Source organism: Labrus mixtus, chromosome 16 (genome assembly GCF_963584025.1).
Source record: "Labrus mixtus chromosome 16, fLabMix1.1, whole genome shotgun sequence".
In the NCBI taxonomy this organism is placed as follows: Eukaryota; Metazoa; Chordata; class Actinopteri; order Labriformes; family Labridae; genus Labrus; species Labrus mixtus.
Genome location: NC_083627.1, coordinates 23,179,034 through 23,320,028, shown reverse-complemented (window position 1 = coordinate 23,320,028; position 140,995 = coordinate 23,179,034). Strand labels below are relative to the sequence as shown.

The 140,995-nt window shown below is 39.1% G+C and overlaps 13 protein-coding genes across 17 annotated transcripts in view; 4 read left to right on the top strand and 9 right to left on the bottom strand.

Moving 5' to 3' along the window:
- The window catches only part of LOC132991372 (E3 ubiquitin-protein ligase RNF19A-like), a 23,048-nt gene extending 18,600 nt beyond the window's left edge, over window positions 1-4,448 (top strand). Inside the window, exons 8-10 of the mRNA XM_061060136.1 lie at window positions 347-560; window positions 710-853; window positions 1,356-4,448. Of these exons, the coding sequence (XP_060916119.1) occupies window positions 347-560; window positions 710-853; window positions 1,356-2,166 (1,169 nt within the window). The 3' untranslated portion in view covers window positions 2,167-4,448. The remainder of the gene's footprint in view (window positions 1-346; window positions 561-709; window positions 854-1,355) is intronic.
- Window positions 4,449-4,519: 71 nt separating this feature from the next.
- spag1a (sperm associated antigen 1a) lies at window positions 4,520-19,391 on the bottom strand. Its single transcript, XM_061060137.1, has 7 exons — window positions 18,930-19,391; window positions 17,318-17,417; window positions 15,884-16,036; window positions 14,398-14,555; window positions 10,178-10,319; window positions 8,269-8,395; window positions 4,520-8,151 (listed from the first exon to the last, which is right to left on the bottom strand). The coding sequence occupies exons 1-7, from the start codon at window positions 19,288-19,290 to the stop codon at window positions 7,951-7,953; spliced, it is 1,242 nt and encodes a 413-aa protein (XP_060916120.1). The 5' UTR covers window positions 19,291-19,391; the 3' UTR covers window positions 4,520-7,950.
- Window positions 19,392-20,357: 966 nt separating this feature from the next.
- Window positions 20,358-22,057, bottom strand: polr2k (RNA polymerase II, I and III subunit K). Its single transcript, XM_061060191.1, has 3 exons — window positions 21,767-22,057; window positions 20,975-21,067; window positions 20,358-20,586 (listed from the first exon to the last, which is right to left on the bottom strand). The coding sequence occupies exons 1-3, from the start codon at window positions 21,825-21,827 to the stop codon at window positions 20,564-20,566; spliced, it is 177 nt and encodes a 58-aa protein (XP_060916174.1). The 5' UTR covers window positions 21,828-22,057; the 3' UTR covers window positions 20,358-20,563.
- A 467-nt stretch (window positions 22,058-22,524) lies between these two features.
- On the top strand, window positions 22,525-30,087 carry stk3 (serine/threonine kinase 3 (STE20 homolog, yeast)). Its single transcript, XM_061060377.1, has 11 exons — window positions 22,525-22,691; window positions 24,018-24,098; window positions 24,226-24,354; window positions 24,569-24,683; window positions 25,120-25,284; window positions 25,567-25,734; window positions 25,822-25,959; window positions 26,155-26,280; window positions 26,367-26,571; window positions 26,919-27,112; window positions 27,242-30,087. The coding sequence occupies exons 1-11, from the start codon at window positions 22,669-22,671 to the stop codon at window positions 27,398-27,400; spliced, it is 1,503 nt and encodes a 500-aa protein (XP_060916360.1). The 5' UTR covers window positions 22,525-22,668; the 3' UTR covers window positions 27,401-30,087.
- Window positions 30,088-30,268: 181 nt separating this feature from the next.
- Window positions 30,269-35,441, top strand: rida (reactive intermediate imine deaminase A homolog). Of its 2 annotated transcripts, none has more exons than XM_061060380.1 (6): window positions 30,269-30,477; window positions 31,490-31,595; window positions 32,013-32,067; window positions 32,156-32,224; window positions 34,610-34,665; window positions 35,123-35,441. In XM_061060380.1, exons 1-6 carry the CDS (start codon window positions 30,413-30,415, stop codon window positions 35,177-35,179), a joined length of 408 nt encoding a protein of 135 aa, XP_060916363.1. In that variant the 5' UTR covers window positions 30,269-30,412; the 3' UTR covers window positions 35,180-35,441. The 2 variants fall into 2 exon arrangements, with proteins under 2 accessions (XP_060916363.1, XP_060916364.1); XM_061060381.1 differs by lacking the exon at window positions 30,269-30,477 and adding an exon at window positions 30,642-30,800.
- A 99-nt stretch (window positions 35,442-35,540) lies between these two features.
- Window positions 35,541-43,456, bottom strand: LOC132991582 (cytochrome c1-like). Of its 2 annotated transcripts, XM_061060379.1 has the most exons (5): window positions 42,995-43,456; window positions 39,350-39,550; window positions 39,221-39,316; window positions 36,305-36,340; window positions 35,541-36,224 (listed from the first exon to the last, which is right to left on the bottom strand). In XM_061060379.1, exons 1-5 carry the CDS (start codon window positions 43,080-43,082, stop codon window positions 36,211-36,213), a joined length of 435 nt encoding a protein of 144 aa, XP_060916362.1. In that variant the 5' UTR covers window positions 43,083-43,456; the 3' UTR covers window positions 35,541-36,210. The 2 variants fall into 2 exon arrangements, with proteins under 2 accessions (XP_060916362.1, XP_060916361.1); XM_061060378.1 differs by having other exon boundaries at window positions 39,221-39,550; window positions 42,995-43,447.
- A 743-nt stretch (window positions 43,457-44,199) lies between these two features.
- rpl30 (ribosomal protein L30) lies at window positions 44,200-47,542 on the top strand. Its single transcript, XM_061059985.1, has 5 exons — window positions 44,200-44,306; window positions 44,421-44,469; window positions 44,943-45,088; window positions 46,414-46,544; window positions 47,440-47,542. The coding sequence occupies exons 2-5, from the start codon at window positions 44,449-44,451 to the stop codon at window positions 47,490-47,492; spliced, it is 351 nt and encodes a 116-aa protein (XP_060915968.1). The 5' UTR covers window positions 44,200-44,306; window positions 44,421-44,448; the 3' UTR covers window positions 47,493-47,542.
- Window positions 47,543-52,270: 4,728 nt separating this feature from the next.
- Window positions 52,271-64,118, bottom strand: laptm4b (lysosomal protein transmembrane 4 beta). Of its 2 annotated transcripts, XM_061060403.1 has the most exons (8): window positions 63,826-64,118; window positions 62,484-62,601; window positions 60,725-60,798; window positions 60,480-60,602; window positions 60,108-60,206; window positions 58,268-58,363; window positions 57,990-58,020; window positions 52,271-54,622 (listed from the first exon to the last, which is right to left on the bottom strand). In XM_061060403.1, the coding sequence occupies exons 1-8, from the start codon at window positions 63,916-63,918 to the stop codon at window positions 54,483-54,485; spliced, it is 774 nt and encodes a 257-aa protein (XP_060916386.1). In that variant the 5' UTR covers window positions 63,919-64,118; the 3' UTR covers window positions 52,271-54,482. The 2 variants fall into 2 exon arrangements, with proteins under 2 accessions (XP_060916386.1, XP_060916387.1); XM_061060404.1 differs by lacking the exon at window positions 57,990-58,020 and having other exon boundaries at window positions 63,826-64,116.
- Window positions 64,119-67,236: 3,118 nt separating this feature from the next.
- On the bottom strand, window positions 67,237-74,830 carry mtdha (metadherin a). Of its 2 annotated transcripts, none has more exons than XM_061060401.1 (12): window positions 74,399-74,830; window positions 73,536-73,634; window positions 73,327-73,438; window positions 72,973-73,140; window positions 72,724-72,774; window positions 72,381-72,551; window positions 71,992-72,072; window positions 71,774-71,845; window positions 71,314-71,441; window positions 70,897-71,007; window positions 70,707-70,806; window positions 67,237-70,593 (listed from the first exon to the last, which is right to left on the bottom strand). In XM_061060401.1, the coding sequence occupies exons 1-12, from the start codon at window positions 74,744-74,746 to the stop codon at window positions 70,526-70,528; spliced, it is 1,509 nt and encodes a 502-aa protein (XP_060916384.1). In that variant the 5' UTR covers window positions 74,747-74,830; the 3' UTR covers window positions 67,237-70,525. The 2 variants fall into 2 exon arrangements, with proteins under 2 accessions (XP_060916384.1, XP_060916385.1); XM_061060402.1 differs by having other exon boundaries at window positions 71,992-72,069.
- A 1,649-nt stretch (window positions 74,831-76,479) lies between these two features.
- rrm2b (ribonucleotide reductase M2 b) lies at window positions 76,480-81,862 on the bottom strand. The gene is made up of 9 exons (XM_061059497.1): window positions 81,688-81,862; window positions 81,015-81,179; window positions 80,629-80,745; window positions 80,331-80,464; window positions 79,578-79,672; window positions 79,357-79,490; window positions 77,811-77,915; window positions 77,493-77,606; window positions 76,480-77,022 (listed from the first exon to the last, which is right to left on the bottom strand). The coding sequence occupies exons 1-9, from the start codon at window positions 81,733-81,735 to the stop codon at window positions 76,870-76,872; spliced, it is 1,065 nt and encodes a 354-aa protein (XP_060915480.1). The 5' UTR covers window positions 81,736-81,862; the 3' UTR covers window positions 76,480-76,869.
- Window positions 81,863-82,084: 222 nt separating this feature from the next.
- Window positions 82,085-86,597, bottom strand: LOC132990952 (nuclear transport factor 2-like). Its single transcript, XM_061059498.1, has 5 exons — window positions 86,469-86,597; window positions 85,184-85,304; window positions 84,912-84,983; window positions 84,514-84,612; window positions 82,085-82,401 (listed from the first exon to the last, which is right to left on the bottom strand). Exons 2-5 carry the CDS (start codon window positions 85,286-85,288, stop codon window positions 82,285-82,287), a joined length of 393 nt encoding a protein of 130 aa, XP_060915481.1. The 5' UTR covers window positions 85,289-85,304; window positions 86,469-86,597; the 3' UTR covers window positions 82,085-82,284.
- Window positions 86,598-87,347: 750 nt separating this feature from the next.
- bloc1s4 (biogenesis of lysosomal organelles complex-1, subunit 4, cappuccino) lies at window positions 87,348-91,444 on the bottom strand. Its single transcript, XM_061059612.1, has 5 exons — window positions 91,070-91,444; window positions 89,937-90,008; window positions 89,734-89,835; window positions 88,619-88,753; window positions 87,348-88,402 (listed from the first exon to the last, which is right to left on the bottom strand). Exons 1-5 carry the CDS (start codon window positions 91,385-91,387, stop codon window positions 88,304-88,306), a joined length of 726 nt encoding a protein of 241 aa, XP_060915595.1. The 5' UTR covers window positions 91,388-91,444; the 3' UTR covers window positions 87,348-88,303.
- Window positions 91,445-93,889: 2,445 nt separating this feature from the next.
- Window positions 93,890-126,639, bottom strand: pard6gb (par-6 family cell polarity regulator gamma b). Its single transcript, XM_061059617.1, has 3 exons — window positions 126,284-126,639; window positions 120,733-120,955; window positions 93,890-95,495 (listed from the first exon to the last, which is right to left on the bottom strand). The coding sequence occupies exons 1-3, from the start codon at window positions 126,353-126,355 to the stop codon at window positions 94,438-94,440; spliced, it is 1,353 nt and encodes a 450-aa protein (XP_060915600.1). The 5' UTR covers window positions 126,356-126,639; the 3' UTR covers window positions 93,890-94,437.
- Window positions 126,640-140,995: the final 14,356 nt, after the last annotated feature.

Here is a 140,995-nt window from a genome sequence, read left to right as displayed (position 1 = left end):
TGTCATCGTCCTGTTGTTACAGGATGAATTTAAAGCCTGCATAGCAGTGGCTCATTGAATCAGCAAAAGTTTATTTAGCTGACTAAATAAACTTTTGTTACTTTTGTTTTCTGTTATCTGATGGCTCGTTTGTCTTTATTTTCTCAAGCCAAATGACACTTTTACTTCAACAAAATAAGTGCCAGACTAGGGCTGCTCAACTAGGCAAAAATCTGAATCATGATGATTTTGATTGATATTGAGATCATGATAAATCACAATACCTGTACAACTGCATCACATGCATTAATCAAACTTAAACATTCTGAACACGTTGAAAAACAAAACTTTCCTGTTTCCTCCTCAGACACCACCTCAGTGGCTGAGACGCGTCTCAACAACCCCAGCCTCGGAGACGGAGCGAGTGTAGGCGGCCTGACGGGCCTTAGTGTCAGCGGGAGCCACATGGAGCGCTGCGGCATGAGCTCCACCCAGCGGGACAACATGAGCGACAACGCTAGCACCACGGCACTCGCTGGGACCAGCATCACAGGCAGCCTCTCAGGAAGCTGCTACAACAGGTAATAGACCGGGATGTTGTCCCAGTTGTTAAGAAATGTTCACGGAGAGAGCCTGAATGGCTTCATTTAGTTATTTTATACTTTGTAAAGCAAACATGCAGACACTTTTATTGTTTTAGTTCTCATGTCTCGTCTTTTGTTCCCTCCAGGATGGAAGTTCAGGCTGATGTCCAGAAGGAGCGCTGCAGTCTGAGTGGAGAGTCTGCCACTGTCAGTCTTGGGACAATCAGTGACAACGCGAGCACAAAAGCCATGGCGGGATCCATCCTCAATGCCTACATGCCTCTGGAAAGGTCAGCAGCCAGAGTTGACTCATTCTGCTGACTCCATCTGAACATTTCTGACCTTGTTTTTAACTCAGAGGTTTTACAAGACTCCTTATGGTCAGATAGTTTGAATCAATCAATCAATTTTTATTTGTATAGCGGTTACAAAGAGCAGGTAAAAGACCTTACTCATTGTTATGTTACAAAGAGCAGGTAAAAGACCTTACTCATTGTTATGTTACAAAAGCAGGTAAAAGACCTTACTCATTGTTATGTTACAAAGATCCGGCCTATCCATCATGAGCACTTTAGCAAAGCAGCAAAAGTTACAGTGGTAATAATAATAATCAAAGTCCTTGTTTTGTTTTTTAATCATAAACTAGTTTGCTCGGAGCTTTTGGCTCAAAGGAGTGGTTACTCCTCTATTTCTTTGGTCACTTTGGTTACTTTATGCTTGCTAAATATTCAAGTGTATTTACAAAATGGTTGCCAAGTATAGCAGTAATAAAAGTGTGTTTATATTTTGCAGAGATAACAGTCTGGATGTTCAGGCAGACGTGGAGTCCAAACAGGAGAAGGTGAGGCACTGCAGCGCCAGCAGCAGCCTGGATGAAGCCAGCTGTAGCAGCAGCATTGCCGGCCTCAAAGGTGCTAGCGGCGGAGCGTGTTCATGCCCGACATCAAGCTGCTCTGCGCAGCACGACCACCACTGCTGCCCCTTCTCCCTACCCTCCACTTCAGGGGGCAAGAGGAGCAAAGGAAAGCTCTGGAAAAGAGGCAGCAGTAGCAGCAGCAGCAAAGGAGAAACAAAAATCAACGAGATGAGGGGGGATTTGGACGCGCAGCTCCTGGAGCAGCGCAGCACCAACTCGTCCGAGTTTGATTCTCCATCTCTGAGCGGCAGCCTGCCCTCTGTGGCAGACTCGCACTGCAGCCACTTCTCATCAGAGCTCAGCTGCTCGGAACCCGAAACCTCAAGACCAGCTCACCCACCCTGCTCCACCACAATAGACCCCCAATCTCATCATCCCAACAACACCGCCGCCGCCTTCAATGATGTCAACATCACACCCATGCCCGAGGTGGAGCACGACCGCCTGGAGCATCATCCACCTCAGAGCAGCCGCACAGCCTTCACACACCGCCTGCTGTCCACATCTCCTCCCGCTTCACCGAAAGAGGGGGGCAGTGGGACGTTTTTGTACATCAGTGAGGAGAGCAGAGGCACCATGGCAGACACAGATCCGGAGAAAGACAAGAAAATAAAAGAGACGACCAAAAACACTACAGCACATTCTGTAAGCCCGACGAGGAAGCGCTGTATACAAACAGACATCTAAAGGAGCCCTCTTTGGGTGTTTGGGCGGTGTTACTACTGCTAAATAAGTTAGCCTTATAACCTAGTTTCACTCTTTGAAGCATCTTTGGAAGCTAAAGGCTACAGATAGAGGTCTACTTATTTTTGTATCTGCTGTGGAGGCAGAAATGTTATGTGAATGTCAGTCTACACAGTAACAGAGAAGGTCCAGGTCCAAGTTGGAGAGACATTTTTGAGTAAAGTTAAAAGGAGCACATGAAAGTTAAAGCAAGGTGTGAAGCAGAAGTTCTATTCTGTTGTTGAAGTGTCGAGTGGAGAAGCAAAGTTTATAGTAGGTAGAGTTGGATGTATGTGGACAGGTGTAGGTATGTTATCAGGTTGGTGAGACACAAAGCCCATCCAGCTGTTATGAAGATCTGCAAAGTCCGATTGCTTTTCTTAATCAAAGCTCAAATTGACAAACGCAGAACTGATCAAGCTGGATAGGAGCAGGTCAAATGTCTGATTTTACTTTTCAAAGTAAAAGTTGAGCTGCTACCTTCAAGCCTGAACCTTTTTTTTTCTTCCCTTTTTGACATCTACAAGAATCAGCTTTTCTTTGGGGGCTTTTGCATGATTCAGGGATGGATTTGTCATCACTGTGGTCCACCGCTGTGCCACCAGTTCACTCTGCTACTTCTTAAAAATGGCAAGAGAAACACCACACAGCTAAAGGATTGTGGTACCTGACAGGGACCAGTCAATACAGTAGCAAATTTTATATTTCCTTAATCCTCTATAAGCAAAATATATTATTGTTGTTTTTGTTAAAAATGTGACTCTTGTTTTTGTGCTTTTGTCTTTTTTGCTTATTTTTATTTTCCATTTTGGGAAAGTTGGTTTTAATGTTAAAGCCCTGTGTTGGGTCCACAATTTTAGTGTTAAAGGGTGTGAACTGTGTTTGCGACCCAAACTTACCTACCCTCCTTACTTTTTATATATGTATTGAAAATTTAAGAAAGCTGACAACTGGCCTATGTTAACACATTTTCTCCACCGTTTTGGTGGATCAATTAGGTTAGGTTTATTAAAGTAATTACAGGGAATTCCATAATCCGACATCTCTGAGAGAATCTCAACCTTTACCATTATAACTGTAGCAATTTGTACAACTTCTCAAAACCAGTCCATTCAAACTGGAAAGCTAACTAAACAATATATTGGCAATGAGGAAGATGACACTGATGTCAGCTCTGATATAATTAAAGGTGCAATGAGAAACTGCTCCTGTGTATTTGAGCACCTCCGTCTGTCAGTGAGAGAATATTCAGTAGTGAATGTATGATGATAACGGGCTTCTGATGTTGATACTCCCTTAGTAAGAATCAAAAGCAAAGTTTGAATTCCTAATTTAGCTCTGTTGGTGTATTATAACTACAATGTGTTGAGTTTTTTTTTTCTTCCTTGAATCCCTTCAATGGATTCATGCAAATACTGATTTTATATTTGTTGGACCCAAAGTGCCTTTTGGGGGATAAAACATTTTATTCATTTGTTTTTCTTTTTTACATGTCATCGTTATGTATTTCTTCAAAAGATTAACATAAAAAAAATCACTATACAAGGAATTATATTTGCCTCATTAAATGCATAAATCCTCGTGCTAAATACTCACCTCCTCCTGAGTGCTAACGCTAGCTCTCTCATTAGCTCGTTTAGCCTACCAAAGACTGCTTTCAGGCTACTACAGTTAAAACTAGAACACATTAGTCAAATTCAATCTAATATACCGGGAACGTTTAGCCCATAAGGTCCAAAACTGTCTCCTACACATTAGAAGAAAAAAACAAATAGCAGCTCACTTCTGGATTGAACCTGTTTGTAGAGCAGAGCTTTAATTCCAAGACCAAAAAGTTTGTTTGGGTTTTAGTTACTTTTAGAAATATTCCTTTGAACATTTAAAAAAAGGCGCTGAAGCATACATTGGGTTGTTCATCAGCTCCTGTTAGCAATAAAACCCTGTTCTTATCCAAAGTGATCATTCAGAGTTGTTTAAAGCCTCAGACATGTTCAGCAGAGCCGTTGTTATAAAGATTTGGTCATCAGAGCAGTCGTGCTCCTCAATTTCTCACTTGTTTTTGTTCCCTCTGTTAAACACCTGTGAGTTTTTATGTTTTAATTTGAAGACTTGTGCCAGGTCTATTTTCTAACTTGGTCAAAAGAAGCTTTTACTCCTTGAGAAAAAGGATATATTCCCTAATTATTTGCTTTATAATGTGCATGTAAATGCATATCTTTAAACAATAAAACTCTCAATCAAACTTGGCGACTGTTCATGTGTTCATTCTCCCTTTCTTTGATGATTCAGATATAAAAGAAGATGCAGAGACAAAGGCTCAGTAAAGCAACCACATAGCGGTTTTATTATTTACATTTGCATTCCAACTATTTACATACGTTACATGCTCTTTACATTCCATGAAGTCGCACTTCAAACCTCATGTCAAGCGTTTTCATTCAGCTTAAAACATTGCTTTGATTTGGAAAACACAAGAAAATCTATGAGAAAGGGTTCATGATATCGGTTTTAAAACATTATACTTCATGAAATAAAGGTTGTGGCACATTGTGCTGTTTAAAGATTAACATCATAGTGAAAGGCTAGCAGGGGGTAGCTAACGCATAAGGGTAAGTTCAAGTACAATATAAAAGGCCCTGAACATAGACAAAGTTCTTTTCAGTGATTTTGATTAATAAATTAATTATTAGTGTAAATCAGTGATCTTCAACTGGCGGCCAGTTGATTTCCCCCCCCCCCCCCCCCCCCAAAAAAAAGCTTCCATCCGGCCCCCAGAATATAAATAATCTCGGGTGATAAAACTATAAACATAAAAAATAAAATCACAAGGCTGAAATACTCAGATTAGGTTAATGGAAGAAATTAAATTTCCCCTCTGACCAACGTCTTCACATCGGGTTGACAGCTGTCAGACTTATGTGCAAGAATATTTGAAAGTCCGGCCCCCACAGTGTCTGTCAAGAAAACAGCTGGCCCTTGAACACTTGTAGTGGATGGCCCCTGCTGTAAATGATTGATTCCAGGAAAGTCTATTTGTCCCTTATTATTTTTCAAACCAGTCTGAAATGTGTTTTTTTCTACTGAGAGAACCAAGCGGTAAAAGTTGGATTTATGATGTTAAAAAATGAGGGTGATGTGTTCTTAGTAACAGAAAAAAATTCACAAGAGATGCCTTGAGAAAATCAAGCAGAGTTTTGAAGAGACTTCCCAAAAAATAAAATACTGTACACCTATTCACAAACAAAGACGTACAGTCCTCTGGTTACATTCGAGGTGGAACCTGAGACCTACATGAAGTCTTACAGTACATGATGAAGTAACATGTAATGCTAAATTCAGCAGCTTCAAAAACAAGGAAGTGACCATTTATAATTAAAGATGTCTTCTGAGCTCGGGATTTTTGGGATATTTTAAGGTAGAAAAAAATAGTCGGCACGCCAGAAGCTGCTCCAATTAAATTAAATCGAATGGAAAAATGACCACCATGTTCATGTCTGATGATGGGTGAGGGCCTGAAACTTTACAGGTGGTAATTTGTCCATTAAATTTAATTTAATTGGAGCAGCTTCTGGTGTGCGGACTATTTTTTCTACCTTTGCACATGTTTTTGTTCAGCACCCAGTACTTAAGTTTTTGAATGTGCGTGCTGTTGATATTTTACCTTTGGGAAATTCTTATTTTTACATCTTTGATTATAGTCACGTCAGAACACGTCAATTTGATGGAAACTGAGAACAGCCATGCTTAATATTATTCTTTTATGCCTTAATGTTAAAAGCATGACGTCTTGAGCTCAAGCTGTGTGTTTTAAAATAACCAGATTATCAACCAATTCTAAGGAGAAAACTATAGGTTGTTTTCCCCATATTACCTTTAATGTTTATCAGATATCAGAAGCAGCATGTCAGCATGCAGAGGTGGCGCCTTGAGAACTGTAGCAGCTCATTTCTTCAGCTAATATAAATAAAACTGTCTGCTCAAAAGATGAAAATGAAACCAAAAGATCTGAAAATGTATTCCTGGACATACAGTTCAGTTATGAATCTTTACAAACAGCCAATCAGGTGTGCTCAAATGTAGTGTATAACAAGTCCTCCATGGTTATCCAAGGACGGCAAGAAAACGTTTTTATTTATTGTTTTTTTTCAGAGAAACATTGTCTTGTTTTCTTACAATAACAATTCAAATGAACCCGTTGTCACAAGGAAACTAGCTTTGTCCACCTGGGATAAATTAAGACATGGTCGTTCTTGGCTTCCCTACGTTTGAAAAAAGGATTTTTTAAAAATAATTAAACATAAACTGTAAATAACTGTAAAAGCAGAACCTCTGGATAGATAAAGATTGTAATGGATCTTTTGAACCGTTTGAATTTCTCATCGACCATCCAGTGAAGCTGAAGCTGTTTCTGACAGTGCTTTTATTATGAGCTCAGTGAACCAAACCCAACCTCTTCAAACAAATTCAGAAAAGACTTTGATTCTTGGCGGGGTTTTTTTTTTTGTTGTATCCTTTACTCAGATAGAAATCTTAATAAGGCACACGTAACTCGCTCTTGCTTTCCTGGTGTTACTCCACCATTTGACAGAGCTCTGCGGTTTGTTACAAGAATCTGTATTCACAGTACATTACATCATAATGTGAATGACTTTCAGTGCAAGCAGGCCACGAGTACCTTGACATTAGCCTCTTCAAATAAAAGCTGCCCATTATGTAAGGTTGTGTACTCAGGGAGTTATGGTGTGGTGTGTGCACACACCGCGGATGGTGCAGAGCTGGTTGTCTGAGAAGCTGTCCCAGGACGTTAATGCCTGTCATTTTCATCTTTACAGGTCATACTTATGGCAGATGATGGCTTCAAGAGTCCTTTTCCTCCATTACTGCTACAGTACTATTGTGTCCACACCTGTCGCCTCACTCTGCTCCTGTATGGCTCCACAAACAACTCCACTTCAAACCTGCAGGAAGTCAGCCTGTTTTTATTCCAGTATTATTGCACAATAAGCATTTTACATCTTATTTTTCTAACATTATCGGTTGTGCTCATTCATTGTCTTCAGTGTTTGATTTCCCTACACATAAATAAGCTGATTGAGAAGAGGGATTTCAGCTTGAGCATTTTTTGGAAAAGAAAAAGAAAAAAGTTCTGTTAACGCATACGCCAGGCTTTCCCAACCTTGGGGTCCCAAAAAAATGGGGTCACATGTAAATGAAATGGGGCCACCTGAAATGTGTATTTATTGATCAATAACATAAATGTATAATTAAATAAAATGGACACAGGCTGCTGTGGGCCATAGCCAATGCCAAAAAAAGAAACTTGCAGAGTATCTGTGTGTCTGTCATCCATTGTGCAGAAATGTCATCCCAGCCTTTCTTCCTCTGTCCATAATAATATACTTGAAAAAGCCTAAACATGGTCTAAATTGAATGTTTACTTGCAACACACTAGAAAAAACAATGACATGATTAAAAACAAATTAATTTGCGCAAAATGCTGTATCTGTTTTGGACGTCTAGGGTCGCCAGATTTTTTAGAAGTAAAAGTAGGGTCACGAGCCAAAAAAGGTTTTGAACCAGTAACATATATTCTCTACAACATATAGTAAAGTATAATCCAACAAATATACTTTACTTGTATTTTCTGCCTCTTAAAAACCAGACATGTCCAATGATAATCATAAGAAGATAAATGTAACCTTTTCCTGTCAACACAGAAAACTATTTGATAAATATTCACCAACATGTTCACTCCCTTAAAGAATGTGGTCTCGCAGATGTTTTCATGTGGGTGAATAATTCCATCCTTACCCGTGGTGTGTTTGCAGTGCTGTCCATCAGACTCTGTCTCAGCATGCCCGTCACCACCTCCAGCTCCTGCTCCGCCTCCCGGACTTTTGGGTCCAGCTGGAGGACTTCCTGCAGGTCACTGCTGGCTGACAGGTAGTCCTGGATTCCAGGGTGACATACATAGAAGATGCATAAAAACAATGAATACAGATAAGCACTACTCGTTCTTTATTCAGCTTCTTAAATACACAAAATGTTTGAGTTCAGGACGTTTACCTGTAAACCTTTATGAGCCAGGGCTCGTCTGTAGAAGGCTTTCTTGTTGCTCGGCTCCAGCTGCAGAGCAGAATCACAGTCCTGTTTGGCCTCTGCAAAGCGACTCAGTTTCAGCAGACAGATGGCTCTACAGAAGAACAAAGAAGAGAGAAGTCAGAGAGAGCTGCATGTCCATACCTGTCATCCTGGTTACTGCCAAAGGAAGTTAATGACTGCAGAGATTAGCGCACTATTGCCCAAATTTTAAATTTGAAAGTAGCCAGGCATCTCCTGTACCCCTCTAATAATTTGAGTAACTTTCATTTTCTGCAGTGCAATCCTTTCCATTGCAGGGGCTCCAAAAAAATGCTAATGTATGGTAAATATTGCGCATAATAACATATAAATATGACTATTTTTTATGTGCCAGGTAGGGCTGATAGTGGTTTCAATCTGTGAGGGGATTGAGTAAAATGAAAGAGATTTTTTTGTCCTGGGACTGAGAATATATTAAAAGATTTGAGGAACTAGTAGCCAACGTTAATGTCCCTTGTAAACACTTTTTAAAATATTTACAGAACTTTATAAGATCCAAACAAAAATCAGTCTATGGCCATGCCTGCTTTATCTCTTTAGGAGGAAGTTTTAACTAAAAATCCCTTTCAAAAAGGAATAATCTCAGATGTATATAACCTCCTGACTGCTGAGTCCATAGAATCCTCAGATAGTAAACTGAAACCATGGAAAGATGATCGACAAGAGGAAGGCATGCATTAAAGCACAGACTCAAACAGCTAACAGACTTCTTCAATACTTTAGACTTTATTGTCCCTATGGGGAAATTGCTCCTCACAGCACCATCTCTGTCCAAACAGAAAATTCCCACCAAAGAACAGAACATACACAAAACACAGAGTACAAAACAAACAGAGTTAAACAACAATCAAGAGTTCCCACTCTGGCCTGTTCAATGAGGCCCTTTTGTTAACTATTTCCACTGTTACAATAAAATTGGTAGAGTAGAGTTCATATGTTACACCAGAAAATCTCAGGAATATTGTTTTTAATGTTATATGAAATGTTTCCACTCCCTTTCAAACAAAAGCAGGTTTATCTGGAACTACATCCAGATATCAACTCCACACAAAGTTATAAAACAGACCATAAACTGATTTTATGTCCCACTCATAGAAAGAGAAAGATAAGATCTGTTTTCAATCAGATGATGGCTGCCCTCAACCACACAAGCTGTATCACATTTAATCTTAACCAAAGAGATAACAGCAGTAATGGACTGGAGGTGACATGCAGACGATCATGTGGTGCCCTCTACTGTTTCTCATAATAACTGTTCTTCAGGGAAACCATCAGATACCTTTACAGTCGACATCCTGAGAGACGTCTGTAACACTGAATGTATTTAAATCAGATAAATAAGATACAAATATTAAATAATAATAAATATGGAGCTGCTGCTTGATTCAGAAAGTATGTGGATACTATTGCTTGCATCTAATTTATGATTTTACTTTTTAGAAAGCTGCACAAATGAAGTATTCAGTTTGTTCACACAAGATATTCATCCCTATATTTTTATATATACCTTTGTTTTACCTTCAGTTCAGTGTCTCCAGCTTGTTTTAAAGCACATGGTGTTTCTTTTAGATCTAAGGGATGATTCAACTTGTTGAAATCCTCCCTGTTGCAAATATAAATCCCACTGTGTGTGTGTGTGTGTGTGTGTGTGTGTGTGTGTGTGTGTGTGTGTGTGTGTGTGTGTGTGTGTGTGTGTGTGTGTGTGTGTGTGTGTGTGTGTGTGTGTGTGTGTGTGTGTGTGTGTGTGTGTGTGTGTGTGTGTGTGTGTGTGTGTGTGTGTCTGTGTGTGTGTGCAGGTACAACAGGTTGCACACCTGGGTGTTTCCACACATACCTGTTGGTGTAGAGGGAACACTCATCAGGTTTTAGGGTGAGACATTCGCTGTACTTCTCCAGAGCCTCCTGGTACTGCCCTGTCTTGACCAGGTCATTCCCTTCCCGTTTCAGTAAAGTAAAGCGGGCCTCTTTCCTCCTGGCTGTTGGAAGAAATCCGCAAAAAAATTACACTTTGAAACACTTGAAAAGAAACAAGAAATGATCACGATATGGCCATGAAAATAGCAGGCAGATATGTTCCTCCTGATTGGTCATAACATACTATCACATTTCTTCTTTCACGTTCTCATTTCCGTGTTGAAGGGGCTGAATTTGGTTTGTGCTCGGGAACTGATCGGAGAAGGAAAAGCTTCTTTAAAGATTTTCTTTTCAGCATGGATCAATAAAAACATCAGCCTGTCAGCAGAAGTCTGACTGAATGAAGGAGATGAGTCAACTCCTGCTTACTGAGCTCTCTGCTGTGCTGAGAAAACCACTATGTGTAATGACTTTGGTACAAACACACACACACACACACACACACACACACACACACACACACACACACACACACACACACACACACTTTTAAATACATCCACAGACTCATGAACACAGTCACACAGAAGGACAAGAACTTTTACTCAGAAAGGGTTTAAAAGTCATGTGCATGCCATTTAGATTTTCCTTGCTGAGTTAAAAACTACTGTGTGACACTAAACTGAAAAGCAAGTCACTCATCATCTCTGATACTCAAATCCTAACACTAAAAAAATCAGATTTTCATATTCTTTACATGAAAAGAAAAAACATGAAAATATTTTCAAATACATTTTTACATCAGAACTGATGGGATTATCACTCCCCTTAAGAATACAAACAGTATAGGTTATGTGTTCTATTTTCTAGATTTTTTTTGTGTAGCACATATAGCAACAAATGACACAGTCTCAGCAAGGATTTCATCATGCCTGGCTGATATCACTAAATGTATGAATGGACACCACCTTCAACTCAACCTCTCAAAGACTGAGCTCCTTTTCATCCCAGTGTGTCCCTTTATGCAACCACAGATCAGTATCCAGCTTGGAACAATCAAGCTGTGTGTCTGTAACCTAGGTGTCATGATTGATGACCTGCTAACCTTTAAGGTTCGCACAACCTCGATTAGTCAGTCATGGTGATTTGTCTTGTACAACATCAGAAAGATCAGACCCTGTCTGCCAGAGCATGCTACACAACTCCTGTTACAAGCTCTTTTTATATCATGCATCAGCATCGACTAATACAAATCCTTATTGGCTGGCAGGGACAGGTCTCCCTGCATGCACGCTCAAACATCTGCAAATCATCCAGAATGCAGCAGCACGTCTGGTGTCTGCATGTCACCCCGCTGTGCATAACCCTCCACTGGCTCCCAGATGCTGTTCGCATCAAATACAAAACCCTGTTGCTGGCTTACAAAAAAGAGACAAAAACAGCAACATATTTAGCGTGCTTGGAGACATATTGCTGATTTTAAACTCTCTCATCCAGGTTTACAATCCCTCCCGCTGACTATGCTCTGCCAATAAAAGGCGTCTGGTTCTACCTTCACAACAGGGCCCTATAAGTCACGAGCTACATTCTTCTGCTTTGGTGGTGAAAGGAATTTCAGAAGCTCTTTCAAGAACACAAATGCACTTAATGATATTGAACCTACTGATGTTGTTTATGTTATTCATGATGATGATGATGATACTGAGGATGTTGTTTATGTTGATTAGAATATTCATGATGATTATGATATTGGTGATGAAGTTCTTGATGTTGTTGTTGATGATCCAAAAAAAGAACAACAATCTATTTTTATACGCCCTGTGCATTGCCTCTGTGCAGGCCTACTTCCTGTCAGCACTTGGGTCTGAATGGACTTGAAGCATATGGTGGCGTTGTTCCCTCCTTTGAATCGCTTTGAACACAAGTGCTAAATGACTTCGTAGAACTGTAGGAGCTATTTGTTTCATTTCAACAGAAGTGAAAGTGAAAGTCAAAATAAAGTGTTGTTGAGTTTATCATTGAACATGAAGAAAATAGTATGTAAAAGATTGTTCAGAAGATTTGGAAAAATAACATTTTTGTGTTCATCATTTCCAAGTCTCATTAAGTTATTAATATCTATTTCTTGGAAAAGAGTCTGTTCATGATTCAGCATGACTTCACTGTGTTTACCCTGCTGGTTATCATTATTATCAGTACCAGCAGACTGACTGATGATAACTACGACACTGAATGTCACAGTTAATATTTTTCAGTGTAACAACCCTGAGGATATCCTTATTGGTGTGAGTAAAGTTTGTTTATACAGCACCTTTCAAAAACAGACGTCACAACGTGATTCACAATAAAGGTTTGAGAAGAGACATTACAAACAGACAGTTACATAAAATCAAATATCAAGATAAAAATAAAGGGAAGTCAAAACAGATGAGTCTTTAACTGCTTTTTAAAAGTGTCCACACAGAGTTCACGGCTCTCAGTTCCTGGGGAAGACAGTTCCAAAATGTTTCACATCCTCAAAAGGCACCAGTCTCCTTTTTATTTCAGTCTCGTGCGAGGAACAACCAGCAGACCCTGGACAAAGGCCCTCAGGGACCTGCTGGTGTTATACGGCCTCAGCAGCTCAGTGATGTAAGCCGGAGCTTGGCCATGCAAGGCCTCGAAACACAATAACAAGAACTTTAAACTGTCTTCTGAAACTGATGGGGAGCCAGTGAAAAGACATAAGGAGAGTGACATGAGAGCACCTAGATGATTGTGTCAACAGCTAAGCAGAAGCAGTTTGAAGCGGCTCACGGAAGTGACACTAAGACATGTGAACGCAGAATTACAATAATCAAGCCTTGATGAAACAAAAGCATGTACAATCATCTTTAGCTTAGGTCTGGACACAACAGGTTTGAGTTTAGTTATATTCATTAGATGATAAAAGCAGGAGCGGACCAAACTGTTTACATGATAGTATGTTGTTACTGTCATGGTTTATTCATGTATTTTAGATCACACCAGCACACCAGCTCCCTACCTGAAGCGCCTTTTGTTTTGACCTAATTTTGACACACACACACACACACACACACACACACACACACACACACACACACACACACACACACACACACACACACACACAAACACACACTGTCACACTCATCCATACACACATATTTTTTTCTGACTTTTTTTGAGTGTGTAATCAGTTAAATAAAAACAGTTAAAACAGTGGGTTTCTGTCTTTGTTACAAATAGGAGCCAATTTGTAACATTGGTCACAACATGCATTGCACAGAGACAGAATGCTGCCTCCATTTTTCAGTGAAGTACAATTTCCCTGATTATCAGCGATAGACTAAGGTGTATGTTACGAATTAAAAGTATAACATTGGCTGGTACGAGTCAGGACAGAGCCAATGAGTATGAGGTGTTAACCACTGATAACAAGTTGAATCTCTCACCATCGGTTTCCCCAGCAACAGAAGTGTGCTATTCTGAGAAGTCCTCTGATCTGTATATGTGCTGTAGATAACATGTGTGTGTGTGTGTGCTTGTGTGTGCCTTGCCCAGTTTGGGGTTTTGTCTGTGCAAAGATTTATATCCAGTGTATGGAAATGTTATGAGTGCATACAAATAAAGCAATTAATGGTCAAGTATATGTGTTAGATTTATAGCATATTTACCACACTCCATGAATTTGAATTGATGACACATGTGGAGCCTTTGGTCTATGTGAGCAGGAGCAGCCTGTCAGAAACCTGACCTGGATTGTTCCATTACAGCAGCACTACACTGTGAGGATCTCCTTACCACCTTGCATTATTGATGCTCTATACCCAGACACACGAACACACACTTTCTCACACAGTATCTCTCAGCAGGAGTTTCTTCTCCACAGCTCAACACACTGATTCTCACTGACTGACTTCTGCTGTTGCTGCCTTATTATTCCATTATTAATAAAAAAAAGTTTCATAATAAAAAATGTGACACTCACAATAGTTAGAAAATATCTATTAAGATAAAAAGTAGAATTCTGTCTTTTAGGAGAATGTGCAGGTTGAGGCGTTTATGTCTACATGTGAATGGTTAAGCAGACAACCTAGGAGGTAATACTATACCCATAGCAAACGTTTTTTTTTAAATGTACACTCCTGCAGTCGACATATTACCCTCACTAAGCTTAAAGCGAGTGATGTCACCGACCTTCGTCCTGAGTAGCCCTGGCGGCCCGGGCCTGAGCCACTTCAGCGCTGACCGGTTTGTCTCTGTGTTGCTGCTGTACAGACAGAGGGACCACAGGAATCTCTGGGAGGTTCTCTCTCCAACCAGGTCCATCCTGCTCAATTAGCATCTTGGTGATCCTGAGAAGAGACATCGAGTACAAGTCAAATTAAAAGTGGAATCTTTATATTTGCTGTAATGCTGGTTGTTGGAGGCTTAGACGAGGTGAACATGTAGTCATTGTCAAAGTATTACGACTACTTGTAAGCCGATCAGTTTTTTTCTGTCTGGATATACTTCCACCCGCATTTAAACTTTCTCTCCAAAAATATGCATTTTATTTATCTTCAACATTATGTAACAGCCAAGCATTAGTCAATTATAGTAAACCACAATGAAAGAGAAATGATCAATTGACGTCTATACCATACAATAACAAACAATTTGATAAGATACGATACTGTGTGATACGATACTATACGATATTATAGGAGATATGTTGGGTTAGGCTGCTCTGCGCTGCCTTGCAATAAAGGGGGGGTGGGAGATACAATATCATCCTGTGTGAAAAATAATTCTGGACTCAAGACAAAAGCCCTTACAGAGCAATAAAACTAACATACGTGTGTATTTTATTCAGCTGGAATAGTGACTGTGAAGTAAACCTAATTTTGAAGATGGTGAAACTTAGTTGTTTATAAACTTATCGCTTTCTTTTCTGAAGTCTTGATTGAAGTGTCACTCTATCTGCAGTTTTAATTAAAATAAAATGGGAAGGTATTGATATGTCTTGTACACTATTAAAAAAAAACAGAAAACGTTCAAGATTTCAAACGCTTCACACGTTTGGCCCTCTCCGCGGTGCTGAATGTGTTGCCCTAATCTGACGCAGTTATGCCTCACCTTCAGACCTTCACTGATTGTTTTCATTCTTCAAGCCCGTAATCTCTTCACATGTCTTCACATGAAGGCAGAAATAAAGGCCTGTGGTTCTCTTAAATGAGCAGCGATTTATCAACCAAATACTACAGCAGCAGATTTCAAGAGGAGCTACGCAGTGAGATCAGCTCTTCAGTGTTTGTTTGAATGAAAAGGTGCAGACTCTTAGGCCTTGATGGCACATGATTAGCAAGCTAAGCTCTTGTTAAAGGCCTGCATGTAAAGGCATTGTTTAAACACACAGGTTGAAAGCTAGCAAATTTGCTGCAAGGCATACAGGGGGTAGAAAGTATAATGAAAGGATGCACACAACTGATGTATTTCTATTTGATGTCAAAAAAGAATAGTATCTAATGCAACAAAATACATTACAAAAAAAATCATCCAAATTAAAAGTTTGGAGGGGGAAATAGAGATGTGAAAAGAAATACCTTTTGAATGAACTTTAACATGAAAATAAGTTTTTCTTGGGATAAAAACAAATCATCAGACGACATGTAAAGTAGCCATTAGGCAGTTTTCAGCTGACCTGTGGACACTGTCATTAGCCGCCTGCACGCTGGTGTCTATCTGCAGGATAGTCTTATAATCCACGTAGGCCTTTCTGTAGCGCTCCAGTGACTCATAAGCCATCGCTCTGCGCAGCAGGGGCTTCAAGGAGTAGGGCTGCAGCTCCAAAGCCCTAAGAGGATCAGAGAGACGCGGAGAACAGAGAGGATCAAACCGTCTACAGCTGCTCTGTGTCACAGGTGTCACTGAACTCATCTGTAACACTTCATTCATAAACACGTGCAGTGATTGTGTAGAATACATGCAGCAGACAACACCAGAAACACACATCAAGTGTGTGTAGAGTTTGTAGGTCCACTAGATAAAAAATACAACTTATTTAAAAAATAAGGAAGAGGTCATGTGAGAAAACTGCAAATTATGTGAAGTAGTTGACTTCAATTATAATGTGTGACAGCAAAAGCAGCAAACCAAGACATGGACAGAAACTTTGAAATTACTTTCCATACAAAACTAAAATACTGACCATAGTTAAGTCTCTAAATAACTCTGTCAGGTGTGACTTTGAACAGAATGATTACTGCCAGAAAACCAAACCAAAAAAAGTTGAATAGAATTGTTTAAATATAAAAAAGTGACCTAATTACAAAACCTACAATTTTGGTTGAAGTAAAAGGGAAACGTTATCCTCGTTATCCTATAACTCGTATTGAAGTGGAACTAATCCAGTGTCACATGTCAAAGACTCTTGGGAAGTATTTCTGTTTAATACGTTTTGTAGCTCTGCATGAAAAGTTGGACAAACTGCTTCAAGTGATGACATGTGAGTCGGCCTCAGTTTGGTCTAAAGACTACAAGTTTAAAAGACAAAGAAGTTGAGGGTGTGTGTGTGTGTGGAGCAAGACAGAACTGAGATAAAGAGACCTCTGTTACTTGCATAACAAACCCCTGACACAACCATACCAAGTTAGGTTGCATTGTGGGTAGTTTTGCGGCCAAATTTTGTAACAGTTTTGAGACAGTTTGCTTGGTCTGAGTTGCAGATTCATGTTAAACTGTGAAGCTGGAAGATTTTAAAATCAGGATAAAGGATCATTTGACGACTGTGTGCACATGTTTCTCTGCTTAACGCTTCTGAGTCGTTGATTGATGTAAGATTTGTTTATTGTCAGTCTTGTATGCTGCTGTCTTGGCTATAACACTCTCTTGCAAAAGACATCTTACATCTCAATGAGAATATTTTCCTCGGAGAAAATGAAATATTACAAAATAAATAAAATAAAATAAAAGGCACAACATCTGGTTCTATTTTCTAAAAACTGCTCATCTTTAGAACAACAGTGTTATTCAAGTACAGTTTATTAAATGGTGGAGATCTACTAGACACGGGAAGAGACATATTATAAAACATAAAGAAAATCAACGTTTACAGAGTTTAACACCTGCTACTTACTTGTTGCAGTCCTGTATGCAGTTTGTGCTGTTTCCATCCTTCAGGTAACAGGCTGCTCTGTTAGAGTAAAGGATACACAGGTCTGCTGGACTGTCGATACCTGGAGGGGAACAACCACTAAGTTATTTTAAAGACCAGACACTGACAGAGCACTTTGGTCATACTTTGATGTCGGTACAACACAAAGGTGTTAGGGGAGTTCTTCACATTAACATTAGCTCTCTTTAACATTTTGTTATCCTTAGTTTTGAGATATCAGGAGAATATATGCTGATGGCGTTAATGATAGACAGAACATATATATTTGCCTTTATCAGTCCCTTTGGCAGAGTCAATTTCAAAACTGTCCTTTTCACCTGCACTACACTTCTGCACATCAGAGCATCAGAGCATCAGTCACTCTGCTTCACTGCTGCAGAACTAACGTGCTGATATTCCTGAACAAATTTAGACTTACAATGATAAAAAAAAAAAAGACAATCACACACATGTATTGTTGTCAGTGTGTTCCTTTAAGAGTCTCTCTGCTAAGTCTTCTCTGACTTTAAGTCTAATCTTTTTAAGCACGTCTCCGGAGTTGCATAAAAAAAAGCAATCCCTCTCGCCGGTGTTGTGAGTAAAAGTTGGCTGAGTGCTCTTAAAGGTGCAGCGTGATATTCAATCTCACGAAAAGTCCCCACACAAAGTCACATGACTCCTTATCTATGGTCAGCTGTGTCATCTGGTGCCAACCCTCCATCGCATTTACAAATCACCAATGGCGTCATTTTTTTGTTGTTTTTGCTTTTTGTGATCTAACACATCACAAATAGTTCACTTAACCACACAGCTGACTGATCTGAAATGTGAAGCATGACAGCCATGAGCATAATTCATTCAAATTGACACGAGATACTGTGCTTAGTGAAGCCAAAAGGCACTCTGAGACAACTTGTATCTAATATCCTTACAAAGGCCAGGACACAGATGATAGAGCTAGCTTTCTGTCTGTCTCTGTGTCCCCCTCAGCTGCTCCTTCTGAAACACATGAGTATTACACGCAGTCAGAAGTTGTTTCAAAGAGTTTTCTTGATCTAAAAGTACAGCAGTGACAAGTTTGTAAAGGCTATTTCAGAACAGTTGTGAAAAAAGTATCATTTAATAAATGGAGTTGCATTATTATGGAAGTTTGACTGTAAGACTTCTGACTAATATAAATGATTTTCTTTTCACATTTTTAGAAAATAAAGCTAAACAGATGTCATCCTCTCAAAGTACATTTTTCCAGTCAAACAATTTAAAACCACATATTTTTGGATATGTTGCTGTTTGTAAAAAGCAAACAAACTCTTTTGGAAAAATCAGCCCTACCCCTAACTGAAGTTAACTTTAATACATGCTTTTATATGGCATGCATCTCTATTCACATCACTAGGTCAGTAGTGTTTACTTACGGTACTACACTGTTTATATCCTATATATGACTGCTTCTACAAACTGAGTAAAATATTAAAATATTATTTTTAGCATTTATTTTCCTTTGTGTAGATTCATTATTTCTTCTTTGGATGAAACACTGGTCATGAGGTGAATTCTTTTCGAAAATACACAAACTGCTCATATCTCTCCTCACCTGCTTCAGCACACCCATCTATTGACTGTGTGTACTTCTCTAAGGCATCCCCAAACTGTCCATGTTTAAAGAGGTGGTTCCCTTCATTCTTCATCCGGGCCAGGTGAGGAGGAAGGGCCCCAGCAGGGGCATCCAGGTAACTTGTGTCCACTGCAGGGCTGCCCTGCTCCTCTTGTCCACCCACGGTGCTGTTTTCTCTCCGAGTGCCATTTGTAAATCTCTTCTCTGGAGCTCTCTGAGCCTGGGGTTTTCCCACGCCGCCTTCACCACGGTTTCTGGTCCCGCTCCCTGCTGTTGTCTGCTGCGATCTGCCTCCCCCTCCTCCTCCACTTCCCGGGGGTTTGTCCTGTGTGTTCCCCATAGCTGCACTCCCTCTGCAGTGTCTTCAAACTCTCTTCCTCCCTCTCTGCCTCTCTCTTTCTCTCGCGGAGCTGCAGCTGCATCTGTTCCTGGCTGGGGATTTCTTTAGGACACGCCCCCTGGATGAGATGTTAGTTGTGATGTCATAGTGGGGGGAAGTGCCACAGTGACGCAGTGCTGCAGTAGGGCAGTTCTGATGGAAGAGCCTCAGATTAGGTTTCAACTGACACCTGAAGAAATGTATTTGCATTTTCCCTGGATTTGTCCATTTTGTCTTTCCTAATCAACTTTTTTTTTTTTAGATTTCAAGTTATTTAGGTTTACTTCAAAAAAGAACAGAAAATAAGTAAGAATGATCATTTAATGCAGTCCTGGTTTGAAAATATATGGTTATTTTTTATGTAGTTGAGAATTACAAAAGAGCTTGATATGAAGACCGTAAACATATGAGCAGGTTCTTTTTAAAGGGACAAAATCCACCTGCTATGCATGATTTTGTTAGCATACATTCATGCACACAGCAGTACATACATATTTGAAGCAACTTTTCTGAAACAATGGCTGTTTTTGTGTTCAAAATATCTACTGACTCACAAACTATTTTACGGAGGCTTCATTAGATATTAATGACGCGAACCGCTTGTTTTACTTCTCCTTTCACATTACCAAATTTTCATTTCACAATAAAAGCCCCATTAAAACACTACATCACTTCTTTAAAGGGAACTCACTTTCACAGAGTACATCACTTACAGAAGGGACACAGTAAAAGGGCTTACAGTATCTTACCTGAGTGTAACAAAGTAGTTATTTATGTTTTCAATCACTCAAACTTGTGGAGTCCATTCCACCTAGCATCTACTGTACCTGTATGGATCAGTTCATTGAATAGTACTTTGAACTTGGCATTAATTAAACTGATAAGTATATTGCTCATGAATGGTTATGTAATTAGGAAAAGTTAACTCATACAGATTCATAGATCCAGAGGTGCCCCCAAAAGGAATAAGAATGATAATCTACAGAAATGAAAAAGGAATTAAAAAAGAGAGAGAGACAGAGTCAAGGTAAAGAGAAAATCTTTTTAATTTGAAAATGTTTTCAATTAATCAAAATGTGGGAAAGTAAAAAAGCACTGCCCTAACATGGAATTGCAAGTTTTGAAAACAATTTAGTAATCTGAAGTCAGGATCGGCAATGTATTTATTTACATGATAATATACTACAAAAATAGCACATAACAACAACTGTCAAAACCACTGCTCGCCCTCTCTTCATCGAGCATCAAAGACGACCACTGAAAATAGAAAGTCAAGGAAAATGTGCAGGTATATACAGTAAGTTCTCAAATCATACATAATATCCACAAAAAAAACCCAATTTCTATCACAAAATGTGTGAAATTATCAATATTAGGACTAATATATAATATCAACTGGTTAATGTTAGTTCTCCATGCTTCTGCAAGTTCTCATAACATTGGTAATGTTTGTAAATACTTAAGGTCTTCATAAATAATTATGCATACATATGAGACAAACCTTGTACCTCCTTTCCAAATACCACTACAATTCAATATGGATTATGATTATTAATGTACCATAACATGCTAAAGAATACTGGTCACGTTTCATGCAGTTCCCCATAAATGTATTATCACACAGAAATAAAACTTTTAAGGATACATCTCTTTGTTCTCTTCTTGTACATGATTCTGTAACCGCACTCTCTGCATCGGATTGGATCACGGGCTTTAATTTCATTTTCGGTGTGACACTCTGAAGGTAAAAATAGAGAGAAAATTATAGAAAAAGACAGATAACAACATAACAACGTATTTTTAGTCCATCTTTCCGACGTTTCATTGGTTGCTCGTAGTACTTAAACCCCAAACAAGAGGATAGTTATGGTCGGGCGCGTCTCACCCGTGGGTGTTGTGGGTCACTTTCACTGAAACGTATTTTCATCCCCCACACATTTTACCAGTGGAGTCATTGATGAAAACCTATTGGTCAATTAAGATTTATTAAGTGACAATTAAGCCAATCACATATGAAGACCGGAAATAAAGAGACTGAGGCATGAGGCAATAAGAAAAGCAAAATAAAAGCATCACAAAGAGCAGTTTTGAATCTGGTTTTTAGAGCTAACTGGGTTATTTCACAATGGATGTTCATAAAGTTAGTGTCTAATTATATTTTGTAACTTTGTCTTGTTGTATGATGTGTCAGCTAACATTAGTTATTGGACATGAAATGAAACAGAATGTGTTGATTTGCTATAGGATGGTAATATACTAGCATTAGAACACCCGCACTTAAAATCGCTGCTCCACCCTTGGTTATGATGGTACCAGAGATAATAGGAGACATGAATGGACAGCAGTAAGATTAAGAATAGCACTTTGTTAGCATTGTTAGCATTAGTAACAGCTGAAGAAGCATGTATTATAAACACAAGCAAACACTCAAATGTACCTCCACATATGTAGATCATGGGTTGCTGTTTCGGTGGCTGGGTTTCTTTCTGTGGATCCATTTTTGTTTCTGTAAAAGTCAAGAGAAGCACAGAAGGCTCAGTCACATCTGTTTTAAATGTACAGCATGCTAACGATGCTGACACAGAAACAACATGGCGGTAACGACAAACTGACGCTAACTCGTCACAACCAGCGTCAGTAGTGAGCCACAAACATCATTAATAATTCTGAACATACAGCATGATTGATATAAATTATATATACAAAAGGGAAAGATTTTAAATGAAGAAGCTAGATATTTACGTCTCACGCGGTTCCTCCGCACATGCGCACAACCTTCATCCACTCGTAGATGAATAAAACGTGTTGACCTCCAGTCCAGCAGGGGTCGCAGTGTAAAGCTCAACAACACAAACTATCCATCATTAACCGAACACTCAGCTCCTAAGAAGAGATTTCAAAAGTATTTTGGAGTGTGGGCAGAGAGGGAGAGGCTGAAGATGCTTGTTTAAATATCTCTTGAGAACAAGTTTATTGAGGAGGATTTAGGAATGTGAGTAATAATTAAATCCAGAAATTGAAATTAAATTAAATTAATAGAAATTAAATTAAATTGTAATTAAAAACAGAAATTGAGGAGGATTTAGGAATGTGAGTAATAATTAAATCCAGCAGATGGCAGTAATGCAACTTTTTGGATGCCAGCTGCCAATAAAATTCAAAGAAGAAGAAGAAGACGAAGAAGACGACGAAGAAGAAGAAGAAGAAGACTCAGCTGGCCCTCCGCTAGTTTTTGACAACAACGACTCTGTCGACAATGTTCAGATCTTGACTGTCGGACATAAAACTGCCCTAACTTTCTATCAGCCCGTTTTCTTTGTGGTTTTGAAGGTTTGCACAATGGAGCCGTCTGCGCCCAAAAGGTTAGTTTTCATCTGATTGATTCAAAACGCGATTCATAGCAATTAACTAGCTAGCTCAAATGCTAACGTCGGCTGAAGCTAATTTGTTTAGCTAGTTTTCTGTCAAACTTTCCACTCGAGTCAAGCAGCATTATCACAAGCCAAGCTTTTAATAAATCTCCACTCTGTTTATTGTTAAGTAACTTGCTTCGTTAGTGCCTTTATGGATCTGCGCTATTATTTGGACATTATTCTCAAACATCAGTAATAACACGAGTATAATCTACAACCTCATAATTATTCATTCGTGTTTCTGGTATACATATTTACTACGGTTGTATTGCAAACTTCCACCTAAACCAGTTTCAGGTATGTATTTTTGTTTTCCAATCAGTCAATAACTTAGTCCCCGTCTGTTTTCAAGATATATTTCATTTCAATTCTCAAATCCATCATTACAACACCAGCCAGCTTACTTCATTCTGCATTTTTCAGGACATGGTTTTCTCAATTCTCTATCAGATTCAGAGGACCTCATTGTTGGAACAATTTATCCAATCATATTAGAAACAGTACCAGCCTCAACTTATTTAAAAAAACAAACCATTTATTTCCTGCTTGGCCAATTAACAAATGTGCCATCATAATCGTTCTCTGCCATAAGAGCTTATGTTCCTTTCCCCCTCTTCTTTAATTTCTCTCTTTCTTGTTTTGCTTTCTCTTACACTTTATTCAGTATGTGTTCTTGTTAGCTTTATTGTTTTTGCCTCTGTGTTACATGTTTCTCTTTAGGAGGGTCACTCGACGAGCCCCTCTGGGTTTATTTGGCTCCTCCAGCACATTTCTTTCAAAATGTATATTTTGTTAATTAACTAATCATTATGTACTGTCTGTTTTTCCATTGATCTATTATGTTTATGTTTCTTTTTTTTGTGCAATAAATAAAATTAAAATAAATAAAATAAACTTAACACAATAGGAGCAGCTATGCTGTTTGTTAACATGATAGTTTTCTAAAGTTATTTATCGAATTTGAACTGATTAATTATATAATTATAATTTTACAAAACAGTATGTTATTCCAGTACTTTTTTTAATAGCACATAGAACATTTTAGAATCAGCTAGTTCATAGTTTTCTATGTTGAATTTGCATTTATACTATGATGATACTATGATTACATTATTTCAAAGTTTGTATTAACTGATGTGCATAACGTTATGCTTGGTGCCTTAAGCCAATCTAAATCGTATTCAAAGGCTCGTACTGCATTTTGTGTATTTATTTTTTTATGATTTGATTAAATATATATAATCATAAAAGGTTGTTGTTGTTTTTTTTTCACAGCAAGCTGAAAAAGCTGAGTGAAGATAGCTTGACCAAACAACCAGAAGAAGTGTTCGATGTTCTAGAGAAACTCGGTGAAGGGTAAGATGTTTTTGACACTTACTGAAAAGTGTGAACTTTTTAAGAACCCGTTAAAATACAATTTATCTAATTCACTCTGGACAAATTTTGACACTGTGTGTGTGTGTGTGTGTGTGTGTGTGTTTAGTTCCTATGGCAGTGTGTTCAAAGCCATCCATAAGGAGTCGGGTCAGGTGGTGGCCATCAAGCAGGTTCCTGTGGAGTCTGACTTGCAGGAGATCATCAAGGAGATTTCCATCATGCAGCAGTGTGACAGGTTAGAAGAGAACAACCCTCCAAATGAACCCATTTTATTTAGTTATAAAACATCGTCTAAAATCCTGTTTTCCCCATTCAAATCACTTTACTTATCATCAGCGGCTGCAGCCTGATGTCTCAATCAACAACAGTTCTCTCACTTCTGCTGTTTGCAGTTTGAAACGAAACTTTTCTCTTCTCCTTTGATAACTCTGTTCTGCTTTTCATGGCAGCCCGTACGTAGTGAAGTACTACGGCAGCTACTTCAAGAACACAGACCTGTGGATTGTCATGGAGTACTGTGGAGCCGGCTCTGTCTCTGACATCATCAGGCTGCGCAACAAGACGGTGGGTGTTTCCAGACAAATATGGCTGCGTTGCACTTATGATCCTCAAATGTTCAAGAGTTTATATTTCTAGGATGTGTTTTAATCAAAGATTATTGTATGTTTTTTTTATGTATGTAAAGTAAATTGCAAAACTTGCATTTACTGCTTTGATTCTGCTATTGTATGGTATGCATATATACCAAACTTTTCCAACTCTCTCTTTTCTAACAGTAGTGAACAGTATAAGCTGAAAACAGATTGCAGAGTATGTCCTCAGTCCTATGTATAGTGGCATAGTAATACTGTTATATTGTGTCTGTGACTTAACTGGCAGAACTACTGACTGAAATTTAGAAAATACATGAAGTCATAACTGCGTCACTCAGTTTGACTTCCTACTGTTCTCTTGGATGTTATTTCATCTCCTTGTTTTTGTTTCTTCCTTCTCACATCAGTTGACAGAGGATGAGATTGCTACTATCCTCAAGTCGACGCTTAAGGGTCTAGAATACCTTCACTTCATGAGGAAGATCCATCGGGACATCAAGGCAGGAAACATCCTCCTAAACACAGAGGGTCACGCTAAACTGGCAGACTTTGGAGTTGCTGGACAACTAACGGTAACATTTGAGGTTTTTTTGTGTTTGTGTGACTGTCACACTACTTGGGATGTATAATCATTTTATGAATCAATCTATCATTCTGAAAACCTCATTGTTCAGAAGAATCAGACTCAGCTTTATTGACCATGTATGCTTAAACACACACAAGGAATTTGTCTTTGGTAACTGTGCTCTCAATGTTAAAAAAGAATAACATTAAATATAAACATGATAGAAGCAATAAAAAGACTTATATGTACAAAGTTCATAAAATGACACCAGGATTGTTTTTCTCTGTAGGACACAATGGCAAAGAGAAACACTGTGATCGGTACTCCGTTCTGGATGGCCCCAGAGGTGATCCAGGAGATCGGCTACAACTGTGTGGCCGACATCTGGTCTCTGGGCATCACGTCCATAGAGATGGCCGAGGGCAAACCTCCCTACGCTGACATCCACCCCATGAGGGTGAGTGTAAATGCTGTTTGTTGAAGAAGTGGGAGCTGATAACTACCAAGAAACAGCTGAGTTGATGTCCCCGCCCTTCTCCTGCAGGCTATCTTCATGATCCCAACCAACCCTCCTCCAACATTCAGGAAGCCGGAGCTTTGGTCAGATGAGTTCACAGACTTTGTGAAGAAGTGTCTGGTCAAAAATCCAGAGCAGAGAGCGACTGCAACACAGCTTCTACAGGTTGGACGAAGAACCCGCACACTAACAGATATAATCATTTTACCACCGAACATAAGTGCCTCTTATAGACTCTGCTTCAGGAAAACTTATATTAAGTACATGCAAACATTCACACATTTTTATTTTTTTGTATTGTCATTGTGTAAGAAAGCTCCAAAAGCCTTTTTAACCTCCCCTGCTCTTGTGAATGTCCAGCACCCGTTCATCAGCCAGGCCAAGCCGGTCACAATCCTGAGAGACCTGATCACTGAGTCCATGGAGATGAAAGCCAAGAGGCAGCAGGAGCAGCAGAGAGAGCTGGAGGAGGAGGACGACAACTCTGTAATCATACTGTCATGACAACAACAACAACAATCCGTATGTAATACGTTTAGATGACATGATCAACTGTCTTTGCTTTTGTCCAGGAGGAGGAGACGGAGGTGGACTCTCACACGATGGTGAAGTCCGGTTCGGAGGGTGCAGGGACCATGCGGGCCACCAGCACTATGAGTGACGGGGCGCAGACCATGATCGAACACGGCAGCACCATGCTGGAGTCAGACCTCGGCACCATGGTTATCAACAGCGACGATGATGAAGAGGAGGAGGAAGACCAGGGATCTATGAGGAGTGAGCAAACACATTGACCTCTTCTTATTGGAATGTGATGGAAGTACTGGTGTTGGTGTTTTTCTAGGGCTCTACCCAGAATATTGTCAGTGGGAGTAGACTTGGCTGATCAATAGAAAGCTTCAGCAATTTTTTTTCTCCTTTCTTTTTCAGTTCAGCAACAAACCCAATTAATTTATGCGTCTTAGCCCCAATGATGAGTTAAAAAAAAAAAAACAATCAGCAGAGATTTGTCTGACAAAATACTAGTCGTCTTTTCCACTGATGATTTGATATGTGACTAAAAGGAGGACAGCCCCAGGTGTTTAATACAAATATTTATACACCACTCTCTTCCTCCTCCTCAGGGCATGCCACCCCCCAGCAGCCGATCCGTCCGTCCTTCATGGACTATTTTGACAAGCAGGACTCCAACAAGGCCGCCCAGCAGCAGGAGAACTATAACCACAACCAGCCGCAGGAGCAGCCCGGCTACCACATCCAGTCTAAGAACGTCTTCCCTGACAACTGGAAGGTGCCTCAGGACGGAGACTTTGACTTTGTGAGTAACATCTGCCAGCTTTAGTGGTTAGAAATAGAAAAACAGAAGCAGCACCGAAAATATCCTTTACACAGTAAATATGAGTCATCCCCTTTTTCCTTTGTTATTTGTGTGTGTTTCCTTCCTCAGCTCAAGAACCTGGACTTTGAGGAGCTGCAGATGCGATTGACCGCCTTGGATCCCATGATGGAGCGGGAGATCGAGGAGCTCAGGCAGCGCTACACTGCCAAGAGGCAGCCCATCCTGGACGCCATGGATGCAAAGAAGAGAAGACAACAGAACTTCTGAATCTCCCAAAACCACTACCATCACATAACTTGTGTCCCATTGACTCAGAGGAGTGAAGATGACCTCATTGTTTCTTTTGGAAGCCCACTGCTGTTCTGACCGACTGCCAACTGGCCTACACATGAAGTTGCAGGCTCCTTTTAATTCACATTTCGGCTCTGGGAATCTACAACTCACCTGCCTTGTTTCTGCAGCACGTCTGGATGCTGTTCGTCCATTTAAGATCTTGAATGACGCTCGAGATTGCAGCCAATGTAAGAACTTAGGCTCTATTGTCACTAAATGGAATTCCCCCCGTTTTCAAATCAAATGACATTTCTTGCACGTAAACCTTCAGGGAATCCCCATCAGCACATAAGGAAGCCTGTCGTCTGGCAGCGAGCAGCAGTTTAATCAGCAGGTCAATGACGTGTGGTCTTTCTTCCTCAGACTTTGTGTAAATATAATATAGAGCCTAGTTTAAAAACGACATCAACAAGAAGCTGTGGAGGCTTGTCCATGACCAAAGACAATCAAAATGATGTTGATTAAGATGATAATGCCTTAAAATATTTGAAACCTGGTTTTCAATGTAATATAAAAAGCAATGTAATATTACAACCAAGTGGGCACATGGTTGAGTGCCATTTCCTACTTTGGTGATGAGGGAGGAAAATGGAGAGAGAAGACGTAGGTGAAAGGATTGTGCATGTTTTCAGTCTTTGGTGGATCAGAATATCCTGAATTAATTTCCATTAGTCTTAATCTTTATTTTGTTCTATTGAAGTAGACATTCTGGGCTTCTTTGAACACTGTTAAAGAGCCCAGGATGTTCAGAAGCTCGTTGTCTTCATCCTATGTAGTGCCTCATTTATTCACTTTCTCCTGTTTCCGTCACTCCAAACATACCAACACTCTTCAAGAACTGAAAATCAGAGCTTTAACTAAACTTGATGATCAATTGTACTGACAGGGTTAGACCTTAACTCATTCCTAAGCTTAAAAGAAATGTATTTCCATTCAAGCAAAAAGCATTCCAACATACTGTACGACTTGTTCTGTTTGTCTCTGGAGTCTTTTAAAAAAAAAACTTAATCATTGTTTTTTTTTTTTTGTAAAAAAAAATCCAATTATGATTGTCTCACTTGAGGTTACAAAGTGTCTGTTTACATATTTTACAACAAACATGAAGTCATCCTTTAACTAAAGCAGTGAAGAAAACAACAACCAAGAAGACCAAACAACATGGGCAGTCATAGAAATGGTTTTAAACATTGAAAAAACAACAACAAAAACAACCTCTGGTTCAGATGAAAGGCACAGTTGAATGATACTTTATGATAACATGCCTTTAGTCTCACATCTACAGTTTGAATTTGGAAAGTTTCATCATAATTCCATTCATTTTTAAGCAAACTTCCCTGTAATCTACATTGATATTTTCCTACAAATGCATTAGGATGGCCTTTTTATTCTCAAAGGTGTGATATTATTAATGAAGGATTTACGTTGTACTGTCATCTTGCTCGCAAACTGATTACAACAACATATTTTAAAATGTTTTTGGTCCATGTTTAACCTAAACGTATACATATATATATATATATGTGTGTGTATTGGCTAATATCAGATCCTCAGCTCTCAAATAATGATGTCAGTATTGGCTTCACATGTCTGATGTCAGTCTGCCTTTTATTTAATTTATAAACAATTATGAATGTTTAATTGACACCTCTGACTGAAGAGGTAACCCATATCTCACCATGAAGGAAACAGTCTGATCTGCTGTTGTCATAGTTACATTTGGACATATTGATTATACACATGTATCAAAAATGAGCCGATGAATGAAACGTAATATCGTTACATGTAGAAATATGTCCACAGGTTGCTGTTACACGTGAATGTTAATATGCAGTCTTGGTTCTGTGGGTCAGCCCTCACCTGCATATTAATCGATGTAATGCTAGGAATAAGACTTGTTACACTGTCACACCTGATTGACAAAACGGGCAAACTGAGCCAATGTTTTAACCATCTGGATCCAGATCATTACTACAATCAGCACCCTGTCAGCCTATCAATGATCAGGGCTGTGTTGTTTTTGTTTGTTCAGTTATTATCCTTTTATCTTTAACTTCACAGAAATCATCATCATTCATAAATTAAATCTTAAAGTCATAATTCACAAGCATTTACACTATTTATTAATTGTATTTTTGTTTACTTTTTTTCACAACGCTGGTTTAAATATGATAGCTGGATTGGCTGTTTATATTTTCGCCACCTTTGTCAAATACAATGTCTTTAATTCTGTGTGCTTTAGACTATGCATGTTTATAATTCTGTTTGCTATTTAGAGGAATGCAATGATTGTGCAAACTGCACAGATAAAGAGTACTGTTGATATCGAAGCTGCGTTTCAGATTGAACAAAAACTATTTGCTCTGTACAAAAAGTAAGCCCCATTGTTGAGAATTTGCCATAATATGTATAGATAACATCAATCAGTCTTTGACTTATAGCTTTATGATTTTGTTGTCATTTATTTCACGTTCATTTTTCTGCTTTATAACGACTTGAGGGTGTAGAGTGGAATGTAAGCATTTATGTTTGAACCACTTAATTTATTATATTTTGTTTGTACTACTTTATAACGTTTTGAAAAAATGCAATACATAATAAAAGTTACTTATAGTTAACCTTAACTGCCGTGAAATCTTTTTTTATCTTATCTCCGACCTCATAAAAGGAGACTTGAACCTCTGACTTGGACTCCAGTGCTGAAGAAACCTCATGAATGACCCACCTGTTTTACCGTAATACTCTGTGTAGTGGCGCCACTGAAGTTCGTTTTCTCTTCTATTTCCCGTCAAGTTCCTTCAAAAATGCGGTGTTCGCTTGTGTACAGAAATTACGGTACACTTTACGGCAGCAACTGTTTTTCTTTCCAGAAGCTGTTGCAAACACGTTTCTTGCATTTGAGCCACTCTGCGTGCAAGAACAAGGGAGAGAGAAAAATATCAGGTCATCATGTCTGCGCTCATCAGAAGAATCATCAACACTACATCCGCCCCGGCTGCCATCGGCCCTTACAGGTGAGAAAACAATATGTACATTTTACTATTTATAGTGACACGTGTGTTGCATTAACTTGTACCTACATAGAAAGTTTGTGTAATCACAGTAATCATGAGGACAGTCCAGTCCAGTAGGCTATATGACAAAGGGGCGGGACTTACGTGTTCAGTGAACTCACCTGTTTGAGTTGACCCCATAAAGTAGTGCCAAAGTTTAAACTTTAGCAGAGCAGAAGGAACAGCTGCAGAGTAGAACAACTCTCAAACAGACTTGAAATGGCAGCTATTCGTCGAACATTTCCCTACACACCAAAAGCCCCCGTCAGACAGGGAATATACAGGTAAGGTTTTAAATTCAGTGAAATAATGCACCTCGACGTTAAATGTAGGCTACTTTAATCTTAATGTAAAAAATGCCACTTTTTGTTTCTAATAGCTTGATTAAATTAAAAATAAGTTCCCAGAAATCATTTGAAACCTGTCACATCTTATAAATCTTATATTTTCTTTTCTTGCTTCTTTTTAGATTCTATTCACTTTGCACAGTTTCAGGGTTATGTTGTGTTGAGGGGTGTCTCTGTCATGACCAATCGGCTGTCAGTGGGCGGAGCAACTTCACACAATGAATGAATGGCCTCAGATTGAGTAAAATGCCCTTCAATCCACTTCAACAAGGTCTCTAGAGCTTTGCAGGAATGCAATTGTTTTGCCATTCTGGCCCCTGGTGGTAGATTAAGGCAACATTATCTTACACTTCTAATAATATATGATATGATAAATAACCACAAATAATGCTCTGCACAGAATTCAAGGTCTATTATATTATTTTCAAATGCATAAAAAGTTTGTGTGAGTCCTTGGCTAGAAAAGTAGACAAAATAAGTTAAGAATAGATCATGATGAATACAGAATATTGGCTGAAAAAGGAAAGCAGGTTTTTGTAGCTGCTTGTGGTTTGATGTTTAAAGTGTTCAGGTGTATGTAATGAGATATATATTTTTTTCTGAATGCGTGTGCGTTTCATTCTTAGCCAGTCGGTGGTTGTGGACAGAACAATGTACATCTCGGGTCAGCTGGGGATGGACGTGGCCTCAGGTCAGCTGGTAGATGGAGGAGTGCAGGCCCAGACCAAACAGGTGAGACTCACAGGGGATGATGATGATGATGATGAAGGTTAACTAAATTTGAACGCCTGAGTGGACAATGACTGTTACATCTGCGAGTTATTTTAATTGACTTAGAGGGCTGTGAGTCTGAAGCACAGCCCCCATAGTTAACCTTTATCACAAGTGTTTTTCATTTAAGATCAACAAGAAACCAAGTTTTCTCTAACAAGGATCCTTCAATGGATCAGTTTTGATGAGAGAAGCAGCTCAGCTGGTTCACTTAGAATTGAAGCTGAAAATATTCATTTAGTCTGTTATGTTTGAATGACAATTGAAGTAAAAGTCACCTTGCTAACACTTAAGATGCTTTTTGCGGCTTAAACTAGATTTCACAGAAGAAGCATTAAAATCATTTCCCACTGTGTGTCTCTCTCTCTCTTCCCTCAGGCTCTCGTCAATATGGGCGAGATCCTCAAAGCGGCCAACTGCGACTACACCAACGGTGAGATCTCAGAACTCCCAGACGTTTCATGACTTCGCCGTTGCTCCTTTTTGTTTCTTAGAATAAAATCTAAACTCTTTGATTTCAGTGGTGAAGACGACGGTGCTACTTGCTGATATCAACGACTTTAACAGCGTTAATGAGGTCTACAAAACATGTAAGATGAACCTTTGTTATTATTGTTATTGGGGTTTTTTCAAAGCTCAAAAATAACTGACATCCAATTTTTTTGGTTCTTGTCTTACAATTGAAAATGGTGTACTTTTTGTTTCTCTTGATATTCTTCTGGATGTATGAAAGCAGCCACAGGGGGGCGTCCTTTCACTAAAATAGTTCAGTCATCAGTACAACTGACTTGCTACACTACCATAAATAAATACTGTTGGATTGAAAGTTTGTATTATTTTCATGCTTTAGTGACCTCAAGTGAGGCACTGAATGTTTGGAAACGTGGACAGTCAGGATTGGAGGCTGATAATCAATCAGTCAATCTTTATTTGTATAGCGCCAATTCAAAACAATGTATGGGCCATTGAGGGGACTCTAACTGTAAACAATCAAGAATTCAATTTATCTTGAAATAGCCTAGTGGCTAGTGTGAGTGCCCTGTGTATGGAGGCCATGGACCTGCTAGGGGGCGGCCCGGGTTTGAATCCGACCTGTGGCTCCTTTCCCGCATGTCATTCCCCTCTCTCTCCCAGATTGCTGACTCTGTCCACTGTCCTGTCTCTGAATAAAGGGATAAAAAAAGCCCCACAATAATCTTATAAAATAAGAATACAAATAATAATTATCTGTCTAATTAATACCTTTTGAGGTAAAAGACAAGTTATTATACTTGAAGTTAAAAAAAAAACTCTGTATTCAGTTTGCTGAGTAGCAATTCTATTTTCTCATTTTGGCTGTTAGTGATGAATCACTATTTGTATTTCTTTTAAAAAGAAGCAAAATACAATTAAAAAACATGTAATGTCTATTTAGTAATGCTAAAGCATATTATAACCAGTTTCTATTTCATGACTATATTTACAAACAAACAAAATAATCCTATAATATCACAATCAAACTCTGTATCTGTACATGTGTTCTCATGAGGGGATGCAGTGCCTCATGTTTCACTGACGTCCCTCACAAAACGACTGCTGACAGGTGTATCAGTCACCTGACAGACAGCCTCACGCAGCTCGTCCTCTGCCGTATGAATGCCGCCCCATTCTGACTGGGCTTTTCCCCCGTGGATCACAACAGACAGGTGTAATAGAGCTGCAGTGTCCCGTGAGTTGTAAACAGACACCGCTGTGCAGGCAAACAGATGTAACCCAACTCTCCCTTCAGGCTTTGCTGTGCCCCCCCCCCCCATCCTCCTACACCCCCCAAACTCCCATTTTCCTCCTGACTCTACTCAACCCTGAAACTCAAACAGGACCCTGACCCTGTAGAGATGATGTGTGTGCTCTGTGAATTTAGAAAGTCCAGGCAGCTGCTACTATTAAAACCTAAAAACTGTACGATTTATAATTTGTAGAAACATTAAAAGACCAATTTACACTGTACTGTAAACTTATAATTACATATTAATAAATATGTCAACAGAGGTTGGTTACACAAGTAGTTTTCACACTTGACAGAGCCAATATTGGACACCTTAGCAGTATATTATTAAATAAACATTTGTATCAGTCTTAGTATCATAGGGTTATAAATCATTTAGAAATAGTGGTTTTAAAGTGCTTACAAAAACTAAACATGGGAAAAAAATTGTTTTCAATATTTCTAATTAGGCACAGTATTATTGTTATATTCAACTATTTGCTTTATTCATGTTAATAAACTTACTAGTTATTGGGCTTTGTAAGTAATCAGCCATTATTAAGGACTACTGTTGTAAAAAAAAACTAAGCCTCTTAAGTCATTTTAAGTCACATAAAAACATGTTCAACACCAGACCTTAGACAGGTAATGTCAGGACCATGGCTTTGATTTGTTCATGAGGAAAGGAAAGCCTATTCAATATCTATTTGGCGATATGAAAGTGCTGACTGTCTAATCACTTCCTGTATTTCTTTGCTGAAATTAAAATGAGTGTAAAAACTATCAGGAACATTTGCAAACTGCATATCCGAGTCAAATTTAAAGTGAGATTGTTGCTGTTTCTCAAATGTCTGAGGCCTTGTAGCCATCTTGTTTTCTAATGTGGGTTAATTATTCTGGTTTGATTTTAAAATGTCTGTTTTCACCTCTGAGGTGGCTATCAGCAGCTCAGAGGTTCCTCCATGTTTTAAAACAAGTTTCTTACTTCTTAATACTAGACTTTACAGATTAAGTGACCCAAAGATTTTTTTAAATCTGGCAACACATTTTGGTTTTATTCAGTAATATTTATATTTAGACATAAATTGGTAATTTGCTGGGCAGCAAATTTAAGTTACACTTAAAAAAAGAAGCACGTATGAGATTTTAAAGAAAGATGTAGTTAAACCTGATGACTTCTAAAATACACTTTATTTTCATTGTCAATATAACTTGAACATCATCCTTTCAGTTTTCACCAGTAACTTCCCTGCCAGAGCTGCTTACCAAGTTGCTGCTCTCCCCAGAGTGAGTATGAACCACATGTTTACATCAACACAGAACTACAGTGTCCTGTGCAGTGTGCAGTGTGTATGCATCAGAAGAACACACTGAGGGTGTTGACTTTCCATGACAGCTAGCTGCATGCTCATGCATCTTTCATCATCTACAATATATATAAGAGGGGCAGAATAATACTGAAGAATGAAAGAAAACAAAGTGTTGAAGCAGTGCTAACTAAATAGTAGGATTTCACAAGTATCTTTTGTAGCAGCATTTATTGAGTTGTTTTAACTGTTGGATGGGCTGCCATAGTTATAGTTAAACATTTATAAATCATTGTGTGAGCATGTTGGCATATAGCTAAAAGCTAACTACGCTTTAGCACAATCTTTCAAGTTTGGCAATTTTGCAATCTTAAGTATTTATTACCCAAATATCCTATTTTCCTGTGTTCTCACTGTCCTCTGCTTTTTCTCCTCAGGGTGGACTGGTGGAAATTGAGGCAGTCGCTGTTCTTGGTCCGCTCTCAGACTCCTGACTAGCCGGTCGTGTCACAAACAAATTGTAGTCTCATAACCCTCAAGTGACCTTTTAGCATACATTAGTTCCTCCACTTGGTTACTTCATACCTGACATACTTTCATGAAACACAACATAATAACTAAATAAAGATTACATCTCTACAACCAATAAAACATTCCCTGCTGCCAAACTCGGCTACTCTTTGTGCTGTGTCTGGTTTGGTATCTTGTTTTCTGTTTCATGCAGCTCTGAACAATAATAATAATAAAAAAGAAGTAGTAAAATCACGGACTCCATAATTATTCACCCTCGATTGTCTCATCCCATGTGTGTGTACTGCATTAAGATATCAAAGAAGTACATGTATCAGACAGACACCATTTCTGAGGTTGTCTTTTTAATTTGTCAGTTCATAGCTTATTACAGTTTCCAGGGCGGGCAGATAAATAATGACACATCAGACACATAAAAAGTCTCACATGTACTCTTGAATCATTTGTGCATTATATAAATGATGGAAATCAGTGGGAGATGAATAGAGTATCAGCTCTTCATATCCTTAAATCAAAGCCTGCTACTTAGAATAATATAGTCTAATAAATCAGTATCGTTTGGTATAGAAATATAATTTGGCTTTGGTTTAATTCTAATAATTACGATGTTTTAGAAAAGTGCAAAATGGGGTCTTAGGTCTTAGATCATGGTGAAAAACAAATGATTTTGTAAGAAAATCTGAAATGAATGTCTATGCAGATCATAAAAAGACATGTCAGTAATCTCAAGTTATTATTACATCCACTGGAAATAAACTCACTAAGTGAAGAAGAAATCTATATACAGTATGCAAGTATACATTTGAGCCATACACTACTGTGGAGGAAGGCAAAGTGATGACTGAGTGGCCCTGACTGAAAGAGGTTATCACAGGGTCTGCATGTTGGCAACAGGACATCGTCTGACACACACACATGCACACATTCATTCATGCATGCGTACTAAGTAAGATTTTTCAAACAAACTCATCTGTGCAGAAAGATATGTTGCACCTCACTCACTGGGAGCTGAAAACAAAAAGAGACGAGTGTGTTATTTTTTTAATAGAAATGATTCAATTGATTTTGGTACATTGTGTTGACATTACCTGGTGCCTCCTCAGTCGCTGCAGCCTCCGCATTTTCTGTTTGGAAAAAAAAGACAAAGAGTTTTCATGTTAGGGACAAACAATCCAATTTATAGGAAATATTAACAATGGAAACCTGAAGGGGAGAGTTATTAGTACAAAATAATATATACCATACATATATATATATATATATATAGATAGATATATATATTATGGCAAGCCGTTCAGGAAATTAGTTTCAGTTTCATTCAATATATTCAGACTTTGTTCCATATATTCAAAGTTTCATTCAATATTTTCAAAGTTTCATTCAATATATTCAAAGTTTCATTCAATATATTCAAAGTTTCATTCAATATATTAATTTCCTGAACGGCTTGCCATATTATATATATATATAGTAATACATTAAACTGCAGTCTATTAACATGTCCTTGTTACTGATCCACTCAGGACAGTTTAATAAAAGGATTTTTCTTGGGTGAAAAAAACTACTTCTAATGAAGCTGTTGACAGAAATGTCTGTGGATTCCTTTTTGGTTAAAAGTTTCAAAATCATGGCCATCACAAGAAGAAAAACATGTTAATGGTTATTCACATTGTCATAACTTTAAAGGCTTGTTTCAGATTTTTTTCCACATAAACTGTCTCGTCCCTGACCACTGGCAGACCCAGAAATGGATGAGCTGACATGTGTCATTCAATCCTCTCTCTCTCTCTCTTTGGCTGTGAAACAGAGTGAGGGTGGCTGTGTAGACCTGACAGCGCTCAGTGGAAGCCCTGTGTGTGTTTGCGTGCTCTAGTTTCTCTGTGGACTCAGATTGCACGTTAATGAGACCACAATGTCAACTAAGTGTTGGCAACACACACGCCATCCACACACATCCACACACACACCTACACACTGTCTAAACTGGCCTGTGGTCAAGCACATAGGGTGAGCCCAGTTTGACAGCACAGGGGGTCGAGTTCAAGTGGAGAAACGGGTTCAAGGAGAGTACTGACTGTTATTGACTTAATGAGATGAATATTCTGGAGAAGGATCAAATCTGAAGTTTATTTAATGAGTGTTACACCGTCAGGTTAAAGGCTTGTTATTTTCCAATCATATTATTCTACCACATTTGTTGCCCTGCTTACTTAAAGCAGGAGTTTGAATTTAATTCAAACTATTTAGATAAAAAGATTAGTTTTACTTGATATAGGGGATTCTTTGCTAAATATCATCCCCTAAATATACCGCAATTGAATTTTGAACCTTGCAGGACTAACATAGCTTTAGTTAAGGTATAAATGTGCAGGGTGTCTGCCTTAATAAGTGTGAAAATATAATGATTCAGGCCAGAGAATCACTCTTAATTTCTTACTGGTGTTTCCCTTCTCACTAACAGTAAAGGCGGATAGAAAAATAAGCTATTGGAGGGAAATTCTAACAACATACAGTAAGAATGCAAGATGTTGCATCCACCCTCCAGATGAATGCAGTTTATTGGCTCTGCTACCACGTCCATATTTCTTTATTTTGCATGACATTTTTTTATTTGGGGACACTTTGCATTTGTCATAAAGAGGAAAATGAGGAGCAGACTCTGTGAAGCTGGGAGCAGCTTGTTCAAATGAATAATGTTGTATTTGTATAGCTATAAGAGAAAAGAAAACAATACATGTGAAACTGCACCTTCATTTAAGTAAACAGGGTTTTTTTTGCTTCATGTAAGCAATTTATTTTAGATGCATTCTTGTACTTTGTTCAAGTTCCCATCATGTCCTGTCAGCAATCAATACCTAATATACTTTATGAATGAAGCTACTGGAGGTGAAACCTGCTCGAACAGTTGGGCATTAAAGTTTCTCAGCAGTTTTAACCTTTCAAGTATCCTGACCACATTATTTGTTTAGTGAGTAATAAAATGTTCTCTGAGCTGAGCTGCCTCTGCTGAACAAACTCTAACATGAAATGATGTTCGACCATTTTCTCTCGCTACAACACAACTTAAAACAGCTTCACTTCTCTTTTCTTTTTTGCTGAAAGTCATAAACATATAATAACTATTCAGAGGATCAACAGTCCTTCTCATGCATACAGTTTCTACAGCACACTTCACACACAGTCCACATATGTGTTAGTACTGCACTACCAGTGTGAAACTGTTAGACTTCAATCTTTTGTGAAGTTGAAATTTGAATTCTATAAAAAAAAACATATAATAATCAATATTTTAAAAAACTAAATTACTGAATAGTGTTGTTAAAGAGTGCTAAAAATTGAATTGTATATGAAGAGTTTATTTGCAAAAGCAGATAACTCTGTTTTAAAAAATGTCATGAAACGTTTTTATTAATTGTTTATTTCAGGTAATACCACTCAGATTGAAGTTGTGTGGCTTTGACTGAGTTCCCCGTAGACTGTATCGGGTTTTTGCACCAAAACAGATTTTGGATCACATGACAGCTCTATTTAAAGTGCTATTCAAAACTCTCAGGGCACAAATGTGGCTTTTATCTGTTTTTTGCAAGTGAACTCTTCATGTGTCATCATGTGCCCCATCCCCTTTGGATGTTCTGTAGATTAAAATGCCTCAACAAAAAAAAATCTATTCAGAAAACACAAAGTCTAAAACACATGTAGATGTGAGCTTCCATACTTTTTGAAGTCTTTAGATGGTGTGGTATATGCAATGGGCTATCAACAGGCAGCCAGTATGTTTGAAATGTGTCATTTGCATAGAAATGAATTCACAAAACCTTGAAAGCCACTGCTGACAGCTTCAAACTGGTCCTCTGGCAGAGACAAGTGTGGTTTCTCAGGAAGGTTAAATATGTAATCAATCTAATGTGGAGTTTGTTTTGCAGCTCACACTCCAGGTGGTCCTTTAAAGTTATGAAGAAAAGCACCAAAACTCCACTTAGTCAATGCATTAGAATCCGGCCTACCTTGCTCAGGAGCTGCAGCTTCAGGCTCTGAAGAGCTCACTGCGGTCTCTGCTGTGCTGTCTGCTGCTTCTAGAGTTTCAGCAGGAGTTTCTTCAGGTGCTGCTGCTTCAGGTGCTGCTGCATCTTCAGGTGCTGCTGCTGCATCTTCAGGTGGACTGGCGTCAGCAGGCGGAGGCTCCTCTCCTGCAGGTGGAGCTGCAGCTGTGTTTCCTGCAGATGCTGCAGCTACAGCAGGTTCTTCTGCAGGCGCAGCATCCCCGCCCTCAGCAGCTGTCTGGTCGGGGATAGTTTCACTGTCTTCAGCGACTTTGCCATTCTCGTTAGCTGCCCCTGTCAGGAACACAGGCACAAGCACAGAATATCATCATCCACAAATCCAAAAAGTCAGTTTGAAATCAAACATTAAATGTGTCACAGTGTTGCTTTTCAAATCATCAAGATACCAAAGCCAAAATATTTTAATCTAATAAATATGAGAACATGATTAAAGCTCAGTGAGAGTGAGTCCTTTACTCTAATCATTATTTCTAATGCTGCAAAGGACATTTTAAAAGCATAAGAAAGGAAGGGTTAGGGGTCAATAGTTTTAGTAGAGTAACTTATAGTAAACACATTATAGTAAAATCTTGTTTTTTATTTTATTTTGAAAGTTATTTTTGGGCCTTTTTGACTTTATTGGATAGGGCAGCTGAAGAGAGACAGGATATGCTGGGAGGAGAGAGCAGGGGATGACATGAAGCAAAGGCCGAGGTCGGATTCAAACCCACAGCCACTGCGACGAGGACTAAAGCCTCTGTACATGGGGCACAAGACATAACCGCTAGGCCATCGGCGCTCCTTTCTTGATTAAGATTAAGATTCAGACATAGGCTGAAATATACACACATGCACAAACAGGATCCTATGGACATGCACTAATGGAGAGATGTCAGAGTGACAGAGCTGCCCACAGCGGGCGCTCCTGAGCTGATGGTGGGGAGGGGGTTTGGTGCCTTGCTCAAGGGCACCTCGGCAGTGCTCAGGAAGTGATCTGGCATGTTATGGCTACCAGGTTGGTCCAGCTACCAGACCAACTTCCATATTTTAGTCCGCACCGGGACTTGCACCGGCGACCCTCCGGTTCCCAATCCAAGTCCCTACAGACTGAGCTACTGCCGCCCATGATCTCGTTTAGTTTCTTTTTTAAATCTTTCCCTGTGTTTTATCCCTATTTTCAAGTCCGTACTTTTCTGTCATATCTCTACTCATGCCTGTAAGCAGCACTTTCCTTCTGGTGGTTATATGGTGACATAAAAACAACAACAATAAAACCAACACAGAGACCCTGTCAGGTTTATCTTTTAAACATGAGACAGCTTGAGATGTGGGCTGGTGTTCTTGGGTTTCCATTGTTGAGTTGACTTTATGTTTGTGTTGCCTATGTGATGACTAAGGAGTTTTGTTAATCCAAAACCAGGAAGTTAACCAGTAACAAATATCATCACGGGTGCCAAGCAACACTGAAAACAACTCTTCCAACACAATCATTTTCAGATTTCAGAAATGATGGATGTTATCTGGTAAACAGACACAATACACTTGTTTATATTTAGAAGGGAAATAAAAAGAATTAACAGAAGTTCAAATATTTTATTTGCTATGTCATGCAATCTTGTTATATAGTCTACGTATTATTATACCAGTTATACACTTACTATATATATAGTATATACTTAAATCTATACTTATATACTTAGAATATAGTGTTAAAATTAGAGTCTATTGCACACAAAATGACTTCTGATGTCCAAGGAACTGATCAGCAAATCAATCATATTCATCAAAAAAGGGGAAACAAATTTAATTAGCATTTCCTTTTAAAAAAAATAAAGAATAAAACAAAAAGCTTCTACTTGTCAAATGTAAAAAAAATGGTTTATTTTTTTAAACAAAAAATGTATTATGAGACTTCCACTGATGCAAAACCACAAAGAGTTAATGATAAAGGATTGTTGTAAATAAACATTCCCAGCCTCTCACAGTTTTCAGCTCTATGAACTTGTTGCCGTGCTTTAGGAACATTGTGCATCACTTCCTTATAGCTCGTTTTTTTTTCAGAGCGATTTGCATTGCAAAGTTGAAAAGCACGGATCAGAGAAGTCCTGAAGGTTGACCTTCCATGTTTTTATACTCAAGGTGTTTTTGTTTTTTTCAAAAACATTTAGCATGACATGAATACTTATAATTGTGATAGTGAAAAAGTATATCACATTGGTCAGCCGAAAGATGCTAACTTTAGGGTGACAATATAAGAGTTTCAAATGAACACGTTCTAAGGGCGAAGCTTGGGTTGATGGACGTCTAGTTTCGTGAGAGCAACTAGCAGCACTAAGTAAAGGAAATGAGCTTCATGCAAAGAATAAGATAAGAGCCTGACTAATTTCCATCTGCCCTTCAAGACAATTGTTACAGGAACACATTGTCCTTAAGATGATTATCCTGAAGAGTGACTTACAAAGTCTGTTATGAGAACAGACTGAATTATCTGACCACATTGATGAGATAGAAGAATTCAAATTATTGGGAGATTTTTTTTTTTTCAGTTCACCTTTACCGGGAGGTCAGAGGTCAGGGACAGCTGCAAGCTTACAACTTTTGAAAAATAAGAAATTCTCAGGGTCTTGGCGGTTTCATCACTCACTGTATCACTCTGATGCTTTACATTTTAACATCCTTACTTGTCAATGTGTGCATGTGTCTCCATTGCACTAACAGGCCCTTACTGTCTTATTTGAAGAATGCAAGTAGAAAATGAGAGAAAAAGACACATTCTCAGAGGGGGTCCAACTTAGTGAATCTTTTACCAGTTTTCCATCTCCTTATTCTCTGAGTCTGTCAACTAATGCCTTAGCTGGCAGAACTGCAAACACAGTCTCACTCATTATGTTTGTTAAGCAAACAGATTAGGCAAAAATAAACATCTGACAGCCTCTGAAGGTAAATTGCACACTTATTATATCGGCAAGGTTCACACTTTAACTGGTCTGAATTCTAACACAGGATCCAGTGTTGGTGTTTTACTTTGAAACGCGTAATACTTTGCACAACAGCCAGGCCATCCCTGACCCGTCGCAACAAAGGAGTGTCCAAAATGGACTTCTCCATTTCCTATTGAAACTGTAGACTGTCACCAAATCTGCGTTGGTCTTGCTCAAGGACAGGGCCAGAGACCACTGTTAAATAATCACAATAAACTTTCACATCCTGTCACTGTGGAGCTCTGGCTTACTAAAGCAAAGACACCAGATACTGTAGCCAGAGACACACATTGATCATTTGCATGTCTGGATACCTTTTATCAGAGCAGTGCTGACAACACTATAATCATGGATGATGCAACTTTAGTATATCGCAATAAAACATGTCCAACCACTTATTGCAAGTCTATTGAAGGTATGTACTAAAATTAAAAACAAATCGACCTATTGTGTGTTAATTATTCATACATATGAATTGCATGATCTAAGACGCAATTTCAGTGGTATGATAAAAAGTCATTTTGACCTCTTACATGCTTGGTCAGTGCTTTAATGCTTAACATTTCACAAATGTATAGTAATTTACACAATCAAAAAGATATATTTCTGTACTACATGTAAATTATAAAGCTATGATATTAAGTATAATTTTGAGATAGGACAACTCTTTATGCTTTTTAGTCATTATCCAAATGCTGCCTGTGTCTTTTCGATATATTTATTAAATTACATGTAAGTGTAATGCTTTGTGCATCACCTGTTGTGCTGGCTCCGTTGCTCTCCGCTTGTTTATCCCTTGGTCCAGTATCCACTGCTGAAGTTTGTGAACTGGTGGAGCATCCCATCCTGTCCTGTGCACATAGAGGACTGACTTGTTAACTTCAGAGTGAAGAGATGAGGAGAGGCTGTTGTTGCGCTGATGACGTCGTGCATAGATATCTTCTCTTTGAATGGAGAAGACTCAAACTTTGGATAGTGAATCCCCTGGAGGAGAAACTTAAAAAAAAGGGGCCGGTCGTCAAACTCCTTTAATCTCGTGCGTAATTGCGCATCCTGGTTCTTCCTTCCTGCTAAACAGCGCTCTGCTATTTGTATTGTAGCTACAGGTCTCCATACAGTTGGGAAGACAGGTGAAATGTGGGCTTGTGTTGTGTACCGTAACTTAGGCTGTTTCCAGGAGGCGGGCGGAGGGACATAAATACATTATTTAGTCAGTGTGCTGCGGCCACCTCTTGTGGCGGGGAAAGTGAAACTGTTGCCACAAATAAGATTGGACTTTTCGAGTAGCATCCAGCTTGTGAGTGGAGTTTTCTGAGTTTTTTGAGACGTTGAATGAGCTATAATAATTTGAAATACTTGATTTGATAAAAAATGCTAAAAGTATCAAAAGTAAAGAAAGTATTTGGGCCCCTGGTGTGCCACTGTCAGAGCTGTTTGTGTTTTGTTGTGTCAAAGGTGATTTGAACAGAGAAAAATATTTTTTGAACTGTTCCTTTTATTTACCCATGGGCGATTAATTCTAAAACAATTCTGCATTTCTTAAAGTTGACCAAATATTAAAAAGATAAAATAAATCGTCCCTGTAATCAAATAATTTAAGATACATTTTTTTTAAATATGAAGTGAAAACGTAGGCACCATCAGCCACTTTGTATTTCATCTAATTAAATACATTTAACGTTATTTTTCAGCAGCCTAACAGTTTGAATTTCTGTAAAATTGATTTGTTACTTAAGCACTACCTAAATAATAAAGTGTATTACATAGACTAACAATCTTGACTATTGTTTGCTTTGCCACAATAGAGCATGCTCTAGACCCCGTTTATTTTTGTAAATCTGGATGTACATTCTGTTTCTTATGGAGAAAAGGAAAATATATTTCTAATTAATCAGTTATTAACTGTCTGGTAAAATAGCTGTACTGTATATTCATAATATACATTGTTGTAAACAATCTGCATGAGCAGTCTGCGCAGAACTCGTTTGCGCAGGCCAACGAAGAATATAGCAGCGCAGTGCATGATGGGACTTCCTTTCTCTCCGAGGCCATATTGGAGTTAACTCACAGTAAGAAAAGCTCCGAGTTTTCTGGTTAAAAATCATTGGGTTTTGACCTTTTTGAAATACTCTTCGCATCCAGACCTTAACGACAGTCTCATTGTCCTTCTCTCTCGCCCGTAGGTTGGCCGGACCGGACTAAACCGCAAAAATGGTGGCCGCAAAGAAGACGGTGAGTGTCGATGGTGCACACGCTGCTGCTGCGGGGCTGCTCTCACATGGAGACGTGCTTCAGTCAGGGCCTGCTAGCTAGCTGTTAGCTACATCAGTATTAATGTATTATATGCTTACAACACGGACATTTTTGCGTGTGTTATTGCGGGTGTAAACCATTTAAAGCATATTATATGTTATATTACTCGTTGTCTCCCCTTTAAATCATTATTTTTAGGCTAATTTTGATGCGGGCGGTCTGTATAACACCAGCAGGTCAGCTAATGCTAGTTGGATGAATCTTACCACTGACAATTGTGATTTAAATAAAATGGCAATAACTCTAAAAGTTTGATATGCCTACAATCCGATGTCATGTTGGTAAATCACATATTCCCGTAATTAGATGAGACTCATTACGACCACAGTGATGGATGAGTGGTTAAAGTCAGCTATGCAGCCGTCACTAACTTTAAGGATGTCTGTGTTCAGAAAAAGTCCATGGAGTCCATCAACTCCCGTCTCCAGTTGGTGATGAAGAGTGGCAAATACGTCCTGGGATACAAACAGTCCCAGAAGATGATCCGTCAGGGGAAAGCCAAGCTGGTCATCCTGGCCAACAACTGCCCTGCCCTCAGGTATATGAAGACCACAAATCTGATTCAGAGAATTGTCTCCGATGCTGTGGCAAGAGTAACATCACTTGAGTTGTGTGTGTGTGTGTGTGTGCGCATGACTTGTGTGTTATTAAATCTTGTAGGTAGATGAGCCTGTTTGGATGTTAACAATGCCATGAGATATGATCCAAACAGGACCAGAATGATGCACTTCCTTTATTACAACTTAAAAGCACAATAAGTAACACCATGGCATGTGTAGATTTGTAAAATAATGTTAATGACAAACTTCTTAGATTTTGATTAAAATAATTAAAGCACAGCAAGGATGCTGTCGACTGGGTCGTATGATTCAATTACAGAACTTGAAGCGCTGAAGGGCTTTTTTTTTTTTTTACTGTTTCAAATACTGTGATTGCACATTGATTATCATGGATTGTTACTCTTACCTCTTTTTATTAAAAACAGTTACTGAACTAAACAAACAGTAGACGTCACTGCCTGGACAGTCCAAATTAGCATGACTTAAAGATATCTCTCTGGGCATCCCAAAATGTATGGGGAAGTGAAGTTTGATGTGAGGACAATTCTCACATTTAAGCCTGTAATGGTGTGCCCTGCACAAGATGAATTTCCAATACTGCTCAAAATATGTGTTACTTTACACAGTAAATGGCAACCTTTTTTCCATAAATAATAATAGGTTTTGGACATTTTAAGAATTAAACATTTTACTACTTGTGTTCTGGTGTATGTTTGTGAATAGAAACTTTTTCATTTAGATAATGTTCGGTTCTTGCATGAATGTCAAACAGAAGAAAATGTTAGAAAACTTTCTAACAGAATTTAAGTGTCAACAACCTGGTAATTTTACATGCAGTAAAAGCTGTGTTTAACAAAGTCATTTTAGAGTTTAATGCGTCAGACACAGGACTCGTACCTAGTAACATCTCTAATCAGGTTAAGTTGTCAGCAGGATAAAGTTTAAAAAAAAAAAAAAAAAAAAAAAAAAACTTCCCAATTTGTGTAAAACTTAGGAAATTTATGATACGCTTGAGCCTTGGTTGAAACCATTGATTTTCAAACTCACAAGCATGCAAGTGAAATAGCGCCTCTGACTGACGATTCAGCCCGACACAGCTGTTCGTTTAGCTATTTCTTTTAGCTTTTTTAATATGTCCAGAACTTATAAAATGATTGTGCTGTTAGCTTGTCTCACCATGAATAACTGGATTCATGACATTAGAAGGGTTGCAGTCTTGAAATAGGTCAGTTCAATGTGAAATTTGATTTATCTATTGTTTTCTATTTGAGCTTAACACTTTTCTTGTTTCTGTCATGTCCAGGAAATCTGAGATTGAGTACTATGCCATGCTGGCAAAGACTGGTGTCCACCACTACAGTGGAAACAACATTGAGCTCGGCACAGCCTGCGGAAAATACTTCAGGGTGTGCACACTGGCCATTATTGACCCTGGTGAGTATCCATTTTTATCTTGGAAACATCAATATTGTGAAATTAAATCCCAAGCTTTTCCATTTTGGTTCATCTAAGGCCAAGTCAGATTTCAGGAGAGAGGGGCCCATGCTGGAATATTTAATAGATTTAAAGGATGTTTATGAAAAAAGTTTGTATCTTGTTATAAAAAAAGATTCCTCAGGAAGCCTGGTTAACGGAACAGCAGTCATAAAAGACATATCCCATTATTTTCACATCAAACTTTTTTTGAACCACAAATTTATATCTTTGATTAAAAAGGGATATGCACCTCTATCCAGTATCCCCTATAGATACAGGGGCTTTTCTATTAACACTGGCATTCAGCATATTAAGTGATGATACTGAGAGGAGATGTTGTAAAGAAATCTGTGTGTTTGGTAAATGTAACACTTGTGGTCTTGTTTCATGAATTGCTTGTTGGACAGGTAGTTTGATCTGTGATTTAATGTTGTTAATGTAAATCACTCTCTGGTGATCCTTAACATAAATTAAATGTTGCTCCAGAAATGGCCCTGCAGGAAACTGTTGGTTTAATTCATGTTTAGTTATCGGGACCACAACTAAACTTAATCGTTAATTTGACTCCTGTCAACTGGATTTTTCTGTGCGAATTTTTGCGCCTGTTGGACCTCTACAGTGGTCCAGATCAGGACGAGTGGTTCGCTACATGAAAGCCTAAAGGAGTTCTCAGCTGAACTGCCAGTTCTTTCTGGAATGTTCATGACATTTCCATTGGTAACATTCACCCTCAAAATGTTGACGTGCTTTATAATTTGTAAGAGTTATCAAACTAAATCTATCAGATGTCTTTGTACGAGTTAAAGGACTTTATTTTTTTTTAACACCGTCTTTTGTTTTTCTTTCCTCTTAGGCGATTCTGACATCATCAGGAGCATGCCAGATCAGCAGCAGCCACCTCAGTAGAGCTGATCCCCCACCCCGTTGTTATAAATAAAATCGGTGTTAACAGGAAATGCTGCCGTCATGTCATCTCTTATTAATATAAGCTGCATCTCTTAATAGTATAAGCTGATTGTCCCGTCAGTCCTGCAAGTGTCCACCAGGGAGCATCGGTGTGCCCTTCAGATTTTCTCAGATGAAGTTTCCCTTATTAACGGTCTCTGAGGGATTTCCTCTGGTCTCCGCTGAGCTGTTTACATTATGAAGCTGTCAGTGGGAAACTTAGAGGTAATGAGTCTGAAAACCACACTGGATCTTTCTTTGGTGACTTGCATAACAAAGCATGACAACCGGATTATCTGTTTCTGTGCAACTGACGTTTTCAACCAACCGACCAACTGCTTATCGCTCAGTTGATGTCCAAATTACGCAACTGCTGATCTTTGAGAAAGTTTTTTTTTTCTCACAAACCGTGGGGAAGTCTGCCTGCTTTATTAGTTGCAGTCTGACTGTAATCGAGTAAGGACACTTTCCTCTCGGGTATTAAAAGCTTTAGGGTGATGGGCACTTCTGTCACTCATACTGTTGATGTCCTCCGATTTGTTTACGTAAATGTAGTCCCAAGCACTATGAAGCCTTTAGAGATCAGAGGAACTAATGAACCATGTTGGGCGTAGCACTGAAGAGTTTAGATGGTGAAAACAAAAGGGCTATACTTCAATACCTTCTACATGAAATGTGTATGATTCATGCTTCCAAATTAATGTTGATTCAAGTTATCAAGCAGGGAACATGCATTTATTAGACTTATGATCTTGTTTATTTTGACTATAAACTGCTATAAGTTTTCTTTAATTAGATGAAAAATGTCCACAATTGTCAGTTTAACAACCGACATTTTCAAAAATCCAACCTTTAAATAACTTTCATATAATTATAATATAATATAAGCAGTTATTTTGAGCGCGTGTTTGGTAGAATGGGATCCAGGGGTCAAGATGGCCTAGAGGAAATGATGTGCGCTCCATGAACGGAGACTGTAGTCCGCGTCACTGCGACCCTGGGTTTGAATCCGGCCTAGGCCCTTTGCTGCATGTCTTTCCCCACTCTCTCCTCCCAACGTTTCCTGACTCTTCAGCTGTTTTATTCAGTAAAGGAAAAACTACCAAAAAACACTACTTTAGTAAAAAGGAGATGGCTGGTTCGTCAAATATGGAGCCAGACAGACTGCCAGACAACCAGACAGGCAGAATGTAATAAAAGAATCCTCCTTCAGTCCAATGCAGACATTAGTTTGACCAGTTTGATCCAGACTCATTTATTCACTTAAAATCAGGATATATTTGCTGCTAAAACAAGAATCCTCTTTGATTTGTCTCCTGCAAGTCTTCAAAACTTAACTACAGCTCAGTATCTCTTTAACCTCTTAATTACTCGAGACTGAAAATTTGAGTCAGATTTTTCTAATTGGTATATTTAACCATGAATTTGTAAAATAGAGGGAGTTTCAGCTTCTCATATCTGGCTGTCGGTTTGTTGCTCCGCTACAGAATCACTTTTGTACCTGCAGCTATAGCACTGCTTGACAAAGCTTGCACAAGATGATGCACTTTAAACATGCCAGATATTTAAAACTTTTGAGTGGGAGTCTGTGTGTAAGGACCTTGCCATGACCTATTATAATGGACAATGTTTGATTTAATGTTTTCTGTCTGGTCTTTTTTTTAACCTGTATTGTTATGTGTTGTATGTTCCTATTGAAACACTGAATCACCTCTAATCAACTAATTTATCTACTTTCTCCTCAAAAATTAAAGGTAATATACTATTTTTACGACATCAAATGTTAAATAACATAACTTAATAACAATTAAACACATTAAATAGTTGGGACTTCTGTGATCGTAAACCTGCTATTTACAGTATCTGAAGGGTAAAAAATACAGACTGGCAATATGTTTTTTTTGTTGCTTTGTCTTCAATGTGATGAGATGTTGAAATCATTAGTTATTGTTTTATTCATGCTGAACATCTACCCAGAAATGGAGAAATAAGCCGTCCACTGTCTGTTTTTCCCAGTTTCCCCCCTCACTGCTTCCCTAAGCCTTTTTCTTGATTCCCAATTAAATCGAATGAAATCATCCCAGATGATTTGCTCACGTGCTGCAGATACCCCGCACCCAATGAGACAATCCGCACCAAAAATAGAAATGAAAGCCTGTTAGAGCTCTTGCAGCGTTCTCCAGGCCTCCTTCACATTTTAAACCTGCACTGTTAAAGGTCTATTCATTTATTGTTTTTGTCCCATTTGAACTGATCCCAAATGAAGTTGTTTGCTTGTCAAGTAATAGAGAGCTAGTTCTAATTTTATGTGTATGTGTATTAGTCATTATGCCAATTAGTCGTCCCTGAATTTACTGTGGGCTTTATGTGTTCCAACACACATTATTGATCTTACACTTCTTTATTTGTCTCTGGGCAATGTCATGACACACTAAAGTAGAGTGCACAGTTTTCTATACACATAAATAGTGTTTTATTGTATATTATGATTTTAAGGGTACATTAAAATATCTCAGTAGTTTTTAACATTTAGAAATATTGTATTTATTCATATTCAAATGTAAAATGTTTATTCTAGAAGGTTTGAGAGAAGGACTGGAATGCTATCCAGGTCAAATCTGCTGACAGACTTGTGCAAAGCCAACTTCTGGCTCCAGTGACCTCTCTAGCAAGAGGAAAAAAATCTCCCTTTTTTTAAAGCTCATTTAACAACCCTCCATCTACATCCAACTATCATTTCAGCAAGAAAAGAGACAGAATGTGACCCACTTGTGTCCCCCCCCCCCTCTCCCCATGGCTGAAAGTAGGTGAGCGTGTCTGTCTGTCAGCCGGCTGTCAGACCCAAGGTAATGCCAGCCTCCTGTTTGAGGCGGGCGGATGTAAATCCTCCCTGATTTGCCAGCATGCTCATCCTCACAGTGGGAGGTTGACTCTCTAAGGGCAGCAGCAGTAGGATGGACAGGCATCATCTGAATAATGCCCTTTTTTTTTTTTTTTGAATGGTCATGTCCTTAAAATGTGACTGTCTGGTAAAATAATCTGAGGTCCACCATGTGATGAGAGATTTAGAACTGTGCTGGTTAAACAAGCAGACATAGAATATATTAGTGGACTATTTATTATTTCACTAGAATTGAAAGGGAATGGGATAAATGCAATGTCTACATTAAAACAAAAGAAATAAGGTGTTGTGCTGCTGTGGAATTTTTGGTATGGAAACAGCCCTTGGTGCTCAAACTCAGCAGATGATGCATCTATTTTTTGTTGAGTCATGTTTCCCAAGATGTCAGCTCCCTTTCACAGCACACACACACACACACACACACACACACACACACACACACACTCTGTTATTCAAATTAAACAGACATGATGTTGTTTTAATTCAGCTTCAATACAATTTAACTTCACATAGAACTAGTCTAAATCCCTGTTTCGACATCACATGTTGACATCAAATCTGGCCTTTTTCTCAAGATATTAAAACATTTGTGAATCTTAAAATCAAATATGGCTGAATACAGTTTATCTGCTTGATTGTAGGATGCTGCTGGAGAAAAAAAAGAGGATCCTGCTAGAGTACACGCTGGTGCTTTTGCTAATATCATTTATAATCTGAAAAGGGTTACATATTGAAGAACTAGAGGGGCCTTTAAAGGCAGGGTTGGTAATTTTCTAGAGATACACTTTTTAAGATTTTGGTTTAAATTTTCTTTAGATCCTGACAGACATTAATAATTCATGTGCTCTGAAAAAGGAACAAAGAAATTTGATGAACTCCCTGTCTCCCTGCTTGCTCTCTAGCCCTTGCATGCACCAGCCCACACAGTGCATGAAGGGGAGGGGGCGTGGCTTTTGAGGGAGCACAGAGGGCAGGAGGTGGGTGCAGACATAGCACTGAGGGAATGCTACTTTCAAAATCATGCTAGTTTTCAAAATTTACCAACCAACCCTGCCTTTAAGTTGTGGAAGTTGGCCAAAATTTGTATATTTAGCTAACTTTTTAGAAAATAAATGCCTGAAGTTGAAATAATGGCTTTTGAAAAGTTGGTTTTCATATTGTTAGCTCCTCTTTTTTATGATTATTATTTTGACAGTGCTTTTCCATTTTAGTATTTGTGTTTTATTTACAACCTTAATTGCATATTAGCGTTTACTTTCTTTAATTGTGACATGGCAACCTTTAAGGACAGTAGAAGTACGCACATCATGTAGGTGACAAGCCCGCACTTACCCATTGCCACTAAATCGTTTCAATAATTACACATTTTGATGTGAACATTAAAAAAAAGTACATTAAATAAATTGAACACGGCTGTTTTCATTTTTAAGGTGAATCTTGAATAAAATACTCTTTTTCATCTACAGGCTTTCTAAAAGTAAAAGGATGATTACCTTCCCTGAGGAGTTTATGGTTATAGTGACGTTTGTTTGTAAGTAGGCTTAAAAAAATCTGCTGACCTGGTTTTTGGTGAATCCTCATGGAGGGATGTCACATGGGCTCAGGACAAAACTATTCCATTGTGCAGCACATCTGACTTGGCATAAGAGCAGTTCATGTAGACGTGTGGCCTAGTCCTGGGTCTGAGCTCCCTGAGTGTTTTTCTTCCTTGTCATATTAATTTATCTTAACAGTTAAACCATTTAATTGACATCTTTTGTTTTTGAATGTTAATGTTCTGATATAAAATCTCAAAACAATCATTCACCTAAAAAAAAAGTACAACAGCAGACACTGATTGATTCTGTTTTTTATTATTCAGAATTAAAGACATGGGCTCATGCAGATCCAACAAGAGGACGTGTGTGTGAATGGAAAAGCGATAGAGAGAACAGCCAAGGAGTGATTCTAATCAAATTAGGCATCAGCTGTCCACTGGTCCGGATTACTCTGCAAACCTTTTCCCCTAAACCCTGCACGACTCAGCTCAAATTCTCCTCACAGTCAGGTTAGGATCCGTCAGCTTCACAGTCACATAACAGACAACAAATATCTGTATCATTATTTTTTCTTTTTTTACAAGCTTCCATCATCCAGAGGATGGCTGCTGCTCACATTAGAACCACTTAGCTACAGCACACCTCATAGTCAAGATGAACAAAACACAAGCACATCAGTTGTTACTGTCGCTGATTTAAAGTGCATTTTCATTTTTCAGCTTTGTTGGATTTGCAGAAGCAGTGGTCATAATTCACACAGGGGACAATGATGAAGGGGCCAACACATGGCTACAGTATTCACTACAGCATTAGTATCAGACGCAGTACTACTTCCTGGTACTAGTATTTCTAGGTCTAACAAGTTGTTCTGCATAGTCTGAGTGACAAAATGATGCTCTCCTGTTTATATCCAATACTACACAGGAATGATTGGAAAAAGAGGGATTAGGTTGATTTTATAATGCTTGTTCCATTATTATGTCTTTACGTATTGCCTGAATAGTTCCAGGCAAAAGGACAAAAGACAAGCATCTAGCTCCTCTAGTTGTGTTTGTCCTGTATGTTTTGTGCTACTACTCTAAGCTAAATCAATGCTTTAGATTCCCATCCATGGATCATTTCAAAAAGGTCACCAGCACAGGAAATATCTCAAAATGATATCACTGTATGTGCAAGAAAAATGTTACAACATATAAAGGACCTGGGAGTTTCGACAACAACACTCAGGCCCGCAAACACACACACACACACACACACACACACACACACACACACACACACACACACACACACACACACACACACACACACACACACACACACACACACACACACACACACACACTTAGACAGTCACTGCATATACAGCATGTCACGCCGTCTTTATAGGAAAATGCCCTCAGTCCAGCTAAGTTAGCTTATCTAAAAAGATCAGATTGTATACCATGATCCATGTAAAAAAAAAAAGAAAGAACAGAAAACAAAGACACAGACAATGCTGTTGAAACTATACGGGAACACAAGACAGACATTTTCAATCATAAATGTTGACACATTTACAATTTGACAGTATTGATGTTATCATTGAATCTGAAGTGTGAGAATATGTGAAACGTCGTGATAAGTGCCTCACTTGATGATTACATCAATGCCAGTACTAACTTTTGCGATATGGGAACAAACAGGAAGGCAAACTGGAATATTCTGATACAAGTCAATGGGTGCACAAGTTTTTTTTTTTACTGGCAGTCAGTGGGTTACAGGTTCACAGACAGTGTTTAGACTGATACAAAAGGAAGATGGACAGTAGTTGGTACTGGTTAAGGAACCTTTTTTTTTTCAATATGATTTCCAGCAGGACAGAGTTACATCGACACACAGATGAATGATATTTTATCAGGACAGGACAGCCTTCACTACTCGCTTCTTTTTCTCTCTGTTATACAAAAAAGTCATACAAAAATACCTCGACATTACATTCAATGAAGGAATTTGTCCTTTTCTGGAAAAAAGAAGTGCTCTTGCATAACCGAACGTGTATGTCGCTTTTCCTTCTCACTCTCTCTCTCTCTGTCTCTCTTCAGGTAGTTTGTTTCTAGACAAAGACCACAAGGGAGATTCACAGTATCAGGGGAGGTTAACAGTTGGTGGCCAGACCGGTGCAAGTTTCACTCAAAGAAAAGTGCAGATTAAGTTTGGGACAGAGTGTTCAGGGCGTGCAAGAGTTCAGGCGCTGCCAGGTGACATGGCAGCTGCCAAGAGGGAGGGTTGGGAGCGGCTAAAGTTGCTGTGGTTCTGTCCTTGGAGGAGGACAGAGGAGACGATATAGGGGGAGGACAATACGTCACAACAACCAGGAGTGGTGTTTTGGAGGGGTGGGGAGTTGATGTCAATACTGGATCAGGGTCCTCCTAATCTAATCTAAAGTTGGCAAGAATCCAAGCTGAAACCAGCTGCTAAGACTTTGTTTGGTCTTGTTTTTCATCATGAACCAGCCAGCGTTGGGGGGTCCTACTGTTGGAGGGAGATGTGATGGTATTGGGAGGGTTTCGGGGTACAAGGTCCGAGGATGTCTCTCATGCCTCCATATACTGGGGAGGGGGCTCCTTGGGTGGTATGGCAATGGCCTCCTCGTATGGCGGCAGCAGAACCTGTAATACAATGAGAAACCCGAACAGGCTCAGTCTCAGTGCATCCCTCAAATATATCATCCATTCTGACACAGTTACTGTTTTAAAACCTCAAGTGTTTCAGCTGTATCTCACACACTACCTTTACCACCATAATGAGAGGGTCCTGCTCCTGTTTAAGATCCTGATTTTACCTAGAATGTATACCAAAAGTTATTACTGATTCTGAACACAAAGCTCCCAGCTAAATCCCCCTGCTTGTTTTTGTCATATTTAAAGAGATTAAAAAGAGAGAACCCTCTGTATATCATTCATTGCTGTTTGCAATGGTTCTGCTTAAATGGATGGATGTGCATAATAGCTCTGATGTACAAAGAGTCCTGAACGCAAACGGTTCACAAAAAGGTTTAAGGTTGAAAGAGTGTCATCGTGTCTTCACATATTCTATTTTAAACTATTTTGTAGAGTTCTATTTTAAATAAAAGTGTGACACTTCAAGTTAAATGTTGTCTCCAATAGACATGTGAAGGGCCACTTGTTTTTCAGCAGAAACAGACTGGACAATAAATACAACTTAGCTATAAAATGCAACATTTAATAATTCAAAGCTGAGACAACTGTTGCTTTGTCTGGAACGACGCAACGGTTATGACTAATAATATATTTCTTGATAAGCATACTCTTTGCTATTTCAGTGTTCTGGAAATAAAAATGTATCATTTTCATTATCGTAATGATGTGGTGCCATAACCTCCAAGAGTCTGAGTCCAAATGTCCACCCTCTGAATACGTGTACTGAGCCCTCATGGACTCCAGTCAAACCAACTGTGATGTGTTCACCATCATTAGGTCAAGCCGGTGAGGGCATGACACAGCATGACTTTATAAGTCTCAAAAAGACTGTTCTTGAGGCTTAAGTACTGAAATACTTAAATATTTTGATTACTCCTGTAACTGGTATCTCCACATATCTTGTTGACCATTTATAGTAACTGCATAGTACAGATATATACACACTCAGTGAAATACACATTTTGGGCAGCACATTATACAATACAAAGATGTTATTTTAGACACGGCCTTATTGACGGTTGCCCATCTTTCATACTCTATATTTATTCCAACCCTATAGAGGGCATTACTAGCTCCAAGGATAATGTCCACATGCATCTCTGGGCTTTGGAGGGCAGCTTGCAATCTCTCTATTTGAGGTCTTTCTCTGTAAATGGTGTTATAAAACCAGCACTGCTGCTAATTCAGTGACAGAGAGAGGGAGAGAGAGAGCGAGAGAGAGAGAGAGAGAGAATATGCTCTGAGGGGATGGAATTGTGAAGCAGCCAGGGAGGCCCGCCGAACACATCACAGAGAGGATTTGAAATGAAGCGGACAAGCAGACAATTATGTAACATGTCCAGAAGAAGAGAGGACGAACAGAGATATAAACATGGAGGAGGAGGAGAGAGAGAGTGAGAGCGAAAGAGACAACCCTTGTGCATTTTAATAGCATTTATAAAAAAGCAGGGCAGATAAGCAGCTGGGTACTTGATGTTTGCGGCAATAAAAAGCCATTTAGACACACTTTTTAATAGTAAAAATAGATGGAGGGCTCAATTCATTCACCTCTTTCTGTAAGGAGAGGGATAAAAAAAACAGGTTGTCACTATTCTGGCTAATATAAAGACCTGTGTTGTACCAGTACTTGTTGTATTTAACTTTTAACTGTTCCTATTACTTCTCTCATTCAAATTTTAAAAGCACTTGTTGTGGCCATCAAAGCTTGGCTGACTCAGTTCTTTTCCTATTTTTTGTAGGTTTTTTTTCAGTAACTTTGGGGACATTTTCCATATTCAAGGAAAAAAATGTTTTTTTTTTTCATTATTATTTTTCAACTTTTGATAAATCCTATCTTTCCCCCCACAGTATTCAGCTTATTCAGTCAAAATCACATCTGCTACAATCTGAAGCTTTGGTAGTCGATGTGACGCAACCTTCAGTTGAAGCTTTCATCCATATTATCCAATAATAATAGTTTTTTTATGCATGCTTTACATGCAAGACACTTTTTAAATATGTCTCAATTGAGTGTTTAATGCAAAATGTGTTTTGTCTTGTGGAAAAATGTATTCTTTGCCTCCATCATATCTACCTTGGTAAGACCTGCCGATCACCTAACATTTCTATTAGCTACAAAGCCATCTGATACACAATATGATATTAGAGCCTACTGGGTTAGCCCCTGCATGTGGATGTGGAGAATGTTTCATGAGGTGAAAAACCTCAGTGAAGCAGCGCCACAAAAGCAACAAGGACAAATTGACAGATGTAGTGCGTCGCATTGAGACGACAGCGAGTGTGAGGCAGATTAATGTCTTATGTATCTGTGATGAGGATTACTGACAGACGGACAAATGGAAACCGTGACTGTGCTAAAACCCCATGAGTCAATGCTAAGAGGGGGGTTTGGGGGGCAAGTGGGGTGGACGACAGCCTGCTCAGCACTGCCAGCCAATCGCACCTCGGCTTGACCTACAGCACCCACGACACTGCTACCCACAGCACCAATGTCACTTCACTGTCAACAGAGATACACTGCATGGTCAACACTGAGTCTTGAGCCTGGACATTTTTCTCTATAATGTCTATGCTATTCTACAAATATCTACCAAAACGAAAACAATATTTTAGATTTCTACTTATCCTTAATAATGTGCTAAACAACTCCTAAAGTTTAGTGAGAAGGATTTTAGTATTTGTCCCCTTTAAACAGCCTTTGTATTATTAATCCTGGACATTTTTTTCTTCATTCTTGTGTAATTTCTAATTTGAAAGGATTATTTTTGGCTAGGTTATTTTATGGCTAAAATCTTCACCTGAACATGAGTGTAGATACTGTGACATGACTCCTATTCTTTATCCTACGTCATAAAGTATTTAGATTTTCATGGAGGACATTCTTACCTGAATCTCTTGCAAAGTTATTTTAAATAAGAAATTACGCAAAGTCACAGGATTAAAAAAAAAATCAAGCATTTTCTTTTCCAATTTTTGTAGTTTTTAAGTTTAGATTGAAAAAAATGAATAAAGAGACTAACAGATTTATACTGAAAGAGTAAATCAACTTGATCAAATGACATGTAGTGAAGATAGAACTAATCTTTCCTTCTCTTAATGTTGCATCTAACAATAAACATCACCAAACACTAAACAGAAAATCACTGGTCTTTTTTGTGTTTTTTTATGAACTTATTTCACTTCTGAAATAAGAGGTCGAGGTTAATGGGGTTTTATGAGAATTTTAATTTAATTCTTTTTCAGGCTCTAAATTGCTGCTCTAAGTACAATTAATGCTATGTAATCAAATCGAGATTTGTAATACTACATTCCTTACCTTGTGTATTAAGAGGTATCAACTCATTGAACTGCAATTACATACAAAAGTAATTATTGATCGAGCTTAGTAGAGTTCAATAAAACCTCATAGATGCTGGGAATAACATCTGACAAACTGAGAAAAAAAAACAGCTTTCATGGGATCATCTTTACCTTATGTAACAAACTGAACCACACCAGGAAAAAAAAAAAGCAATGCTGCAAAAATGCAATTATACTATGATGTGAGTGAAGGGAATTTTCAATGTGTCCTTGAGGCTGGTTGTGAGGACTCACCGTGGTGTCGTTGGTGGTGACATAAACCAGAACCTCCGTGGTACCCCTGCCGCTCACGTATCTGTAGCAGTTCCACACACAGCCAATCAGGTAGGCCTGTCCACAGGAGGTGAAAACAAACACACGATGACCTTTAGCAACGCTGTATCCACTTTTCATTAATACTCGTGCTGCATGCTGTTATCTCATCCATTCTTCAAGGTTAGGGATGATGACAGCATGGAAACATCATGTGACTATGTGACACAGACTGTGGTAAATCTCCTACCTTTGCAAAAAGAGAGGTGTATATACGCCTATTAAATTCACTACATAAATATAAGATGCTTTAAAGTTTAAACATTTCCTCTTAATGGTTCTTCATGGTCTTCTGACATTTTAACCAAGGCAACTCATCAGGCATCTCTTTCCTGAGGAAGGCTTTGGTAGCACTGGGGTAAAGGTTTGTCTGAGTTGGCAGAAGAACAGGAGGTTCATTGTCTTTATGTGTGAGTGGCCTGCTGAGTCGGTGCCTCTGCCAGCAGTAAGTGCAACCAACCGACCAACCAGCAAACCAGGCAGCCCGCTAGCCAATCACTTCACCATCTGCTGATTTGACCTAGTCACTTTGATACCAAGGCTAAACGGAGCTTTGCACCATGATATTATAAGCAAAAATTTTCCTCTAAAGCAACATTTTGATCACACCAACGCCTGCTTTTTAGTGTTTTTTTTGTTTATATATGTTTTCTCTTTTTGTTGACAATCAAACAATCAGATTGTGCTTGTTGGAAAAATAGCATTTAGAATATAAACGTTAACATGCTTTACTCTAAGGTTAACCATACATTTTATATTCCATACTGTCTCCATCTCTTATTCATCCAGCTATCTACAACTCTGTATCTGCCATCTCTTCTCGCTCCAGCTCTCCTTCTTCCTGCCTGTCTGTATCCGTCATTTATGCCAAGTGCAGTCAAGTGGAGGATGTTGGCTTCAGCAGGAACTTTAGCAGGTGTTGCCTGTGTGCTGAGAGCTGAATGTGTCCTTGAGGTTGAAGATCTGGCTCTTTTCCAGTTGACTAACTCTACTATCGTTCCTAAAGGAGCAAATATATATACTGTACTTTAAGCCCATTCACAAAAGTGGGATTCTTTTTCTTCTCAAATATCTAAATTATGTGTATGTAGTTAGAAGGCACAGGTTAATATTTGATTGTAAAATTTCCCCATATTCTCCGTGCGACAAAGCTCTTTGCGTAGCCTTGACATTTATAGCTCGTGTCTCTGTTATTCCGGCAGTGTATCTTCCAGTGACTGCTTCCTATCATAAAACCCCAGCGCTGGCGTTGGATATCTGCCGAGAACATTTCCAATCTGAGCTTAGAGGAGAAACAAGTTGATTTGATTGTACAGATGACTGCAACTCCATGTCCCATCTCGTCCCAGAGCCCCAGAGCAAAGCCGCGCCTGGAGAATCATCCATGCATTGAGGGGAAATTAGCTTGACAGGAGTTGGTTTCCTGTTGTCCCTGACCCACTGCTCTCTCTGACTGTGTGATAATCTCATGAAGAACATCAATAATGGAAATGCTCACACCGGCAGTGTAATTATACAAGCCATATGGTTCATGTCCATGTGCACAGTGTGAGACTTAATGGCCTTAATAATCACATGGTAATATCTATTAAAAAGCCCTCTACAAGGAACAAATGCTCAGATCATGTATTTTGCACCATTGATTTCAGATATCATTATAATTTGAGTTTTTCCTTTTCTAAGCATCCGTACAGTTTTACACACCATGAAAGAGGATGATGGGAGAACCTGCAGTGATACAGTGTGACTCTTGTGACCTTACCTTGAAGGAGAGAATGCAGCCGATGAAGAGGAGGACTGCAAAGACTAGGCACAAGTTGTTGGTGGACATGATGTCCTCTTTGTAAGGGAATGTCCCTGGCTGTAAGGGAGGGAAAGAAGTAGTGAGAAAGAAACCAAAAACAATTCAGAAAAAGGTAACACTGAAAGTATGAAGTTGTTTTTTACAGATCTGTTATTCCTCTTTTTTTTTGCACTATTACCCAACAGATGCAACACAACCCCTTAATCTGTCTTGTTGTTCCTGTATTACAAGTCATTTGTATTGTAACTTTTACAATTTTACAAGAATAAAAAGTAGATCTGTGCTGGGAAATATGTAGGTGTTTGGGTTGGATTGTGACGTGGTTCTCACCAGCTGCTGGAGGTAGTCCTGCACCGTGTTGGGATAAACCACCACACTAATGGCTACAAGTGTGTTAAGGGCAAAGTCGAAGATTTGGTAGCAGAAGAATGGAATGATCCAAGCAGCATGTTGCTACGTGGGAGAGATGGAGAACAGGTGAAGGAAAACATAAAGCACAGACCTGCCTCTGTGTATAAACAGTAAATATACAAATATTTTTTCAGACTTCTGTTTTATTTTGTTTGTTTATTTACCTTGTAAGCACCGTACGTCGCCATGCCACATATGAGAATCATGAGTAGGGATATTGCAGTGGCTATGCAGATATCTGCACAAAGAAGAGCACAAAGAAGCACAGGGATGTGAGGACAGATAATCTAGATTACCAGTGACGAGTAACACTTAACACGTCATTTCTCTGGAACATGTGAATCCACTGACGTAATCCCAAAGTCTTTATTAGGGCATTGGTTTTAAAAACACCTTAAGTAACGCCACTATATTTAGCACCTTATCTGCCTGGGACAAAACATGATCAGCACGTGGACGTGGGTAATCGTTATGCAAGATGTTCTATATTTAACAAAATGTAACACTCTTCTCACATTCACGGTACAGCTGTGAAAGCTGCCGGATGAGGTGCTTGTCAGCATCACTGTAGCTCTGTTAGTAATAGACAAATGTGTGCTGATTGGTGGAAGGGAACCCCGACCACTATGCAGTCCTGTCACTTAAGTTACACAGAAACAGTACTGGCTGTTTCTGGCTGTTTCTGGCTGATTGGAATCAGGGCATCCCTGTTATCAGTAAGAATGAAAGTTTCAATGTAAAAAAGTCTGTATGTCATCATGCTCATCCTCACACTGAGCAACAGTGATTATTGCAGTACTGACACTTTGTTATGATCCAGGAAATGATGATACCCTTCATCTTAATCCTTTGACACTCATACTAGAAATAGCCTCACATACAACACAAATAAACAATACATAAATATAACATGTTCACTGCCCCTCACCTTTAACACGTCATAAAATGCATATTGATTTTTTTTTTTTTTTTTTTAAACTATGACACATGCTGCGACTGTTTCACAATCCTTCATGATGCCACACAGGCAACAAAGCAATCCAACAAGGGGAGAAAGCCAAGATGGCCGCTCTAATCTGACAGAGAATTAGAGCAGTCGTTTTTTAATCAGAGTGGCCAGTGTGCTGTTCCAGAGGCGACTGTGATGATGATAGCTGCCGGAGGGGGGGAAACACTGAAAACACACATACTCTCTGATTTGTTCTCTATGAAGCTGGGCCGACTCAGCTATGTCTGTGCTGAGAGCAGCATTATGGGCAAAGTGGTGGTCGGCAGAAAGGAGAGGTGATTCTAAAGCTGCAGAAACACACAGGGCTGTAATGACGAGTTAATCGCAAGAACAAATAACTTCTGTTTAAAACAGTTACAGTGTTATTTCCTGAAATGAACAAGATACGACTGAATTTATATTTTTTTTAAAAGAGGAAATATAACAAGATTCATAGATGTTTTCTGGGCAGCACAAATACACATATTTTTTTAAGGAAAATACAAAAAAAAGAAATATCTGGATGACAGACAAAGGTCATACATCTTAATCATATTGTAATACTGAGCCATTATAGTAGATCTTTTCTGTATTCTTTAGATACTGTAGTACTCAGATATAACTTCAACAGTGTATATATTTATATATATATAAACTGGGTTCAATTTAATATGAAAATGTTCCCTATGGTAATTAGGCCTACATTTTAGGATATATCTGTGTAAGAGTTGAATAAAATCAGATTTCCTGTAAATGAAATATTGACTGTGTGCAGCTTTATGCTTGTGGAGATTTAAACACAGTTATGTATAAAGCATATCACTTTTTTAAATTCCCATCCAAACTGTCCTGGTACATCCTGAACTTTTTTTTCAGTAGAATAATCAGAATCTGAACATCTGTATATGTGATCCTGAGGGATTAGTTGCACTCACTTGCATCATCCATGACATCAATGTCGGTTCCGAGCTCAGAGCTGGTAAGGTGGTAGCGGTATTGAACTGGGTCATTGAGAGCCGACAACAGGATGAGTAGGACCACGGCATTGATGAGCTGTTGGGAAAAGAAGATCAATATTTATATTACATTTCACAGTGGAGTGATGCCTGTGTTATGTTAACCTTCAGGATTAACTGATCTGATGGATCGGGGAGTTTTTCTTGGTGTGAGTTAAAGTATTTGAAATGGGAGCACCTATAGGTGGGATAAAGAATGAGATATTATTTGAATAGAGTTGCTCTTTAAGATTTAATAAGGATGACATGTTTGTGGTTAGATCTAGTGTAAAACAACAACAAATTGATACTATATCAAATACCAATTGGGGCTATGACTTGCTATTCTTATTGTATTATTAACTCTCGATTGATTAAAAAAAAAATGCAATTAACAGGTTCCTGGATCCCAAGGCCAAATATCAAAATGGTTTGTTTTGTTGCACAAGAAGGCTAACAATCCAAAATCAAAATACAAGGCATTAATTAAATGATATGAAATGAAGAAAGGCAGTAAATGTCAACATCAAATATCCTTTAAGTGACTTCAAGAGAAAATGTTTTTTCTTTATTGTCTAAATTATTGTGAAGTATTTGCACAGGGTTTCCGTAAAGGTTCAAGTCCAGGATTGAGCAATGTCAAACCAGTTAGATCATAAATGATGACCTTGTTATTCCTATATGTCCACCTTCTAGAGGTAACTTAACAGGTTTCTTTATCTGGTCTTGGCTCGATGTAAAGACTTATATTTAAATGAACCAGGGTCAAACAGAGATAGAGAGAGACTAATGCTTACTAAAGGTCAGGGGATTTAACAGGCTTAGTGAACTATGTTTAAAACTTTAGGTTATCTCACATGCCAAAAACGGAAGCAAACTCATAATTCAAAATGAGGACGAATCAAACCATTATGATACAGGACAACAAATAGTGTAATGCTAGTCCATTTATTGTAATAAATGCCCAACAGCTTTCCATACACTGAGTATTGTTTGTTATAAGCATTTATTTGACACACATTTTTACATTTGCAGCCCAAAAGAAGCTTTGACTGAAACATACTTATGCTTATCATCTTAAACTCTTGTTTTATTTGTACAAATATTCAATTTACTGAGAATATCCTCAAAATGGCAATCAGAAATGAACGTCGAAAACAAAAACAGCAGTGGCTAAGTGACGTCACTTGATTGCCAGCTGATTGTTATTACCTCGTCTTTCACAAATTGACACATATTTCTTGAAATTTCGGCCTGACATCGAATGAAAAACGAGACTTACCATGTACCATATTCCCAGAATGATGGTGCCCGTCCGTACATGGCAGCAGAGGCAGCAGCTCGTCGAGTACCACCGGTCCCACGGCGAAATCATGATTTTTATCCTGCTATGAATTTAGAGCTAGTTCATGAATGCTGCCCAAAATGTAATTGGTCACGGCTGAAATGTCCTAAAAGAAGGTGGAATAGTTCACGTCCTCGTCCAGCGTCCGTGTTGAAACGATGTTTGCCTGTTTGTGTGGACTCCTGGCAAACGGAGAGCAGCCGCTAATCTGGCTCATCCCGGAGTCACATGACCAGGGGAGGATTTTGACCAAGATCCGAGGGATGGATGCTTAATAATCATCCAGAATATTCCTTTCCCTTTCCTTCTGTCAACTTCTTTTTTAATTTTTTGTTTTTTAGTAAACAACCGCTGCTTAATAGTAACTGTTCAATATTACTTGTGCAATAACATTGTAATTCACTGCTTTACAATTGTTTATTTATTTACTCGGTCACTGCACTTTAACTTTAACTGTCTACTTATTTATTTATTTATTCATTGCACTAAAACTGTTTATTTACTCATCCAGTCACTGCACAATAATAACTGTATATACTCTGTCACTGCACCATAAACTTCACTTATTTGCACTATATCTCTATATTTATATTTGTTTAATTAATCAGTCACTGCAAAATAATAACTGTATATATTCTTTCAGTCTATTTATTTATTATTATTATCATTCATTCACTGAACAGCAATTGCTCTGGACACTTTTTGCATACTTCTCTCTCATATCACCACAAATATATTTTTGTTGTTGTTTTTATAAACGCTGCTGTTTAGGATTGCTGCTAACAAAGTTTCATTGTGTCCTTGTATACAATGATAATAAAGATTATATCTATCTATCTATCTAACTAACCAAAGAAGCATTTAAAGTATTTTTAATCTGAATTATTTCTATCCAACACTTGATTAGCTGGCACTAGTCTGCCCACATGGATATTTTACATGTATGAACAGAATCTGCTTTACCTCAGTGAGGAAGATTCAAAATCCAGGGTTAACAGTATCATTTAATGAATGCAAATGTATTTTCCCCAAACAAAAGTGTATATCGACACAATATGTAGCCTGTTGCTATGGTGTCACAGTAATAGTGAAAGTCAAAAGTGAATTGTTTGTGCATTGGGTAGTATCCTATTTTGTAAACTTATAGTGTGATGCGTTAAAACAGATCTAAATATATAATGATGTATATAATGAAATCTGCATAGATTTACCATGTGGGGTATCTTAAAACCCTTTTTATAAAACAAGCTCAAGAACAAATTTGAAGCAGAATCACATTCAATTTGGTGGATGGGGCCTTGAATATTCTCTAATCATATTTGTGTGTTTCTTAAATCATTATACCAGCAAATGTGAATTTAGTTTTTACCAATCATTAATTCTACTGCGGAAACATGTAGCTGAATGGGCTGAGTTGAATTTTAATTTGAAAAACATCAAACGATTCAGTCAAGGATTAGATCGATTTAATTTTTTTATGTCACTACATTATCTATATTTATGATATTTTCAGAACCACTGGACTAAATTAAACCAAGAGTTTAAGTGAAACATCTCTACGGACCTTAGACACAACACTTGACATACAGTATAAAGAACTGTGCCAGTAGGAGCAGTCATTTTCCCCATGCCCACTGTCTGGGCAAAGTGGACAAGAGTGCCATAAGGCCCCAAAACCTCAGGTTTTCACTTTGTGGCAATTAATGAGTAATATTTTGAAGTTTACTTTTTTGGTAATATGCACTACTGATGCTGATGTTATTTTTACTGTGCCTTGAGAATTTGGCTTGAAGAGGAGTCCAAAATCTAGTTTTAAGGCCTTTAATATTTGAGCTAATATTGTGCTTACATGATCCATTCAAATAAATCTGTGTTTGAGAGTCATTGTTAAAGTTTGTAGACCTGTATGTTGTTCCAGTGTAGGAATAATGTATACAATGCACAGAGGACAAGGAAGGGGGTAATGACAGTGCTCCCCACACACGTCAGCCTGTCTGTGTCTCAATGTGACACTTTGCACACTTTGACCTTCACTTTTAAAACACATGAATGTTCACTCGTTGTTTTCTGTTTTTCTCTCAGTTTTAGAACAACATGAATCTCTAGCACGTTACTTTGTCCCCTGTCTGTGCAAACATCCTGGATCAGGCCTGACAGATGGGCCCCGGTGACCACAGCTTTAAGCTCTGGTGGGCGGACCGCATCATCGTCACATTAGGGGATTTTCCTCTCCTGCCATGACTTAATACTGTCCAGACTGCCACCTCTTTAAAGGCTAGAAGCACAGGCTGAAGAGGACATCGCAATGGATTGTCCATTTTAAGATGTTCCATAATACAAGTTACAGAAAGTGTTTCATCTCTAATATAAAGTATTCATGTAGGTATAGACATAGGACATAGCAGCAGGAATTCAACATGTTTGTATTAGGCCTGTATGAGGTGAATTCAAACCAAAAGCCAGTATTTGGGTGAACTCATTTGTGAGGTTTGCCCTATAATGCTGCCACACTTGTTTGGTGAAAGCACTTCCGGTCCGACATGAGGACTTTGGAAAGATCTTTTTAAGACAGCATTAGCAGGCGATTTTCATAACACGGCTTAGAGCAACTGCAGGGCCGTCCATTAGAGATTGACCTTTACTATTATAATGCATCTGCCTTTTATACACACAAACATAAAAGAGTAAGTAACACAACACTCCAAAACAAAATGTGACATCCCTCTGAAGTGAAGGTGAATGGACAGGGAGCCAGAGATTGAAAGAGATTAAAAGCGGGTAAATCCTAAATAAACTGAGAGATAAGGGATGGGGGGGGGGGGGGGGGGGTGATGAAGAGGAGAAGGAGGTCAGGCTCTGTAAGCGTGCTATGCGACTGACTGGGGCAGAAGTCTGGCCTCAGAATGGTCACAAGAACCACTCCAACCGGGGCCGGGCTGCTGACACACATTTGCTCAGTCACATGTAGTGAATCAACATTGAACTAATCACAGTTTGGGGATTAGTTGGACAGAAAACATCAAAACAAGATCAGGTCAGGAAGAAAGCATCATTTCAGTGCTGCATGATGGGAATTCTGCTAAACGCATGGTGCTTTTTATTTATATTTTTAGGCTATTTTAGACACAAAACATGATTTAATGTGAATTTATTACTAAGTTAGGATGATTTTATTCATGAGGTTGTGCCTGTGGTGCTACATCATCTATGAAATGTTTGTTATTTTCCTTTGAAAACATGAAGAATGGTTACTGTCCCTGGAGAAAAAAAGATAAAAATAAGAGACTTTAAGTTACAGTAAAAAAACAAACTTAGTGATCCTCAGAGACAACACAGCTTTTCTATGACTTGATATCAAGCAATTCTTATTTATTTTTCATCTTTACCAAACAAACATAGAAATTTTATTTATATCTTCTCAATAAACAAAATCATTCACATAACTGCTTTCTAGAGACAAGTATATAAATACATTGATTGGATTTTAATCATCAGTAAAAATTTAACAAAAACAAAAAAAAGGTTGCCTGAAGCCACAGCGACATATCATTTTGTCCTATCAGGTCTACCAAACACTATGTATCAATACCATCTGATCAACATGTTGATGCTCTAAGACTCTTTGCCTAAAAACACAATCCTGTTACTGTCCGCTCCATCCGAGGCGCACAGAAAGAGCTGCAGTTTGTCTCATTAAAAAGCTAGTACAGTATATACACTAAGGTGTACTCCAGGAACAAGTACTTACAGATAAAGCAAGAGATCGTTCTTATTTCATGTACACAAGTACTATTATCAAAGACATGCAAGATGAAATTACTTTCTGACATCAAAACTTGCAACTGGATGGAAACTCTAAAAAAAAAAAAAAAAAAGATGCCAATGTACTTTCTATACAACTACAGGTTAAGGCAATGGAATTAGATTCCGTTTAATATATGTTAAATATGTGTAATCGTTTATGTGTGTGTCTTGTTTTAAACCAACTCTGATGTAAAATTAAAGCTGCTCCTTATCATATTTCTATGTTTTCATTGTTAACCCCAAACATCCCCCCGTGCCCCGAAATCATAAAGTCTGGAACTCAGGTGCAAACCTCAAAAAGTTACACATTTCACATTCCAAAAAAAAGGTAGTACAAAACAAGTCATTGACATCAAAAGGAACTCCTTGCTGCCTTTTGCACAGTGCAATCACAGAACTGGAAAAAGCCCTTACAATCTGTACATATGGCATGGCTTTTCTAGCACAGAAACTGGAAGAAAATGCTGTTAAAAAAAAAAATACAATTCATAGATTGCAAAAAAAAAGGGACAGTTAAGTCTCTAGAAAATCAAAGCACAGTTTAGTCAGGTAAAAACAGATGCACTCAGAATGATAAAAGTGGAGAGACAAAAGATCAGTGCTACTGATTTATGGGATTAACCCACTCCATCTTTACTTCAAATTACAGTGCCCCCTGGTGGTTCATACTAGATACTGTGCTCTCTACATAACCGTTAGCAACAGTCCCCAAAGTAAAGCCAGAATCTGTTCAGAATGGCCCACATTTCAAACTTTAATATGGACATCTTTGAATTAGATATCAGACGGAATTGTGTCTTTTCAGCTGTTGGTGTGACAGTGACTTCATAAGTTTAACAAACTTTCTAAAAAACACTTCTTGTTGTGTTTTCAAGCCGGCTCTGACCCTCAGACTGCAGTGCATTTAACAATATTTGGTCAAAACTACAACTCTTTGGAACAACCCATCACCGAATGGACAGTCAAGTGGTGGTTTAAACTGTAGGAAAAAGACTGAGAAGATTCTGTCTTCAAGACACTTCAAACTGCGCTGTTCTGATTTAATTAGAATTCACCATGACAACAGCTGCCACTACAGATAGGTAATGGATGAAGTTCACATTTCATTTGTATTCTGATAAAGTTAAAGGTCACTGTTGATCATTTGTGTTTCCCAAACTAACTTTATGGTGATTCTGTAGTAAAGTGATTACACTGTAAATGTAATAAATAGGGCATTAAATCAATTTACAATGTTCCAAATTGAATACAAGGCTTCAGCAGTCAGGGATAGCATTTTCAAGAGCCTGTCTTTGTTTTGTGGGGTGAAATGTTGATTTATTTTTATGGTTTTGATATGGCAACAAAACTATGTATGAGACTAAGACGTGTGTGGGGACACAAAAAAAGAGGTTGGAGAAAAGTGATGGATTTGGCTAACACTGCAGATTTTTGCGACCTGTTTCCGTCATTGTAGTTGCACTTTGTGGATGGAAAAGGTGGGGGGCGGCGGGTCTTCATATACAATAATTAACATTTAAAGATCTCAGAAATAGGCTTCAAACTACTTTTGAAATATTGACATTTAAGTTTTTGAAACGTTTCCTCATGTTGGGTTTGACCTGGGCATTGTCATTCTTGAACATTAATTATGAGATTTAAACTGATTCCACAAGCCAATCATAAGAACAGTCACACAGCAGCTATTCAGCTATTTCAAGCAAGCGTGAGCAATGTGTAAGAATGGTTAAAGACGAGTGTTACTGACATTTATTTTTTCGCTGTAGGAATTTAGTACTCATCATTGATGTCTAATATTGGCTGTGGTTATCGAGCTTCTGCTGAGCAAATTCAGTTTTCTAATCAACGCATTGTGTATTCTACCTGCTTACTATAATATGGATAACAAAGCACTTTGTAAGCTATCACTATTTTTATCATCTGAAAGTAATAATTTTAAAAAAAGGGGGTCTCTATTTCCACCTAAGATTCTTACACAGGTGGCTCAAACATTTTATAAAGGGGTGAACAATGCTAATAGTCAATGTGTCATTACTTTGTGTGAAGCCAGAAAGAAGCTGATCAAAATGACATGCATCATGTCTACAAAGTTAAGATGAATGGTCTCAACAGAAAAATGAGCTGCCTTTGATCTGTAGGAGAAAAGTTCATTTTTACTCAGATTTTTTTCTGGATGCTTAATGAGCTCTTAAGTTTATCATGAATGCATTTGGACTATTTTAAGCCCATTTTCCGAAGATGTTAAGTGCAGGCTTGTGATTCTGTACTGAGATAGATTACAAGAAAATCAGAACCAATTCTTTTCAAGACCAGCCGTAAAATGTAGCTTACGCTGACGTAATTCAATCGTTAATATTTGTGGTGTTATGGGCATGTGGGGAAAATACAGAGTGCATTTGTCTGGGGAATAAATATGTTTGTTTTTCTTGTGGCATTTGTTTTCATAGTAAAAAAAAAACTGTGATGGATTTTCAGGTTTACCACAGTTAAACTTATAATACCACAAGTTAAACAATGGGTGGAAAAAAAACACTTGTGATAAAAATAATATTTATTAAATGAACATGTACCTTCACTGCCACCACTTCCCCTAAACTCCAACCTGGTTGCAGAGTAGCAAATAGTGCAAATTAGTTAAGTTTTCAGTCCATAGGACCACATTTCATCTCTTTGTTAAGTCAAGCAGATATTATCCACTGCTTGTTTTCTCTTTGTTTCATGAACTGATAAACCGTTGATGTATCTCTGAAAGACGCTCTGTACCTGGTAGTTATTGCATGTGACACAGTTAACAATCATTTGCATATGCTCTGTCTGGACCTGTCATGAGACTTCATGTTTCCCTTCGGGCCTTCTTCTTCTGGGCAGGCTTCGGAGGCTCCACAGTCGGCTCAGACTTCTCTGCAAGTAGGTTAAAAAGGAAAATGTATTTAATAACAAAAATACTGTTTAGAAGGAGTTTTCTTCCTTTATGCGAGTAAAAATGAATTAAACTACGAGTTGTTGACACTTACTCTGAGAGGAGGATATGCTTGGATTCTGCTTCTTTGAAGCCAGCACAGGCAGCTCTTGGGGTTTCACCACTGTATCGACCAGGGGCGCTGTGCTTAGCGTCTACAATCAAGCACATGCAATGAGGTCAAACAGGGAGAATCTTTTGTGCAAGATGTTCATTTCTCTGGCGACTATTGTTTTTTTTCTTACCTGGGCCTCAGGGGCAGACTCCTCCTCTGTTTTCTTCTTCTTTTTCCTCTTCTTCTTTGACTTGGCTGCCCCGTCAGAGGGGTCCTCAGTATCCTTCTCATCCTCCGATACCTGCTATAAAAATATTAAGGTTAATCATACATTACAATAACTAGGTCAAAGTAGAAGTGATGTCCATGATAGATGGATGGCACGAGGGATGGGAAAAACATGAAAAAGGATTTGAATGATCCAACATTTATTCTGTTTGTTTGATGAAGTGTTGATCATCTTGGTGTTTGTATTGCTGTCCTAATGATGTTGCAAATAGAATAAAAAAGGCAATAAAACAAAACTCGTATTAAGGCCTTGCATGTAGAGGGATTTCTAACAGACGGACTATGCCACGTGGATGATTTGGCAAAGAGTAAGTGAGACCTTGTGTGAGGCAGGCTGTTCCTTTGGTGGAGGTGCTGATGTCAGCAACACAGGAGGCTCCTCGTAGTTTCCCCAATGCTCGGCTGGAGCATTCCAGTCAGAGCTGGGGTCCGCTGATGCAGTCCCATCTATGAAAACAAACGAGGAAGATCTCATCAATAGGATGGCTTTAAAAAATATTGTGAATTTAGAAGCAGATGGATAGAATGTTATTCAACATGCAATTTCATTGGACGAACCAGATGCATTGTTTGAGTGTTTTAGCACACATGCAAATTCTTAACACTTCCCCGGGAGGCTTTTGAAAGTATTTGTGTAGGAAGGGATATTTTTGCATCTCTTAAATCAATCAAAACACACATGTTACATTTGAATTAAGGATTGTACCTTATAACATAGCCACATTTATTATTTTGGAGGGGCCCAAAAGATTATTATGAAAAGTTGTTGAAATACTCACTGGATCCAGACCATTCATCGTCAACATCTGGGCTGCTTGCCCACTGAAGCTCAATTGAATTTGATATTGGGTCTAAAGGGGAAGGGGATTGAGAAAGAGTGGGAGGTCAAAAAAGTGTAGTAAATCATTCATTTGTGCTGAAAAAAGGGAAAAAACTACATCAGACATTCTTCTTATGAATCATCCTGTAAGCACAGTGTGGTGAGCTCAATTCCAACCTGTGGTGTTTCGTCCCAGCATGGAAAAGGTCACAGGGTTGAGGTCAGTCTTCATCCGGCCATCGATGCCACTCCATGCTGCTGGTGAGAGCACACAGTAAACATAAATTAGGGATTTTATGGCCGGAATGCTAAAAACAGTGAAGCTCAGATGTGGTGATTCAGTCAAACAAACTAACTGATTTGGTAAAAAGGAAATCAGTATGTTTTATACAGCAAAAGCAATATATAGCAAAGGTAACACACATCAGAAAATATATTCTTCATTTCTTTTCTACAACCATATCATATTTCTTGAAAAAAGGACTTTGTATTGCTCATACTGTTATACTCCACTATCAATATCCTGATTTGTGCTTTCAAAAGATTTACCCAGATCAAGGTGTTACCTTGGGTCTCCTGGGCCCAGGACTGGCGCTTAGGTGGGGCTCTGTAGTGTGCAGTCGCTGGGATGGCGCTCCACTTGGCTCCCTCCATCGCACCCATCTGACCTGGGATCAAAGAAATGTCAGTCCAACCTCCGCCATTCACTGAAGGCTCCTCTCTCCAGCTTGAAGGCACTGAGGAGAGATAACACAGGTCAGACTGACAGTGTTGTGCATCAATCACTGTATCTTGATATTAAACAAAGATTTAAGCTGGAAAATGAAAAAAAAAGAAAAGAAAAGGGATGCAATATAATATTTTTTTCCACTAAAGTCACATAAAATAATTGTTAAGGTTTATTCATACCAGCTCCACTGGGCGCATCCCCCTTTCCAGTTGTTCTTGAATGCAATGACTCTAAAACAATGTGGAGAGAAACAATGCTTGAGTAACATACAACATGCACATAACGGCATCAGTGCTATTAAGCCATCAGGGATCTGTTCACTTGTGGTGCTACATAAATGCTAAGCTCAGTATGAATACATTTTGATCACACTTTTAATGACAGTGTCACAACAAATCGCTGCTATATAACATGTGTTTGATGATTACCGTTGTGTCCTTTGCTCTTCTTGGTGTTGGTAGGTGCTGTTGCTACAGGGGCCTCCACATTGGTCTTTAAGGCATCCACCCCTCCAGGGCTACCAGAGTCCTCTGGGCCCTTGTCCTTCCTTCGCTGCTGCTTCTTTTCTCGGTTACTGACTTTGGTCTCCCATGCACCTTGTTGACACAAAAAAACATCAACAGTTAGTTGACTTGATGTGTATTTAACATGGGGAATGAGTGAGATGGTTTACTTAACCAACAGGCTGACTACACAGAAATGAGGCTGTAAACTGGCTAAAACTAGTAAGCCTTTTTGAAAGTAAGAAGTTAACATAGAATTATCCCACAGCTGATTCTTACCATCATCAGGCTCCTTTCCAACACTCGTAGACACATGCTGGACTGGTTTCACATCCACCTTAGTTTTCTTTTTGTTCTTTTTCACCTGAGCTGGAGCCAGTACCACTTGAACCTGCACATGTAAAGAAAAACAAGTAATATTTCAACACAACAAAGCGAGGCTGCTGAAATGATTGTATCCCTTTCTTTTGGCAGCAAATGTAAAATACCTTCTCGGTTTTGATCAGCGGGGCGGGCTTAGAAACGGGCTCGGCCACTTTAACTTCCTCCTGGGCTCCAGTCACTGGTTGTCCATTGGATTGAGTCCTCTGAGGGGAAAAAGATAAACATTTAGTTAACAAGACGAGGTTAATCACCCAGTAATATACAATAAACTTACCTTAAGTCTATTCACATGCCTTTTATTTAGAAATATTACAGTTAGAACACACGTAAGAAATATTGTTTCTGTTTTTAGTCAAATCCAATCCTTTAGTTCTTCTGTAAACTATGAATCTTGAAAACAGACACGTTTGTCTGTGGATTGAATAACTATTATAGTATTTATGTCTCACTTTGTGTTTCTAAAATATTTACATTACTGACTAATCAACAGCTTTAAGTTAACCTGCCATGTTCATAGAGGTTTCAAAGGTTCAAAAGGTACTAATACAATTAACTTGTCTGACATGTTTATTCCCAATTTTGATTTAAAAGTTAACTAAAGCAAAGTGATGCTAACGTTAATGCTTTACCTAGCTTCCCTCTTTGACAGTTGTCTTTACACGCAGCTAAGGAAGCTAGCTCAGGCTAAAACTTCACCTTTTGGTTTGTTTTATTTCAAACTAACTGGGTTTTTTTGTTCATTTTGTAAGTGGGGCACAGGGTGGTGGTGATGTCGTTCATGTGGCAGGCTAACTGTAACCCATGTTAAACGTCTTGTGTAGATAAAATAACAATGGGTTTAAATGTACACGCTTGCTAAGGCTAACCAGCTTATACACCGCATTAGCTTAATTGTTTCTGGACACATGCATGAATGGGCCTAACTAAATGTTGTGACCTAACTGCACTGTAACGGTGCCTACTATACCTTTTCGGGTATTTTCTTCTTGCTCCTCTTCTTCTGCTCCTCTGGTTTGGCAGGTTTAGCCACACTGGCCTTGTCGGGCTCAGCGCCGCCCTGGGTGATCGGGGATCCCCGCTGTTTCCTGACCAGCAGCCGGCCACAGAGAGCGGCCCAGGACAGGCTGAGTAACACCAGCACCCCCACAGCGGCCGTGGACAGGATGACCCACGTCGGGTACTGCTCAGGCTTCAGGTCCAAATCTATTCCGAACTGGGCCCGAACATATTCATTACCCAGCGACAGGGCCTCCCTCAAATGGGTGGAAAGCAGCTCGGCTTTCTCCAGCGCGAAGCCTTTCAGGTCTCCAGCCATCTTTCGATATCGCGTAAACACTACTAACGGTTAGCTAAATGCTAACAGGATGCTAACCTCACAGTCTATGATGCTAGCGGAGGAGTGGCTAACCTTATTTCACCGTGTGGGGAAATAACAGTACAACTCATTTCACACTCAATTAAAAACGCTTCATTTAGGGCGCTAGATTCAGTGAATACCTAGGCAATGTCTCTATAAAGCATGGTTATTTATTTTTACCGAGTCACCCTTCAGGCTATGAGGGACAAAAAATGACTAAAGTATAAATAAATTAATAACTCAATTAATGTGGAAATGTATGCATTGATACATATATAACTGTAGAAATACGCTAATAAATGAATAAATACATACAAATATATAAATAGCCTTTTTCATTAACAAAGTGTATTTATTATTTATTCATTGACGTATTGTTTTCAGCATTTATATATTTATTGATGCATTTATTTAATTGTTTATTTATTTATACATTATTGTATGCATTTCTCCCAACATTTATTTATACTATTTTTTTTTTTAGGGTCATTTTTTGTCCCTCATATAAGGCTGCCGTTTTTAAGTTGGCTGTCATTATATTCCAAAGTTAATGGATATATTTAATAATATATTAATTACAGTAGGGATTTGATGATTTGCACTGAAATTCCGTGTTTCTTTCTTTCTTTATTTTTTATTTTATTTCAAATAAGTTTTAATAAGTATTTGATGAATCACAGAAGAGGACATGCACTATTTAGAATTTATTACTGTAAATATTATTTATCTTATTTTACTTTATTTTATTTAATCTATTTTACCTTATTTTGGTTGTATTGCACCGTGGGATGGAGACAAACGCAATTTCGATTCCACTGTATGTCTGGCATATTTTTAAATTGACAATAAAGTTGACTTTGACTTTGACTATATAAGAATGTTCTATGTGAATAGCCAATAGTTTATGTATGCTCAGGTAAGACACTTTGAACTGAAGTATAATCATTGAATATTAAATATAGCCAGGGCCATTTAAATCAGTAACCTATTAGTATTCTCAGATAAATCTGCAAGCAACTGGCTGAAGGGTAGCTTAAGTCCTGAAAGGAGCAGTGTCTTGAGGTGTCATCTGAACTAGAGGGTCCCTTTTAGCTCCTGTTACTTTCTTCAGACAGTAGATTTTGAACTGAACACAAAAAAGACTAATGTTTTGTCAAACAGAAACTTCAAAAAGATAAAAGCTCACTTTATTAGGGAAGAGTGATAAAATATATTCTGCAGATGTAAGTAGAGTAAACATAAACTAAACTGTACTCAAGCAAAACTATTTTAAGTTTGCAAAAAAAAAACTACTCAAGCCAAAGTACAAGTTATCATAAAAGCTACTATTATTCAAGCATACGCAGAAAAAGATGCCTTCAATAACGACATAAGCCTACCATCAGCCTCAGCATGTTAACATTGAGATACAAATGTCAGTTTACTTATACTGTATGTGGTGCAGGTGGAGATATAGCAAGATTTAAACATTTCCTGCCAACTACAATCAACAAGATATCAAGTGTTGTAAAAAAATATCAGATTTAAAACATGTTTGAATGGTTTCAGTAAGTGAAAGTATGCAGGATAAAAAATAAAGATGAATAGAGTGAAAGTAGCTGAAACAGCATGAATAAAGAAAACAGCTGAATTAAGAAATTATCATTTTCAAAACATTTTATTGAACATTCAAATATGTGCTAAAAAAATCACTGTAGAAGCAAACTGTCATCACCTTTATCATCTCATAAACGTTTTAACTTTAACTGTTCATATACCTGCCCAGAAGTTTGTTGAAGTCTCAAATAGCAATTAGCAGCGTTTTCAAGGGGTTTTGTTCTTCCCGTTACATTTTGCAAGCTATTTGACTGCTAACTAACAAACCCAAGTTATAATTCTCAAACCCTACTGTAAAAAAACAACATAAATGGTTGCTGAAAATTGCAACTCTAACCTGACAACCATTGTTTTGTACTTTATTATACTGTGAAAGTATTTTAAAGGTGTTTTAGATTTATTTTTTACAAATGCCTCTATACAAAAAAAGAAGAAATAGATAGATTAAAAGTAACAAATCTTGACAACATTATTTAACCTTAGTTTCAGAAATCTGCATCCAGAGTGAATTCACAGTCCATCATGTTCGACATCACTCCAAATCTCTGATACTCTCCAACTCGTTTCTCGAAGAAGTTGGTTTTCCCCTCTAGTGAAATAGATTCCATGAAGTCGAATGGATTCTCTGCTTGGTAAACCTTGAATGAAAGGAGAGTAACAAATATTACTACACACAAATATTACTACACACAAAGTTTTATCTTTTACAAAGATAAAACTAAAGTAAAACCCACACATCTTGTGGTTACCAAATAAAATGTAACTGGTAAATATGTAAGTCATATGCCACTATGGTCATATTTTAGTGAGACTTTAATTCTTCTTAACCCAGGGGTCCTTCACTTTAATTGTTCTTATATCTATATTCTGATCATTAAAATGACCTTAGACAGGAGCGCCATTGGCCAAGTGGTTAGTTTGTGCGCCCCATGTACAGGGGCTACAATCCTCAAAGCAGGCAAGCTGGGTTCAAATCCGACCTGTGGCTCCCTTGCCGTATGTAATTCCCCACTCTCTCTCTCTCTCTCTCTCTCTGATTTCCAATGTTACCCACTATCTTATCTCTCTAATAAAGGCATGAAAAGCCACAACATATATATATATTTACCTTAGCCAGTCCAAGGTCTGTGAGAAGCCTGTCAGCCACAAACTCAATATACTGCTTCATCAGACAACAATTGATTCCAATGAGATCCACTGGTAAGGCCTCCGTCAAAAACTCCTGCAACACCAAACATTTGTGTTTACATACAGTTCCACAACTGTCATGGTCTGAAGATTTAAGTACTTAAAAATCAGAAAAATCAGTCAAAATGACAATTGACTGTTAAGCTACAACTGATATATTATAATTGTAGGCAATATTAATAAAAAATAAAAAACAAACTAATTACGGTATATACAGTATACTACAACTATGGCTGACCTGCTCAATGCTAACAGCTTTGGTGATGATGTCCTTCACGCGGTCCTCTGACGGCTTCTTCAACAGGTAGCTGTACAGCAGGCAGGCAAAGTTACAGTGCAAGCCCTGTAACAAGAAACACATCCATAAACATGTTAAAATAATTCTTAACTGACCATAAAAACAACAACAAAATACAACATATAGATATAAACTTTATTAATCCTTTGCAGGAATTTATACTTTCACAGCAGCAGCTGCAATCACAGTCAAGACCCTACATAAAACATCTACTAATGTTAACCATTTTATTAATTGTGTGATTGTGGAGTGCAAAAAAAGCACACCATTATCATAAGAATCACAATTATTATAGAGGTCAGTGTTTCCCCTAGGTTTACAGCGTTGGGGGGGTGTTCATGTGTTACTTTTAATGACAGATGTCCTTTTCGATCGGAAAGGTATCCTTAAATGACTTCTTTCCCTGATTTCCAACTCTATCCACTATCATATCCCTACAATAAAGGCACAAAAAGCCCAAAAATAAATCTTACTTGACCTTCAGGGGGGGTGGGGGGGCTCCCCCCCAATATAATGGTAGGGGAAACACTGGAGGTATTATAGAGAAATCCATTGGATCTGCAGAGTCCCTCTGCACCTTTAAGAAAAAGCTAAAGACCCAGCTCTTTCATGAATACCTACTAACTTAATGATGATGGTCTCAATATCATTGATGATGATGATGGTAATGACGATGGTTTTTGTTTGATAACGACGACTTATAAGATGGTTTCTATACTGATTAGAGCTCTCAAGAACTGCCCTCAATGTTGTACTTTGCCTCTGGTCACTTCCTGTCAGCACCTGTGTGTCCAATCAGACTCAAAGCTGATTGTTTGCTCTTACTGACATTGTTCCCTTTTTTCTAGATCCTTGCTTGTGTTGTACTTACTCTCTGATGTACGTCGCTTTGGATAAAAGTGTCTGCTAAGTGAATTGTAGAATTGTAGGTCTGCTAATAAGCAGAGTAAGTGATTTCCATCATGATAATGGTGTGCAACTATGAACTTAATGGTCTTTAAAAGCATAGTATAAATAAGACAATTACAACATTTCTCTTACAGGTTACAGCAAGCTTTAAATCATCAGGAACACTCATTAATACAACTTTTAAAAAACAACATTCATTAATCTATACAATATAAAAAAACAAGCTGTTTTACCAAAACAAAAGCTGCATTTTAAGTGAGAGAAGATGACTAGGTTTTTTTTTTACAAACAAGTGATTCATTAATCTATAAATGGTTGTTAAATGTTTGTTAATCAACAGTTGGTTAGCTGGTTCATACCAGTCAACTAGCATAAATGTAATTAACATTAAAGGTTCAATAGTAATTAAAAAATAAGGAGCATTTCCTGTGACATTTGTTGAAAATTCTCTGCATTCCAAATCAAATGCTGTGACAAATCCTTCCAATCATTGGATGGACAATTATTTTGTACCACAATAGAAGCTCTATTGGACAGATTAAACTACATGTTATTTTGTTTTTAAAATATATCTTACCTCATCCCTGCTTATCAGCTCGTTGGAGTAGGTAAGACCTGGCATTAGTCCTCTCTTCTTCAGCCAATAGATGGCAGCGAATGAGCCAGAGAAGAAGATGCCCTCCACTGCTACGAAAGCCACAAGTCGCTCCCCTGAGGGAAGAAAGTGTAAAAACTTCCTTTAATAACAGGAAGTCGCATCTACCTGAGAAACTCTCTATCATGCTTTGTCTTCCTTACCAAACGAGGATTTGCTGTCATTTATCCACTGGAGGGCCCAGTCTGCTTTTCTCTTCACACACTGCATTGTCTCAATGGCGTTAAATAAGTTGTCCCTGTGACACAAACGCATAAGACACACAATATAACCATCACTAAACATGCAGCATGTGATAAGTATCTAGTGACTTGCACTTGTTTTAGAGATTCAACTGTGAATTGAACTTGATGTAGTTAATGTTTTAGGAGAGCAACATGAGTTAAAAAAAATATTCAAATAAAGAGAAAAACAATGGAAGGCTTGTAAAGATAGTTACATAAATGGAGCAAACATGTAAAACAAAATACATTCAGTTCATATACTTTTTGAACAGCCGGTTGGTGCAGAGTGAGTGAAGCTTTTGTCTTCAAATTAACAGCAGCTGAAAATGCAACAGGCATGACCACAGTTTTCTGTTGATGTAGCCTGTGATGAGCAGGTGCTGTTCTTACAACTTTGTTATATCTTCAGAAGATTAAATGTATCTGTATGTGGTTATACAGTTACTCTAAATGCACCGAGGCAGAAGGATATGGTTAGATCTTTATCGTATCATTACAATTCATAGCAACTGGATTAAACCAATTTTATGTATCCAACTTGTTGATTTTTGTTCTGAATTAAGTAGTTTTGAGTAACAAATGTTGTACCCTGCTGTGGTTCATTAAAGCACATAAGAAAATTCAGCCAATACAGGACCATAAAAAAAGCACAGAAAACAGAAACACACAAACCTTTCCTTAAGGTCCCTGATGTAAGTGTTGATAAGCATGCTGTACATCTCTGAGTGAACAGTCTCAATGAGGATCTGAAAGCTGTAGAAGGAGCGTGCTTCAGCGACCTGCACCTCCTGGCTAAACCTTTGCACCTGTTAGATGAGACAGAAACACACACACACAAAGATGTAACCTCAAATTTAACTGAAATATGAAGTTTAAGATTTGGCAGTAAGATTTGGCAGTTTCTTTATAAAAAAAAATACGATGTTTTGGCAGCTTGCAAGGGTGCCAGTTTGAAAGTGAACCCTCTTACCAGGTTCTCGTTGACAATCCCATCACTTGCAGCAAAGAAGGCTAGAACATGGGAGATGAAGTGTCTTTCCTCAGGCTTTAAACGGTCCCAATGTGGCAAGTCTTTGGAAAGATCAACCTGAAAAATCCAACATCAGCATAAACATAAAAATGTGTTTCTCGTTGATTGATAATTTGTTTTCCAGAGATGACAGCTGAATCCTATACAGTTAGTATTTGAGGCTGTTACAATACAAGTGCAAGCCCGATAGCATAGTTAAAATTATTTCATAAATAAAATCGACTACATTTTATCAATACAACTAAAAGGTAGGTCTTCAAAGTGCACGTTGTTATTTCCTTTATCCTGCAAAATTCAGATACTTTCTTTGTAAGTGAAACACCTACTTCCTCCACCGTCCAGAACGAGGCTTGTGCCTGCTTGTACATCTTCCAGATGTCGTGGTACTGGATGGGGAAAATGACAAACCGTCTGGAGTTTTCTCGGAGCAAAGGTTCATCTTCCGTAGCAGAACCATTTGAGCAGTGATGGTCTTTATCTTTCAAGCCATTCTACAATAAAGCAAGAAAGTCAACATTTATAACGTAAGCAAACATATTTAATACCAAATATTTAGTAAGGTTAGTACTCGAAATTGTTTGGCTCGACTTAAATCAGAGGAGCTGTACCTTTAAAATAAAACTAGGCACTGCGCATGCGCATTAGAGCGTAGCACCAAAAACAAAGGGTATATCCTAATTAAATGTCCCTTTTAAGCCAGTTTAAATGCGTTTCAAAGCTCTTTTCATATTCTGCCTTTGTCTTCGTGTGTTATCAACTCTACAATAAAGGTTTATGTATTGTTGTCGCTGACAGTTAGCTTATTTAACATTACAGAGGGTAACATTTAAAGCGGATGAAATCTGTACCTAAATCTTAACCTTGACTCTGATATACAAAAGCCCAAGTCTGAAATAAGTACTAATGCCTCCGTTAACTGGGAAAACAGGCCGACTCGCTGACAACGTGCTAGGACACTGATTAATTTGATGCTAGCGTCACATCATGAAAGCTGCTTACCGTATCACTCAGTTCAACACTTTTCTCATCTATTTCCAGTAGATCCATTTTTTGAAGCCACTTTATTCACCGTCGATGTCATGGAGTTTGGTTCTTCTAGCTGCTGCTCTGTGTCATAACCTTGCTGTGAGTGCAGCTGTAGCTTTGTTGGTTAAACAGACCACAGAAGAGTTTAGCGCCTCTAGCTGTCAGACGAGAAATGTTTTATTACAAAACCCCAGTAAGATGACACTTTCTGGAAATTACGCTGATTACACATAAAAACCCTCAATCTCTATTATAAGTTACCTACTTTCCCCTTGATATCAGTCACTCATAACGCAGTCTTGATCATAAAGAAAGTGAGTAGGCTAAACGGAAATACAAGCATTTGGTAAAGAAGGGGAACAAAATGAACTTCAGATTAATAGACAGGTTTATTGGACAGGAATGTGTTGTACTATAACATATGACATCTCTAGCACGGAGGACATGCTTACATTTGTATTGTAAACATGGAGGAACTTAATATAATTCCCAGCATTTATAATGACAGCATGACAATGGTATGAATTCAAAGCTGGATGTCAATGTGTGAAAGCTAAGATATCTAGACTGTTACACTGGTATGTTGTGAATCCCCAACCGGAAAACATCATTTGTGCAGGCCCACGCACAGTTTTGGGACTTGAGCATAAACACCTGATGAAAGGCCATTGGTGGATCGTCATCGACCTATCATGAAGACAAGAGAGTGTGAGACAGCAAAACTTTTGTGTGCGACAACAATCAGATTGAGAAGGTGTACAGAGTGTTTAATAAAGACACAAGCAGAAGGTTGCATTAGAAAAAGATTGGATCTACTTTGTGTACCACATAGCAAGATTAGTGGGTAATGCAGGAACCGTTGGTCTCAGTTTTTAGGTATCAAGAAAAGGGGGGGGGGTCACTTTAGGAATAGATCATCTTAAGATGTAAGGGTAACCAGTACCAGGTTGCACCAGCTGTAGTAAGAATGTCATTTCTAATTTAGGACGGCGTTTGTGCACTACTAAGATTTAAGGTGTTGCATTAGCTGAGATAGTTCCAACGTAGGCAGAAGTCACACCTTACATCTAGCACCTAGTAGCTGTAACGTCCTTTGTAAAATGTGGTGGTCATGGTTACCGTTTTTAAAGGTGAAAAATCTTGAAAGCTAAGGAGGAGAATGTTTTTTTGGCTGTTTGGTGTCAGCAGTGTAGTCTCCAGGATACAGTATATCCCTCGGAAATGTATGATTACTTTGCTTCCCCCCCCCAGCAGAGAAAATTGAATCTGTCAAACGACAGAGTACTGTTAAATCATCTGATGGTGTAGTTGAAGAATTCACCACTCGGTGTCACTGTTGTTGTTTTGCATTAGCTGCAGTTTAAGGGTGTAGTCTTTAGTTATCACCTATAATCATAATGCTTCTTCATATTTTACAAACGTTTTGTTTCTGTTTGTGGATCAACAGCAGTTAGTCTGTTCAGAGACTATTAAACCTGAGAGGCAGCACTTTAACAAACACTGCCTTTAGAAAAATGCTTGTCACTGATTGGTAACATGAAGTTAAAATGTAATTTCTTAGTTTGGACGTTATATCCTACTAGTTAAGGTGAACCTTTCGTCTCTGTGGTATAACCAAAAAATGGCAACTTAAGCAACAAACTAACTAGCGTGCACTTAAGGTTTAGAGTGAACTTCACATACAAACTTAAGACACACAAAGCTAGTGCAACAGACCACTGCCTGTAACATGTTCTTAAAAACTCTGTAAACAGTCACTGTCATTTAAGTTCAGTGGTAAAACTGAAATCATGTTAACAGGATGTAAAGTAATGTTTAATAGGTGAGCAGAATCATTTGGCTTTCCAGTCTAAATACACAATGACAATGAAAGCTACATTTGATTTTTCTTTCATTGGTTTCTGTGCATCACATATTTATAGCAGTTTGTTCATCATCCGACCTCCTTAAAATAAAAAAAAATAAAAATCAATCCATTTATTTTTAACACTTCCCACTAGGTCTGAGTAATAACACTGATTCATCAGTGCATTGAAATATATTTTCCCCCAATTCATTATCAGTTCAGAAAATCCTGAAATCCATTTTTCCATTGTAATGTGGGTGTCGCCACAACACGATCCGTGTTGTATGGAGTCACCACATGACTAATCAACGTCTTTAAAACACATTTTGGAGTCAGTTTGTTCTAAATCAACACAAACAATGCTCACATTATTATTTAACAGATCACAGACAGTACTGTAAGTAATTATTTTGGTATTTCTGTCATCTATGTGTATCACTGAATCAGTTGTGAAGCATATTTATCAATATCGAATTGTGACACAAAGAATCTAAAATTGAATTAAATGGTGAGGTTTTTGACAATACCCAGCCTTACTCACAGCTTTATACACAATGCCGTCCATGTAAACATGATGTAAACACAGCCCGACAACAGCACAGCTGGCGGGACTCACGCTTCTCACTCATTGTAGACAGTCATGACTCAGAGAGACATTTACAGAGGATATACTTGATTTCTGATGTATTGGTGTGTAAAGTGTTGCACATTCTTCCTTTAATCTAGTTTTATACTGATTTCTTTCTTCATGCTTTTGTTGTTGTTGATGTTGCCTTTAATGAATTACACCGCCTTTTTCACATGCATGCATACACTGACACTGGAATAGACAATGACTTAAGACAGCCAGTTGACCCGCCTCTTGACACCAGGTAAACCAATGAAGACAAACTTATTTTCTTATACACACAAAGTCATCAAAAAAGGAAAGGCATCTCTTTCAACTAGCTTACCTGTAACTGCCCAAACACCATGATGAGGATACAACTGTCTATTGTGGGTTGGAAGTCTTGTTCTGTGATAATATGCTTAATACGCTTGAATGGCAGCCCCTGTGTATTAAGAACAAGAGTTTACAATGAATATACAGAAGAACACGTCATTATTTTGTCTTTTCACTTTTTGCGGCAAACTAAGGGCACCAGAAAAGGTTTGAAGAGTGACAATGACAACAGAAATAGACGTGCAAAGTGTGCAAATTACCCAATGTATTATCTATGCCAACTGTCTACCTGTGAATGGCTGTTATATGGTACATCACTGTACGTGTACAATGCACACAGACACACCAAAAGATGTTTGGCCTTTAAAAAAAAAAAAATCCTTTTCACTGTTTTCAATTGATACTTACAGCTAGTTTAGCAGCAATGGCTTCTCTTCCTTGAAAAGGTGCTCCTTCCCACGTCAAACAGGCCTCAGGAGACTAAAAAAATGTGTAAGAATATATTCAATGCATGCATACCATTTTTTAAAAACCTAGTTTCAAAGCATTCACAACAGTAACTGTCACAATGAGTGATAAGTATGTAGGCATTAGGTTATGTATGGACATCATGTGTTGATGTTGCAGATTTTTACTTTATCAGAGCTGGCAATAGTTAAATGGACACTTGACAAACGTACATATAGGTTACCCAACTCCATCCTGTTGGTATTGTCAAACTGGTTGTAATATGCCTGAACAAAGCCTTCACCAATCTTCTGCCATATTTCTTTCTCTCCAGCCATTTTTGAAGCGTTAGATCTGTAAGAAGAGACGAGTCCTGTCATTAGCAGTCAGTCCATGTTACAGTAGATAGAAGGCTCTTCTTTAGCTTAATATTCTTATTCTAGGAGCATCTTCAAATGAAAACATCAAGAATATCAGGTTCAAAATAATACTGTGCAGATTAATAAAATGTCAACAAGTTTTAAAGGTAAAAGAGACATGACATGTACATGAAGCCAAATAAACATAGAAAAGCTTCTCAAGAGTCTATTTTAGTGTAAGTTCACAACTCAACCTTCACATTATGCTTTGACCCTAAATTCAGTCCTCTACTAAGGTAATTATAGGTTTCAAACACAAGGTCAATATAGACAATATGAATGCGTTATATTGCCAAGCTTCACTGTCTACAGACACTTCATTGATTTTCCAAGAGGCACATCAAAACAAGTTCAAACTCTCTCCAACTATGCTTCATATTTCAATGGCACACAGAAGAATTAAAATGTCTTGTCAGTGTGTTCCTCTGATTTGAGCTTCTCTCAGACTATCTATAAACTTTAACAAAACGAGTGGTTTGAGTTATTCTATGGATTGATTCCTATTAGATTCTTATTACAAATTTAATAGATAGAAACAAAGAGCTGGAAACACCTGTTAATTCATATTATAGATATTTTAATTTCTAGTTATGTCAGAGTTCTCTATTGGTTCTAGATGTATGAACGCTTGATGTATATTGAAAAACACAGTAAATATTTCAGATTTTTTATTTGACATACGCTAGTCATTCAATCAGTTGTTTTCTGTATCTTTATTAAGTGTTTGTACGGCGTTAGCGGAGGCTACCATACACTGTAAATAATAAGGAGGCTACGGAAAACAGCTTCTGATGCATCAGAAGTTACAACCGGTCCAGCCTGGGACTTTTGCAGGTTAGCTAATGCAGACCTCGTCATATAGAAAACTATTAATAAACCATTTCTACAGCGGGAGCCACCGTCATAACTTATCCAATACAAAACTTTCTGCTAGCATTAGCTCACACTGGCTTCTCTGTGAATTGTGTATGTCATTGTATCGCCGTAAAAATCGACTAAACATAACCATGGTAGCACTAGTGATTTTTAGTACGTTGTTGCTGGTAAGCATTTGACTGAAAACCATTTCTTGACTATGTCTGTAAAAAAATGTGCTTACTTTTTCAATCAGCAGACAAGCCAGCGTGGAGACGGAGTCAGTAAAATCGAGGCTGATGCTGTTCCCGCTTCCTTCCTTCTTCTTCGTCTGTTGGATTTTATGGCAGGAGGCATCCACAGGCGTTGCATCATCGCCATCTGCTGGACAACCAAGTCTTGGTCTTTCACTTCAGGTGTCCTTCTGAGTTATTTCTCTTATACATGTTTTAATATTTTTTAAACTCAAAAAAGGAGCTGAATTCCCTACGAACAATTTGTCAAATGTATTCTGATGCCCAGAATCTCTGAATACAGCAGGAACTGCGTATTATTTCGATATAACTTTATTATTTTGATAGAACTTTTATCATTGGTGGACAACTTACCCTCCTTTTTGAATAAATTAACAGAAAAGAACGATGTCATTTCCAAATAATAATAATTAAAAAAATAGAGATTTAAATGTAAAACAAATATTCTTGTTATTCCAAATGTAGTACTTATGGTGATGTTTGCATACCAAAGACCAGCATAACAGTAGCTCTTCATGAAAATTTGAGTCTGACAGGAAGTTTTTCCAATATTACATTGTAATTTCATCTATGTAAAAAATTGAATTCCCTAATTGCTTTAAATACGTGTTGAAATTCAATTCCATGATGTATTTGGATTACCTCTCTGTAGCACATAGGGTTCCTGCTTTCCTCTGAGGTATGATTCACTTTTGACGTCCCTTGCTGGATGACCAAAGAAGGTCAAGTGATTCTGTTCGGTTTCTGCCAGGAGTGAAGGAGGAAGGAGTTCTTCCGCTGCGACTTAAACCACATCAATGCACAGAACCCTGTTTTTTTTTTTTTTTAACAGGAGGTACACTGACAAAAACAACATCAACACAAATGTGTCTCAATTAAATCTTTAATTATTGTATTAAAAACATCAACATAAAATATCCTGTAAATGAAAAATCTGTTTTTAAAACTACTTTGGCAAATAATCAAATAATTAATCATAGCTGTGACCATTGTTGTTTTTGGATTGGTAAGGGCATCATCACATTTCTAAGGTACAGAGATCTCCCAAGGACCATATCCAAGGGAACAAAACTCAATAGTAACTCCAGCCTGAGGCCAAACTCTAATTCATCATAGTCTCTCTAACCAAGATAGCTCATCTATAGTGTGCTTTGTTAAAAAAGGTGCTATCAAAGATGTAGTGCCATGTCCATGAGGCAACTCTTATCCGTAGCCTGTAACATAAGGCTATTAGTAAAAGTGAATCTTTTGAAATGGAAGACATTTAAATGCTTGACTGGATAAGATCTATTTTGTTTAGGGAGAGTGCAGAGACATTAGAAATGCATATTAATGCATGAACAGCGTGCAGGTCTTTATAAACACCATTTACAGGAATGTCCTTTATAAAAAAAAAAGCTGGGTTATTTTCATGTTGTACATCTGTAGATCTTCAGAGCTCTTTCTTGCCTTCCTTCTTTACAGTGTCCTATAGGCATGCTGGATGACTTTTACCTCCCGACTTGTCACAAATCCAACATCTGACATTGTTTTCTTCAAACATTGTGAAACAAGACAGAACTAAGACCCATTTAGGCACTTTTTTAAAATCATTTTGCTACAGTTCAGTGCTTTCTTCTTGTTGCCAGTAAAATGACACTCAAAATGCAGAATGTCTTTCACACATCACTTCCAGTTACTTGTTCATAAAGGCTACTATTGCTTATTTGAGGCCACTGCACCAATAGCTCCTCGTTCAATGGATGGCAGTAAAAGTTCTCTCTACAGTTTCACCCAACAGGCCTCTGAGGTTAGAACCAAGTTATGTGTTAAATGCTCCCGTGTGTCACTGCTCTGGCTGTGATGGGAAATAATCGTCTGTTCGGAACACGCTGGGGATCTCTTGACGTTGATGTGGTGCTGGTCTTCTTGGGCTGGACGGTTTCTGTTAGTTGACAAACAAAAAGAAATCTGAATGAATCAATAGCACAGCCTGGAGTAGAATTACAGAATTGTTGAGAAAGATTTAAAGAAAATATTGGGAAAAGTTTCTCTGTTTCACATTTGTTATTACAGTAAACAGCCTGAACCTCAAAGCTAAAGGGCAAGCAAAGAGAAACGACAAACGAAAAGAATCACAAGTACATGAAGGAGCTCTCACATTTAGGAACCCCGGGACACTCATTGTGCGAAGGATTTTCTTGAAAGCACCCGGCAGTGTTCCTAGCTCTCCTTCTGCCTGTGTGACCTGCTCCTCCATCGCATTGACATTGGCGCCAACCATCTTTACAAAGGCCTACAGGCAAAGCAAGAATAATACAGCAAAAGCTGATTACATTGTTCTATGAAACATTGGTGAGACAAACTTAATGCAAGAGAGTTCAACATTAAACTATAATAAATGTGAAGACTTCAAAAGCTCATGATATTTGATCTTTTTTTTTTTAAATGGAGGGCCAATAAGGGATTTTGAAAGGTGTTCCATAAAAATGGCATTAAAAACATTAGGAAAATGTAATAATTAAAAGCAAAAAATATAATTCATAGGAAGAAAATTGACTTAACTAAACAAGTACAAGAAAAGTTAGAAAAACAACTCTGTAGTTTACTAGTTTTGTAGGACTCAAAATCGGTCTCGGTCTCAAGACCACTTTTTGTAGCTCTCAGTCTCTTCTTGTAATCAAAAGCATTTTTACTCTGTCTTGGTCTCGGACTGGGTGGACTCCAGATTTTAAATAGTCGGTGCCTTGCTCAAGAGCAGGGCTCAGTAAACCCTCCAGCACCCAGTCCCAATTTTCATGAACTGAAATGAGCTGACTGAACAGCTAAGTGAGAAGTCCTCACAGACTGAGCTACTGCTGCCCTAATGAGCATCTTTTAAGTCTTCAGGTCATTTAAAGTTCTTATTACAGATCCCACACAGCCTTCCACACATCCATACTTGAACAAAGAGCCAAGTCTATCATTACAATTCCATTTACATACATTGAATAAGTTGTGGCTATGCCTTCAGAGCACTTTGGGGTTAGATATGTGGACTGCGGGAGCTGTGGATCAAACTGTCAATCCATCGATTAAAATGTGACCTTCTCTACATCTGAGCCAAAGCAGCCCCACACCACTTTACAGAATAGGTTTGAATGTTTCATTACATTCATTTCTGATTAGTTTCTGTAGTTTGGAGTCAAAAGATGTGTCTTATAAAAACCGTCAAACTGAATTTTCTGTATATAGTAGAAACCTTTTTAAATGTGTCAAATAAGTATGATGACTTACCTCTAACTTATCAATTCTTCTGTATATTTGTCTCATTTCATCAGACTTCTGTTGAATTTGAGGTAGATTTTCATTTACTATCTGGGAAGTATCATTACGGATCTACAATAAAAACAAAGAGTTAAACATACATGCTCAAGTTCCATAAAAATGAGATATGGTGCATGCATAATCATTCATAGTCAAAGCATGACTGAGCTTACCATGTCCAGCATTCCTACAAACTCATCCACCCTTGTCAGCATTTCTTCTAAGCTCTTCTCCAAGCACAGGATCTAGAAACGATATCATTAAAAGAGAAGGCTGTGAAATTATCACAAACATATTAACTATGTAGAAACCAAACAGAGTAGACCTAAGGCATATGTGACCTTTTTTATTCACTTCACCTTCAGGCCACACATCATTTAAAGCTGTAAATCTATTAAATGCCTTCAAATTGTGTCCGCAAGAACCACAGAGTCAAAACATAGGGGCCTTTGTCTGCCTATAAATCCAACTAGCTAGCTAAGCTTCTTCCAAAACTGCCTGGAATCACACATTTCCACTTAATGTTAACTCAGAGCCCTGTTCAGCCTGCCATCAGTAGTAAGTTAGGAAAAGAAACAGTCTGTTTCTACAAGTTAAGAAAACTGTCTCCCACGTTTCCTCTCTGGTTTGACATAATTAATAATGTGCATTGGACAAAAAAGTGAGTCTTTAGCTTTGAATATATGATCACACTAACACTTGAAGTGAACCAGTGGAGTTCCCCTTATTAAGCTGTTTATTTTTTATTATAATTCGTTACACCTACATTCAATTTTTAAATTGCAGTAAACTGACTTGTTAAGGACTAATAAATACAAGTTGATTTCATACTTCCTAGCCCTATAGGTCCTAGATAGTAAACCATAGTAGTAAACTTGGCGATAGTCCAATCAATTTACGACTTCAGTGTCGCTTAGCAACCGTTCCACTGTGTCGTTGGTCAGAGCTGCATTGCTCGTTAACGAACGTCTCTCCGCGAGTGGGCGTGGCTTCGGCGCATTCCATGGACACGCCCACAGCATCCCAGAGGAGAGAATACAGCTACATTTTTCATGATTTTGAAGCTTCATTTTATAAACTTATACGTTTTTTTCATTGCGGAAATTTGGCCTGGTGGTTAATAATACATTCTTCTTTTGTATAGAAAACTAAAAAAACATAGATTTTTTAAGAAAAGATTTATTAGCCATGACTACTGCAGTGATACAACCGTATAATTTGCTACACCTTTCTAATAAACGAAGAGTTAGCTTTTCGTTAACTGAGCTAACTATGTGAGACTTGGTGTAAAGCCCTCAGCACAAACCTCTTCTCCAGCTGTAGCCCGGATGTAGGCTGAGTAGCTGAAGGCGGTGTGTCTCAGGAGTTCGTCGTCCTGCTCCGGGTAGTGCTGGTCAGATGTCCCGGGGTCTGCTGCTTCGTCGGGGCTCGGGCTTTGGGGGATAACGTTAGCCGCTGCGCCAAAGCTCGGGCTCTGCGACACGGTCCCGCTGCTGAGGATTTCACTCACCATGGACAGACTGCTCGCACTTTGAGACACGATGCCGCTGTCTCTGCTAATCTCAGCACTGGACTCCTCCAGGGGAGACAGCAGGCCAACTCTGTCCACTCGATGAAGGTCCATGTCTGTCGCCTGTCTTCCTGAACCACTGCCGTGTTGTTTTGCCTTGTCAAATGACTGGGTCACGTGTGTTGTGCTAGCTATGGTGACTCATAAGGGCCAAGACAGTGTAATGCGCAATAAAGCGTTGATAACTGTACTGTCCCTTTTTAATTTGTATCCCTAGTTTATTTTATTAATATGTTAAAAATTGATCAAAGACTAAATATATATTCAAAGAAAAAAATAAAACTCACATTTATTGCCCCTAAAGAAAACTAAACACATAAATATAGTCTCAAACACTGTGATAAACCAGTGCAGTATCATTACAATAAAAATGGACAACTCAACATCTTGTAGCATCTGGATTGACAGAACAGTCGTTAATTCAAAAAGATGTAACATTTATAATCTGAAACAAATAGGACATTTAAAAAAATACAAAGAGGATTCTGATCATTTGGTTAAAAAAAGTATTTCAGGATATAAAGAGTTGCATTCATTTCCAAGAAAAAAGACTTAGATATAGGCTATGTAAGTACCATAACACCTATAAAATGCAAATGCAAGTACTTGTTGACACTACATTCATTTTCGGCATTTCTCTTTTTGAGACATAGAGGTTACCATGTCTCTAGAGTCTCGGCCAGCAGATGGCAGCCAGGATAACTTCATTGCAAGACTTGAGTTGTCTGCTCATGGATGGTGCAGAAGCAGGTACTTTCATATGTGTTTAAATAGTTTATCACATCTTTCATCATACAGAATATCTAAGAAGACAAAACAGTTGATATTTGTACATAGTAAGGTCAAAGACTTCAATGTTTGGCGTCAAAGGGGCGATCTCTAAGAATGTTCAGCATCAAAAATGAAATTTCCTTATTTTTGATGGTGTATTTTAGGTTTATTTTTAACAATAGATCAGTCTGTCTACACTTTAATCTAAAAAACCCCCAACTAATAGCACACCTGCATCACATGTGGGTACAATTTCTTAAATCATATCAAGTGACTCTACTATCTGCATGTGCTAACAATAATTTAAAATACTTATTTAAAGGTTGTCCACGGAGTTTAAAACAGTCTGAATAGCATAATCTGATCTGACTTCAGTTCTTCAAAAACTCTCAGATCTGCTGATCAGTGTTACAGACTAGCTAAAGTAGGCCAGTTTGGTTGCCAATGATCTATTAGCTGTTTGAGTACTCTGGCGTCTCGAGTAAACACAGCAGACAAACATTCATTAGCAGGGAGGTGAGAGGAGTTAGCTGCTGCTGGCCTCTGACCCAGGACAGAGATGCATTCCTGCTGCAAGACCATGTTGGATATAGATTGGCTGTAGAGGATGGTAGTGATTAGAATAGTTGTTTCTAGCTGTAAATACTTATTTAGAATTTCTTCAGTTTTTACTGAGGAAGCAGGATGGCGACAGTATTTTCCAAAAGAAGACCCACACCCTGCAACATGTTTTGTGGTTGTGCATTCCTTATACAGATGCTTCAGTTTGTGAGGAAACTGGGATGTCAGCCTCTGCCTTTTGCTTACTGTGAGCATCTGAAGGGGCTAAAACAAAGACTTTATGCTTTGTGTTGTTTGAATAGTTTCCTCCTACAGCCCAGTCAAGCTGACCGGGGAGTTACTGAAATGTCTTTTAAGTCATTATCCAGCGATTTCGTTTCAAGATAGAACGTTTATTTGAGAAGACCCGTGTAAAAAAAAAACTACATCTTTATATTAAAGCTGTTTCTATCAACGACCTTTGGTGAAACATAAGAAACTACAAGTAATTTAAGTTTTCAAATAAATATCCCCTTATCATAAAATGAAGGATTTAAATTGAAGTTTAACTCAAACTAAATGATTATTAAACTCTGATTCTTCAGTGCAATCATTTTTTAAACTTTGAATTTTCCGACTAAAGCCTCCTAATTTTTTGGATTTCTCTCTTTACATGTCATTTTATATGTCATGTGTATATTTTACACTGCTTAGAGCCCTAAAATGCTTTTTTCAAAAATGAATGTTTGTTCCAATTGGTAGAAAAAACCTTCGCACATCCATTTCAATAGACAGGTGTACAGGATCCAAGCGGCAACCTCCAGTCTTGAAAAAATGAAGCCAATGCAGAAGTGCAAAATCCTGCAGTGCAATCCTGAGTATCCGCTTGAGGCTGTTTCCAGGAGCCCCGCATGTCACATACACACCACATTCAAAAAACCTGTTGCAAATAAAGGTGTATTTGCAAGTTAGACAGTGTGCAGGAGTTTATCTTTAAGTTTGTTGTAATTGGTAAAAAATAAAAAATAAAAGCTTCAACTGTACAAAAACAGAGGCAGCATGTTTGATTTCTAAAATGTTTTTGTTTAAAAAAAAAAAGTACAATACTAGTGGCTATCCAAATAAGAGCTGCTGCACCAAAGATAGGATAATAGAAGAGCAATCAGCTTCTTTAAACAAAATGAAACCACACAATCTTTAGCTAGCATAAATGTATCAAAGTAAATGCCACTTTTCTAGTTTGAAAAAAATCGTGAGAATAATTTATTGGAACAGATACAGGTCATTTGATCACAATCATCAATGCATAAAAGAACTCTAAAAAAATTCATACTCTACACAGCATTTAGAATATAAGAAATATAGATTTACTCTTTAAAAATGTCCACAAGCAAAAACCCCCAGTTGGTCCCAGTAATAAGAATGAAAAGGATCATAATAAAAGTGGTCACTAAGAAAAGATATCAGACTGTAGGCACATTCAGAACTCTTAACATACAGTGGACTCGCCTAAAAACGCTTTGTTCTAATGCTTAGTACAAACATACATACAAATCTTTTCATTTAAGACAAATTTTAAAAAACACAAAAAAATATACAAATTACATCTTCCTTGTTTCCTGGTTTGTAACTTCCTGTTATTAATCATCTTGTAAAAACAAACAGAAGTTACAAAATGAGAATCTTACTAAACACAGTCACGCTCATTATATGGCCTGGTGTTCCACTTTAAGTCTCTGAGCGGTGGGGATGTTTCTGTCCGTCTATGTGTGTCTCTTTTTTTTTTTTTAGTATTATAGGGTAATGACGGTGCCGTCCTCCTCAACCCCTCCCCTGGGCAGTGCCAGACTGTGTCGTGGGTCAGATTTCATGGAGCTGAGGATTTTGTGTAGGCTGCCGTTGCTGTGACGCAGCGCCGGGTTGCTGCTGTAATGTGGAGGCTGTACGTGGTGATGACGCTGCTGGGACTGTTGGTGCTGAAGGTTCAGGTCTCTGTGGAGCTGGTAGCTGAGGCTGCTGTGATGGTGGGACCCTCCGTTGAGGCTGGGCTGGGAGTGGAAGGAGGCGGTGGAGACCACCGACGACGGACGCGTGGGAGGGCTCGGGGGCGCCGCTGGATTTTGAGCCGTCGATTGTGTCTGCTGGTGTGTGCGGGACGCGGTGGACGCCAGGGAAGCGTTGGACCTCTGGGACGGCCGCTTGAGGCTACTCTCGATGACGATATCCGTCTCTTCATCGCTCTCCAGGTCGTCTTGGTAACCGTGTGCGCCGGTCGACGTCACCCCCGCTGTAGCAATGGACAAACTTGGGTAACCAGTTGAACCGCTGCTGTCGGACGACTGTCCCGAGCTTCCAGAGATCCTGCTGCTGCGGACCACGTTATTTCTCTGGTTCACAGGCTTCACCGTCACGATCAGATTATGGCTGTTGGCGATCATCATATCCGTCACCTGATCTAAGGACTTTCCCGTAACCTCGATCCCGTTAACCTCCAACACCTCATCGTTAACCGCCAGCAGCCCGGTGCTCTCCGCCAGCCCTCCAGGCACCATCCGAGAAATGAAGATGCCGGGGACTTTCTCCAGCCCGTGCGGTGTCACCCGCACGCTGGTCCCGTCTCGGATGTAGAAGCCGAGGGGCTTGTCCGAGCCGTGGCGGTACAGTCGGACGCGGCGGTGGGACTCCGGCAGGATGTCCACGTCGATGATGGAGGAGACGGGCCGGAAGTCCTGCGGCATGCCGATGCGGATGTGCGGCCGTTTTCTGTTGACGTCGTTGTTGCGCAGAGCGACCACCGCCTTCTTCCGACGCGTGATCGTGTTCGTGCCGAAGTTGGCGTAGTCGACCTCTTCTGCAAAGAGAACACAAAGGGAGGAAAAGAAAGTGTTAAGAGAAGTGTGCAGGCGACACAGGTGAACAAAAACATATTCTCTCTGCCATGTGTCTCCAGATGTTGAAGGCAACAGGTGAAAAATGGAAAAAGAAAGTTTCTTAAGGCACAAAAGTATTGAAAGAAAGAAGATTTAAAAAGTAGACAAACTGACTTTCCATCCCTTCACTAAAACAAACATAGAGGGTCTTTTCCTACAACTTTAAATAACACCACCTGCACTATAAACTAAAAACCTTTTGTTTAAAACATACACAGATGTGCTTGAAAATACCTTTCCCTTAAAAGACCTGCTTATTGAATGTATTTGTGTATATGTATGTGTCTATATATATTTTTCATTATTATTATATAAATGTATTTTTTTTTTACATATGTGTCTGTGTCTACTTGTATTGTCCTATTAGTATCTATGTTACGACAGTCGCTAATGGACAACTACCTTAGGAAGCTGGGAGGGTAAATAGGTGTTTATTATTGTCTTGTTTTTCTGTTGAATTGGGGCTTTTTGTTTTACTCTATGCAGATGCTCTGATTTACTCCTATATGACATCATTTTGTATTGTCTGCAAAAAATGTAATAAAAAGATTTGGAAAAAGACCTGGTTATCATTTAAACATATTGTATTTCATGTGTGACATCACAGTTTTTATAACCTAGTCTTTAAACCCGGCCTGAGTGCTTGCTGCTTCACTCTACAGCTGAGTGTAAATCTTTAAGTTATTAGCAACTAAATCAAACAGTCACGTTATTTTATCATCTGGATTCACACACACTGCTAATACCTAGTTTCTCTCCGGGCGTGTGTATGAAGTGCTGAGTGTGCAGAGCATTCCTGCCTGTTCTCACAGAGGTGACCCGCCCTTCTGCTACCAGCCAGCAGCTGTAGAGATTCTCACCGCGGGTGCATTTATGCACCCAGTACAAAAACTCATCCACACACCCTCTTCAGTACAAATATCTAGATATGATAAATACAAATAATTCATCCTGCCTTGTTACAGTTTAAAGTCAACATCCGTCCATTAGCTGAAAGACCACAAAAGAGATAATATAGTGAGGAAAGAATGAGCTGCGAGGGAAAGCATGATGTTTTCAACCAGAGATTTACTGCAATTAATAAGACAATGAAAACCTTCATAGAAGACTAGATTATCCACCCACTGAGACGGGGGCTTCTTTGGAACAACATAAAGCTGCTGCCAAGCATGTACTAGTACATGCTAAAAAAAAAAGGTTGATAAAACAAAGGGGGTGATGATAGAGGCCTTACAGGAGTGGAATGAAAAACAAACAGTTGAGAAAGAAATGCTTAAATGCCTCCGTTGAGTTGTGACACAGTGTGGGTGAGAGGAATCATAAAGACTGCAGCTCCATGATGGAAAAAATAATAAGACGATTGTTGTCTAATCTCTCCTTTTCAGGCAGACAGGAAATCTGGACACAGCAAAAGCCTGATGGGACAGGAAGTGAAGATCCCCCAGGCGGGAGGCATCGGCTCCTGCACTTTTCATGGCAACAGGAGTGAATCATCTTTGCCCTTCTGTTCGGGGACACCTGCTTTATGAAATTACTGTGGGTGAGCACACTGTAATCTTTGGCCTCGTCTTCAAAAAGGGGAGCAGGAGAGATATCTGAAATAAATATGGCGTCTCTGAGTCGAGCCAGCTGGCCGGTCATCCCTCCGGCCTCACAGGAGTGTGGACTTCTACAATGTGACTCCCTATGCAATGCTGACTCATCATTAATGTATGTTTTCTCTCTCTCTCTCCTTCTCCTTGTGCTGAGCAGAATGTTGACTAAGCAGCATGTTTTACTAAAGCTCTAAAAATGAAGAGTCTTTACAGTTTGGAGAAAGAGAAGCCAGTTTTTTCTGGTGTCAGCAGTGACCATGGGGAATTGGTGATAGGGGAAAAATAAAAATGATAAATGTGTTTGTGAAATCCTAGATTGACGCCTCCTGGCACAGCATGAAATAATGTTTTCAAGTACTCACAAACTCAAGCCAAACGTCTCTGCCAGAAGTACATTGCACCAGATGAAGAAATAGCCTCAAAAATGCTTTTTTATCAACTTTTACTGCATTGAAATTAGACTTCTTTAATTTGACATTTATAAGCAGAAGCCTCTGTATGTCATCAGACTTTTAAAGTGCATGGTATCCTTCAGTTTACGTGCACGCAGCGGCAGGAGCTGATTTGAGTGAATCCAGACGAGGCATTTGCTACAGGGCTGGAATTTCTGCCACAAGTGCAAGTCTCCTCTGATGGGAAACACGTTTGAAGAGGGAATCGCTGCCGAGGCTCATTACAGGTCAACGTTGTAACCACCTCCTCAATCCACACCCTCACCTCCATTCTGAAACCAACGCCTCACCACATCACCAGGGCAGATAATCCTTTGGTCAGAAATTCACAGATACAACTATAATTATGTTTTCAGTTGGAAATGTCTCACAGCTTGCCTTACAAGTCCCAGAAGAAGTGCATGTTGTTGTAATCTGCTTCAAGGAACATACAAATGGAGAAGGCGTGGGGGTGTGTTTGATTTTTTCTACGGGCGAGGCTGAAGAGGAAAGTTACTCCAAGCAGAGGTTGAATCTTGGTATGGACACCTTGTGCTGATTACACTGATCACAAAAGTGCTTCCTTTTAATGGTCCAATCTCAATATACATTTACATCTGTAGGCACAGAATTTGATATTGGTATCAGAGGTTATAGTGCGAGGGGGAGAATGCACTTGTTGTACGCAGGAAAACACTGTGTGGAGAGCAACAGAGGTAGACGCAATCCTCTGAGCCCCAGTACTCACCCAACACCAACAGTCTATATATTTAATGTCTATAAACAGATATGTGTATGCCAGCTGATAATCCACTCTTAGACGTCCTCACTAAACTGCAACTCCGCTCTCACTTCTCAAGTGGTTAAAAATGACCAGCAGGAGGAGAAAGATGTCTTGGCTGGAAGTCCATTATTGCTTAACGTTGGTTACGTTGAAAGTTGCCATCACTCCTGGAGGCAGACTTCAGAAATCAGCTGACAGGTTTTTTGAGATTGGTCTATAATTAAGTGATGTGGTTGTTAATTGTTTAGAAATCCAACTGACAGCATTAAGATTTCCACATATGCAATGTCTATAGAATAGAATAGAATTACTTTATTGATCCCAAACTGGGAAATTGTGGCGTTACAGCAGCAGGTTGTCCAAACATACAATATTAGTAAATAAACACAATATAATATTAAATACAGAGTAAATAAGTAATAAAAATATAAAAACTAAGAATGAGAATATATACAACCAGGTTTTAAAAGAAGCCTCTGAAGCCTCTACCCTCTGTTTCTCTTAAGGCAAGACGATGAGCAACTCAAACAAAAAGGTGACGAGCATAAAACAAGCACAAACATATTGTGACCAACAGATACAGGGACTGACTCTGTAACCATGTGTCTCTTTAACAGCCAACTAATAAAGCTAATCATGTGTCACGAGTTGCCATTCACATTTGGCAAACCCTGAAGCCAATCATTTTCCACGAAAGCAGGAATACACATCCTGTTAACAATGTAAGTGCGCTGGAGCCAAATAAAAAGACAATTAAATGAATAGTATCAACAGACAGACCATCAGCAACTACTTAAGTAATTGTCAAAGCCTTTTTCAACCTATAATCACACACATTTCTTTATTTCTTAGTTGCTTTGCTTTGTCTCCAAGAGAAATAATTAGAATATTGTGTTTGGAGACTATAGCTTGACAAAAGAAATCCAATCTGAAGGAATAAGATGCTAAGATAGTTTTTTTTACCAAATGAATAAAAACTTGGTATTTTGTTCATAATATAATGTACTCATTATTTTCTTGACTAAGTACTTGGGTTCCTTAAGTCCACTATGTTTTCCATCACAAGCATGTTTCAAGCCTCCACAAGAGCATCATGGGATTTCAAAATGCCAAGCAAATGAAGATGTCGAGTCAAAGAAGCAGACTGGGGCAGCAAAACTGTGTCTGTAATTGTCTGACTGCAGGCTTGGGGTTATTCTATTCAGGGCCAGTGCACTTAATAGACTTGAAAAGGTTTTTTTCCATTGCAATGTTAAAAAAAATGATGCTACTGCTGCACACAGGCAATAATAGAAATTCTGAGTGTATTTCATATACTTGTACTTCTGTGTTGTAGCTTTTTAACTAAATGTGATTAGAGTCTAGGAACAACAGGAAAATGTGTCTTTAAATTACAGATAGAAAAACAATAAGTCAAATCGCATAGAAGGTCAGATTACTTCAAAGAGGCAAAGTAATTATGGGCTATCAGGTGTTGCAGATCTCTAGTTCACACATGCACGCTCACACAAACCCACACACAATCAGAGATTCAGATTCAGAGCTGGAGTAGGAGAGAACGTTCCGGCTGATCTCACAAAGGTTATGGTAACAACTCCTGACAAACCTAATCCCTGCTTCACCGAGGCATCATGGGTAAGCTGAAGTGAACCCGTTAATCAAAGACTGTCGGGTTGCTGCCAGGCGTTTCAGGCTAAACGGCAACTCAGATCAAAGCCTATTAGAAAAAGCTTTGTACCTCAATTAGCCGTGGCTCAATACTTCCACAACGCTATTTACGATTAGATGGAATTTATAGATCACAGCGTGGAAAATAAAAAAAAAGGCAATTTAGGAGATGCAAAACCTAAGTACACACAGAGAATCCATGCACATACCAGATGGCTGCATTTATCCAGAACTGCTTTGTTCTACACTGAAGGTCAGGGGATTCCACTCAAAACACCGCTAATAGGAAGGCTAAATGCTGACAGGGATGGAAAAAAATATTTTTTCACTTAAACAGCATTGAACATCTGTGGGAAAGAGTATAATACGAGGAATCTTAGAGCTCCATCACAGCAGGTGGAAAGATGGCTTCTAGGTCCCCTCTGCTGTCTGGTGGTGTGGCTGACTGTCTGCATGAGTCTGCATATGTGTGCATGACATTTGAGGAACGTGGTGCTAGGAGATATCTCTAACTATCTCCTAGCAGGTTGAGGACCTGCAGAACTTCAAGACAGGTATGGAGGGGCTTCTTTGAAAACCAGAGCAACTTCCTTTTTCAAACTGTCCGTGATACTGTTAAGCAATGTTTCGGTGATGTGTTGCATTACGTCATCTTTTTTTCGCAGACATACTTTGCGATCATTCAAATGAAAAAGAATCCCATAATACATATATGCATGATGTTTGATATTGCCGCGTTAGGGAAGCAGACCAATTAGAAGCCAGTTTACACCTCATGCTGTTCTCGTGCTCACAAAGCAAAGGAGAGCAGAGGAAAAACAGTCTTTGTTCCAGCGTAGCAGACCTCTAGTTAACCAAAGCTGTGAAGAGAAGGCCTTTTAAAGTCCTACTGCTTTTTCCACCATCTCCCATAAAAGACAGGAATCTAAAGAGTTTTATGATCAGCCATTAGGGCCCCTCTGCACACTTGTTCCTGGCAGGTCTTCTTACATTCACCACTGACTCGACAACTCGACTGTAAACAGGAGCTGAAGAGACGATGGAACCAAAAACAGAAACACAGATCTGTTTGGATTAAAGTGTTTGAAATCCCTCTGATGCTTTGGTAGCTTTACGGGTGAGAAAAACACAAATGGTTTGAGGAATTTTTATAACGTCTTTTGTGTTTTTGCTCCTCTGGAAGAATTGATGTAAAAAAAAAAAGTAGATTAAAACAAATGTAGACTCTTGATCCTGGCTTTACACAAGTGACTGTGCAACGCTGCAGCCACAACATCAATGCTATGCTTTTGGTTCTCCTCAGCTGCAACATAATAACTCAGCTGAAGTCCAGACTAATAGCGTTTGAAGAGGTGTCAGGGGCCGCCTTAATGTGTGATATTTCACACAGGGCTTTGTGAAAGTTGGCACGCTATATGAAGTACTTTTGGTATACCTATCCTGGCAAAGAGAACTTAAGGAGGACAGAAAAAACTAATGTAGATGCTAGAACCAGGGCCTGTTTTTATGATCATTTTCACGATTTGTACAGTGTTGTGTTTGCAGTGCTAGTATATGTCCATGTACAGTGCACATGAACATGTTGGTTTGTATAAATGGAAATCTTCTTGCTTGGTGGGCAGTAAATGGAGGAACATACTGTATTCATCCTCATAAAAGGCCAATCCGCTATGATTGGCTAGGGTACATCCAACTCATTTAAAATGACTGTGTAATTAAACATCGGTTTGTTTTGTTGCCATTCAAGAACTGTATTGACTAAAAGTAATTTGCCTTTTATTATCCCAAAGTTTAAACTTGAAATTATCAGTGGAAGTCTTTGTATCATGTGTAAGTGAAACCTGGGGTAGAGGTGACAACATCAACACCATGCTAACCGGTTTAAGCGGTGGCCCCCTCAGGGTTCTGACCCTCTGGTAATGATATTTTCCCCCAGTGACATGACACAGACATAAGCAGCCCAGCTGAGGAACCTCCAAACAGTCCGAAGCAATAGAGCCAAATACTGAGGTTAAAGTGGAGCATTAAATAAATCTACACTACATGAGAATGGGTAATGAGATTTCAGAGCATATCTGAAATACTTTCCTAAGGCTACATGTAGCATATTGAGCACAAATTGTTAATGTTCTATGAAAGCACGAATGTCCAGATTTATTGATGTTGAATTTTTTTCTGATTAACTTAAAAGGGAAAGTTCAACTTTTTTTCCCCTCCAACAGCAAGAAAAGAAGATTGACAGCCAGCAGCTGCTTAGCTTAACATGGCCTTAGAAAAAAAGGGAGAATTAGCTTGCCTGGCTAGGTCCAAATGTTACAAGAAAATCTGATGGAATCCTACAACAGTCAGAAGAAAACATTTAACTTGATTTGTCTCTCTACTCAGCATTTTATACATTCAGCTTTTTCTATTGACAGAACCAAGTTTGCTGTTTCTTTCTTACTGCTCGGCTAAGCTACTTGCCCAGTTGTCATAACATCTTGTTTTCAGCACAGACATAAAGCACAACAATCTTCTCATGGAAGTCTCAAAATGTTGATTTTTTTTCTTGGACAGAATCAACGGTTTGTAAAACTGTCCTTCTTTATAAGCCAAAGGTGTTATTTAAAAACGCCTTCCTTGAAGTCCTTGAATTCTAGAGCAATGAAATATTAAGTGGTTCACTACTGTATACTAAAACTACAGCCCATGACCTCTGGCCTGTTGGTGCGTCTACTGCCGGCTTCAGTCAATCTATGTTAGAGACATTCCTGCACCCCGACAACCCCCCCAGCCCCCATCATGGTTTTCAGCCGAGCGTGACAAAGTGCTTAGTGACAGCAGAGACCATAATCACTGCAGAGAGCGAGGGACGAGGCGCTCAAGAGAGAATGGTGAATAGTGCTCGACCCTGCTGCCTTTTGCATTAGGTCACTGGATGCGGTGGCAGTGGGCTCCATTCCTGGGCCCCACAGACAACACAGATACACACACACGTTCACACAGCTGGAAGCCCCCTCACTTTCTAGCCAACAGTAATATGGCACAAAGTAGAACGAGATGAAACAGCACATGACAGAACACAGCCATGCAAGATGAAACCAGACAGCAGAGTACAATGCAGTACAGTAAGCTTGTTTCCTTTAGCCACATTTGCATTTTTTTGGCCAGTTTGCATTAGAAAAGACACGATTTAATGGAATGCAGAAGGTTTTGAGTTACCCTCTCCCCAAAAGCATTGGCTTACAAAAAGTTGGTTTTCTTGTCTTTTGTGGTTTCACACAACACATCCAAGTACAGCAAAACCAGTCGAATAGCAAATTTTCTACATTCCTCTCCTGCGTAAATAAGCTGCGAAAAATATTAAAAACAAGCAAAACAGGCTCCTCTCCCTGCATTGTTTGAGTTTCCAGGACAACTTGTGCATTTGTTAGTCTACATAAGTGCATGTGGAGGACGTACACACATGAACGTAAGGAATGAACCAAAACAATCAGTTTTCTTAGACGTCTCTTCTCTTCCCCAGTGGACACAGCCGGAGAGTCTGTGTGTTTTTAGGGGCCGACTGCTGCCAAGACGTTCAGCTAACACTAACATGGGGAAAAAAATCCAGACCGAAGAAAGACGAACATTTTCTTTCTCTTTTTTTTTTTTTCACATGCTAACATTTTTCACATTCTTGCAGAGGTGGTTGAGGCAGGGCCTGGGTGGAAAAAATTGGAAAAGCTTGATAAACCTTTGAGGTTACAATCGACAGCTGAAATGATGGTTTGGCTCGGAAATGATTGAACATTTTTTGGGATGGTGTTAATGGAGGGTACAGCTAGGTGCACAGAAAGAATGAACTTACGGTCTGTAGTTGAAGTAATGGTAAATGTTTACCTGTACTTGAAGTCATTTGGTTTGTTTTACTGAAATACATCTTGATTTACTAATTTGTTTAGACATTTACTCTTAATGAAAGTAGAGCCCGACCGATTTATCGGCCAGCCTGATAATATCGGCCGATATTAGCATCTCCAGTCTAAGAAAAGAAGAAGATATCGGTATCAGATATTTCTCTCTCCCCAATAGAGTATTTTTTTATAACAGTATAAGATTTTTTAATGTGCTCAACTGCTTAATGACACATAAAAGTGTGCAATTATGTACAAACATGAGTTCTCCTGATACCGATGTCAGTATTGATATCAGCCCCAGATTACAGAGAAGGTTATGCAGCGATTCTGCACTCTGTTGGTATTTTCTAATTTGTATTATTTTGTACATTTTCCTTTGACATTTTAGGATACTAAGGTCTAGCTAAAAGGAACCTGTGTCTGTCAGGAAAATCACTACATTTGATCTTAGAAAAATCAGAAAGCAAAAGACCTGGGATTAGAAAAAAAGACAAAGCACTCCGGTGTAACAATCTGAGACTCAATAGGGAGATCATACAAAACTTTTCCTCCTCAGGAATTGTGTTAAAAAGCAAATGCATGCATCTTTGTGCTGAGTTGCACCCCCTCCATTCCTCCTCATCCCTGCACTCATTTCAGCAGAAGTTACAGCAGCACACACAGGGGCCGGGCTGCACATCTGGGACAAGTTAAACCGAGCTGCCTTGTCTGCTACGCTCTGGCATGGGCCTTTGTGGTTGGGTGGGGTTAGGAGTGGGAGTCACAGGTTTAATATTCACTGCAGGTATCACCCACCCCCATCATGAACACACACACACACACACACACACACACACATTCAACCCTGTACTCACCAATAGCAACTTTATTAATACACACACAGATGTTTGTCCAAATCACATGGGGAACAGAGGTTAGGACCAAGAGAAAGTTATTTAAAAGTGAAGGGTGTGGAGAAGTGTGTGCGTACATAAGGAGATTAACCTGTGTGTGTGAGAGACTGTAGAGGGGAGGAGAAGAGGGGAGGGGGGGGGGGACATCAAAGAGGGAGGTGGAGGAGAGCGATGGAGACGACAGGTTCTACATTCCTACAACCTTTCAAAAGGAACAAGCTCCACTCCATCAAGAGTTACCCCCCTTTTCTAACATACTTTTTAAGGTTCAACGACCTTTCTTCCTCCTCCCCTTTCTCCATTTTTTTTCTCCTGCATAAAACCAACTGTAGCTTCTGGTTTTAATCCAGCAGCCTCTCTGCTGATCATATGCACGTTTCCAACCAAGAAAACACATGGTGTTGATATAAGCTGCACAAAGTCTCCGCTGCCATCTGGTCCACAGGTATACCCAGCCCTGCCTGCACTGTTTACAACCCATGTGAACATATAAATAAATCTAATGGAAAACTAGACCCTTAGTTTAAAATATCCTACTGAGCATCAAGAGTCCAGTGTAATAAAAAACACTTCTGCAACCATGTGTCAAATAATGTATTTAAAAGGCATTTTAGCTAAGAGGGGATCATGGGTAAGAAAATCTAGCAGTGATCTGGTGACATCAGTCCCAGCAGCAGACTTGGACTTGTGTCCTTGCCACCTGTCGGGCCTTCTGCTTGTGAGGGTTAAAATGGGTCATTAAAGTGTATGTGTGAGTCATTCTCTGACACACACACACACACACACACACACACACACACAAAATAGATTGTTTCCTGACATGCAGCCCTTCTTTCTATTTTTTCTTGGCTTTTACAGCCAACGTTCCTTTCTGAGATCCACTACGATGATTACATAATAACAACTCATGTATAAAATCAATTCCTCTCACTGACCAAAACACAAACTTGGCAGCATTCAGCCATCCATCAAATCGTATTTGACTTGGGCTGAAAAAAAAGGTCCTTATTGGATTAGACTCACTTTGTTTAATGAAGAGAAGGATGTTTTTCAGTCGGTCTCGTGTGTGAATATTAATTCATTTGCGCCATCTTCAGAGGTAAACAAGAATATGGCAATTGCTTTCAGTGACTAAAGTCATGTTGAAATAATTCATGTTTTTTTTTAAAGGTCACCTATGATGCAAAATGCACTTCACCATGTTTTTATAACACTAATATGTGTCCCTAGCTTTTTTTTTTACAAACTCCCCAGTTATGAGAAAAGTCCATCCTCTCCGTCTTCTGCCTGCTCCACTTTTCAGAAAATGTGTGCTCAAACAGGCTGTTTGGAGATTTTCCCTTCATGACATCACAAAGGGCAGTAGCCCCTCCCCCAGGTGGGTGACACTCCCACAGCTAGGTGTTTGTTCTGCCCTCTGAGTCTGCCTTCTCACCGTAAACAATGCGGCATGGAGCGAGAAAACCCGAGCCACCCAAGCCCTTCTAGAGAGGCGTGGTCAGACACAGCTCATTTACATATTTAAAGGTGCAGACACAGAAACAGTCTGTTCTGAGTATGGGCTGAAATAGAGGATCAAAATGGATTTATAACATGAAAGTTCACAGACATTTTTTGGGGAGCTCTGAGACTCATTTAAACTGATTTAAAAGGAGGATAATATGTCACCTTTAAATAGTTCCAAAAAACAGAGGCCTAAGAGCTTAATGCTCCAAAATCTTATTTGAAGACACTAATTCAAAAAAACAGTTTTTATAGACGAATTTAAAAATCTGAAAGCCCTGATCTGATCACATTTGGTTTGATTTGGACCTGGATCGGTTCACAGTTTTTTTTAAAAGCCTTGAAAAAGAACTCAGCAAGACTTCTTGTGTAACCTTCGTCCTCAACCTTTTGGTGTTGATCTGAGCTGAAGTCTCTTTCTAATCTTTTTTCAGCGGTGGTGGCAGACAACAAGCAGACAAGAAGGATTAGCGTCTCTTGGCTTCTCTCACTGTTACAAACACACACAGCCCAGACAAGAAACATTAGAGGATGAAACATTTAAGCAAACAACAAAGTGAGGAAATTAGACGACCAAGAACATAAACACCCGAACAGACATGAAATTAATTAATTTCCTTCAATATCCAGGAACCAATTTTGGAGTAAACATCCAGCTTAAGGGGAAAACAAGAAGTGAGACTGAGAAGGATGAAGATTGTGCGTCTCACAGAGGACGCCTTGTTGAGGAGGTCTTTCACCAGCTCACAGGAAAAATGATCCTTTGTTATGAAGCTGCCTCTGGAGACATTCATCTCATTCACACTGTAGGCAAGAAAAATAATCCACCGTGTAATCATTTAGTTTAGAAGTGGCCAAATGAGCAAATGTTGAATGAGATCATTTTTATCCTGAAACCAAACACAAAATAGTGGCTGAATATCAGCCTCATGCCAGTTTCTTTAAATCTAATTTTACATCACCCTTTGTAGTCTGTTAATGAGGATCAAGCACTGGTATGTGTACCCTGTCCTGAACCTGAGCTCCCTTATTGACCCCTATTCAGTCATGCACAAGGGGTCAGTGAAAAGCCCCTTCCTGGCCTCCAGGTGAGGCCCCCCATTCCCCTCTTTGTGACTTGGTTAATGCTCTGCAGGCTCAGACAGGCCTCAGTCTCATCCTCCCCTGCACCTGAAAACACCAACACTCTCCCCCACACAGCATAAAACAACACTTCCTGAGTGTGTGGTGGTGACACACATCCTCACTTCTTCCGGCTCCCGCTTTGCTCCAATGACTCCATTTGTACTTTTCATCTTGTCTCTTCAGCCAAATCCCTCCCCTGTCTTCTATAACCAACATACACACACACACACACGATGTCAAAACTGTCTGTGTGAGTGTTTCCACATGAGCTGTCAGTGCTCATTGTTTCAGCGAGTCTCTAGGACACATTTCATATCAGGGTAGGAGTCAGGGCTCACTCCTCCCCTCCTCCAGTGCTTTCCTTCCTCTCCCATCCCGAACTGCTGAGTTGGCCTGAATCGACCACAAGCTCGTGGCCCACATGTCTCATGAGGAGGGGGGGGAGCGTGGATAGGTGGGTGGATAGGTGGGATTCTTGTCAGATAACTGTAAGTTGGTTTATAGGCTCATGAAATAGCATATTAACTGAAGAACATAGGTTTGGGTTGAAATCTAGTTTCTGAAAGAAGTAACCTTAACAAGTCCATCTTTATGAAACTGTGTTTTTAATTTGCGCTATTGAGGGTGTTTTGATAAAAAATGTTTAAGCCCAATGTAAAACACAAAATCTATGAAAAAGTTTGGTTACATTTTCCAAATAATCACTATGTTAAGCAAACAAATAAAAAGACTAAGAACCACAGTATAACTGCACAAACTCTTTCAAAAGTAATCAATTACATCATGATAAACCATAGATAAGACGGGGGCTTAAAATCTTCTTTATTTGCTTTGATTTTAAAATTGAGTCTGAATTGGCTTCTGACAAGCTCCCTGCCAGCTCTGCTGATTTGAGACAGCCAATCATAAATACTTTTGGCTGCATTACAGCCAATCAAATCACTCTTGAGCAAGTTCGGGCTCAACAATTGTCAGAGTGGTGAGGGCACGGACAGCTTGTCTCATTGTTTTAGCCTCATGACCTATATATGGCTATACTCGGTCTTTTAGTTAGATGTAATTGTTCCTTTAGTTACTTGAGCGCACACATGAACACACACACACACACACACACTCTCTCTCTCTCAGCTACCCCCGAAAAAAATAACTTTTTGTTGTTGATGGATTTAAAATTTCTTATTCTATCATTTCCAATGCCAGCTTCCATCAGATTTTTTTTTATCAATAACTAACTAAAAAGTGCATCCTAATTCATTTAAAATACAGAAACAAAACAAAACAACCATTTTATGGCCGGGCCACATGGAAAGACCAGAAGAGTAAACAACAGTCAGCTTCCTCTCTGCAGACCAGATCAAGACTATTTTAAGGAAAAGCACACTGCAACATCCACACAAGACTTGTGCACATGGCCTTTTCTCATATCAGTCTGTTCAGCATGAAAATTCAGCATGGCATGTGAATTTTACACACATTATGCAGATTTTTTTCCACACTTGAGTCTCCCTAAATATAGCAACCCTGAAGTCCAGCTGATCCCCCAAAAAATATGAACACAGAAACAAACATGGGCCTTCCCTCTTACACTCTACAGGTCACACAGACTAACTAACAGAAGTGTTTACATAGTGCACTTAAAGCAGAGGTCATGTTCATGTTAAGTGGATTTTGCTCTGGATAGTTTGCCTTAGGGACTGAGGACTTCTGAACAGGTTCATGAGATGAGAAAAAGGCGACATCACATGCTATGAGGACGAGAGCCTCTGGGTTTGCTTTGTATATTCTTATTACAACATGAGCATCAGCAGCTGTAAACACAACAAACTTACTCATATAACTAATATGGGAGCTGCCACTTCTTTGTGAAAACTAAGGTTAGCAGTTAGCATGTGTCTGTTTTTGTAGCCTCAACACTGTTAGCCTGAAGTGAGCTGGTGCCTGTTTAAAGCAAACCCACTCAGTGGGGAGTGTGTTTGCTGCGGCTGAGCTGTCGTGAAGCAAAGTCAGTCCCTCCTTTGTAATTATGGACTCCCAAAATAACCCTTTGCAGAGGCAATGTGAGGCTGATGTTGTGCTAGCTACTATAGAGCACTTGTCAACTTGCTTTGGCCGGAAAGCCAAATGTTGCTTCTCAGTCCAGAACCTGAAGTCAACTGTTTGATGAAATAACATTTTAAATAAAAGGCTTAATGAATGATGTGTTGGGCTTGTCCTCCATTAAAGGAAAAGAGGGACAGTATCCAAATCTGTTAGAAGATTTCAAACTGGATCCAAGATAAATCCTTTGCTAGAGCTTGCACTTGTGTTCATTAAGTCTGAATGTGTGATTTTGTGCTAGAGTAGATTTTCAGCCTGACACACATGGCATGCCTGGCCTTGTCTTCCAGTAGAGCTGTAATTAAAGAGGAACTGCAGTGAGCAGTCTCACAGCGAGCTGTCTCTGCACAAACCAGCAACTCCTCCCTCAAAAACCCACTAACATCCACCCAGCGTGCATATTCCCCCACTCACTCTAACCCCAAATCTTCACCCGCGTCCCTCACTTTGCTCATGGCTCCCATCTAAGTTTGGCCTGGGAATTTTCCACTGCAGACTTTTATTCAGACACTCTCTGTGTATGCTGTCTCTGTCCTGTGTGAGAGAATATATCCCTATGATTTTATAAATCATTATCCTGTGATACTTAATGCATTACAATATGTTCTGATGTATGATGAAGAGCAGGTGTGATCATTCAAATCTATTGGGATGACAGTCGATGATAAAGCGTTTTTTTCCACTTCGTCATCTTTTGGTTTTTCAAAGGAAATTGTACATTTAAAAAAAAAGACCATCCTTAAAAAAAAGCTAAAAAATGTTGGTGGTCATTCAAAGATGATTAAGATGCTTTAAAATCATTGTTTGTCAATTTAGGGGGGGAGATTGCCCCTCATGCTAAGACGTATAACAAGATTTCGATCAATCTCAGATTGGTTCAATAAAGGTAAGGGCAGCGAAATGGTCAGCTTAGCCGCACAATAGGACCGGTATGTGAATGTTTGGGGAAACAGCGTTGTTCTGTCCAAAGGTAATAAAATCAAACCACCATCAACTTGAAATGTCATTAATTTAAGATGTGTAATTGAATGTTAGTTTTAAAAAAAACTATGCCAAGGTAGATTATATGCCGTTTTATTTTTTATGCTAAGCTAGACTAATAAACCTCTGGCCAATACAATTTTAATCTATTTGGGCAAATTGTGGCTAACAATTATTTACTTTAATTAAATGGAAAGATCAAGTAAATATACAAACGTGAGCTTCTGTGTTGTCAGTTATTTGAAAAATTAATTAAAAGTAAAAAAAAAAAATAAAAAAAAAGGTCTAGAAATGTAAGGGGCACTAGCAGTGTTCCAGAATGGGCTCCATTTGTTAAATGTGTGTACACTAGAAGTATTGTTCCATGGTATAGCTATATGAATGTGTAATAATTCTTGGTATTTCTACGAAAGTAAGGTGGGGGAAACTACCCCACAAAACCAGCCCCATATTCTTATGTCAACATACAAACAACAACATTAAAAACAAGGAACAAAGAGTCTCACACAGTTGGAAACTCAACGTCAAAACATCTCACAGGATCTCATTCCACTTTCAAGCCATAAACCCTGTGGAATGAAAGAAGGAACAGAAGTATTTGAAGATTGTTTTTTGTCTCTTTGAAGGCTCACGCTGCCGAGGTGTGGCCATGGCGGCGGTGGTGGCTGAGGAAGTTGTTTGTTTGTCCCTTAAGGACCAGGCTATATCCATCAAATCCAGCAGTTTACTTCCAGAGACGGTTATTTTGATGCAGGATGAGGTCAATTTCAACGCAACCACTGAGTTTTTTCAGTCGGATCAGTCATAACATAAACTGTATCGGGGAGTATGATGGCATTTATGAATAGAAAGCAGATGTTTATACAGCTCCTTCTAACCAACATGAAGAACGGCAAATAATCTGCATCCTTCAGGAAATGTGCACGTCAAAACAATGGGGATAAAATCTTGTTAGAAGAGTGACATTTCTACGACCCACAAGTGGAACACTGTTTTTTTCTTGGGTTGAGACATTTTAAAATAAATCCCTGAAATGCTAGCTTTAAAAAAAGATGATAGAATAAGAAGCTTGCCAGAGACACTGCTACACAATGTCTGGAAACTTCATTGCGGGGGAGCGGCGGGGGGACACAGTTCAAAGCAAGGTCGTAAAACCAAAATGAAAGCGGGGACTTAGGAAACACAAACACCAATATAGTTTTGCCAAACAACAGCCCCTTACAAGTTTAATTAAAACACTGGGCCTCCCCTCCCACCCCCTCATCAAACAGAGAGAAGGGTCCAGTTTGTGTGTCTACAGATGTGCATCTTCTGCAAATCTCCAGTCATGCAATTATCCTAAAATTGCTCAGCCCAGAAACATGCTCAAATTAGCTGTAGTGAAACCGAGTGTGTGTGCATGCTTCATCTGGGCTGTATGTTTGGCATGGGCGTGGATTTTGTTTTTTTTTGCACGTGTTTGTTCTTTTTAGGGGCCCAGCCTGACATTATTTACAGCTCCATCCATGCTGGTTCACAGTCACGGGGCACAAAAGAGATGCAGCTCCCCGTCGGATATGGGTGTCCCACTCCCGGCAGGCACCAGGCATCTCCATCCCACTTTAACTACGGCTGGCATTGTCTGCAGACACGCAGAGTAAAAGGCCACACACAGGTTTTATTGAGAAGCCCACACACACCAACTTAAAAAAAGGTTTTACGGCAGAGAAACTTTTCCCAGCAGGCACGGGAATTTATTTTTTTACTTGCATGTGGACTATCAGCAAGTGGGGAAAATTCCAACACTGGACCAGGCCTTGAACACCTCACTCTCGCCTGAGAGTTACAACTTTTCAAAGGCAGTGCTTTCTCCCATGCTGCTGCCGTCTGAATGTGACCCAGATGTGTCATCAGAGTGTCTCTCTTAAGCTTGCAAACGGCTCTAATAAAATACTTTTTGTATAATGCTGTATAAGACGTTTACTTCTGCATGGGCTTTTCCCTCTTCCCAAGAAAATCTCTGATTTCTGCTGGCTCAGATTGCAACAAGAGGATAAGGAGCCAGACCACAGGATGGAGGTGGACTCAACCTGCCCTCCCTCCCTCCTTTCCCCTGCCTGTCTGTCTTTCTCACTGTCAGGCTGACTCCCCACTGTCTGCCGTGGTTTTCTCCCCCCTTTGGCCTTGACAACTGAATCATATAATGTGAAAAGAACAAGGATCAGGCTAAGCATCTGCCTTAAAAAAAAAAAGAATCTTGAAAGTGGATCAGACAGGCGGGCTGCACTATTTTGTTTTTGTCTTTTTGATAGCAGGATTTTCATACTTTCACCACGTTGCTCAGAAAGAAGATATCTTTCAGGAGATGAAATCAAAAAGCTAGATAAACAAACAAACAAACATGGACTGTAAATGACAGCTGCTGTCTTCTTTATTCTCTATGTAGCAGTAGGCAGAGTGTAGGCCTGTAGCTTCATAGCGTTCCCTTTCACTCTACTATCCCGGCCTAAGGCCACACTCTGGTACCGAGCTCAAAGACGACAGCATAACAGACCACACTCAAAGCCACTCTGATGACTCTGATGTTGTGTAAAGGAGAGGCACAGTGGAATAAGGCAGTGCCTTTACACGACTAAAATAGATCTGCTGGAATGAGGAAAAGAATGCTCTCGGCTTTTGATTGTATGCCTGGCATGCAAGTTTATAATCCAGCAAACAAGATGTGGATGAGCACAGCAGAAAGAAAAAAAAAGCTGCACGTACACATGAATGAGTTCTAAATCATCTCCACTAATAAAAGAGATCTGTTCTAATCCACCCTCTGAGGACTAAATCAGCTTTGTATGGTCTGATGGGATAAAGGAGCCAAAGGCTAATAACTGAGGTGGCTCTTCCTCTTGTCCACATGGATCAAATACTGAGAGGTCAGAGTTTTAACCTACAGCTACCATGACTGAGCACTGGCATGTTGACTCATCCGATGCACAATCCCAGCTAGTAAGCAGGACAAAAATACACAGAAATACACACTACCACACAAGAGGCACGTGCTCTCAGAAGCCCGCTGGTCGTGGTGCGAGAGTGGCCAGATGTGCTTACAGCAGCACACAGACAGAGAGGAACACAACAGAGACTGTGCTTTTATACAGTATAATGGCTCCTTTTGTTTGGAGTTTTTATAGGGAGATATGAATCTGTTTAATTATGAGACAATGATATGTAATGTAATAAAATGTCTGTGATAGCAATCTGATCCCAAAACACACGTTTGTGTTTTGGCACAGATGAACTGTTTTTATCTCAATCACTGTGCAACCAATCCAGTTCTTTATAAGCCTAAAAACACTTTTCTGCTTGAAGTTACATTTATTCAGTTGTGAGAAATTCTGTTTATGTTGATGGATAGCTCGTTGAGATGAACCATCTTGTTTTTGAGGGGGTCCAGGCTTGTAGTGACTTATTAAGTCACTACAAGAACCTGAAACCTTATAAATAAATGGTCACAATCACAGAGATACACAGATTTTAAATTTTAGAAAAATAAATGAACTGATGTCTTAGGTTTCTGCTGATACAGTATGACGTGACAATGGTGTGAAAAAAAAGTTGAACCAGTGTGCCCCTTATAAGAATACTACAGTACTATGGATGCCCTCAGAGGACAAATTGCAGGAAAAAAAAAAAGAAGAGTTGGCATGAAATAATAAACTACAGCCAGTACATTTGGAACAAATGTGTTATTGAAAATAAGAGTCTGAGAACTCTACGAGTACAACATCAGTTTTGCAGATATTAGATGTCTGTTTGCAATTGTATTCTTTTATGAGAGGAAATAAGATGCTATGACAATTGAAGCGAAACCAGACAAAAACAAGCCGTCTCCATTTGAACATTTTGACTGAAACCCTTATAGGCACTGGAGTATCGCCATGGCAGCAGCTTCTGTTTCACAGACTTTCATGGCACCATGTTACTTTATTTTGTCTTCTGGGATCTCTTTGGTTTTGATTTTTTTTTTTTGGCAGACTGAATCAATCAGAATCAAATTCCATTGGGGCACCGGTAGCCTAGTGGTTAGAGCCTAGAGTCTGCCCCATGTATGGTGGCTGTAGTCCTTCAAGCCAGCTGCCCGGGTTCGAATCTGACCTGTTGCTCCTTTCCCGCATGACATGGCGCCACTCTCTCTATCCCCAATTTCAGACTACCTGTCCTATATCTCAATAAAGGCTTAGAATTGATGATTAGTTTGAGAGATCAAGATAGTGTGACCTTATTGTTGGAGAGGTCAGGTCAGGTGTGTTAAGGTTAAGTGTTTTCCCATCATCAGTGTGTTCTGATGTCTCTATGCACTCAATACATTGTTGTTATGACAACCATCTTTCAAAAAGGTGCTTTTTTCATACAGTGTTTTTTTCCGAGATTTTGAAGTATTTATTTAAAAAACTGAATCCACATTCAAATCTTCTGCATTGTGTTTCCCTGAGCACATGTGAAAAGACATGTCTGGACACTTCCAGTTTACAGAAGCACCGTAGGGTGATGACTAAAAACACTGAAAGACATAATGAACTTTTGCTCACAAAGTTTGCCTCAGGTTTACCTGTTCTCCTCCCTGAATAGTCGTGGGAGTAACCAACACCTCTCTTTGCAGAGCCTGCCAAACTGTGTTCTGTAAACACATTTATTTTTAACTAATGCAAAAAGGAAAATGAAAAAGAGTCAAATGTGGAAAGTAGACAAAAAGTGCACACAGTCTGAGTAGACATTGTAACATAATAATGTTGGCATTTGTTTGAACTCCAGTCGACTGCATGAATCAAGCTGTTGAGAAACACCACTGGCCTGTTCGTCAGCTTTCACTGGAGTTTTTTTGTTTTTTTTTGCGTTGATTCCTGGTGCTACATCTCTCTTTAGCTTGGCTGATGTGGATATCTTAGCCCTCCAGTTTTCATAGGTGTGGAACCACCAAACTCAGCATGCCAGATACGAAGCCTCGCCAGCTCGACCTTGGCCTACCTCGTCTGCTCTATTTATTTAAACTTTTAGCCCTGTGCCAAACAGGGGTCTCTTCTCCATGTTGAAAGTTTAGTCTGTGTGCAGGCCACTGGCACTGTCTACAAAAACAACTCCATTTTCCCTTAAAAATAAAATAAAAATCGAGCTTTGGAATCCAAGCCCGTGTTTTGCTTGGATCTTTTTGTCCGTTGTTAGAATGATCACAGGTAAAACTTACAGCAGATTCAATGTGCATTGCCTTATTTAAACCCTACTTTTCCTCCACTTTGCTTACACTATCAAGATTGCTTAAGACGTCGCTTTATGGGAAATTAGTATGTATGCAACAACACCTGAAAGACTGGATAAAACTTTAACTGTCTCATATCCTTTTTAACCAATCTACTTCAGAAATATTGTTTATGGGAAAAAGACAAGATAATTCTCCCGTGTCCACTGTTTTTATAACGAGAAACATTTACAATGTTTTATTTCATCTTATTACAGTAAAACACGCTTGTGAAATGCGGAAAACCAAGAACTAAAAAGGTCTGCGTTATCACGGCCTGAAATAACTCTTCCAGCACTAGCAGTGTTCTTCTTATCTACAACCTTATTTGCATCATTTTGCACACAAGTGAAGATATGTATGATCAGTTACTACTTCCACGAGCTACACAAACCTTTGACAAAATGCCACAATGTCAACATTTCTCTGGAAATTTGTAACCAATATGCATTTAACTGGAAACTAAACAACATAGACCAACATGTAAAAACCATCCTATCTAACATCAGTGATTGGTCCAACACACGACTGAACGACTACAATCACACACCCACACATTGGAAAAAGGACAAGGAGTCCAACGGCGCTCAACTCCTCTGTGCTCTCAAACCTTTTGATGCGTCCCACTTCTTCCCATCATTGGCTCGCCCATCCCCCTCCTGTTTGTGTCTGCATAAGAAATGTAGAAGTGTCCCAGTACAAAACTTCCCTGTGCAGAGTCTACCCTCCCCCCCCCAAAACCAGCACCATCTACAAACTGGTATTTGTCCCCAGTAGTTTTGAGAGTGTTTGCAGAACACCTCTTGTAAAGCTTTATATAAAATAGCAGAGGTTGCATGAGTTTGAGTATTGTTAAAGAATTAAAAGAAAAAGGTGGATTACCCTTCACAATAAGTTATGTAGTTCGTAAGTTACAAATGACATTGGATTTCTTACATTTAGTAAAAACTGTCTCTACGCCTACTTCTTGTGCCTTTTTAAAATCTACTTTGTAAAGTAAGACAGGACACATTTTAAACGGTGCAGAGCACACAAGTCCCCCAATGTTGTTTACATAGCAGTCACTCAATAACCGACGTAGTTATTCATCCCACTAAACATGCCTGCACTGCTCTGTGGTGCATGACTAGTCCTGTCTCATCTAATGTGTGTGTGTAAATCATTATGTTACAATCAAACTGCATGTGGTTTCAGTCATTATGGAAACAATTAATTTTTTTTTTCTTCATTTTGAGTGTTATATTGCTCTATAAGATTGATTACTGAGATTAAATATTTTGGATGGATGGATGGAGCACTTTGAAGTCAGCTTTAGGAATCAATAAAGTTCAAGATTAAATCAGAATCAGAAATACTTTATTAATCCCAGGGGAGGGTATAGGCTAATAACTTAAAGTGACTGTGAGGCATTTTTAGTTGGAGTTTCTTTGTCTGGGCTCGTTTGTCTGTGCACAGACTGAGGCAGAAGTGAAGGCTTGACGGAGGGAAAACAGACTTTAAAAAAAAAAAAAAAAGTCAGTGACTTAAAAATGGCCGATGGAATTGCACAAAAACTATATTTTTTGGACTAAATCAAAATTGAACAGTTGCAAAAAAAAAAGCCAAGCTCTTACTCTTTAACTGTGTATTGTTGGAGATAACCCACAAACTGTGATCCTCTACTCTGTAAGTCATCATTAAACAAGCTGACATTACAACCCCCCCCCCCCCCTCCACACACACACACACACACACACACACACACACACACACAGAGCAACAGGTATCATCAGCAGGATGATTGCTGTTTGTATCAGCTGTCAACTGCTTGCACGTGCTCAAAATGAACAGACCAACAATGGCAACTTAAGCCCCGGAAGAGGGATGTGTGTGTGTGTCAGGTAGATAAAAGAGAGGCACGCACACACACACACGTAATAACACCAATTGTTACATGGACAAAAGACACATGGGCGATCTTGCAGAGGTCGCCTTTAAACGGTTAACTTCTATGTATCATGTAGCCTTGAGCTTGAGGGTGTTGAATGGCTTGCTCCAACAGGCAGCTTTTCTATTCAAAGGGAATGTTTTATACACTGTCACAACTTTTTACTGCATCTGAGATGATCCTTCAACACGTTGTGATATAACAGTGAGACTGAAGGAGACATAAGAACAGTGTTAACGTCTTGAACTCACATCCATTTAAAAGACCTTGACACATTTCTGAACGTCTCTGCTCTGACTGAAGTATGACTCACAGTATCTTTAATACGTGTGTGTGTGAAGGCTTTCATCTCTGGTGGTCTGCTGTGCTGACCGGGACAGAAGTGAATACACAGTGACCTGCATACTTACAGGCTGGTACGGAGTGATACGGTCATTATCACACACACACTTTATCGTGCATGTATTGTACTGATCGCAGGGCAGCTCTTCTGAGACATGAGGTACTCATACAGTCACACACACACACTACTCTTTGTCTAGTGACTAACAATAGGCCGCAGTGAGGCTTAAGATGCTCGGACTGCCTCAGCATCAGTCACAACAGTGCACATTCCCCTGCAGCTCATCACCCTGTCAGCGCTGTGTTTACACCACAAAAAAAAAAGAAGAGACAGGCTCCTGTGTAAGAGCCACCACATCTTTACTGCACTTTATTATCCTGTTTGGATAAGTCTGTCAGAAAGGGAAAGTGAGACAAAAATAATCTAATTTAAGAGAAAAAGACAAACTCAATTATCGTACACTATGCATCTGTAACCTTAACTGTATACGATCTTTGCATCTCACACCAATACACAAAGAATTTGTCTAAGGACTGAATTATGACATGTTATACAAAGACTTTACATTAAAAAACACAAGATAAAATGGTCTGGCATGAAACTTCTTGCAAGTTTGAAGCCAGCTATCCTTAAATCATCTCTAAAACCTCTGCTAATATTTAAAAAAAGGATTACTCTTTTATAAAATAAAAGATTCATTACCAAGAGGAAAGAGCAGAGTTGCTATGACAAACTGCAAAAGCTTTATTTTTAATAAGTGCGGGGGTCTTTTAAGGCCATCGTGTACTAAAAATCACACGATCAGGAGATGAAATGCGTCAGAATCACGGAGCCTTACCATCCTTCTGCTAAATAATGTTTTTTCAAGTTTCATAAAATAGATAAAGGGAGTTACTTTGCCTCAAGAAAGAACAGTTAAGACGTTCAACATTTTCCCTTTTTGTTTACTAAAGGAGGGGGGGTTCAAAAAAAGACCTTGGAGAGAAATTCAGTTCTGTTTTTGCAAAGCACAAACAGGAATTGAATACGTGTTTCAAAAGTTCCAAACAAAGTTGGTTGATATGAAATCCAAACTTTCATTTTGACATTGAGCATCTCTGGCAGACGTCCTTCTACAATAGCTTAATTCGTCTCTATCCATATGAGCTCCAACACACTGAGTCACACTCTGAAGGAGAACTTTTAACATCCAGTCCGTTTCTTGATGAACATTTGCAACAAGATCATTTCCCGCACTGTGGGCTTGCTTTTGTATTTCAACTATTGGACCACAATTAAAACAATTCCGTGGAGTGCACATGTTCATTACACAATTGAGCGAGGGACATTCCAAGAAGGATTGTGGGTTTGAATAGATGTGAATGGCGATGGATTCATTGGTATGCTCGCTGGCTGCCAGGCAGACAGTCGAGACCCACTCCAGAGTTTGGATCAATGAGAGAAAGTTGGCAAGAGAGAGAGAGAGTGACGAGGACTGGTTCCCATTCAGGGTCCCGTAATGTTGTCTTTTGAACAAATAAGTACACACACACGCACACACAAACGGAGGGCTCAGTAAGGAGTCTCTCTTTCATGCAGATCTTTTGTCTCGCAGTAATGTCTGGTATGCCGGGATACAGGCTTTGCTCAATGACCTGATTTCTATTGGGTTGCAGAGGCACCGGCCTGTGAGTGTGTGTGTGTGTGCGTGTGTGTGTGTGGGTCTGTGTGTGTTTTGTTTGTGTGTGTGTGTGATCATCTGCCTGCGAGCCCTTCCTTTGGATAAGACACAGGATTTAGCCAGGCAGACAGACAGCCACAGACTGAGACTGATCCAGCCAATAACTGGAAAAGGAAACACACAAACACACACACACACACACACACAAATACACGCAGAAAGCTCGCATGAAGTAAACAAAACGGACTTGAGTTCCCCAGTGGGAGGAAAGGGATGATTGGGTGAGGAAATATTCTGTGGGTATACTTCATTCTAGTCAGCAAAATGCTTGCAGCCCAAGGCCAAGTTGTTGCAAAAGATGACTGCTTTATAGGTTTACCAGTTGGAGGATATTTAAAAACCAATATTCATCAAACATAAATCTATTCTCTCGTGTTTGAGAGACATTTAATGGATTCTGTTTCTGTGTCTATCCTGCTTTCTTGGCCCATGCAGTTCTGGCAGATAGCAGTTCACTAATGAATCTGCTTCTGCTTGAGGTTTCTGCTTAAAGGAAGTTTTTTCTGTTTACACTGTTTACATTACTCTATATTTTGTACATTTAAATAATTCTTTTTTATTTTTTACATTATATTTTACTGTATATATGTGTATTAGTAATTTGAGTGTTTATTGCATGGCCTTGCGGAGCAGTCCTTACATTTCACTGCACATCTGTATGAGCATGTGACAAATAAAAAATCTTGAATCTTGAATCTTCTTCAACAGTATTGCAAAGTGCTCGCTCAGTGGTGGATTAATGCTGAGTGTCTTTAAAGTATATTATAAGAGTATAGTCTAGTCCTGCTCTAAATGTGAAGTGTCAATAAATAACTTTTTTTTTTCTTCAAATTTTGAGCTATGAAATTAAAACATGTATGGATTGACTTCTTAGAAAAAAAACTACATTATGTTAAAAAAAGGGCGCCAAAGGAAGCCAATCTGTCTTAAATGTTTTTCAGACATCCTACCTTGTCTCTGTATGAAGATCCTGAGCAGCGGATGAGCCGTCGATACCGCCTTGCAGAAGTTGTCGTCGTTGTTGATCGGCAACAAATCACCATGAATGTCAGCGTAGCCGATCATCACCTCCATGTTGGCGATGCGGTGAATGTGCAGGATGAGCTTGTAAAACTCCTCAAACTTGCCAGGCTTGACCCGGTCAACAGAGAACCGGCGAAATTCAGCCCCATACTGTAAAAGAAAGATCACAAGAGAGAGAGGCCGTTAAAAAAAAAAAAAAAAAGGGACAGTCACTTCGACATCCAAACAGGAAAAAGGAAAACCAGGATGTCAGACCTCATGCACTTATCTGAACCATCTGCCTGGCACACATAAACTAACAAAGCTGTGGTCTTGACCCTGTTTTAAATTTGGCACAAGGGAAGCTGTTTCTAAGCACAATAAATACTTAATTTGCTGCAAACCTTAGCACAACTGGTTCGCACACAGTCAAAGGAGTATCGCTTTTCAAATATTTGCTTCATACACTGTCTTAGACAAATGCCAAAACAACAGCTCCAAACAAACACTCTAACAGTTTAACATGACATGCTTCTCTAAATTACTTTGGTTTTATGCTTGAAAATTGAATTTCTTTGGTGTTTTGACTGAAGAATTGATAAAATAAGACAGCTGTTTGCCTAGGCTCATGTATAAACTGGCCTATAGTAATGAGATGATGAACACCAGAGTCAGGCCTTTATTATGACTGGGAAGCTAAAGCTAGCTGCAGATAGCTTCAAATAGGACAACAGGAAACAGTGAACTAGCGAGCTTGGCACTTCTCACAAGGGCCACGAAACCTGCCTGGAAGCACCTCTGAAGCTAACCAACCATCACATTATAATATCTTGTTTATTTAATGCTCACAACACCCTAGCTACTTGGCTGTTTTCTCCTGTTTATAATCTTCATGCTAAACTAAAGCTAACCAGCTGCTGCCAACCATTGACATGGCCTATCCCTTGTTGAAAAAAATAAAACATAGTTCAGTATCAGTCATGAGGATGAGCAAATTCAACCAAAGAAATGTCTGGTTATTTTTTAGCTTTAGGATGACTTTGTTAGCTTTGACAGACTTAAGCTAGCTTTCCATATTTATGCTAACTAGTTAGTGGCCGTGCCTTCATGTGTTGTATCGTACATAGACTATTTTAATGTGAATACATGTTGTCTGAAATGTTTAACTATCCCTTTATTGCATGGGTCTGTTGTTGTTTATGAAGGCAATGCTCACTAAATGAACAAGAGGAGATGTGGCTAATCACCTTAGCCAAAAAAAATTAAGCTGCTTTATGCTAAACTAAGCGAGATGACCTCATCAATACAAAAAGGTGTAGCCTATATTGCACATCACATACAGTCTAAATTTGACAGAGGAAAGGGGGAAGAGGGTTGCTGTACAACAGAACAATACAGGTATGACTAAGCTTCTTTTCAATATATAAATGACAGTGGCAGGCAGCTCCACCTCCCATCCACCGTTTACGCACAAGAGCACAGATTTGAACCATTGTGGTGGGGCTTGCCCAGCTAGGTCACCAAACCGCCAATGAGAGCACGTCTGAGGGTCACTGGGCGGTCATCATGTGACTCACAGACAAGAATGGACTTGAGAGAGAGAGAGAGAGAGATACAACCGAGGCATTAAAAAACACCCATAAACCACAACAACAGACAATCGCAGTAGCAGCTCTGGTGTTTAAATCACAGCGGTAATTTGTAGACTACGGTGTTTTTTTGTTGGTGTAATCATCAGCTCACAGTGGAGGGAACCTGACATCAGAGGAGATGAGATGATGATCATGGAGAAGGAGAAAGAGGTGGGAAGGGGGAGGAAAAGTGCTGACAGAACAGTAGTATACTGACTGGAAGGCAAAAGGGGAAGATTGGGGGATACATTAAACAACTCTGCAATTAGAAGATGACATGTGAATTTAAGAGGAGGCGTGTTGGGAGAAAAGCGGGGTTGCCAGTCAGGCGTGTGGTCTGTTGGCAAATTTCCTTCAGGCAAACTGAGACTCAAGCATTAACCTGCATTTCTACAGGGTGACACTCCACTTGCATGAATGCTAATAAAAGTCAACCTACATCTTGAGATGACACAAGAAGTCGACAGACAGGTTTGTTAGTATTCAGTAGGTGTACTTAACATTTTGTTAAAGTGAAACTCGCACACAAAAATGTCTGTGATTAACACGGAAAGACTTCCACACGTATGTAACTCTTTACATATTCACTCTTCTGCATATCAGAGAGCGCAGTCATCCCTTCCAATCTCAATGTTCTCTCTGCGACGCTCTTCCTGATCAGTCTGAAAAATCTGTTTTTGCAAGAAGTACTCGGCCCTCTGGTAGGAACAAGTCTGAACATGGTGTGATTAATCATGTGCCTCAGCACAAAAAAAAAACAAAAAAAAAACAAGAATATATCAGTACAAACGTGACATCACTTGTCCTTCTGGCCTATCAGGGCAGAGCGATGTCAACAGGCCGAAACATGTCAGGAGAACTCTGACACACTGGAGGAAAAGTAAGATAACTGACTTCTGTCTTTCACATACACTGGGTTTGTTTTGAATCTCATGCAACATCTCAACAGAAACATGCAACACAATGTACAGAATGACTCAGGCCTCAAACTGAAATACCTTAATGCTAGGATAAATTAAAAGTAAGGAGAAAGGGAGAAATCCAAAAATCCTCTCCATCCCCCTCCGTCCTTCCAAACTCTTTCCTACCCTGATAAGAGATTTAAGCGAGTGAAACCAGCTCCTTGCCAAGGCTCCCTGACAGGCCGCCAGACATCTCCAGTGTTATCCCTGATAAGCTTATCAATGGAACAGTTTCCCCTGAGAAAACCAAACGTGAACCATGAGAACCACGGCTCACAACAAGGACCCCAAACAACTAACTTTACAGAACACAAACATACCAGTATCTGTCCAAGGCAATCCAGTAAATCTAGACGCATAAGTTCCATAACTATTTGATAAAGTTTTCTCAAGGACAAACATATATTTTTTTTACAGACTTTGGGGATTATTTCTCAAAGGTAAACGATCATTTAACGCTTGATGAAAGAGCTTTGAACTAAGCAGCTATAGCCATGTGTGTAAAGATTCTTAGTCGACCATATCCAAATGTATCTTAAAATGTTACATAAGGCATCTGGACCAATGCTAACATTCTGCTAGCTTCGACGATCATTAAACTTCTGCTAGCAGCACACTGTTGATGTTCGTCATCCTTACATAAAAATACCTGAAACCAGTCCTCCCTGTTACCTGTAACAGTAGTTACATGTACTAATGGCCGACATGGTATTTTGTTATTGCGCATGTGTAGGTTGCTGTTTTGGAGAAAAAGAAACTATTCAATTTATTTAGGTAGTTATAAAGGTCTTAGCCTTAGCTTTCAGTCTTTTAGAGGAGCTGGTCTGGCTGTTTGTCTACATTGGTTTTTTGATATTGTGCTGTGTATGTGTCCTGGACCCCAGGAGGAATAGCCAATACGTATGCTGGTGCTAATGGGGATCCTAAAGAAAGAAAGAACATTTGGCCTCATTAAATTAGACTGTAGACTCCAGACTCCATTGATGTGACATCAGCTGCAACTTCTCTGTTCCAACTTTGAAACCTCTTGAAGATATTGCATGTAGCCTAGTAGAAGATCCTTTAACATACTGAGCTTGGGATTCCTCTGAACAGCTTTGGCTTCCTTACTACTTCTTCTTCTTTCAAGTTAAATGCCTGCACAGCCTGATTTGCGTAATTTTATATATGCACTTTGAAATAGATCATCAGGTCACAGACACTCAGTTCAGCTTTTTGAGCTACTGGATTGATTTTGAGTTTTAACATGGGACTGGGGAATCCTAAGATTATTCATAGCCTACTTTTGTCAGTGGGAACACACTACATGCAGGATAGTGGGTGTTGAAAATTCTTAATTGATGCTTTCACACATACAAAAAGAGAGACTCAACAGTCCTGCAGGAACCTGCTCGATAAGAGTATTTTATTCAAATGTGCTTAACTGTCATCCTGGTTCATTTAAACAGAACGTTTTAAAATGTGGTTACGGCCAGCATGCTTGTCATTTAGAAGACGGCGACCGGTGTGGTCACAAACAAACACAGAAACAGAACAACAAAAAAGGACGTCACACGAGTGATGCATTCTGTCCGATCCAAAAAGGGAAGCCTGGTGAGTCAGCTCTGCAGTGATGACGCTGATAAAAACCTGCCCGTTCCAGCCACGCAGCTTCTGGGCTCATCAGTCCCAACCACAAACAACCTCTGCTAGCCACAAAGACCACCCTACTCCTCTTTCTGTTGAAGAAATAAACACTGAATCCACCCTGGCTCAAACAAAAACACAGCTTTTTGATGATGCAGCATGCCCACCCTGGAATAGATAATGTACCCTTGTTTTCTTTTCACCCACAGTCCCAGTGGATTTGATGCCTGTCCCAGCATTCCCAAGGTCACCAACACCAACACCCTGCTGAAACCTGGTTACAGAATGAGTCACCTGCTCGTGCATCTCAATCTGACCGCTCACCTGTGACTCAGGTGCTCATCCGTCATGTATGTGCTCACACTCATGTGTGCTGGCATGTGTGAACGCATACGTATAAATACCACTCTGCATTGTCTTCCTGGTAATGGAATTCAGAGAAGAAATGTTGCTGACAAGAAGTCCTTGGAAGGATTTGGCAAATCTAAAATAGATCAGTGTTTGCTGACTTTGTGTCAGGGTTGGGCACAGTGCGATGTTCCCTTCTTATATGATTTCTAATATAAACACACATGACAAGAAGTGCCTGAACCAAAATATCATAAACAGGACTTTTCTTTGACCAAAAACTATTTGGTTAGGTCTTGTCAAAGTAGACACCAATGCAGTTATGCAAGTTTGTTCACTGCAGTTTGACATTCTTACTGCGAATTCTCTTCTTCCAATTCTCTATTACAAGACCCTGAAGCTGGCACATAACTGTGTTCATCTACTTGCTGGTTAACTTCATTTTTGCAGCTATTAGCCGACACTGTGAGGCTCAGGCTCTTGCTAACTACTCAAAACAATGCGTGGGATGAAACTATGTAGCAGTAGATCCGTAGAGACTTAACAAATGTTGCAAAAAAAACATCCGACTTCTCTCAGATAAAAACCTTCTCATTGTAACAAATGCGAAAGAGGAGTTGAGGAACAAATCAATCCCCCCCCCCATTTAGCTGAGCAGAAAGAGACGGGGATAGAGTCCTATCAGGAAAAGCTGCATGGTCGGAGGGAAGAAGCAGATAATCCCTGCAAATGACTAATACGTGTTAGGAACTGGTGCGTTCAGGTGTTGTTTCACGATAAAAGAGTCGAGAGGAGAAATTGTGTCTCGTTTGTTGCAGACAGTTTGTCGGAACAACTCCAGCTCAGTTACGGGGTCGACCATGTGAACTCTCTTACTTTTTTTCTCCTAATGTTCATTTATGATATTACACATTATAACCACAAACACTCACCTTGCTTTTCACTTCCACCGCGTTACAATCCGCATTTCGTAGAGGTTGCGATCTGGTAAAGCTCCGATTCATTTTGTTTTTAAGTTGCAGTTTAAAAAAAAAAAAAAAAAAAAAAAGAAAAGTTCAGCCGCCTTTGCCCGCAGAAAGAGGGGCTCTCTGGTCCCCCGGGTTTAGGGTAGGAAATCCTCCCGCTTCGTGTCCAGTAGAGAAATGACAGCTTTCTTTCGTTTATTTCACCTCCTGCTGTTGTTTTCTTCAATATGTTCCTCCAGACAGACGAGGGGACTTCACAGGAGAAGAAGCGGTGAGCAGCTCGCCGCGTTGACTTAAGAGTGTGAGTTAAGTTTTGAAATGACATCAGCCCTCCTAAAAAATGGGATCCTATGAGGCGTTCACTTACTGCTCGTATTCCCCAACTTCCTCAGTAAGGACTTCACTGTAGCCCAAGTGTTGCAGGTCTGAGTTGACAATTACACTATTAATAATAATACAGACAATATTATTTACTGTTTGCTATTGACATGGTTGTAGGCTATAATATGACTACAAATTATCATAATTAAAAAATACATTTTCATTAACGGTCAAGCTCAGTCGCAAATGTTGACTAGACTATTAAACGAAATGAATCTTGAATCCTATTAACAATTTATTTCGTTTGTTTGCGTGTGTGTGTGTGTGTGTGTGTGTGAGAGAGAGAGAGAGAGAGAGAGAGAGAGAGAGAGAGAGAGAGAGAGAGAGAGAGAGAGAGAGAGAGAGTGAGAGTGTGTGTGTGTGTGTGTGTGTGTGTGTGTGTGTGTGTGTGTGTGTGTGTGTGTGTGTGTGTGTGTGTGTGTCCTGTCGGTTAAAACGCTTTACTTAACTTAATCTTTCCGACAGTCCCTAAACGTAGCACACGAACATTGGTCCTCCAGCACGCTAGAGGACGCATTTCCAACTTTTCAGTTAATGGACAGAAAAGTTCTAAAAATGTCACAAAGTTTTCATTGGAAGTAAGTAGAACAATAGGCTACCATTTACTTTAAAGTATTTTCAATTTATCTTGAAACATTAGAACACACATTTGTTCAGGAGCATCAAGCAAGCTGTCAGATCTGAGGTTGTGTAGGCCTATACTTTCTGTAATCGTGAATTAAATATGAGAAATAAAATATTCTTACAGGACACAGACATGACCAAATATAATCTGTGTTATTGTTTTTTTCTGTCTACAGAAACAGCTCATGGAGATCATTCAGACAAGGCTGGAAAGCTGATGCATGCTCTGTGAAGTATAAGGACAAAAGCCTCATTTCCTAAAGTGTCCTCACTGTTTTTAATCATAAGGACCAAAAACATACCAACACAGTAAAAGGGACATGGAAATTGTTCTGTCCAGATCACAAACACGTCCCTCTGTGTATAAACAAATACCATTACAAATAATGTGAAGGTGACAGCTCACTGTTAGTTTATTGTATCCTACATCAACATCAGTATCATGACATGGATAAACATGAAATCACAGCAGCAATTTTACCTTATACATTACTGTCTGCTGTAACTTAATGAGCCATAATTAAGTTAACTGTGAAGCAGCATACCATGACTTTCGTGTAAAGCTTTTAAAATGGTAACCCCTAACAACAAATTTTCAGAAGTTTCACTTTTAAAAAGCACCCCTCCACCTTTAATTTCTGACTATCCATCATATTTGCCACAGTTACACTTAACTTATCCTTACAAAAACATTCATTATAAATGTTGTGCTACTCAACCCTGTCCCAAAAAGTATGCATCATCTGTTTTAGGTAACTTTATATTATTTATAACTCCTACATTAAAAGAAGGATTTGAATACGCTGGGTGATGAGTTTCCCTGACTGCTGTCTTGCTTTACAACATTCCTGAGGCCTCTGAAGCTGCCTGTGTTCAACAGCTGTGGTCTGCAGAGCCCCCAGTAGCTGTAAATATTGCTTGTTTACTCTCTACAGGAATGTGTTGACCAGTTTCAAACCCACACTGTCAGGTGTTGGTTTCACTGAAGCTTTTCCCTCAAGGTTTCCTTTGTGGTTGTGTATTTTTAGTTCTGATACATCTTCATCCATGTTTTACGGCCAGTAACTGTTGCAGGTTTTAGGTTTTATTCTAATGAAAATTGACTCAAATGTAATGTTTTGTAATCTTGTAAGTGTTCAATTGCTGCTGATGATTATGAGATGACATGAAATGAATATGACTTCCAGAAATGGAGCTTGTATAAAAAAAACTCCATGATTGCACTTTCTATGGGATGTGTTTCGTTTTTTAATGCTTACTGAGATGAAATATCAGATAATGTAGTTATGTATTTATTTAAATTAAATTGTTTCTGCATCATGCATGATGAGTTGCGGGCAACATTTAGGGTTGTAAGATGATAAAGTATTTCTAAATAAATAATTACAATGAATAAAATGGTGAAAACACGATACATCTTACATGTTGAGTGTAATTAGCTATGGTCCATGTTAAATGGCTCCATCTCAGGGCCAATATCAGGCACTGCACTTGTTTCCCCTCAGCACAATAAATGTGTTCAAGTTTTTTCTTCTAGTACAAAATGATTAAGAGGTGCCTAATCCAGCTATACTCTAGGTTTTTTTTTAACCAGTAGAAAGGAGGTGGTTGTACCATTTGAAAGATAGAGGAAGCTTTAATGCATCATTTGTCATCAAAAGTTAATCATTTGTGTGAGAAATAAGAAATGAGAAATAATTGAGTACTTAAATTTGCCATAGATACCAGTTTGAGTCCCATTAAAAATTAGATTCTTTTTTTCGCCTATATAGCCAAAATCTCATCAAAATATTTCAATGCACTTAGAAATGATAAACAAATATAAGAACAATAAAAATCCAAACATTCAAAAACACAATTTCAACAAAAGGTGATTCCAATTTTAAGTTTATGTTCAGTCAAATCCATATTAAAACAAGTCGTTTAAATTATATCAGGATCAGGTTCGCAAAGCCTGGTCAATACTTTATTTATCATGACTTAAATTTGTTTAGAGTAAATCTGAAGGGAGTGATTGTTGGTAATACACCACAACTTGTCCATTAAATCAATAATGTGTCATTTTGATAATCTCTACTTACATATACTGTTTTTGTCGAAGGTAATAATAAGAAATGCCACATATTCTGTGTATGTTTTTTAAGGATTTATGAACACTGTTACAGCCAGAGTGAAATAATATTGCACGTGTAAATCACATTTCTTCACACTATAGACATAATACTCTCTGCCCTGTAAATATGAAGGACACAGAAATTGAAATTGTACCAGAGAATAAGTATCTTGCACAATAATTGACAACAAACTGACATGGAACACCAACACAAATGCAAGATATGCAAAGGCTCAACAGCGCCTCTATTTTTTTGAGGAAACTTAGAAATTTTAATGTTGACAGCACTATGCTGAAATTATTTTACAAGACTTTTATTGAAAGTGTTCTGACCTTTTGTATTCAGTGTTGGGGAGGAGCACTGTCCTTACCAAATAAGAACAAACTGGACAAGGTTGTTAAACTAGGCAGCAAGATAACTGGGAAGCAAATGTACAGCATTTATTTCCTGACAGACCGGTACACAGTGAATTTAGCCATCAAGATCACTGCTGACCCTCTGCACCCCCTTTGGTCAGAGTATGAACTCTTGAATTTAGGGCGCAGGTACAGAATGCCCAGGATGAGGACTAAAAGAGGCATTACATCCTTTGTATTGCGTAGTATTCAGCTGCTTAGTAAGAGCTGATTATACAGGACAAACTTAGCACTCTGCACTTTATTTAACTTGCTGAAATCCCTCATTGAATCATGTGATGCTTTAGTGTGTTTTTATGTGTTCTTATGTGCTGTCCTGTAAATGTTTGTTTGTATTGTTTTTTTTGCTCTCTGTGCAAGGCAAATTCCCCTAGGGGCAATAAAGGTTTCATTCATTCAATACTCCATATGACCAGCAGAGGTCAGCACATGCCCACATAAAGCAAGTTTGACAGAAACTCATTTGCTCAGGGCTTTGTCAGGCACTGAGGATGCTGACAAAACAATGACAAATCCAATGTCTTCACATCAACTTAATTTGAAGAGTCAAATGCAACATCATTAAATACTGTGGCATTGCAACATGCACACACAGCAGAAGAGAAACACAAACGTATCATCCAAAACAAGGCTTTGGATTGAATGCAGCTTGCCAAAAAAAAAAGAAGTTGATTCAGAGAAAGGGCAGCTCATTTCCTGTCTCGAGAAAAACACGTTTCCGCCCTAAAACCAACGCAAAGAAGGAAGATGTGAGGTATGGGAAAAGGGGGCTTAACTTTCTAAATGAGGGATTGAAAGGTGGAAGAAAAATAAATGAAGGAAGATTTATTTTCACAATATTTAATTGATATTGACGTAATACTACTTATTTTATTAGACATGTTACTTAGACTCAAATTGACAAAGTTATTCTCAAACCTTTGCAGCTCGTAATCCTACAAGCTCTTCATCTGTTTGCTTTTTAACTCACATATGAGTTAAGCTTGTTTTGAAAAAGCACTGAATCAGTATAAGAAGTTATATAGAAGTTTTATTTTGACATGTAAAATAACAATGCAAGCAAGTAGAGATGGAAAACGAAGGGCAAGGGGTGATGATGGAATAGGAAACAATTATAAAGAAGGAGACTGAATGAAAAAAAAGAAGACAGACAAAAGAAAGGGAAAAAGAGGATGAGCTGAGTCATTGCATTCAGACTGCAACTTTATACCTATTGCAGTATGTGGTTTTAATCCAGTTCCATATGTCTGATTTCAGGTGGTCCCCTGGTGGTAATACGAGGAGGAGATTACAGCGAGATGAAAAGATACTGGCAGTAATCCATCCTCTGTGCACAGACTGAGAAACATGCGGAGCTGGTTATGAGAGGGTACTGAGACGGCAGCAGTGCCAGCCTGAAGTCAGAAAGGCCTCTGACTCAACCCTCCGCTCTGTTCTGCTCCACTCGCTCTCTGATTAAAGAGAAACAAGGACACACACATATATACTGCCTTTATATGCATCCTGGGGTGATCTCAGCAGCCTGGGTTTATTGGACAGACATTGTGGTTGTGTTCAAACATAAGCAGGGTGACAGCCTTTCCTACGGATCACACTGAGTCATGACACACCACCAGACTCTCCCGCCGTGTCCTCTGACTCGTCAACTAGATTAGATGAAATGAAATACAGGCGCAGGGGTGGGTTCAAAAAAATGGAAAAGAAACACTTTGTTTTTGGCTGCTTCCATCACTTAGTCTTTACCTCCTGCTGTGTAGTTGTCATGTGTGTACGTCATGTATGAGGCAGAGGGAAGGAGGAGGTGGAAACAAAGGTACAGCAGGATGTTTAGAGAGTGAGGAGGAGGTAGAGACAGACAGTGAAGAGAACATGTGCAGGGCTGCTGGGAGAGGCTCTCTAGAGGGCTGTCACCTCTGTTAAGATGATGATTAAGATTTTACTTTATTGAATTTCTATTTGTACACTCTGTAAGTCATGCAACACACACTGAAATATACACAATCACAAACAGGATCCTATAGACATGCACTAATGGAGAGATGCCAAAGTGAGGGAGCTGCCCACAGCGGGCGCTCATGGGCTGGTGGGGGAATCAGTGCCTTGCTCAAGGGTACCTCTGCAGTGCTCAGGAAGTGATCTGGCACCTCTCCAGACCAACTTCCAGATTTGGTCTAACCCGGGACTTGAACCAGTGACCCTCCGGTCCCTACAGACTGAGCTACTGCCGCCCTGTAACAGGGGTGGCTTGGCTAAGTGGTGTTGACCACACACCTGCTCCCATTAGGAAGGAAAAAAGGAATTTATCTACACGATCTGTTCTTGTTCTGCTGGTCCTTGTCTGAAGAACTCTGTATGTGGTCGGTAAATGATCTCCCCCCTTTGAAGACTTACCTCTTTGGAGATTGATTTTACACATCACACCCTATGATCACACCTAGTGAATGATTACAAGTTAGATACAAAAAAACCCTTCAAAACATAAACAGCATTTTAATAAATATAGCAAACTATAACAACTATCCATAAAACACAGAATAAAGCAAATTTCCAGATACGTGAATACGACACAGAGCAAGAGGGGCAAGAATGGGTGAGCAGGGTCTTAACAAGCCTCATCTAAAAAAGGCTGAACTCCCCCCAGTCTTTTCTAAAAAATGCTAATGCAATAAAAACTGACTATAAACAGCAACGGAAGGTGTTTTGTTTTTCATTTCTATCAAATTTGAAGCCACCATTTCATTCTTCACTTGTGGTTCCTATAATTGTTTTACACGTGTGTTTTTTGGATAATAGCATCAACCCTTTTAATTTTCTCTGGTACCCACACCCAAAGGGTCACAGTCTTGATTGAATTTAATACAGTGGTCTTGGCCCTGTCAACTTTGAGTCAAAGTAAATCTGTCTGCTGGGTCTCAAAGATGTCTTGATTAGAATGCTGTATCCTAGCAAAATGGTAAAAGGAAATGAAAAAACAAAAACAGTTTAATGAAATCTAGAAGGAGGCAATGAAACAATCAAAAGGCAGTTAAAGGAACACGAGCATCATTTTAATGTTATCTTGTTTTAGCAATTCAATCAAATCACTGAATTTAATTTAAGAGCTGGGACTCTACCACCACCCCCCTCCCCATTTAATTTAGCTGGTGACTCTCAAGGAAAAATGAGTTTTATTCTTCCCTCTAAGAGCAAACCTTTGCAGTCACCTTATGTAACATAACCTGTGGTGTACCACAAGGTTCAGTTTTAGGTCTGCTTAAATTTACTGTTTTAGTTTTGTCACTTGATTATGAACCTATTTATCCCATGTTTTTTTTGGTTATTGAACGACCATGTTAATGTCTTTGTTTCTTTCATATTTTTGTAAGTTTTCTACAGCCACTGATACATTTCAAATGATCTTAAGTTTGATACACAATCTTGACTGATCAGTATGAAATACACCCACCCACAACGACCAAACCTACACAGACATGTATCACAGACAATGCCGCCACCTGAGGGTGCCATTGGCACACCGTTAACTGCTGATGAACACGAGCTCAGGCACGTACACAGAAGTGTGAAATCGCTGCTTTCACTCACCATCTCTCTTTCTCACAATACACACATAAACACACGCACACGCACACGCACACTCACACACACACACACACACACACACACACACACACACACACACACACACACACACACACACACACACACACACACACACATACACACATACATTCAGGTATACATTTACATACAATGCCACCCTGCTCGGCTTCAGTCCCTTATGGACGTTGCCTCTCGTTCATATCTAATTGTAATTTGGAATCTTTTGATGTGTAAAGCACCAAAAACCTGCAGCCTGATCTGGACTTTGTCACCATTTGAGGAGTCAACAAAGTCTGCAGACCAGTGGAAGAAATAAAGGTGTGTATGGTAATAGTGCATTTTTTTTGAAGGTTGTCAAAAAATCTTTACTAGTGACCCAGCAGTTTCCTCTCTCACCGAGTATCACACTGTTTCTTTTCTGCTACGACACACAGTTTCTACAGTTTCCTGGGAACCCCTGGCTGATTCAGCAATGGTTCTCTCTAATTCCCCTGCTGATAGACAAACACTCCCATCATCCTCCCAACACTCTTGTCCATTCGTTGCAACGCCGTGCAATTTGGAGCACACTCCTGCTTTCATTTCTTCTCCCTCCAGTATGAAAACATCAGCCATCTGGTCCAGGGGTGGAAGGTCAAATCTCAGGCTGGTAATGAGGATGGCGTCGCAAGGGGGATAAAGGAGGTGTGTGTGTGTCTGCTTCCTGAGTGAGCATTAAACATTAACGAGTCAGCTCTGCAAGTCTGGAGAGACGAGACTGGAGACAAGAAGAGGGAAGCAGACAGCACATGGACAAAGTAATTTCAGAGAAAGGAGGAGAGAAAACGTGCAGGTAGACACATGAATGCACACGCACACACAAACACGTGCACACAGGTAGACGAATGCACAAGAAAGAAGGATTGCATGTGGATAAACTCCTTTCTGCCGATCTCTCCTCAAAAAGCTTTTCCTCTCGTTTATTGACTCAGCCTTCTGACATTCTGTACATCAATAGATCTGGTCGATGAGAAGGAAAAAGGCACAGAGGCTAGTGCTGTGGCTGAGGTATCTGTGTGTGTGTGTGTTTTTGTGTATGCATGCTCACCTATACCATTTCTTCCACTCAGCCCATTTCATCCAACACATCCCGTAATTTGTTCCAGTTATTTTCCACCATGACTGTCCATAATTTCCACAGAGTTGTACTGGCAGCTCTATAAAAAAGGTGAGCTCTTAGATAACAGTAACAGGTCTCATTTGGCCTCTGCACATACACACACACACACACACACACACACACACACACACACATACCTAATTGACTGGAAATCACAATGGGCCAGCGGTCAGACTCAGCAGTGAAGTCAAGTACAGAGAGCTCACAAGTAAACTGAATGATATACACTTTCCTTTTCTGCTCTTCGAGGAGGTGTGTGTGTGCGGGTATGTACGTAGGTGTGTCTGTGTGTGTGTGTTGGTATAGTTGCCATGGTGATGAAAAAGATGATAGGTATAATGGAATACCAATGTCCTCAGACGTAAGCCCACCTATTGCTCTGTGCATGTAACCTTTGGGTGTAATTCATTTTGGCCTCTTCACCTGACCACAGAGCCGTTTCCTCATAATGCATGTGCAGAGTTCAGAGTTCATTACATGTGTAAGTGCAGGTAGTGATACATGTGTAAGGAGTGCTACAATCAGAGTGTGCATGCATGGATGGTGAAGGGACACGTTTAGTTTTTTTTCCCCCTCCACAGTTTTGTAATGCTACAGTTTTAGAGGTTAGACAGGCAAATTGATGACTATATAGAATTTTCTTTTGAAAACTAGACATTCAGTTCTGTCCTGCATGCACAGCAGCTTAACAAGACTTACACCCAGAAGGTGAGGGACCTTACAGAATACAATCAAAGTAATGTTAAATTCAGGCATTCACTTCCTCTATTTACAGATTCTGCATAAAAACGCAGAACCTGACCAGATTTTGGTGCAGGACCTGATTTTTGTTTGCATTCCAACTCATATTGTCCAATGTTTAATCGTAATACACTGGCTTTGAGAAAGCCTTTCATGATATTGTGATTTTAATGCGATTTATGTACTTTCTAGATCTACAATCCAAACACATTATTTTTTTTACATATCTCAATGTGACGTTTCCTCACAAATATCTTCCGTTCAAAAACACTTTTTTGAAATCCAGGTCATAGATGTGGACACGTCTCTCTGCCCACAGGAGTGGAAATGGTTTTGTCTCTTGAACAGCAGTGAGTCAGAGCACCCTCCGCAGAGAGCTGGACTCTCCAATCTTTAATGTTTTGCCTCCAAACCTCCCCCCGCAGTATCTTTTGGTATAAAATATCACAGAGTGGCTGTGATGGAACATTTGTGTGTGGATGATGTTCAGCCTATTGATTACATATCTTTTAAAAGTGCACGCATGAATCTTCACTCAAGGGAAAACTGCAGTGAGAGTTTGTATTTATTCTTTGCCTTGAAGGCTGGATGCGTACAATTTGTTTCAGGTTTTGAATGTTGTTCGACAGCCTGAAGAAATTAAAGATATTATTCACAATGAATTCACAGTTTGAACTCTGAGTAGGTGCAATGAAAATTCCCTTTATCTGACAGACCTGGAGACATTTTTATATCGTCTCTTTCATTTGTTTTGACTGAATAGAGGCCTCGAGGACACAGCCTCGTCTGCTAAATAATGTATGCCTTAAGACTAAACTTTTTATCGTCTTTATTTATTATTAATATTTGAGTTGGACTCCCTGTAAAACAACATTAATATGACATATAAGGCTTTGATACAGATGACTAGTATCATGGTGCATTCTTCTTTAAATCTACTTTCTATGGCTGTTGGATGTTAAGGAAGACATAAAATTGTGCATCTTTCATTTACTGTGTAACTGCTGTGGTCTCATTAAGGACCTGAATGTCACGACTAGACTGAAGTCCTTTGTAAAAGTCACCATGGAACCATTTAAACCAAGATAATCCCATCAGATACTGACACAAAGGGTTATGGGTTATTCTGGACAGATAAAGGCCATTTCACTTCATTTGATGTTATAAATGATAATGCATCATAGTACATCAGAGTTATAAGAGACTATTTATAAAAAAAGAACAGATGAAATTTGAACATACTTTGACAATCCCAACATCTGCTTTGAGCTGCTTTGCATAAAACAGAAAATAACAGAAAGAAGAAAATGTTGATGTGAGAAAATATAGTAACATTCAAGAAAAATAATAAGTAAAGTCAGGTTTCCAGGGGCTTCAAACATGTTGTTGTATTGAGGGTGAGAGATGAAGGCAGATATGGACACAGAGTCTAGGCCCGTTTCCTCCCCTCCACAAACAGTAAAGAGAGTGTTTATGTGAACAGTCTGCAGCATGAGCGCGTCCCACACGGCTGCTGATTTAAAGAAAGCAACATCAATCCAGCACAGGCCCCAAGGCCTTTAAATAACCTGCAGACTGACAGACCACAGAACCCATTCCCTCCTGCTGCTGCTGACTTTGGGCGCAATACTGTAGTGTACACAAAACACACACCATGTTCACAAACACATACATATAAATGTATAGATTAACTGCTATTTTTACTCTCGGCCAGTCCTTCACCATTTAAACCTGACTCATCTACGATTGTTGTCTCCTCCCGTCTCGTTTTCCTAACTCTCTCCATCCCCAGTGTATTGTGGTCATTTTTATTCATCGCCCCCATGACGCTGAAATGTCAAGGTTAGAGTGTGCCAGTTCTCACACACACACACACACACACACACACACACACACACACACACACACACACACATACTCACACACACACACACACACACACACACACGGCCAGAGGAGAGGGAGGGGAGAGGGACTACCATCTCTGAATACAAGAATTAGTCAAGCGTAAATTTCCCTTCTTCTCCCTTTCTTCGCCCCTCTCGCTCCTTTCTTTGTTGGTGGGGGCCAACTTGGGTGCAAGTGTGTGTGTGTGTAAGGGAGAGTTTAAAAGGGTGAGGTGTTGCAGGGATCGTGTGTGCGTGCGTGTGTGTGTGTGTGTGTGTGTGTGTGGGGTGGGTGGGTACTTGTATGTATTTGCATGAATTTAATCTGAATAGTAAAATGAACAACAAGAGGAAAAAACTAGCCCCTAATATTCAGATTTTTGTCATATTTTTTCTTCTTTTTAGAAGCTTACCATAGATACAAAATGACATTTGAAAATATAATACTTGAGAAAAACTAAATGAAAAGAAGTCCTTGGTCGGTGACACTTAATTATGAATTTTCAGGGAAAATGTTCTTTCCTCTTAAAATGTCTTTTTCAAGCACTTTGTAAACTCATGATTTAAAATTTGTCATTCTTTTATGAGACGCAGAGGGCTCTGTTCAAGGTTTCCATCTAATGAAAGGAAGTTTTATTTGTCACTGTTCGGTTCTTGCAAATGGTGGATTAATGGTAGGTCAATGGAAATAATAACACAAAGAGCAGAATCGACGTAAATATCATGAGATAACTTTTGCCTTGAGGTTACATTTTTTTTGCTCTACTTGTGTGCAAGTGTAAAAGTCATGCATGCAAGGATGGTTGTTAGCTAATAAGAAAATCAGTGTTAGACTGAGTAAGCATTTTTTAATTCTCATGCTTTTTACAGCCTAAAATTAAATAAAACAGGCCTTGCTCAAAGAGGGCAGTGGAGAACTACACAAGCTTCACTTCCCCGAATATCTAATTTTCACCCCCTCCGTTAAACTCCCCCCATTCATCCCCCTCACCCACCCCATCCCCAAAAGCAGTTCACCCAAGAGAGCGGAGGTAAACATGCCCCCACTCCTTTCACCCGCTCAGCTCCCACAGCCCCTCACCTCGCTCCTCCTCCTCTCTCCTCTTCTCTCTCTCTGTTTGTTTGCCAAAGGGTTGCTCTCTGGACTTTGGAGTTACGGCCTTAAACTCAGGGCACACTTTGAAGATGCTCAAGAAAAAAAAAGCAAGCCTGTGATTAAAGATCAATTCATAGGTTTTAGAGGGAGCACCAGTCCATGCTTTCTATGCATTTACAAAAGTACTTCTGCTAAGTTTCCAAAGCAGCTGAAAAGTATAAAACGCAGATCCTAGTCATTTTCAAGTTTAAATCACAGTGTCACAAAAAAAAGTAAACTAAGCTTATAGTATACCTCAAACATAACTTATTTTTAACGAAACAGCTGGGTTAAGATTTGAATACTTGCCTGCAAAATCCCAAAAATGACTCCTGAAACAATAAAACGCAATATTTTATTCTTGAAGAAAATATCCTACATGCACTCCAGCTATTTTGACAATAAGGGCTGTGAAATCCAAGACAAAAAAAAAATAGCTGACATGTTTACAGTATGTTCATGCAGTGTTGGAGCAGAGACTGTGTAGGAGTGAAAGGTAAGCGTGGGAGAGACGAACGAAGAGCAAGGAGAACTGCTTTCGGGGGCTACGTTTATGTGTGCACATGTGTGAGCGCTGATTTTTTTTTTTCTCATGCGGTGAAATTAATGTTCATCCCAAGAAAACAAGAAGAGTTGCTCCAGCACTACAAGAAAAGAATAGTCAAAAAAAACACTCAAGATTTCAAGTACTGTTTGTACCACTTACATTTTTAGAGCTGCTTGTTAGAGGAAGGGAAAACAATGATCTGCATACAAGCTGCAAAATTTGCATCTTATCCATCTCCAATGACCCCCACCCGCCTTTTCCCTGTCTTCGCTGCAGATGTTGAGACGGATAAAGGCGTATAGTCGTGCATCTCTGTCACCCGGTAATGCGGTCCGTTGGGTCACCTGGTAAAACAGCCCCATATGGTGGAAGGGTTTTGACAACCCACACACACACATGTGCATCAGCACACACATTCAAACAAAGTGCACATGTATGCAGACGATGTGTTGAAGTGAAGGAGAAGGGCTGCAGACTCTGCAGAAAAATCTATCCCTCCTCAGTTTTTTTTTTCTAAACTTGGTACATGATGCAGACCAGCCCCTATACCTTCCCCTACACACACATGCACACACACACACACACACACACACACACACACATTTTGACACATGGGGTTGTTACGAGGTGTCGCTGGTTGAAGACAGACAAGGCAGGTCTGCTTAGGATTACTTCACTTCAGCCCTGTAGCCTTGCCCTCATTCCTTGTCATTGTATCATTCCTCCACACCTGTTCCAGCTCTGATTTGTACAGTAGCTCTCTGAGTGCTCGGCTATTATGTTTCCTTTTGAACTCTCATTCTTCTTTTATGTGTGGATATTTTGTGGCGGCAGATATACACAGCGGGGATCAGAGCATCGGAGTCAAACACAAATCTGCGTCTGAGAAGTTCCAGGAGCTCGATGAGCACGCCATGTGCAACCTTCAACGGGTCCCTATGCAGGCAGAATTTATTTGCTTCGGAGCCTCCAGGAAACAGTCTTCATTGTCCTTGAAGATTTTTGAAGAGCTTTGGTGTAACACTAACATAAAAGAGACAGTTAATGTACTCTGACCCAAGGTGGGATTAATAAATCGACAGTCACTTGGCACTCGGGGAGGATTCAGCTGAGTGTATGGCTGCTTCATTCAGAGCAGGTTGTACAAGGTGTCATAGGAAATACAGATGTAGGATCAGCTATCAAACTAGGCTAACTATGTGTTTTTTGGCTGGAGTTTTGACACACCATGTGAGCGGTGAAATGATGGAAATGAAACAAAGGAAATCCGTACAAAGGCAGTTGAATTTGTTTGCATATGCATGCAGTGCACATGCAAACAACGGAATGTGTACATACTCATAAACACAGACAAAAGCTGTTTCCTCGACTGTGCAAATTACAATAATGTGATGTGACTTTTATTATGAAGAAGTTTACTGGAGGAAGTTCTATTGAAGTTCAAAGCAGGCTGAGACACACACGCCTTTGCAATAGTGATATATATATATATAAACAGCAGTGCATGTTGGTTTCCTGTGTAACTGGGGTTTTAGTTTGTATGGAGGCCTCATCATATGACATGAAAAATAAAAGAGAGATATCGTCTCTTATTAGCTTTAAAAACCCTCAAGATTTATTGATTTTTGGCAACAAAAATTGATCTAATCCACCAATAAATGTGACGAGTCACTGGAATGGAATAAACAACAGAGAATAATTCAGTCAATTGGCAAACTCCTCATACTTCATGGAGCTTGATTACATTTTTAAGCTAATTGTTTAGAAGTCTTGTCTGAAACTTTATCCTTCCTGTTTTCTCTTACTGCCCTTGTTCTGTCTTTTTTTAAGCAGCAGGAGTTGAAGAAGGTAAAAACTTGATTTTTGTACCCATATTCATCATGTGACTCAAATCAAGATAACATTTCTCTGTGACAGCTGAAAGTTCAGATAAGAAACATGTTCAGCATATCTACCTTAAAGCTGATGATGTGTAATTATATTGAGATCACATTTTGTCTGTTCTTCCTTAATGTTTTATCATAATCAGGTTTTGCTGGAAATTTGTTTTCAGAATTTGGTGATGTTTCACTGAGT

Bases quoted from the DNA above. Each gene is read 5' to 3' on its own strand.
- spag1a (XM_061060137.1), bottom strand. From the start codon at position 19,290: ATGGGGAACACACAGGACAAACCCCCGGGAAGTGGAGGAGGAGGGGGA. The intron at 17,418-18,929 runs GTGAGGAGAGAT...GTTCCCCTCCAG, and splicing joins AGATGGGTGTGCTGAAGCAG to GTATCGACAGTCCAGCAGAC. The intron at 16,037-17,317 runs GTAAGTAGCAGG...TGATCCTCTTAG, and splicing joins TGCATACAGGACTGCAACAA to GGCTTTGGAGCTGCAGCCCT.
- polr2k (XM_061060191.1), bottom strand. From the start codon at position 21,827: ATGGATCCACAGAAAGAAACCCAGCCACCGAAACAGCAACCCATGATC. The intron at 21,068-21,766 runs GTACATTTGAGT...TTTTACCTTCAG, and splicing joins CATGATCTACATATGTGGAG to AGTGTCACACCGAAAATGAA. The intron at 20,587-20,974 runs GTATCCTTAAAA...TTCTATTTTCAG, and splicing joins CAAGAAGAGAACAAAGAGAT to TGGTCGTCTTTGATGCTCGA.
- stk3 (XM_061060377.1), top strand. From the start codon at position 22,669: ATGGAGCCGTCTGCGCCCAAAAG. The intron at 24,099-24,225 runs GTAAGATGTTTT...GTGTGTGTTTAG, and splicing joins CTAGAGAAACTCGGTGAAGG to TTCCTATGGCAGTGTGTTCA. The intron at 26,572-26,918 runs GTGAGCAAACAC...CCTCCTCCTCAG, and splicing joins AGACCAGGGATCTATGAGGA to GGCATGCCACCCCCCAGCAG.
- rida (XM_061060380.1), top strand. From the start codon at position 30,413: ATGTCTGCGCTCATCAGAAGAATCATCAACACTACATCCGCCCCGGCT. The intron at 30,478-31,489 runs GTGAGAAAACAA...TTTCATTCTTAG, and splicing joins GCTGCCATCGGCCCTTACAG to CCAGTCGGTGGTTGTGGACA. The intron at 32,068-32,155 runs GTGAGATCTCAG...CTTTGATTTCAG, and splicing joins CAACTGCGACTACACCAACG to TGGTGAAGACGACGGTGCTA.
- LOC132991582 (XM_061060378.1), bottom strand. From the start codon at position 43,082: ATGGGATGCTCCACCAGTTCACAAACTTCAGCAGTGGATACTGGACCA. The intron at 39,551-42,994 runs GTGATGCACAAA...TGTTCCTGACAG, and splicing joins CAACGGAGCCAGCACAACAG to GGGCAGCTAACGAGAATGGC. The intron at 36,341-39,220 runs GTAGGCCGGATT...TTTTCCAAACAG, and splicing joins AGCTGCAGCTCCTGAGCAAG to AAAATGCGGAGGCTGCAGCG.
- rpl30 (XM_061059985.1), top strand. From the start codon at position 44,449: ATGGTGGCCGCAAAGAAGACG. The intron at 44,470-44,942 runs GTGAGTGTCGAT...GTCTGTGTTCAG, and splicing joins TGGTGGCCGCAAAGAAGACG to AAAAAGTCCATGGAGTCCAT. The intron at 45,089-46,413 runs GTATATGAAGAC...TGTCATGTCCAG, and splicing joins AACAACTGCCCTGCCCTCAG to GAAATCTGAGATTGAGTACT.
- laptm4b (XM_061060403.1), bottom strand. From the start codon at position 63,918: ATGATTTCGCCGTGGGACCGGTGGTACTCGACGAGCTGCTGCCTCTGC. The intron at 58,021-58,267 runs GTGAGTCCTCAC...ATGTAATTGCAG, and splicing joins TCACCACCAACGACACCACG to TTCAATGAGTTGATACCTCT. The intron at 54,623-57,989 runs GTAAGGAATGTA...ATTGTATTACAG, and splicing joins GATACCTCTTAATACACAAG to GTTCTGCTGCCGCCATACGA.
- mtdha (XM_061060401.1), bottom strand. From the start codon at position 74,746: ATGGCTGGAGACCTGAAAGGCTTCGCGCTGGAGAAAGCCGAGCTGCTT. The intron at 73,141-73,326 runs GTAAGAATCAGC...TGTGTCAACAAG, and splicing joins TGGAAAGGAGCCTGATGATG to GTGCATGGGAGACCAAAGTC. The intron at 72,552-72,723 runs GTATGAATAAAC...ATCTCTCCTCAG, and splicing joins GGATGCGCCCAGTGGAGCTG to TGCCTTCAAGCTGGAGAGAG.
- rrm2b (XM_061059497.1), bottom strand. From the start codon at position 81,735: ATGGATCTACTGGAAATAGATGAGAAAAGTGTTGAACTGAGTGATACG. The intron at 81,180-81,687 runs GTAAGCAGCTTT...GCTTTATTGTAG, and splicing joins GTGTTGAACTGAGTGATACG to AATGGCTTGAAAGATAAAGA. The intron at 77,023-77,492 runs GTAAATATATAT...CTTTCATTCAAG, and splicing joins CAGACCTTGGACTGGCTAAG to GTTTACCAAGCAGAGAATCC.
- LOC132990952 (XM_061059498.1), bottom strand. From the start codon at position 85,288: ATGGCTGGAGAGAAAGAAATATGGCAGAAGATTGGTGAAGGCTTTGTT. The intron at 84,984-85,183 runs GTACGTTTGTCA...ACATTTTTTTAG, and splicing joins TGGAGTTGGGTAACCTATAT to TCTCCTGAGGCCTGTTTGAC. The intron at 84,613-84,911 runs GTAAGTATCAAT...CTTAATACACAG, and splicing joins CCATTGCTGCTAAACTAGCT to GGGCTGCCATTCAAGCGTAT.
- bloc1s4 (XM_061059612.1), bottom strand. From the start codon at position 91,387: ATGGACCTTCATCGAGTGGACAGAGTTGGCCTGCTGTCTCCCCTGGAG. The intron at 88,754-89,733 runs GTAAGTCATCAT...CTTTGCCTGTAG, and splicing joins GAAGAATTGATAAGTTAGAG to GCCTTTGTAAAGATGGTTGG. The intron at 88,403-88,618 runs GTGAGAGCTCCT...GTCAACTAACAG, and splicing joins GTGTCCCGGGGTTCCTAAAT to AAACCGTCCAGCCCAAGAAG.
- pard6gb (XM_061059617.1), bottom strand. From the start codon at position 126,355: ATGAATCGGAGCTTTACCAGATCGCAACCTCTACGAAATGCGGATTGT. The intron at 120,956-126,283 runs GTGAGTGTTTGT...TTTCTTTTACAG, and splicing joins CGGTGGAAGTGAAAAGCAAG to TATGGGGCTGAATTTCGCCG. The intron at 95,496-120,732 runs GTAGGATGTCTG...TTCTCTTTGCAG, and splicing joins GATCTTCATACAGAGACAAG to AAGAGGTCGACTACGCCAAC.